At 59.9% G+C, this 125074-nt stretch overlaps 1 protein-coding gene across 4 annotated transcripts; it reads left to right on the top strand.

Annotated features, from left to right (window-relative positions):
- The first annotated feature begins 20252 nt into the window (after window positions 1-20252).
- On the top strand, window positions 20253-112639 carry RXRA (retinoid X receptor alpha). 4 transcript variants are annotated; one of them, XM_081150766.1, is made up of 10 exons: window positions 20253-20349; window positions 87131-87396; window positions 92263-92413; window positions 92872-93051; window positions 100283-100452; window positions 103950-104079; window positions 104985-105117; window positions 106687-106778; window positions 107247-107352; window positions 108973-112639. In XM_081150766.1, the coding sequence occupies exons 1-10, from the start codon at window positions 20322-20324 to the stop codon at window positions 109118-109120; spliced, it is 1404 nt and encodes a 467-aa protein (XP_081006892.1). In that variant the 5' UTR covers window positions 20253-20321; the 3' UTR covers window positions 109121-112639. The 4 variants fall into 4 exon arrangements, with proteins under 4 accessions (XP_081006892.1, XP_081006894.1, XP_081006893.1 ...); XM_081150768.1 differs by lacking the exon at window positions 20253-20349 and adding an exon at window positions 40801-40888; XM_081150767.1 differs by lacking the exon at window positions 20253-20349 and adding an exon at window positions 40865-40934.
- Window positions 112640-125074: the final 12435 nt, after the last annotated feature.

Here is a 125074-nt window from a genome sequence, read left to right on the forward strand (position 1 = left end):
GATGCAGGCGGATGCTATTAGTCTCTTTCTGTTTTATATGAAGATGGTTCAGTCACCAAAAAGTACATATTTTCTATTCCTGGCAAGGCATGGGATCAACGTGGAAGGGGACACATATTTGGGTTGGAGAACATGGTTCCTGCGTGGGCCCAGAGCATGGCTGATAGTCCCAGCATGACTCAGGCCCCGGGGGATCTCCGGACTCTGGGCTCTCCTTGGGGTAGGGCTGCTCAGGAGGCTCCTTGCCCCCCATGAGAGAAGCTTGGGCTGGGGTGTACCTAGGGTTCTGGGCTGGAGGCCCAACGGCTGTCCCGTCACTGTCCTCCCAGCTCCTGCGACGGCCTCCGGGTTGGACGCCCCCTTCACCCTCACCCGCAGGCTGCTGAGGGGGCTGCACTCATTTGCCTTCTGATGGAAGTGCCAGGGCGACCCCAGCAGAATTAATGCGTTTTTATAGACTGGCTGATGGCCGCTGAGTCATCACACAGGGTGATCCATCAGCCAGGCCGCTGATGGCAGGAGCTGAGAACGATGTCATTGCTTTGGGGACAGGGAGGGGGTGGGGTGGGCCTCCGTCTTCCACCCAGTTCCCGGCAGGGGTTGGCCGTCGCTGTGTGGAGGAGGGGTGGGTATGCGATTCTGCTCCCTTGTGAGATGCATGGGGTACACATGTGAGAGTGTGGGTGTCCCTGCAGATGTGTGTGTGCTTGGGGTGTACACAGGCCTGGGGTGTGTGCACGCTCACGTACCCTGAGTGTGTCTGGGACCCCCAGGGTCTCGTACAGAATGGCTTGTCAGCCAGCATCCACGCACGTGGTCCTTACTGTGGTTGAGCATTTGCACAGGAACCACAGGCTCCAGGGGGTTTGAGGCAAAACCTCGAGCTGGACAGGGATCCCCAGGTCTGTCATTCGCCACCAGCCAGGTCCGAGCGACAGTCCTCTCATCTGATGATGGTGAGGATGGCGGAGCTGATGTGCCGTACTTGCAATGAGCGTTGACGAGACCATGTCTTCCTGGCACTGAGCCCACGTCATTATTTGTGGCTTTGAGCACAGCGCGTGTGTGTGGGGGTGTGTTAGTCAGGGTTCTGCAGAGCAACGGGACCAAGAGCGTGTGTGTGTGTGTGTGTGTGTGTGTGTGTGTGTGTGAGATGAGAAACTGGCCCACGAGGTTACAGAGGCTGAGAAGCCCCACGATGTTCCATGTGTAGCTGGACACCTGCGTGGCCCATGGTATAAACACCAGTGAGTCTGAGGCCTGGGAACCAGGAGCTGGTGCAACGAGTCCCACATGGAGGGCCGGGGACACTGGTGCCCAGCCCACGCTCTCAGGCAGAGAGAGGCACTCTCCCCAGGCCTCACCTCCTGGGCACCGTGACCTGGGCTACCACGCGCCCCTTCGCTCGCCCAGACCGGGGAGAGCTTTCAGGAACGCGAAGGCTGCGGTGTGGGTCCCCGCGGCCCGCTGGCCCCGCACCTTCACAGCCCTGGGCACAGCTGCGGTGGAATCGCAGTCACCGCACTGAAGGGCAGGTCGCCCCGCTCTCCCCACAGGAACCTCGCTGACAGGTGACAGGGTCGCTCTGGCCTGTCACCTGTCTCTCAGCCCTGAGAGAAGGACCACAGTGACATGAGCCCAGGGGACGAGTGAAGGCTGACAACTTGCCCCCCCATCCTCTCACCCCTGGCCTCCCAGAGGCAGTGAGGGGACAGGAGTTCATCCGATACGTTGTGTTGATAACCAGCCCGGGGCGACCTCTGGAACCCTAGCCCTGGCTGGAAATGGAGCTTCCGGATGATTCTCTGGGATAGTTTTCACAGACACCTGATTCCTGAGGACCTGATCCCGAGGGGTGGAGGTGGGCACCCCAGGTGGAAGCCTGGCTTCCGTCCCTCGCATGGTGGCTGTCACCTGGCGGGAGACACGTCCGTGCCTGGAGCCTCAGTGTACCTGACTCAGTGGTTTAGGCTGTGGTGTGAGTCTCCAGATGAATCTTGCTCAGCCACTCAAGATGCAGAACAAACAGTGGCCACCCTGTAGGACTGGGTGGGGCGGCGGGGACTTGCCCTCAAGGTGTTGAGATCCAGGTGCTGCAGGCTGCTCTCTGGGGGAGCCCTGCCCCTGAGCATCCTTCCTGCCTCCCCAGTTTCTGGTGGTTGCCGGCAGGCCCTGGGTTCCTAGGCTCACAGTGATAGCTCCAACCTCTCCTCTGCCTTGGCGCCCTTCTCCCGGTGTGTCTATGTCTTGTTTTCCCAGGCTGACATCCTAAGGACACCAGTCATATGGGATTGGGGCTCACCCTACTCCAGTATGACCTCACTGTAACTAATTACACCTGCAATGACCCCATTTTCTCCCCATCAGGCCATGGTCTAAGGTCCTGGGGGTTAGGCCTCCAACATATATTTTTGGGGAGGGATAGAATTCAACCCATATCAAATGATTTCAAGGGTCAAAGCGATCTTGTTCATAAAAGGCCTTGCCCCCACCTGGCTCACAGGAGGTGGCTCCCAAGGGGCTGGAACAGAAGCTGTGGGGTTTGGCTTCTCAGCAGGCCGTGTGGCTTCATCTTTTGGTGGAGGGAGTGCCCGGCCCACTTGTATGGGGCAGGAGGTGGGGGAGGGAAGGAAGCATCTGCTTCCAGGTGGCTTTACCCCTTTCCCCAGCCCCAGGATGAGGCCTGGGCTGTCCACATGGCCCACACCCCAGGTCAGCTGCCCAGTGTCCCATCTCAGGGGCAGGACTCACCCATGGGTGGCTGTCATCATGGGCTCATCATGGCCCCCAGCAGGAGCTGAGAAGCAGCTTTAGGGGAAGGAAAGCCGCAAAGCTGCATCTCTGCAAGATCAGCAGGCTGGTTCTCCCACTGCAGGTGCAGCTGGAGCCCAGGTCTTTGCCCGGCTCTGCGCCTCACGGGTCTGTGGGCGGTGGAGCAGCGTTCGGGTGCCCAGGCAGCTGTGTTTGAGGGTGTGAAAGCCAGCAGAGGAGGGGCAGGGCCTGAGACAGATGTGGCATGTCCCACCCTCCATCCCATCAGTGTCTCTTCTTCCCAGAGTCACCCCATTGAGCAGGGCCTCCCCCAGCCCAGAGAACAAAGCGCAGGCCTCTTTTATCTTTCCTGCCGAGGTCCTGGAGGGAGGAACACACAAAGGCCTGACGCAGCATCATTTCTCTCCCCCTCACCCTCTGGCCCACCCTCTTCTTCCCTTTATAATGTATTTTAATAGGGTCTGAGCAAGACGGATGGCCCCAGGCGCTGGGAGAGGGGCCACACCGGGCCTGCAGACCACCCGGGGCCTTGGAGCTCTGGCAGGCTGTGCCTAGAGTCAGGACTGAGGGGACTGACAGGAGGAGGTGTCACACCCGAGGCTGACGGCAGCATGCCCGCTCCCTACCCCACAGCCACTCTGAGGTCTCCTGAGGGACCCAGTCAGGGCCTCTCGGCCTCAACCCTAACTCTATAAACTATTCGCTCTCTGCTCCCATCTCTCCCAGCAAAGAAGCCCTGGGCCCAGCCCTGGTGAGGGGACAGAGGGGACCCCAACCTAACTCCCACCTGGCTGGAAGGACCAGAGACGACCGACTTATAGCGCCCCAGTGAGCCTCGGGCCTTCTTTCGTTGTTCGATTGCTTGTTCACGCCGTAACTGAGCCACATTCCCTCCTCTGCCTCCTCGGCTGGCTCTTCACTTCCTCTGTGCAAAAGCCTCTGGTCACCTATCCCACGTCCCCCCGGCATGGTCTCGTCAACTTCTCCAACAGTCCCAGGATGTGGATCTCCTCACCCATCTTACAGATGAGGAGATGGGGTCTCTGGGCCTCAGGGCGCAATGGTTGGGGTTCAGTGGTGCAGTCAGGAGTAGCTTCGTCCTGGCAAGGGACCACCCTGATCCCATCTCTCATGGGGAGACTGAGGCCCGGGACTACTGAGGGCCTTTAAGCACCAGGGAAGTGGGGTGTGGAGCTGGGGGCTCAGGTCTTGGGGCCAGCCCCATCTTTGCTCTGGTACAGAGAGTGTTTTTGAAAATCCAAAGGGCCTAGTCTCCCTCCTGGAGTCAGTTCACAAATCAAACTTAACAAGTATTGTAGTGATTGCTTGGAGAGGCTGCAGTCAAGATGTTGGTTGGGCCAACATGACTTGCCTGGAGTGGAAGATCTACCTTGAAGGGGCTCACACACATCACTCAAGTTGGTGCGGGCTGTTGGGAGGCCTCGGCTCCTCCCCACACGATGTCTCCACAGGGCTTCTTGAGTGTCCTTGCAACATGAGCCCTTGAGCCAAGAGAGAGCAGGCAGAAGCCAGTGTCTTATGACCGAGCCCCAGAAGTCACACAGCATCATTTCCACGATGTCCGATTGGCTACACAGGCAGCTCCATTCAGTTAGCAGGGGACCACACGGGGCGAGGACACTAGGAGGTGATTGGGGTGATTGGGGCCATCTGGGAGGCTGCCTACCACAGGCACGAACTCAAGTTTACATCGAAAACCAAAATCTTTCTGGAGTTGGTGAGTGCAGTCTCTCCAACCCTTTGATGTTGCTGTTTTTAGTCCTTCCAAATAAATTGATGATAATTCCCTGTGATTACTCACGCTGCACCGAGCCCGGGAGCATGTCTCTGCCTGAAGTGATGTTTTTAAGACTGCCTGACACTGTCTCTTTAGCAGGCAAACCAGAGTACCAATGGCAAAAGCATCCCCACGCACACCCTGTCCCGTGTGCAAGAGCTCAAGCCGGACGGTGAAGACGAAGGCAGGTGGCACCTCCAGCCCCCGCTCGCTTCCCTGGAGCAGGACCGCAGGAGCCCAGTCTACTCTGGTCCATTCCTCGGCCTCCCCAGTCCCTCCCCTGGCTCTGGGACTTCACTCAGCTGAAAACTCTGAGACTTGCGCTGCGTCCCTTCCTTGGGTGGCCTCCTCCAAGCCCCCTGGCTGGATTAGCCCCCAGCCTGGGATCCCCCACCCTCCACCATCATCCCAGTGCAATGCTCACTATTTATCACTATAATCACCAAGCCAGAAAGCCCTGGGACAGGGCCAGTCTCTGCTCTGGTCACTACCATGTCCCCAGCACTGGACACTGTGCCTGCCCCTTAGGAGATGTTCGACATTTTTCTAAATAGACACCAGAGTCAAGGGATGACTAAAACCAGGTCCTTGCCCATCCACGTTGCCCAGACGGGTCCCTCGTGAAGGTCTCCAAAGCCTGTGGGAGGACCTGAACGGGTAGGTGCCTTCTGCTGGAGGAAGCCGGTGCCCGACCCCCTCACCCTCCTCTGCGAGCTTCGGACCCCAGCAGGGTGCTGGCCCTCTGGGGAGACCACATCCTTGCTCTGACTTCCTTCCCCCTGCTTTCCCAGCTAGCTCCCCTCTTTTCCCATTTGGGGGTATCCAGCTGGAGCTCCTTCAGAGGCTGCTGGCCACCCCAGGCCTGGTAGAAGGGGGAGTCCGTTGGCCCCAGCCTGTGCCCCTTCCCGCTGTCCCCACTGTGCCCCGCACCCGGCCTCTGAGATCGCGTGCCCCCATCACAGCCAAGCCCCTTGGCCCTGCGGTTTTACTTTTGACTTGTCATTGTCGATAGCACCCTATTAAAAGTTGAAAATACATTTTCCTCCTGCCGATCTTTTTTCCTTTTCATTTAGCAAACATTGATTTTTCCCCTCCTGCAGACGGAATAGAAATGAAATCACGAACGTCTCTTTGGGGTGATTTAGTTGTCAGAGCCGGAGGCGGCGGGCAGGAGCAGGCTTCTCTTGTCACCTCATCCACGGGTCGCTTCGTGACCTCGGACAGTCATTTAGCCTTTCCCCACTGTGTTTCCCCCGATGAGAAAGGAGATCCTGTGACCCCGCCCGGGAGAGCAGGAGGCTCTAGTCACCGGCTGGAGCAGGTTCAGAGGAAAGCTTCTGTTAAAAGCTAGTTCAAGGATGTGTCAACACCAACACCAAGGAGTGGCGATTATCCAATTAGCCTGATTAGTGCGGACAGAATCACGACCGTCTGCTCTGCGCGCCCCTCCTCTAGCTTCTGGAGCTCGGACAGCTGGGGCACCACAGAGAAGGCTGGAAACGAGGTTGGCCTCCTGACTGTCCCTCTCTGTGCCCCAGTCTCCCTGACTCTGGTTTGGGGATGACAGAGCCTCCCACACAAGTTGTGGTGAGGAGTCGTGGGCTGGCCTCCAGAAGAGCTCTGGGGAGGCCAGGGGAGTAGGCACCTGGAGGGAGGGCACGTGAGGAGAGTGTGCTACAGACACATGCTGCTCTGTGCCTCGGCTCCTTCCCCTGTTCCGTAGGATTCTGATAGCCTCAGCCTCAGGGAGGCACACGCACAGGTCCATGGTGATGACGGTGGTGACGGTGTAGTGACGGCGATGGTGTTGATAGTGATCCTGATGGTGATGCTGATGATGGTCACGGTGATTTTGATGATGATGATGGTGATGATGGTGGTGCTGATGATGGTGATGGTGATTTTGATGGTGATGGTGGTGATGATGGTGGTGTTGATGGTGCTGATGATGGTGATGGTGATTTTGATGATGATGATGGTGATGGTGATGGTGGTGATGGGGATTTTGATGGTGATGATGGTAATTGTGATGATGGTAAAGAAAATGATGATGATGGTGATGGTGTTGATGGTGATGATGATGAAGATCATGGTGATTTTGATAGTGATGACGATGTTGATGGTGGTGTGATGATGGTAAGGAGGAAATGATGGTGTTGGTGATGATGGTGATGACAATGATGATGGTGATAACAATGATGATGGTGATGACAATGATGATGGTGATAACAATGATGATGGTGATGACAATGATGATGGTGATAACAATGATGATGGTGATAACAATGATGGTGCTGATGATAATGATGGTGATGATGATGGTAAAGAAGAAGATGGTGATGTTGATGGAGGTGATAAAACATCTTTCTTATGTGCTCACTGTACAGCTCTTGGCTGAAAAGCCTTCCAAAGTGATCCCTCCCCCACTGAGAGGTAGAGTCTGACTCTTCCCCCTTCAAATCTGGGCTGCCTCTACAGCTCGCTTGACCAATAGCACACAGTGGAAATGATACCATGTGACTTCCAAATCTAGGTCAGATGGAGCCTTGTAGCTTCCCCAAACCCCAGACCTCTTAGGATATTCTGAGAGCCCTAAGCCATGATATAAGACTTCCAACCAGCCCAGGACACCATGCTGGAGAGCCCAGGCGTAGACACGTCCTAGCTGAGCACAGCCTTCTAGTCATGCTGCTCAGAAGCCAGACTTGTGAGCAAAGCTGTCTAAGACTTTTCAGACCAGCCTGGCTGCCCGCTAAATACCAACCACCAAGTGAACCCAGCCAAGGCCACATGGAGCAGAAGGGTTGCCCAGTAGGGGCACCGATGGGATTCCTGACCACACAATTGTGAAATATAATGAAATGGCTGCTGCGAGCTACCATATGTGGGGGCAGTGTGTACACCCAGCTAACTGGAACAATGGGTCTGATGGTTCTGGTTCTTGGCCATGTCCTGGATGCACGTGTCTACAGGTGGCTGCTTGGCTTGGCATCACAGACCTAAGCCCCCACCTGGCCTTGCCCTGCTATGGAGTCCACTTTAGACAAAGGGCAGCTCAGCCCTCTGCCTTCTCAGTGTGGGGAAAGGCAGGTGTGTTTTGGGGAAAAGCTGGTGCTCACAGAGCTGTAAAAAGTCACAGATGGGAGTCCACCTAGGGGCCTGGAAAGAGCCCAGCACAGTGTGAGCTGAGGGCTACCCCGGGCCCTCGTGGATACCATCAGCAGCTCTAAGAGCAGGGCAGACCTGGAGGACAAGATATTCTGGAGGGTGGCACCTAGGCAGCCCCCCGTGGTCCCCATGCTGACCACAGCCTGGCACTTTCTCCTGCCAGAATGGGGGCGTTCTGGGGGTCCTGGCTTACTTCCTGAGGGAATAAGGGTAGTGGGGGAGGTGGGGAGGGGGGAGGGTGTGAGCACGGGCAGTCACCTGCTCCTTTTTGTGCCTGGGCCAGGGGGAAGGGGTGCCTACACCCCGGGCACAGACTGTGTTCTGCTCTGTGCTTGCAGAGCCCACACCATGCTTTTTCCACCCATTTTACAGATGAAAATGTGAGGTTTCAGAGTTTCAGGGACTGAAGTCACAATGCAGGGACCAGAATTTGAAGCCAGGTCTGCTCGACCCTCAAGCCTGTGGCCCCTGTCCTTACACGGGGTTACCCTATAAGAATATGAGGGGTCTATACTTTAAGGATAAGGGGTCCCTTTCTGAATTTCTTTTCTTCCATGGAGGCCCCCACTTTGTGGCCACAGCAGGGAACACACATCATTTATCTTGGACTGAACTTCTACTGGAATCCCACCTCTTCAGGGAACAAGTGTCTCCCCACCATGGATGGAGTTCAAAGTCTTCTCTGATCAGACAAACGACACAAATAACTCATATTTTATTTTGGTGGCTCAGAAAGAAAATGCAGCCAAATGCTAGATTACACAGGTGTCGGGAGCAGGGGAGCCCAGCAGAGCCCATGGCATGCTCTTTGGAGTAAGGGCATCTTTTTAATGCCTACAGGAGCCCTTGTGCCCTGGGTGGACTGGGCATGCACTTGGTGACCATCTGTGAGATCAGCCGGTGTTGTGCCCTCCTGTTCTCGCTGGAAGCCCCCTCTGAGGTGGGCCTGAGCCTCTGCTTCAGAGGGGGCGCCTCCTCCTGACAGGAGCCTAGCCAAGACGGCAGGCCAGCCAGCAGGGTAGGCTCCGAAGTGTGGGGCCGAGCCCGGCCGGCGTGGCTCAGTGGTTGGGCATCGACCTAGGATCTAGGAGATCGAGGTTCGATTCCCGACCAGGGCAATGCCCAAGTTGTGGGCTCCATCCCCAGTAGGGGGCATGCAGGAGGCAGCCAATCAATGACTCTCTCTCATCATTGGTGTTTCTCTCTCTCCCTCTCCCTTCCTCTCTCTGAAATCAATAAAAGTATTAAAAAAAAAAAAGAAAAGAATTGTGGGCGAGCTGCTTATGGGAGGAGAGCACCCCCTTCCTCAACCATGTGGACAATTTGGGGCTCCTCTGGGAGCTTCCTTTTCTTTCCCCCATAGTCAAGTGCTATTTTTATAAAAGAAAATGTATTAAATGTTTGCTCTGTGTGTCTGCTGTGCCACTCTAACCACCCCGAGAGGCCCAGGTGGCTATAACACTGCCCACTTTACAAGCAAGGAAACTGAGGCCCAGAGAAGTGACTCTCCGCTGGGCACACCACCGGAAGGTGATGGGGCCAGGCCTGCCAAGCCACAGTCTCCTCCAGCCTGCCCTGCAGTGGCCTGGAGGGTGCGGGTCACTCGGGCACAGAGGACTCTCCCCTTGGGTCTGTGTTGGAGAGAGAAGCTGAAAGGGCCCTGCAGATGCCACCCTGGGCCAGTGGAGGCGGGCGGATACTGACTGTGTCCATTAGAGGGGTTGCTGTAATGGGACACAAGGCTTAGGTACAGTTAGTGTCCTTCGTAGGCATCGTTGGTCCAATCACAGCCATGACACTCAGCAGGTGTCGTGCACCTACCGTATGCCTGACACTCTACATGCTGCATCTGTGACATTTACAGGGTCTTCCGGGAAGGTCCTGGGGCCCTCGCTTAGGGGGGAGAAATGGGCCCTATGGACACGGGAACTGGCAGAGCGGCAATCCAACCTTGGGTGCTCAGAAGGCCCCACTCTCTCTGCACCACGACTCCATGGACCCCCAACGCTGGGACAGAGGACTGCCTGACTCACAACAGAGCTGTCTGTCTGTCCAGACATCTTCACCTGCTGGACCTTGTCATAGAGGCTGACATCGGGCTCAGCTATGAGCTCGACTGTGAAATGCAGAAGCGAGATGGGCAGTCAGGCTGGTGGTCTGGGCGTAGGGAGGAGTGTGGACACTAATTCCTCTTCAGGCGCTGAAGGGGGTAATTGCAGCAGTGACAAGGCCAAGCAATCCTGTTAGTCCTTTGCTCAGTGAGCTCTGTCAAGTGGCTCCCAGACAAAGCCGCTCCCGGGGCAGCGGCCTGCCTTAGCGCTCAGGTGGTCAGGGAGGGCCGGCGGCCGCGCCGGAGGCGCTAATCCCCTGCAGCTCAGTGCGCTGCACAGGGAGTCAGAGGGAGGGCCGTGCGTCTGCTGGAAGCTGCTGAGGCATGGAAGGCCTGCGAGGCACTGCCAGCAGGGTGGCCCTGGGCGACCAGGCATGGGAGGAGACCCTCAGGGCGTCTAGGATGGTCTGGGGGCTCCCTGGCTCTTGCCTGGGACAGTTTTGGGCACTAGTACTTGGAAAGTGGTCTGGGCAGGGTGAGGCCACAGGCTATTTTTGGGCACAAGGTCCAGTGCTGAGCTGACTTGGGGTGGCGATGCAGGTGCGGGTGCCGCAGTCCCCTGCCACCTCCTCTCCCAGGCAGGCTGGACCAGCTTTTGCCCTCTTGGAACTGGGCTCCCAGCAGTGTCCCAGCAGAGCTACCAGGTAAAGCAAGTCACCTGGTGTCTCAAAGTGTGTTCCCCCTGCAAAGTGGAGCAGATGATGGCCTTGATCTCTGTGACAGTGACAGCAGCCCCCAGGCTTACCGTCACCTGATGGCAATTCCCTCTGGGCTCATACGCTTCTGGGGCTCCTGCTCCCCTTTCAATAGCACCTGAGCTGGGTGATCAAGGTCCTTCCAAACCTGAGCCGATGTAACCTTCAGGGACAGGACCCTCGCCCTGCACTGAGCATCCTGAGCAGCCGGGAGCCCCACTCCCTGGAGTAGCCCCCACCCTGCCCACCCAGCTGTGGTCTGACCTCCCCAACTTTGTCCCCCATGTCCCCTGCCTGACTTGGCCCCCCTCCAAGCCCAGCACCCAGAGGGCCCCAGAGCCCCCTTCTGGGTGTCCCTGATCCCTCGTCGCCTTTTTCTCTGTGGTCTTGCGCCCTGTCCCGCCTTTGCTCTGTGAATGTCTGGTTCACCTTGGCAGTCACTGGCAGGCACGGGTGGGACCTGGCCCATGGGACATTATCGCACCGGTATGTTACCTTGGAGAGGAGGGAAGGGAGGGCGGCCTGGACCGTGCAGCTCCCGGCTTGCCGCCCCTCCCCCGGCCTCCTCCAAGGCTGGCTCACCAGAGGCCCTGCTGAGGGAGGGGTGTTTGCCTGGCGCTGGGCTCCAGGGCACCGCCCTGCACTCAAACCTTTTGGATGAGCCCAGCCGCTGGGCTGTGCTGGCAACAGACAGCCGGGAACAAAAGCCAAGTGCTTCTGCGTCAGCCTTTAAAACCACTGAAATGAGCTCACTTGTCGAGCTGTGGTCCAAATATTTTGGCCATTTAGACACAACCTTCTGTGCTTGTGAAATTAAGTGTATTATTAATCTCGCTTGGCCCGGTGACAAGGTGGGCAGATCAGATAAATATCCTGGCAGCAGACCGAGGGAGGGTGACCGTATTCATATCGCTACAAAGTAGACACGGAATGTTTCCTGAGCCCCACCGATGGAACAGCGCCTGCCCGGGGGAGGGGCTGGGGTCCCCCATGATGAGGGTGGTGGAGGGCAGGGGTGCCTAGAGAGGAGAAGGCTCAGAGACAGGGCCACTGCCCTCCAGGGCCCATGAGACTCACATGGGGGACATGGGGGCGGGGCAGGCAGGGGCTTCTGAGACAGGGCTGGAGCTGGGGTTGGCTACAGGCACCAGGAGTCAGGTTTCAGATGCATTTCAGACAGGCCTTTGTTAACCCTACATTTTTCTGATTATAAAAGTAATAAAGGCTCATTATAAGAAAACTACAAAGAAGCGTGTAGACGCTGCCCTGGCTTACACCCCCAGAACTCGCCACGGTGAACAAACGGGGGGATTTCTTCCCAGGTTTTTGTGTAAGCATTTATAATTAGAATTCTTCCGCATATAACTTTAAATGGCATTTTTTCCACTTGGCAATATATTATTTTTAGCACATGCATGGGTTTTATTGGAGGCTGATCATTCAGTGTCCAATAGACTGTCGTTGACGGCCATCAGGGCCGTTCCCAGCTTTGCAGCTTCCGCGGGCCTCATCGAAGCCCCTCGTCGCTGAATCTTCCTCTGGGTTTGTTTCCTTGGGACCTCCAGCTGCATGGGGAGAAACTGGCTCAGGTTCGTTCCTGGTTCTTGCTCTGATGACCCACAGGAGAGAGTTCTGGATCACACACCTGTTGGCAATGGGGGCTTATTTTACAGAGAAGACGCTGAGGTCGGGAGAGAGGACAGGTCTGTCCCACTGCCAGCCATCAGACAGGCTGAGCAAGCAGGGGCATCCTCCTGAGTCTGAACCCCAGGAGACAACACCCCTCAGGCCATCAGGGTGAGAGTGTTCCCGTCGGCCACTATTTCTCTTAACTGGGTAAGCGGAGAGGACCAGAGGCTGGGCAGGTGAGTGCCAAGAGCTCACGGGCCAGCCTGGCCGGCGAGCTCCTTGGGACAGCCTGATCACTGGTGTGGGCCACTTTGTGTGGGGACAGCTGGGTCCTTCCTCTCTTCGGTGTGCAGTAGCAAGGCGAGAGCTCAGCTCTCTGGTGGTGTCCCTGTGGCCACCTGGTGACAGCAAGAATCTGTGCCCTCCCAGTCACCTCTGAGTGGCACCCAGGGCCCGCCAGGAGGCCCTCCTGTCTTCCCAGGCATAGTGCTTCTTAAGAGCTGAGACCCAGGGGCCGAACCAGCAGAACACAGAACCTCATGGGGAGGAACCCTTAACCCTCTCAGCTCCCAGGGCTGGAGCCACCCTCTCGTCTCCCCACCCATAGGGGGACTGCTGTAACAGACCTGCTCCCACCAAGAGGCCACGGTGCCCTGGAAGATCAGGGCGCATCAGATAAACCCCAGGACAATTGGGAAATTGCTGCCATGTGGCTTAAACCAGGCAATGCTAAGGCCTCACCTTTCATGAAACTGCCAGAGTCTCAGCTGAGTGCCTTGGTGGGAGATGGGCCTGAGAGGTGCTCCGGCCAAATGCACCCCGACCCAGCCCGATAACCCTATTAACTGTGCCATGACTTTGTGCTGCTCAGCAGGCCTGGGCGGACCTCTTTGCAGACATCGTCTCACTTGATTCACACTTGAGCCGTAGAGGGTCAGTCTGTCACTTCCCCCCTCTTCCCGCTGCACAGGTGGAAACTGAGGCCGGGGACATCACCCACTGGCAGAGAATGGACTCGGATCAGAAGGGTCTGACCCCTCAGAGCCCAGGACCCCGCTTCCACCACCTGGCCTGGATTTATCAAGGATACGCAGGTGTGATTAACCTGGAAAACATCAAGCGAGAAGCAAACTCACTTCTCAAACGTTAGTCATCTCCCAACAACCACACTCCAAACAGCAGCCACACTGAGAAGAGGGAAGACAGACACTCCTGGGGACAGTGCAGGTACAGCCTGTTGGCACAGCCGAGGTGACTGGGAACTGACTTCCTTTCTTGAACACTCACAGCTCCCGAGGGGTTCAAACCCCTGGGTTTTGGTGAGGTGATGGTGGAAGGGGGTGAACCCCCTAAGACATTTTCTCAGTGCAAGACTCTGAGCCCTTCCCAAAGCAAACCCTAAAAGGCTTCCTCATGGGTAAATGCTCCAGGCTTTCAAGGGACCTCTATCCCCTTTCCCTTGTGCGGGAGATTTACTGTACTGATAGGTAAACTGAGGCCTGGGAGGGGAAAGATGTTTTTCTGGGTATAGAAAAACTGAGATGTAACCAGGGACCCTGGGAATCCACCCCAGGGCTTGGAGAGGAGATAGGCCCTTGAAAACAACATCTTCCCCTTTGTCCTTCTTTCTTTTCCCCCTCCCTCGGTGAACACCCCATCATGTGCCCAGTAGGGAAAAGGAAAGCCAGCGACCCCTGGGGCCCTGGCCTCTGGGGGCAGGAGCTCTCAGGGGAGTATCAAGCAAACAGATGGGCCACACAGAAGGACAGAGTGCTGGGGGCACAGAGAAGTCCCAGCCAAGCTTGGGGCTCAGCAAGCTGCCAAGAGGGGCCAGGCAGCAGCAGGGCCTTCGGGTGGAATGTGGCGTGGCTGGTGTGGATGGTGGCCCAGAACAGCAGTCCCGTGCTAGCCTGGGAGGGGGTGGCTTGTGGGAAGGGCTGGGTGCCCACTGGAGGGAGATAGGGAGGGAGGGAGGACCCGGTGGTTTCTTAGGAGTTTGGACTTTATCCCAAGGGCGATGGGAGCATGGAAGGGTTTTAAGCTGTGACCAGACTGGGACAGGATGGGTGGCTTGCAGGGGGTTCTGCTTTACGCTGGGCGGAGGGAGGCTGGGGACAGGCTGATCGGTCAGGGGTTTCCAGCTAGAGAGGGTGGGGCCCGGGCCCTCTGGGGCCTCCTCTGTGGGGATGGCAGCTTCCTGCCAGGCCAGGTCCTCCTCGGACTGGAGGGCAGCAGGATGGCATGTTCTGGGCAGTCTGTGCCCACTCGCTGGCAGTCTGTGGGTGGGGAAGCCACAATTTTAAGTACTGCTTCTTTTGATGTGAGCACCAAGGAGCACTGGGCAAACTCCTCAGTTGCTTCTCCCATTCTTCAGTGCAAACGACTCCCCTTTATGGCCCATCAATAACCGCTCCATCCCCATTGCTGCGGTGGCCACATATATAATATTTAAACCACATTGGTGGGTGACAGAGACATACGGATATTTTTAATCCCAACAGGCTATTACGGTTCATATCATGTCTGTCAAATAAATATTATGAATCATTTCCCGTTATCTTTATGGGGGCAAGTGACTCCATCAGTGAGACTGGGCACGGTGGCTCCCTGCATATTTATCCCCTTATGTATATGTATGTGCATAGAGAGAGATTGATGGGGCAATTGTCCATAATAAATGCCCCGGAGGAAACATTCTCCTCTTGCTTGATGGGTGGCTCCCGGAGAGGGCCATGGCAGAGAGGAGCCAGGCCGGGTTGGGATCTGAGCGCCCGGCCAGCATTCTCGGCCTGAGCCTTCTGCTCAGCTCCTGTGACATGCTCACATTGATTTTCCTGTTGACATGTTCTTACTTCATGCCAGAATGGCCCCACGATTAGCTGGCTCTTTCCCCCCATCTTGTAGAAGAAGAGACTGAGGTTCAGAGAGGGCCACGTGAGAGTTGGTGGCTGAGCCATGCTGTGGCATACCCTTCCTGGTACCCCGTTTTCCAAGTCTGCTGCCTGGCCCTTCTCTCTGGGCTCTGGTCTTACCTGGCACCTCCTGCCCCACCCCTGCCTTGAGAAGCAGGGAGATGCAGTAATTCACCGGAGGCAGGAGTCCATGGCCGGTGGTTGTCCCCAGGCTTCCCTAGGGGGTCTGACCATTCACCTCTGTGGTGGTGACCACATGCTAGAGCCTCTGCCTGCCTGGGAGCCAGTCACTGCTCCTCTCAGCCTCAGTGTCTCCATCTGTAAAATGGGAAGCAGGAGTCTGCAAGGCAGTGTGCTGTAGAGCTGGCACCAAGAGGACCCTAGAGAATGCCAGTGTCCTCCTCTCCTGACTTTGAACTCTCTGGACCACCCCGGTACTCTCTAGCCTCCCAGGCTGCCCACCTACCCCCCAGGCATCTACGACTTCTTCCTGGTGGCCTTAGGGTTTGGTGGGAGCATTTCTTTGGAGGCCTCTGGAAGGAATCCAGCTCTTGCCTGGAGCTGCCCTGAAGTCCTGGTCCCTCTCCACAAACCAGTCCCATCCCCTTAGGCCTGTCACCTGCACTGGTCTTCCCAAATTGCCATCTAGCTCCCTGGAGTTTGGGAGCTAGGTTCCCACCTCACAAGAGAGGTAAGCTGCCTGCTCAGAGCACCTGTGGCACTCCCTCCCCTCCCCTCCCCTCCCCTCCCCTCCCCTCCCCTCCCCTCCCCTCCCCTCCCCTCCCCTCCCCTCCCCTCCCCTCCCCTCCCCTCCTCCCCCTCCCCTGAGGCCAGTGGGGACCAGCACCTTTCCCTGTTCCCCCAGGCTGATGGAGAGACAGGACATGATTCTGGTTGCTCCATCTAACTTTGCCATGTGATGCTGGGTGAGCCCTTGCCTCTCTGGGCTTCATCCCCACCTGCCAGCTTGAGTCATCTGTCACCCCAGGCAGAAGGTGTCACCCCCAAAGGAGCCACAGAGGCGGTGAGAAAGGACCCTGGGCTAGGGTGCTTGGGAACAGAGACAGGCCACCTGCCCATGAGGACAGGCTGGAAGTATCTAAGCCACTGCCATGCTTGTTGGGGACAAGGGCCCCAAACCCCTGTGAGGTCTCGCTGGTCACCAGCTTGGGATCACATGGATCCTCCTTTGGGGGAAGGAACTGGCAGCAGCCGAGGTGCCTCTTGGTGTCGCAGGAGCTGCTGGGAGCCGTCTGCCCAGACGCCAGTCTCAGGAGCCCGAGCCCGGCAGACACCCGACTTTAAAAATATTATTCACTAGCAATTCCGGAGACTGTTTACAAGACTGAGCCGAGACAGGCGCACGGAATAGACCCAAGTACCTTAAAAAGCATCCTTCAGGGGGAATAAAAAAGCCCCAAACGAAAAACAAAACCCTCTCAGATCCCAGGTTGTAAATAGATGGATATTACTACAAAAATATTTTTGGCTGCAGAAACGCATGGCAGGAAGGCTGGGGGAGGTTTTTTCCATGGTTAGCTTGGATCTGGCCACTCCAAATGGGGCAGCCACTGTCTCCGACGGTGTCGTGTGGGATCATTTGCACCAAAGGGCCCCAGCTTGAGGGGAGAGTGAAAATAGAAATAACACGCAGTACACGCATTTTCCAGCCAGGAGCCCGTGTCCTGTGTTTGTGGGCCCTCCCTCTCCCGACTCCCAGGCTCCTCTCCCTCAGCACCCTGTGCCTGCCACCCCCAGGTGAGAGGGGCCAGGCTGCGAGCAGGCAGCGTCTGCAGCGCGGAGACTGGATAGCAGCCAGGTCTGCACGCCGCTGGCCCCCTGCACGCTCCCGTCCACGTGGGCTCTGAGAGAGGCCTGGGCTGGGTGACGCCGTCTTAGGTCTCTCTTGGGAACAGAGGGCCCCTCTCGCACACTTGACAACCCTGAGCCCCTGTGCCTTCCCTGGGGCGGGGAGCCCAAGTGGAAATTCGTCTGTGTGGGCTCCCTGTCTCCAGGTGCCAACAGTTCCAAACAGCCTTGAGTTTTCCGTGGCAAGGGTGCAGCTGGAGAAGGGGTGGGAGCCAGGGTGCCAGTCTGCCCACTGGCTGAAGTGACTACAGATGCTTGAGCCCAGCCTTGCAGGCCTCCGGGACCAGCTTTCCCACAAACGCCCGGCGTGTTCCAACCTGTTTGCCCAGAGGGCCGCCTGCTGTTCCCTCATTGTGCAGGGTGCCTCCCACCTCCAGGCCCCTGCTCATGCCTGTCCTGCCGGGGGTGCCCTCATTCCTGCCTCTGCCCAAACCCCCACCTCCAAAGCCCAAAGCAAGAACCAGCCATGCCCGAAAGCGCCCGTGCCCCGCGGACATGGCCTTGCTCTCCCCTCACCGTCCATAAGGCCTCATGTCTGCCCATCACACTCTGCCTCAACGAAAATTCCTTGTGGGTGTGTCTCCTCGTCTCTCTGGGCGGGGGCTCCCGAGGGCCTAATCCATCATCTCATAATACGAGTAATAACAGTACAAGTAACTGACGCTTACGGAACTCCTACTCGGTGCCAGACTCTACCTGTGTTATCTCTGTTAGTCATCCCAGTGACTCAGTGCGGAAGGTGTGGCTCTCCCCACTTTAAAGATGAAGAAACTGAGGCACAGAAAGGAAAGAGACCTGGCTAGGCCACAGGGCTGGTGAGGGGAAGAGGTGGGGTCCGGGCCATATCTGTCCACCTGGGACCACACCTCCACCTGAGTACCGAGCCCGAGTACAAGGTCTGGCCCTTAGTAAGTGCTCAGTAGAAGTTTGTTGAATGAATGAATAACCCATGACACTGGAAAACAGGGATCATTCATGTTTCCCTGTCCCCTGCACTGAGACCCAGTGCCACGGAGCATGAATGGGCTGTCCAACACAGAAGGTGGCAGACAGTCAGAGCTGCGCCACTGGTCACTGGCTCACATCCTCGATGGTCCAGAGGTTCCAAAGACAGGCCCTGGGTTCAAATGCTGGCTTCATCTTCAGTGCTGTGTGACAAACCATCATATCACCTCTCACTCTTGTCACCAGTCAGGTGGGTTGGTAGTACCCACTGCCCACCAATTGTTGGGGCGACAAGCAAGGGACTGGGCACCATGGATGGTCCTGGGGAGGCTTCTCCTCCCGACCAATTGTACCCAAAGGGGCCCTGGCATGGAGAGGGCTCATGGCCTTTTCTTCTCTAGTGGGAGTGGAGCGGTCTGACACAGGCCAGGAGGAAGAGCCTGCAGGAGGGGCCCAAACGGGCCACTGTTTTGTGTGTCACGGCCAAGGGCATGCCCGGGGTGATGGAGACAAGCCTGAGAACTGGGTTGGCACACAGCACGAGCCCCATACATGTCAGTGTGCCTAGCTTTGCTCCTTGCCAGACCTTTCCCGGTGTGATTGCCTGCCCCCAGCCCTGGCAGGAGGAAATCAGATTTAGAGGCTAGTGGCTGCAGTTAAACAGGCTGGGGATGGAGGGAGGTGTGTGTGCGGGGGCAGGACAAGGTTTGTGTGTGTGTGGGGAGTGGGCAGGTGGGCAAAGGGCCCAGGAGCCAGCAAGGAGGAGGCTTTCAAGAGCAGGGGAGGGGAGTGTGGATCAGGCAGAAACCAGGAGGACAGGACAAGGTTGTGCTGGGGGAGGGTTCTCCAGCCAGTGCATACCCTCCCAGACCCCCAGGGTGCTCCTACCCCAAGGGAACGAGTGCTTCCGTCCTGGACAGGTCTCAATGGCCCTTGTGGGATCCAGCTCCTGGTTGTCCGGTAGAGGTGGGTCCTGTTACTACCCCATTTCACAGAGGGGAAAGTGAAGCCCAGAGTGTAGGAAGCCTTACAACTGGCCACACAGGGGGCAGTGTGCACCAAGCAGTAGGACTCCCACTCTTGTCAAGGGCTGCGGTTGTCTCTGGGCAGCCAGGAGGGCCATCCATGCTCAGTCATCACCTCTCTCTCCATCAGCAACCCTTACCCCCAAGGCCACCCTGTGCAACCTTCGTGCTTCCGTCCCCCAGAGCCTGGGTCGCACGGGGAAGGAGGTCTACACGGCAGCAAACTTGCGGGGGTGTGGAGGGTAAGCCGCCCGTGCTGGGCCAGCCTGGCGCCGGGCGCATGGAGGGCCTCAGGGCTGCATTCGCCCAGGGAGGCCCCGCAGGTAACTCACACCCAACCCCAACTCCAGCCGCCCAAGTTGTCCAGGGCAGGCGGCCTCCTTTCGTTTTCATACAAACAAATCCTGAATTTAAAAGTTGGAGCCGAGAACTACCCAAGGCATAAATATAGCCACCAGCCACAAAGCCGGTGGCCAGCGCTCAGCGGCCCCTCCCCAGCCCCGTGCCTCTGAAGAGGGGTCGCAGAAGTCGGGTCCCAGGGCAGCGGAAGCGTGAGCCTCCGCCCTTCCCGCGGGTCCGTCGTGGGGGCTGGGGTGCCCTTCGGCCTTTGCTCCCCCCCCCCCCCGAGACGTGAAAGTGAGGGGCGGGCTGAGGGCCCCAGAAAATAGCCCCCCGACGGCGGAGGAGCAGAGCCTGCGTTCCCGCGTCGGGGCGCGACCACCCGGCCTCAGTTTCCCCACTGTGGGCCACGACGGGCGGTGTGGGGTCGGCGCAGCCCCGCAGCTTTGTGCGGCCGCGCAGACAATGGCCCGGCCGAGCCGGGCTCCCCAGCCCCTCTCTTCTCCTCCTTCTCCGCCCTAGTGGCTTTTTTTTTTTTTTTTTTTTGGCAGGCCGGGGAGGGAATTCTGCTCGCGCCCGCGCCCCGCCCCCGCGCGGCTCCCGGGAACCCCTGGCGGAGGCAAACTTGCAAGTTTGCACGGCGCTGGCTGGCTCGCAACTCGCCGGCCGGGCGGGCGGGCGGAGGGCCGCGGGCGCGCGCGGGCGGGGGCGGGGGGGCGCGCGCGGGCGGCGGGCGGGGCGGGAGCGCCGGGCGGGGCGGCGGCGCTGCGCCGAGTTCGCGCCCGTCGCGGGCCCCCCGCCGCCCCCCCGCCGGCGCCGCTGCGGTCGGAGCGGGGCGCGGGCGCGCGCGGCGGGGGCGCGGGCGCGGGCGCGCGGCGGCGGCGCGCAGCACAAGTAGTTTACATTGTTGGGCGACTTTTGCAACAACTCGCCGCGCCGCGGCCTCCGCGCGCCGCCGCCGCCCCGCCGCCGCCGGCTCCCGCCGCCCGGGCCCGGCCGGCCGCGCCGGGGGCCGCCGCGCTCGCCGCTGCCCGCCGCGGCCGCCGAGCCGCCGCCGACATGGACACCAAACATTTCCTGCCGCTCGGTGAGTGCTCGCGGGCCGGCGGGCGGCGGGCGGGGGCGCGTTCTCGGCGTGCGCGGGGCGCCCCCCGCCCGGCCTCCGCGGAGTTGGGGCGCCGGGCCCGGGGCGGGGGGCCGGGCAACTTTTACCCGCGCGCTCGGGGCGGGGAGGGTGCGAGGGCGGCGGGCGCCCCCGGCCAGCGCCGGGCCGCCGACTGGGTCGCGGAGCTGGAGGGCGGCGGGCCGCGGCGGGGCCGGAGGGGCGTCAGGTCGGCCGGGACCGGGTTCGTGCCCCCCGGCCTGGCAGCGCCCCGCAGCCCCCGCGCCGGGCTCCAGCGGGCGGCGCAGGGACCGGGCCGGGCGGGCGGAGCAACTTGTGCGCTCGCAGCCTCCCGCCGCCCTGGTATCGGGACGGCTTCCGCGCCGCCGCCCGGCCGCCGAGTCCTGCAGGCCGCCGGCTGGAGCACACGGGACCCTCCTCCCCCAGGGCAGCCCGGGCGCAGTGGGCAGGGTCACCGAGGGGCCAGATGACCAGGCACGTCAAACCTGGGAATGCCCCATCCCAGAATTGGGGCCCCTCAGGCTGGCGCACTCGGAGTGTTTTCCCGGGCCTTCTCTGGGGCTGGCCCTACTCTTGGGGGGAGGACGCCCTATAGAGGCACGGAGGGTCAGTTTTCCTGTCCTCCCGCTGCCATCCTGCTCGGTATCTTCATAGCCCCAGAGTGTCCTCCAACTCCCGGCTGGGACCCTCCTGGAAGGAGGAGGGGCCATAGCCAGGCGCCCCCAGTTGTTGCCCACCCTGGGATTTGGGAGCCAGTGAGAGGCAGGGAAGGGGGGAGGCGGTGGGGAGACTTTACAAATGGGTGCTGGGAAGGATATTAATTTGGTGGTGGGGACAGCAGCCAGGCTGTCAGGCTGGGTGAAGGATTTGTCCTGAATGGAAATTAAAACAGCTGATTCTGAATGAAACCCCATGGTCAGTCCCCCCTCCTGTGTGCCCACCCCTCTGGGGTGCAGTTTGGCCACCCGGTTGGTGGTCAGAACCCGGCACAGCTGCAGGGACCTTGGTGAGATTGGGAGCTGGCCCCTAGGGTGTCAGGGCAAGGGCCTGAGCACTGGACACTCACGGAGGGCTTGCTGTAGGGTGACTGGGGTAGGATTGCAAGTTTGTCAAATTGAAGACTCCCTCCCTGACTCTGTGTGATGAAGACCTCAGCAGCCCCTGGTCTTCTTCCCCTAAGCCCCAGGGGTGGGCACTCATGCCCATTTTACAGATAAGAAAACTGTCTTGGAAAGGCCGAGGCCACAGGCTACAAAGTGGTGGATTTGGGATTCAGACCCCCAGCCGGTGGAGCCAGAGTGTGTGGAGCGGGGAAGAAAGCTGAGTTGTTTGTGACTTACTGCCTGGCGTAGTGTGGGGCTGGCGGGCTCCTGTGTGGGCCGACATCTCCTTTTCCCCATTAAAGCTTTGCGTGCACACTCGCACAGACACACACACACATACAGACACATGTGAGCTAGGCTTTCCCAGAGGATCCTTTCTGGAACAAGAATGCTCAGCTCCATCATATCCTCCACCCCCCACACGGCAGGACCCTGATGGGAGCAGAACAGGTCCCTGTCCTTGATGTCCTGGGAGTTGGCACATGTGGGGCCCAGGTTGCAGGGTTCCCATGAAGAAGAGAGGTCGTGCCTATGAGCCACTGCCCCAGGAACCTGCATAGATGCCCCCCTCCACCCCAAGGAGGCTGGAGGGTTCTCCCCAGCTCTGCCGGTGGCCTTTTAGGCAGCCCACGTACCCCAGGTCTGAGCGGAGAGACCTGAGCTCTGATTACATTTTATTTTTTTCTAAGCTTGTGACCAGCACTGAAGTCCAGTGGAGTTGAAGGTCCATTTAAGCGGTTACTTGCCTAAGCCCTTTTGTCAACACAGCCTAATCCCTCCTGGGGGGTGAGTGTCAGAAGGCCTGACTTGTGCAGGAACTGCTGGGAAGGTTCTGCTGCCCCTTGTAGTTGTCTGGCCACTTTCAGAGCCTCGGGCCGAGAGGGCTTCCTCCTCCCAGTGCCGTGGGGCTTGGTGGGCCCCATGGGGCGTGGTGGACTGGGGCACTCGCCCTCACCCGCCCAGAGACTCCCAGCTGCTGCCTGTTGAGCCACCCAGTGAGGGCTGGGGTGAGCCCAAGGTATAGATCTGGAGGCCAAGTGACTTTCCCAAGGCACCACTGCTTCCTGCCCCTGCTGCTTTGGCTGGCCAGTGCCCCCAAACCCTTCAGCGGGCAAGGCCTGTGCTGCTATCATCCTGGACAGTGGGACTGGACGTTGAGCCTGTAAAGGATATCTGGAGGTCTCAGGCCACACCAGACCCTCTTGGCAGCTAGTGACTCATTTGCCCCGGGAGCGGGTGGCAGTAGCAGAGTAATAGACCCACTGACCACCCTCTGGGGGGCTCTTTGGGACCTGGGTGAGCTTGGAGCCCTGGTGAAGGACTTCTGGTAACATCAGAGCATTTGGGACCCAGAATAGAGCACGTTCTGGGGCCTCCTGAAATAACAGGGTCACGTGACTCTCTGGAGGCTGGGCTGGAGTCCGCCTGCCCAGGCAGCTCTGACTCGCCTGGGCACTGCCGACTGACTGTTGGGGTGTTTGTTTTGGTAAACTCCAGAGGGGGCTCTGTTTGTTGACGGGGAAGTGTCAGGGTGAGAAAAACAGCTCTCAGATGTGGCCTGACTGTGGCCATGGCCTTGCCGGCCTGCATCCTTCCCCAGGGTTGGCTGTTGTGCCTGGGCCCAGCATGCAGCCCTGACCCCCTTTGCCCAGACATGGGTGGGATGAGCTGGGGGCCCCGAGGATGGGCTGAGGAGAGAGGGCCAGGGCCCGGAGCCAGGGTTAGGCGGCTCCACTAGCTCTTCCAGCTGTGCCTGTCCTTCAGGGCCTGCGGGGAGCTGCACCTCCTTCAGGAGGCCTTCTGCCTGCTCTGCCTTGGTACCCACCCCACCCCCTCTGGCTCTGGGGGCAGTTTCGGTTGGTGGTCTTTATTTCCTCTCCTGGGAAAGGAGGCCTAGGGACGGGTAGTTGTGGAATTACTGTGCAAGCACAGAACGGGTGCTCTGGAGTGGGCCCCCTGCCTGGGTGGGGCTGAGTGTGCATGCCCGGGGCTCTGGTATCAGGAGAGGGGCCCCGAGGTAAGCGAGGTGGGACAGACTTTAGCTATACAGAAGGTGGCATGGGGGTGGGGGGGGGGTTGGGAAAGCCTTAAAACACCTGCCCAGAGCCAGTGGAAGCTTCCTGCAGAGTCTCATGTTCTTGGGCTGTGTGGGCTCTTTCCACAGTTGGCATGTTTCAGGGCCATGGCTCTAGTGGCTAGCAAGGCCTGTCCTTTAGGAAGAGAGGGCTCCTTCCCAGCTTTTGGGCCCGGCTCAGTGGCTCACCCGAGGACACAGCAGAGACCACTGAGCTGGCTCGGGTTGAGACTTCACAAGCTAAGACCTGTCCTTCCCTTCTCCACAGGCTCCAGGTTTGTTGTTCATAGCTACCTTTTGTGGCCAGGGCCTTGAGGTGGCCCATTAACTGGTCTATTTCCATGGGAACTGGCCGCTGGTGGGGCCAGGGATGGGGCAGGGGTGGACTGTGGCTGTTGGGGCTGGCGTGCATTTGGGAATCACCTTCCAGACCTTCGTCCGGATGTTCGTTAAGCAGGTCGATTTCAGGGATGTTGGGGAAGGGTGGGGGAGAGGATGTGCCTCCCCTCGCCTGCCTTGCCTGCAAGCGTTTATACTTTACAAGGTGCAGTTCCAACCGGGCCTCTTCCTCTCCTCCTCGCCCTCCCATTAAGGCCCCTTTGTCACTTGCTTCCCCCACCCACTGTCTCTGGAAGGATGTGGCCGTCCCTGGGGGGACCTCAGGAGCTGTACCTTCCTGGGGGGCAGTGTCCTGTTGCTGGTCAGGCCACCGGGAGTCTAGTCCTCTGTCCTTGCTGCCTGTGTGTGTGGTCTGCCTGTCCTCCTCTCAGAGCCTCTGCTGTCCATCTGTAAAATGGACACACGTCAGGGCTGTCCCAGGGTGCTGGGGAAGGCAGTTGGTTTGTCGTGGGGGCGTGTCTACCTCCTACGCCTGCCCGGGTCAGGACCAGGTCTGGTCAAAGTGTTGGACCAAAATGGGACCCTGGAGAAAGCAGGGATGATGGCTGGTGCCGTCGAGTGTGCATACCAGTTTCGGGAAAGGAGGGCTGCCCTGTGCCCTCCCCTGCTGGGTCCCCTGCACAAACTCTCCCCAAGGCCCTCAGGAGGCAGGTGGGACCAGGGACTCACTTGCACACCCACCCGAGCCTGGTGCGAGCTGTTCTGAGCAGTTGTGCCCCAGCGCCTCCCAGACAGGGAAATTGCACCCTAGAGTTACAAAGCGATTGTCTAGCTCAGCAGCTGAACGTACGTGAAATGGAGCAGAAAGCGGCTTCATAATACTGGCCCAGGCGGTGCAGGGAGAGTGGGAATGCGCACACACATGTGCAGGGCCTGGGTGTGCCCGCTCACACACATGTTCACATTCTCTCCCTCAGCTGGCTCTGGCTACACTGTGCTCCTGCCCCTGCGGCCAGGCCCTGCCTGCAGCTCTGGTTGGCCCTGTTTGTTGTATGTCCCTGAGACCCCATGCCACTGTATCCTCTGACTTTGTTTCCCTGTATACCTGTGTCTTTGTGTCCCTGTGACCCTGTGTCCTTGTGTCTGTGTCCCTGTGACCCCATGTTTCTGTGTCTGTGTGTCCGTGACTCTGTGTCCCATATCCCTGTGACTCAATGTCCCTATGTTTCCATGTCCCTGTGTCTGTGTCCTTCTGACCCCAGGTCCCTGTAACTCTATGTCCTTGTGTCTGTGTGTCCCTGTGACTGTGGCTTTGTGTCCCTGTGTCCCTGCACCCCTTTCTGAGGTGGCTGCTCAGGGCCTGATTTCTCGCCTCCAGATCTAGACAGATCTCTATGGTTCCTGCCTGTTCTGTTTTTCTAAATCTCTCCAACCTGTTCAGGGCCCTGCACTGCCCCTTTGAGGGTGCTGATGGCTCCACCCATTAGGCCCCTGCTGTGTCCCTGGGACTTGATTTTCAGGACCTCAAGGAGGCTTCATGGAGATGGGCCCTTGAGCAGACGGGGAAACTGAGCTTGTCCTGGCCTTTGTGCTGGTGTTGGGTCCCTGGGCAGCTGCCTGCTTTTTTCTGCAAATTGAGTTCCTAGTCTGGGGGCCCTGAGCACCAGCTGAGCAGGACCCATCCCTGGGGTGGGGACATTGTTCCCCCAGCCCTCCTAGCCCTCAGGTAGCATCCTCTGAAACTGCTCGCCTGCCGGGGCCTGGTCTGGTGTGGCCTGGCTTCCTGGGGTCTTGGGCCCTGAGTGTTCTGTTCTGTGGAACTTGGGGATGTGAAGCTTCACTCCGTATGTTCTGTCCTCTTTACCCCTTGAAGGCCATCTGGGGCCTGGAGATCCTTGATCCTTAGCCAGGGTTGTCCTGGGCTGGGGGTGGAGTAAGGTGGGGACTGTCAATGGGCTGGAAAGCCATGGATTGGGACAGAAGCCAGAGCCTGAGGACCTCTGTGGCCTGGTACCCACCTCCTCACCCCACCAGGGTGTAGCTGTCTACAAACAAATTCCTGAGGGACCTGGTGGGGGTGGGGGTTGGGCAAGGGTGGCCACGCTGGGTCTCTAGGGCAGGGTGGGGCCTTGGTTATACTGTGGTCTCCATCCCCAATACACATGCACACTTGTGCGCACACGAACACCCACATGCACATCCGAATGCATACATGCACACACGTACTACCCACACGTGAATGTGCACAAATGTGCACACAGACACACACACGCATGGGCACATGATCATATAAACACATGAACGCATGCACACAGAGGCATGCATGCATACACACACACATGCTCATGCACCCGTCTAGCCTTCTGGGCTGATCCTGCAGTCTCAACAACCCCTTCCTTAGAGGACCCAGGTTTGCTGCTGGGTTCATTCCACACCACGCCTAGGGCACACCTGTCAGATGCCGGCCTGGTCCTACCATTTCCCAGAGATGGGGTGAGGAGTGGAGGGGTGGAGAAGCTGTCTGTTGGAGCCGGTTCTGATATGGGCTCTGAAGAGGAGGCAGGGTTGCAACAGATGATTGGGGAGGGACCCTCCCAGTGGCAGGGGCAGCGGAGACAAAGGCCAGAGAGGCTCGTGTGGCTGGAGCTGGGAAAGGTAATAGTGTGTGAGAGAACGCTGGAGAGACACATCATCCAGATGAGGTCTTGGTACCAGGTCAGGTGTGTGGGGGCCTGGGGGCTAGGGTGGCTGAGGTCATAGCGATATTCATGGCTGGAATTAGGCCTCCAACTCTGTGCAGAGGGTGGGCTGGAGACAGGCAGGGGCTGAAAGGAGGAGGTTCCCAGGTGGCTTGGAGCCTGATATGGCATGTGCCCCCTTATGCTGCTGGGCCACTCAGCACAGCAGCTAGGGCTGGGGGTGGTGGACTCCCAGTGGCTTCCTGGGGTCAGTCTCGGCCCCTTGGCTGGGCTGGGGATCTCCACCTTCCTTGAGCACGTGTCTGGGAGAGGACCCCCACCCCTGAGCTTGGGCTCTCGTCCTGTCCCCTTCTCCCTTCCAGGCCCTTCTGCCCTTGGCCAGTCCTTGGAGAGATGCTCTCTACCCTGTGCCCCACCCCCCGTGTTGATGGAAATGTCCTGGGGCCTCGAGTGCTAGTGGTGTCCATGAGGAGCCTGGGGTCTCTGGGAAAGGTGGTTGAACTGTCTAGAGGTTAGAGGGCTCGAGCCTAAGCCTGGGAATGATATGCCAGGCCCAGAGCCCCAAATGCAGTTGGGAGGACAGGCTGTCCTTGGGGGCAAAGCAGCTGGGCCTGCTGGGGTCAGGGCAGAGAACTGAGTGCCATGGTGGGGGCTAACCTTGGGCTGGGGAATGGGACATTGGGGGACCCTTGGGGTACCAAACCACTCGGGGCCTTTGTGTGAGGCGTTTCCTCAGGTCCTCTGCTCGCCCTTGGCTCAAAGTTCCTGAGGCAGGTGGCCCGAGCTCTGTCAGCTGAGGCCAGGCACGCAAAGGGGAGCCCTTGCTTGGCTCCCGGGCTGACCTGAGCCTGGCCCTTGCCTCCCTACCTCCCTGGGCTTGTTTGATCAACAGTGGTGTCAGCTGTGCCTCAGTTTCCCTGACTGTGCCCTGGGTGTGGGGCTGGTGGTGATGGGCCTCAGCAGAGTCTGTGGCTGCTGTCCTGAGTCTGGCGCCTCCAGCACTGAGGGAAGGGAGGGGAGAGCCAGTTGGGCCGGGGCCAGGCCGTGTGTAAACTCTTCGGTGCGTGTGGATAAACCCCGCGGAGTTCAAAGCTGGCCCCGGTGTGGGCTCTGGGTTGTAATGAGGTTACTGATTCAACAGGCTTCCTGGTGCTGCTGCCCAGAACCAGGGAGACTGGGAAGCCCCGGGGAGGGATCTAAGTATCCCATAATTGACCAATTTAGCTTAAGTGTCCACACTGGCCCCAGGCAGAGGTCAGGTGGTGACAGGCCCAGGTGGCCACAGTCGCTGTGCTGCCTTGTCCAAAGCCCTCTGGAGCAGTTGGGTCTGGCTGGCCCTGTGCCTCCGCCCGGGACTCCCGCCCCCCTCGCCCTCTCCGCTGTCTGCAGGATCAGCCCTAAAGCCGTGTCTGTCCCAGAAGCCTGCTGGCTCTCCCCGGCCAGAATCAGCGACTGTACTCAGTCATTCATGCGGTAGGGAGTGCAGGGCATTGGGTACGGTTTTAGGCTTGGCGCTGGGCTGCCTGGGGTCCAGCCCTGCCGTCAGATCTGCTGGCCTCTTGCTGTCTCCTCATGGGCAGTCGTGCTGCTCGTGGGGACACGTGAGGATGAGCTGACTTTGCACGTGGAGGGCTCAGGCTGGCCTGGGAGAGCAGGTGCGTGGTCACTGTGGGCTTGAGACGTGCCAGGCGCCGACCCCGTCTTCTCTCATTTCTGAGGCTTCCTGAGGGCAGAGCCGGGCTGGTGCAGCCCCGCAGCAGCCAGCACGGGTGTCCAGGAAATGGAGAAGACCCCGCGACTGACTAGTGGAGCCCCTGCTCTCCAGCAAAGCCAGATTTCATGGCCGGGGCACCTGCCTTGCTGCCAGCTTGCCCCTCAGGCAGGGCCGAGCATGGGCAGCACTGGTCAGAGGTGGCTTTAGGGGTGGCCCTGTGCTGAGCTGTCTTATGCTCAACTGCCTGTGTGGACAGACCCACAAGGTGGGGGACTGTTATGCCCATGTTTCAGACGCGGGCAGGTTGAATGACGTGCCCAAGGTGCCCTTGCTGGTAACGACCTAGAATGCCAACCCTGGGGGTTGAGCCGCAGTGGGTGTTCTTGAAACAGGCGGCACCTACCCTGCACCCCCTGAGACCCAGTTTTGTTCAGAGTGGCTTTGGGGTGCCCTCAGCTGAGGCTGTTGCTGCTGCTTCTGGGAGTGGTTTGTGCCTTTGAGCTCTGGGAGGTCCCCTGAGCCCCCTTGCCCTGCCCTGTTCCCGTGGGCAGGCAGTCACCCTCTCCCAAGCAGGGGTGCAGCTTGGGGCTGGGGTAGGAGTTGCAGGTCTGCCCTCTGACCAGCTCGTAGTGGGCCTGGCATGTCCCTTCTCCTCTCTGGGCCTCAGTTTCCCTGGGGCCCTCTAACTGCTGGAGCGTCTGCCCTTCCCTCCTGGCACCTTGGCCTTGTTCCCATGAGCTCGTGGCTGTCTGTTGGGGTGGCACAGTTGGGGACCTGTTCTTTAGGAATGGCTCTCTTGCCTCCTCTGTTGACAGTGCAGGGCCTGGGCTGGGGGGATCGGTCCCTGAGGGCTAGGAAGCCACAGGCTCTGAGTTGGCTGGGGTGGAATGTGTGGTCACTCCAGGTAGGCCTGGTTTTGCTTTGAACTAAGAGTGTTATGGAGAGACACTTTGAGGGTGAGCAGTGTGTAATTGGGGTAATAGTGAACCTCATTTATGAGGCCTGGGCTGAGCAGGGGGCAGTGGGGCCATGCTGGCCACCACCCAAGGCCCCTTTCTTCTTGGTTTCTGACCTCCTATGCTAGAACTCCTCATGACCCTCACTTCCTCCCAGGTGGAGGCCAGGCTTCTGTTCATTGTCACATGGACCCATAGCCTCTCCTGCCATATCAAGCACCACTCACTCTTCTCCTTGGGTTTCTCATGTTTAAAACTTGATGGTAAAAGAGGCTGCCCTGTGTGGTGAATGACTGCCAGCTCGGAGTTGGGGGCTCTGTGGCCCTGAGCCAGCGGATTCACCTATCTGGGCCTCAGTTGCTTCACCTGTAAACTGCCTGGGAATTCAGGGAGGCTTTAAAGAGGAGGTGGTGTTGTAGGTGGGTTTTAAGGGATGAATAGGAGTTTGTTGGGTGGACTGTGGAAAGGGAATCAGGCAGAGGGAATGGGTGGACCCTTCCGAGGGAGTTCTGGCCCCAACCAAGGGTATGGAGAGGGAATGTCCACGTGGCCACGGGTAGGGGTCCTTCCTGGAAGATTTCAGAAGGATCTATTTGACTGCATGGCCAAGCTCCTCCCCTTGCTGGCTAGGTTATAGGTCTATGCTGATGAGGAAACATGAGCATGGGGGTGTGGTCAGCTGGTCTAGGAATAATTAACTGTGGGAGGAGATGGGGCTGGGAGTGGGCCTGGCAGCGACCTAGAGCCCCCTCTGAGTTGGCCCCTGCTGGCCTGATGTCCCCCCTATTTCCTGGGCCCTGGAATGTCCCAGTCTAGAGCGTCACCCACGCTGGCCCACCTTGCATTGTTACACCAGCTTGGATCCCCAGCTCCTGGGGTGAGTGCCATTGTCGGGCCCCTCCACTACCCCGTCTGTCCCCACATCCCATGGTTCATCCCCTCAGTTCCCCCTGCCCTTCTCCCATGGGCAGCTGTAGGCGTCATTTGCCCAGGTGTCTCCTGTGTGTGCTGGTCTCTCTGATGGCTTGTCACCCCCTCCCTGCCAGGATTGAAGAAAACAGTTCTGATTGGGGGCAGAGTCCAGGGAGGTGTGGAGCTGCCCCCGCCCCACCCCTGCTCCTGGACTTTCTGCCCAGGATCAAGGTCGGGAGGAGGACTGGGAGGTGGGGCCTGAGGCATTGGGTGCCTGGCCACTCAGACGTGGTGAGGTGGGCCACGGTTGGGGGCAGGGCAGCACTGGCTGTGACATTCCTGGGCCCAGCTGGAGGGGTAGGGATGGCCGGGAGGGGAGCAGGGCCTTTCCTCTTCCCTCTTCTCTCCCTGGGCACTAGCCTACCTCCCCCCAAGGCTTGGATCCCAGGAACCTCCCCCACAAGAGGCCGACCCCTCCAGGTGCTGGACCAAGGGGGTGGCTGCTCAGGGCCCCTGCCTGTCCCATCGGCTCTGCCTCATGACCTTTGTGACTTCTCACTCTTTATCTCGGTTTCCTCATTTGTAAAATGGAAGACAGGGTGCCGGCCGAATATGAGGTGGGGGAGGCATTGCTGGGTGCTGCTGCTCCCTGCAGGACCCTGCGCATTGCTCAGCAGTGTGGGGCCCAGGACCTCAGCCCAGCTCACTGACGGGGCTGGCTCGGAGGTCCCGTTTGCTGAACCCACAGCACCAGGTGCAGCACCAGCCCTGTGAAATGTTTGCTGAATGAATTTACATTATCTGAAGATTCCCCTGCAAACTCCACTTCAGAAATGTTGTGAGGGTGAGCCCACCCCTTGCAAAGATGACTTTTAAAATTGCCATATGACTTGAATCACCCTTCTGGGGGTGTGGCCCAGCTTTCAAGGGAGGAAAGTCCTCTTGTGTATCTAGCCTGGCTCTGATTCCTGGGATGAAGGGCTGGGACTCTCCGCTAGGGGATGCCCTGGGCCGGTGCTCGATGCTTGGGGTCCTGGGAGCCCTCAGGGAGCCTGCAGTCGGGGCTGTGACCTTGTGTGTTCCTGTCAATGGGGTGAGCCCTTTACCTTCTGCCCTGCTTGCTTTAGACACACACATCATCTGCTGCTGGATAGAACTTGGTTTCCTTGGACTCACTGCCCAGGTGCAGAGGGGGTGGACCCTCAGCTATAAATGATTGTGTGTTGGGACCTGGTTTCCTTCCTGTGCTGCTAGGCACCTGCTTTTGGGTGGGTGGGTGGGTAGGGGAACCAAGGCCTGGCTGAAATTTCAGAGTACACCTCTTACCTTGACAGCCGTCCATTCATCCATCTGTCCATCTGGCTAGCTGTCTGTCCACACATGTCTGGCTCCTGCTGGCAGCTCGGGAGGCAGAGTTGGGTGAGGCCCAGCCCCCCAAGGGATGAGCGATGCTTGGGGTCAGACAGTGTGTCGCCTTGGACCAGATTTTTAAAACCTTCCTGGGCCTCAGCTTTCTTGTCTGTAAAGTGGGCTGGTTATGTGCGTCAGGGCAGGTCACTCATAGTGAGTGTGGAGCTGAGGTTGACTAATGTGATGTCATTCCTGCCCCTGTCTGGGGGAAGAGATGGTGTGAGGGTAGTGGTGGGAGGATGTCCTGGAAGCAGACGGGGCACAGAAGGAGTGATGACAGCTTGCCCTGGTGTTCTGTGGCTTGGGCCCTGTGAATTGGGTCACAGAGGATGCATAGGAGTTCTCCTAGGAGAAGTCAGTTTCAGCATCCTCAGACCTATGTGTTTTGTCAGAGACATTCTGGGCAGGGCTCCTTGAATCTACCTGTGTGGCTGCAGCAGAGCCAGTGCAGGGGAAGGTAGAATGGAATCAGAGAGTGAGGAGAAGGTTCTGGATCTTCAGCTCCCAGGGAAGGGGTGTTGAGCTGTTGGAGGGTCCTGGGCTGGGGAGGGAGTATCTGGCCTGTGCTTGGTAGGAGGCTCTGCTGCTGTGTGAGAAGTAGAGGCCGGAGGGCAGGGTCAGGGAGGGGTCCCAGTGCTTTTGGCCTGAGCACCTGGGAAGACTATATGCCTTTTACCAAACGAGGCAAACAGTAGCGAGCAGGTCTGGGGGGACGATCAGGACTAAGGTGTGGGATAAGTGTGATACCATAGGGAAAAGTGGGGTGGGCAGCTGTTGAGAGGGGCTGGAGTTCGGGGAAGAGACCTGTGCTGTGAGGTGATGTCCCCCAGGTGGCAGGGATGGTCCCAGAGAGCTGAGGCGGTAGCGGGCCGGGTATGGACTCTGTGAAAGGAATCTTCCAGGCTGTCTGGGCAAGGGGCTGTTGTGAGCCAAGCTTTGGAGGCAGGACCCCCACCCCAGCTTCCCCTTTCATTTCTCAGGGTCTTTTGTGGTGGGGCCACCGGCCTTGCCCTTGCTGCTGGGCAGAATCGTGCCTGCTATCCTGGTGGGTCTGTGGCCGCAAAGCAGCAGCCGATAGCAGCCGATAGCAGCTCAGAGGACCAGGAAGAAGCCAGCAGCAGGGTGGCACCCCTGGCCTCACCCTGAGGAGGAGGGGTGGTCCTTGTCTCCCTGTGTGGTGTGGGGGGGTGCCCTCTGCCCCCGACCCAGCGTCTCAGCCCTTTGATGATCTGTTGAAAGTGAGTGAGGTTATCCCCTGTGCTGTGACTGGGACACACGGAGTGGGTGTGCCATGCCCGAGATCATGTGGCTAGAGACTGTCCCTCTCCCAGAACCGGTGTGGCCACACCAGGAGGGCTGGCTCGTGCACTTGGGAAGTGGGAGGCCCATCCTGGGTCCCTGCCGCCTGGACCCCGGCAGCAGGGCAGTAGGAGCACCTATCTTGGGCTAACACGGCCTGGTCTGGGTGCTGGCTCCTGACAGCCCAGTGCCCAGGGTTACAGGAGATGCTGCACCAAGTGTGAGCACGGCCTTGGCGTTGGTGGATGTGTGCAGCTCTGGCCCTGCCTCCTTGTGTCCCTGCACGTCAGCTTCCCCCGGGCCTCTCTGAGCCTCTGTCCTTGGCCTGGAAGGGTGGGCACCTATGCAGGCACAGCCCCAGCCTGGGACTGGTCAGCACTGGGCATGCGATCCCTGCCGACTTATTTCTGGCTCCCCATGGCTGGCGTGGCTGGGTTATAAAAGGAACATGTGTGGTGCTCAGAGGGCCTCCTCTTGTCAGGGCGTGACCTGATCCTCCTGGCTGTAGGAGTGCAGGAGCTCTGGTTCCAGGGTGACCGGCTCCCAGCCCAGGTGGTGACCCAGTCTCCCTGAAATGGCTGGTGCTGCCCCCAGTCCCAGGGTCAGAGGGTGGGTCACAACTCCGGGTGCTGCTGCTGGCCACAATTCGTGGGAGAGGTGTGCTCCCCGTGGCGTCTGCCCAGCTGCATTGGGCAGTCTGGGTGTGGGTGGCCTCCTTGCGAGAAGCCTGTTGCTGAGACTTATCTACTTGTGGACATTATTGAGTCTCCTGTGTGGGGCAGCAGGGACACACTGGTGGCCGGCTGATGGAGTGGGGGAGGGTATGGCTCTGGGAGCCCCGCTGGCCCTGGATGGGGCTGATAAGCTGCAGAGCTTGTTATCAGAGGGGGCAGCCAGGCCCCCCCCCCCCCCCCCAACTCCGGCCCTGCACTGACCTGGCCCTGTGCTCTGCCTGGCCCTGTAAGGGTAGGGGCAGGCAGATCACAGCCTTGCGGGAGCAAGCGGGCCTTTTGCAGACCTGGGTGTTTCAGGGGCCACCAGGGCAAGGAGATCCCTGTAGGATGCTGGGATGGCCCTCCCTGGCCTCCCTCCCTGGCTTACTCTGGGCCCTCTTGGTGGCTGCCTCCCCCCAGCCCCCATTTCTGAGAACAAAGAGATGATGTTGTCGCCACCTGGCTGTCTGGACTCCTTACTTGGTGCTTGGTGGCCTGTGCTGGCCAGAACCTGGGACTCCAAGCTGGGATCTGAGTCACCAGCCCATGTACCTGTGTTGGGTTGGCTGCTGGAGCTGCTGACCTGTGGCTTGATCCCCAGGACCTGGAAGTCAAGGAGCTCAGGGTCTGTCCTCTTATCCTGTACTCCCATCCTTGCGAACACCCACCTTATGCTCTCTGGCCAGCTGAGGTCTGTGCTGGAGGGCACTGGGCAGAAAGGCCAGAGGGCCCCTTCCTCCCCAGACCCTCCTCGGGGACCTGGAGCCAAAACAATGTGGGGTGAAGGGACTGGGCAGGGCTACTCCTGTGGCCTGGGTCAAGAGCGGAGTGAGAGAGAGAGAGGGAGGGAGGGAGGGAGGGAGGGAGGGAGAGAGAGAGAGAGAGAGAGAGAGAGAGAGAGAGAGAGTGTGTGTGTGTGTGTGTGTGTGTGAGCGTGTGAGCCTGGGTATGTGAGAGGGTGTGTGTGTGTGAGATGTGTGAGCCTGTGTGCCTGGGTGTCTGTCTACGTGTGTGTGCTCCCAGTGCCCCTCACCTGCTGCCCGCACAGGCAGGTCCAGGTGCAAGGTGGGCCCGCTGTCCTTGTGGGTGGCCCCCTCAGTCAGCTAGTGCCCTGAGGAGCAGGAGCCCAGACCAAGGGGCAGCACTGGCGAGCGCATGGCAGGCCCGGCCTGGTGTGTGCAGGGAGGTGCAGGTGGGGCAGCCAGGTGCTGTTAGAAGCAGTGGGGCTGGGAGGCGGGTGGTCTGTACAAGGGACTGCGGTTTTCTCCCGAGGGCTGGAGAATGGAGAGTGCTGAGTACAGAGGTGTGCTCTAGAAAGATCTTGGGCTGTTGTGCGGAGGGTGGTTTGGGATCGACAGTGCTGGGTCAGACCAATGATATCATCCCCAGACCTCCCTGGTCAGTCCCCCAGAGTCCACCCAGTTCTCAGGGAGTGGCCAAGGGGGTGGTGAATGTTAAGAGTCAGTGGTGGGCCAGGGGGCTCATCCATGGCCTGCGTCCTAGGGCTCCAGGCCTAGGCTGTGGCAGGCATCCCTCATCGTTTGCAGCACTCAGATTTTCTCCCAGCAAGTGCTCTCGGCAGACTCAAAACAGTTGATGAGCAGCACTAGGCAGGTGCCTTACTAATGCAGCCAGCAGAGGAGAACCCACACACTGCCAGGGACGGGGCGGCAATTGGATGCGTGAGCTGTGCTCTGGCCCAGTCGGTCCTCCCCTGCCCTCTGGCTGGGGCGTCTCAGCTCCAGGATCAGATCATGCTCTTCTGTGGAGTCCTGTACCTTAAGAGAATGAGCCAGGGTCAGTCATGCACACTTTAGCACGAGTAAGCCTAGTGCCAATCCTGGAAGGCCCAACAGGAAAGGATAGGAAGGAAGGCTTCCTGTAATTGTGTAGATGAGGAAATTGAGGTCTGAGCTGCCCGGCGAGCTGGGGCGAGCTGGGAGCCAGGCTCGGTCTCTTATTCCCCTGTAGGGCTCTTCTCTCCTGATTGCCCACCTTGGGGCATCTGGCAGAGAGAGGCGTGTGGCAGTTCCAACATGGGGCACTCCTCCTGTGGTAGGCTGGTGGTGCCAGGAGGGGGTGCTCAGCTCCTTGCCCAAGGTTACACAGCTGGTGACTGGCACAGCTGGGATTTGAACCTGGTTCTCAGATTCCTCTTTGAGGTGCCTCTTGCCCTGGGCCTTGGGTTTGAGGTTGAAGTCCTGGTAGCAGCTAGAAGTTGGTGGGGCGGGGACATTTGTCATCTGGGAGGCACCAGAGCTGAGCCTGCCCTGTGGGGCCAGGAGATGCCTTGTTTCCTACACAAACAACCAGGGCGGCTGGAGCAATTTTATTTTTATTTCCTATTTTTACTTCCCTGTTGGCTCTTTTTAGTAACTGTGGGTCAGAGAGGCCCCCGCCCTCCAGTCTCCACCAGGCTTCCTGGCCTGGCTCTGGGCCCTTGGAGAAGGCAAGTGTGTGTGTGACCCTGGGTAGGGGAGGACCTGGCAGCTTGGCTTGCATACACCTGGTGACGGGGAGCTCACTCTCTGGCCGGGTAATTCTGTGGGGCAGCCCTTTCTCATCCCTTGGGACCAGACCTGGGGAGCAGGTGGTGGCAGTGGGTGTGCCCTGGTACATGACTCAGTTTCCTCACACCCCTACTGTGGTTTGAGGCTGGACGTTTAAGTTTGGGGTGGCCATGATAGAGGAGAAAGGGTGACCGGTGTGGGCGTATGCACTGGGTGGGGTGGGCCGGGCCGTAGACGTGCAGGTAAATAAACCATGGTGTTCCTGCCTCAGATGTGTTGAGCAGGGTGTGGCGAGGGCAGGGCCACCTTTCTCACACCGTGTGCACCGTGGTTCCTGGTCTGACCCACTGAGGCCATGTTGCGGGGTCAGTGAAACCCACCCCTGGGGGGGTTGTTGGCACATCTGGCCAGCTGAGGTCTTTCCGGGGTGGGTGCTGCTGGCTGTGGGGGATGTAAAGACCTAGGTTGGAGGGGCATCTCCCCCAGGGCTCATGACCTCGCCTTGGGTGAGGGGACCCTTGCCTGCCTGTGTGAGCACAGATGGGCCTTGTACTGGCATTTGGTGGGTAGGGGTCCAGAACTGTGAGATCAGCTGGGGAGAGTGCTGGGCCCTCGGTGGTGCCCAGGCTTGAGTGGAGTGCCAGCCTTGCCAAGCCCGCTGCACTTCCTTACACATGAGGACCAGGTTCAGAGAGGCCAAGCATATCCAGAGGACCACACAGCTTGGGGGTGTGGGGTGGCTGATGCCATACCCTTTCCCTGTGTTCCACAGACAAGGAAACTGAGGCACAGAGAGCTGGGGCACTGCTGCCAAGGCCCCATAGGTGGCTGGGCCTTGGAGCTTGAGCTTTGGACTCTGCATCGAGCTGCCGTTCCAGGCCTTCAGTGGGGAGGGGCTGGCGGACACCAGGCAGCCAGTGGATCCTGGACTTGGTCCTGCTGAGCCTCACTGGTACCCGGCACCCTCTGCCAGCCTGGAGGTGCTGAGTGGGCTTCCCAGGTATAGCCCACGGCCCCTGGTTTCTCCATGGCTGACATTGCTGTGCCCAGGCCTGCCTGGGGGCTTGGGGGAATCTGCCCTAAGGGGAGAGTGGAGAGCTGAGGGGGCACCCACCCAGCTTCCCTGCTATCCCTTTCTGCCCTGGATGGCTTCGCCCGGAGGCAGGGGCCCTTGTCCTGCTGCCAGGGCCTTTCTTCCCAGCATGAGCGATGTGGGTGGCGAGGTCATGGCAGTGCCCAGCGGTGCACGCACGTGTGGTACCGGGATTGTCGGTAATCCCTTGATTAGAGGCTAGGAAACCAAATCCCACGGCGAGGCAGGTGGGGGGGGCACCTCCTCCTTGGAGAGGCCTCAGAGACTGGGATTTCCACTTGCCCTGCCCTTGGGAAGTGGCATAGGCAGAGGGCATCTGGCTACTAGGGCCACCTTGTCACGTCTGGAGGGGGGATTTTTCCTTGGAGCCTGGGAAGCTGTCTTTGGACTGGGTGGCCCTGTGTGCTGGGGCAGCAGGACTCATGCCCAGTTCAGGCCATCACTCAGCCCTTTGCACTTGGGTAACTTGGGGGAGCATGTCTTCTCTGTGCCTAGACTTTGTGATCTGTGAATTTGGGTGATGGCCCTTGCTTCTAGGGTGGCTGTGAAGGTGAACTTAAGTAGGGCCAAACCTTCAGTTCATGCCCGGGAGCGGGGAAGAGCTGTGGCTGGGGGTGCTTCTGAACCTCAGTCTCCTCATCTGTAGGGTGGGGAGAGGAATTTCTTGCTCTGGTGCCAGGGGCCCCGGGAAGGATTGCCTGTCACACTCTGCGGCACGTGGAATGTGGGAGCACACAGTGCTGAGAACCTGGGGGGGATGTGAATGTCCTGGCCCAGATTCTGCTCTTCTGGGAGGAAGTGTTCCCCTGGGAGGCTGGTTTCAGGGGCATCTGGTTGCAGAACCATCCTGGGGCACAGGAATTTCCCAGGCTAGGAAGCGACATCCACCACCAGGTGCGGCCTTGACACAGACTTGGGGATTAAGTTCCCTGTTTTGTCTCCACTCCACTGACATTTCCCTGCTTAGTTTCCCAGGAAAGGGCCTGTATCCAGGTGCCTGGCTACTTGGTGGGTGGGCTCTGTTGTGGACCCTGGGTCCTCGGAGACCTGCCTCCCAACCCCAGCGAGTGTGGCAGCGAGCCGAGGAATGGTGTGACTCTGGGTTTGCCTCTTCTTCAAGCAAAGAGGATCTTTCGTAACTGTGGGAAAGAGCATTTCCTCCCGAAGTTGGGTGGGGGCGGGGGCTTGGTCAGCACATGTGATGTCCTGGCGCCCTCCTGCCTGTGATGCTCACAGGCCCATTGCCAAGGTTGGGTGGGCATGCCTGGCCATCCCTCCCCCCAGACCTGGCAGTCCCCGGGGAGGGGGGAGGGCCCACTGGTTGCGTTGGAGCCCTGAGAGGTCCTGGCAGCGGTGCTGTGTGTCCTCACCGTGAGCCTTTGCTCCCTGTGCTTGCCCTGCCCTGCTCTTCTTGGTCCCTGCAGCCCAATTCCAGGGTCTCCTCCCCCTTGAAGCCAAGAGTCTGCTTCACTGCCCTCTGCGGGTCCCCATTGTCCCACATCTGCTCCATGGCCCAGGAGGGGATCCCACTAAGCTTGTCTAAGTCCATCCAGTCCTGGCCTCGACCTTCATTTCCCCAACCCCAAGGGGGTCCCTTCTGGTGCTGATGAATGAGGATGTTGTGGTATTTGGTCCTGGGGAGGGGACAGTGGGCTTGGAGGGGGCAGGAGCTGGTGCACCCAGCTGGGGTCTAGCCTGGCATGCAGTGGTGCTCGGCAGGGACCTTGGGGCCAGCGGGCCTGGCTTTGTGCCTGCTCTGCAGAAAGGGGCTGTGATTTGGGCCCGCCCCTTGTGCTCCTGACTCAGCAGCCACAGGGTGGGGAAACCGGAGGTTTCTTGACAGAAGCCCCAGCCAGGGCGCCTGCCACATGGCCCAGACTTCTTGTGAAGCAGGTGGGAAGTGGAGCTCTCGGTTCCTGCCTCTGGGTTCCCAGCAGGAGGTTGGGGCTCTGGGCTCCTGGGCACACTGCTGCCCCTCTTCCTGGTCCCCGCTGTAGGACTGCTCTCTCTCTCCTGTGCACCACTCTCTGTGGCTCTCCAGGGCCCATAGGATGAAGTTCTCACTGCTGCCTGGGCCTGCACCCCTCCTGCCACCACACTGGATGCCCCTCAGTCCTCCTACCTCTGGGTGCTGCCCATACTACCCCTTCGTCTGCCATCGTCCTGCTCTGTCAGGTGTCTGTCTATAAGCAGCCTCCTCCAGGAAGCTCCCCTGGGCCTGGTCCCCTCTACCTCATGACTGTAATATCTTCTGTTGTATTTCCCTGGCGGTATTGACGAGATTGGACTCAAGAGTTCTTGTTAACATCAATACTGGGCCTGACAGTCCAGTGGATGTGGAGTTGTGAGGACAGGGGAGCAGTGACAACCACCCACCTGGGGCCTGTCTCCTGGGGCTCAGCCGCATAGCCAGCTCGCCTGGGCCGAGGTGCCTGGCAGAGTAGGAGTCAGCATCTGTGGGACATATTGCTGGAGCTGCTTGAACGGGTTGGCCCTCTGGCCTCCTAGGCTCCAGCTGCCCCAGCCCAGTGCTCCGTGTGGCCTCTCTGCCAGGCCCACGGACGGTAGAGGAAATGGAAGTCGACGTACCCCAGAACTTGTCAGTGAGTGCCTGGGCTCTTAGGTGAGGGCCTCAATCTCCCCACCTGCCAAGTGGGGATACGGGGAGCTGATGTTTCCACAGCCTGAGGCTGGGCCCAGCTCCTTGGAACACAGCTGCTGGGAAGGAGGGTGCAGGTTTGGACTGAATCTGGTGCTGAGGTTTTCATATCCCCTTGGCAGTCAGCAGTGGGGCCACCTGGTAGGCTCACAGATCTCCCAGTCCATCCTGGGGCCACATGGAAGTGGCTCATTGGCTAGGGGTTTGGAGTCGGGGTTGAGAAGTACAGCCTCGGTGGCCTTCGACAAGCAGGGACCACTGTGATGGAGGGGGCACATTTCTGTCCCTCTGACGTTGTGTTCCTGGCCTGGTCTTTCTTATCTGCTGTCTTAATTCAGTGTCTGAAATTGACGGAGTGTCCCTCAACCCACAGTGCCACCAGTGTCTGCCACCATCAGCTGCCTGCTTGATCCCTTAAGGTATTTGTGAAACATGGAGCTAAAAAAGGCTCTTCCTCGGTGGGGAGAGCCAGGCAGGAGCGAACAATCGAAGCTGAAATTAATTGTGCTGGGTGCTTTCCTTCCCCCTCCCTGTCAATGCATAATGCATGGCGAGGGAGAGTGAAAAGTAATTAGAGTCTCGATTCTCGCCCAGTTCATTCATGACTAAATCTGGGTCAACAGATAAGCACAGGCGGGTGCCGCATGGTGGGACAGTGGCAGCACTGCTGTGCCCAGATGTTCCCTCCTACGGGAAGCCCTCCTTGATGCTCCCACTTGGGAGGACCTCTCCCACACCCTCAGCCTAGTGCCTTGTGCATCTGATGATGTCTTTTCCCCACCTTTCCTATAGGGAGTAGGAGTGGCAGTTCCTAGGGTTGGGGCACATGGGGGGGTGACAGCCGGAGCCATGTGCTGTCAGGGAGCACAAGGGCCTTCTTGCGGCGCTCACTTGTTTTAAAACGCTTGACCCTGATCATACCGTCCTTTTTTAGGTGCCTCCCACGCTGCCACAGCCCTCGGGGTGAAGTCCCAACCCTGGACCTGGCACTTGTCCCAGCTCATGGGGGACCAACTGCATTGGTCTGCTTCCTGTTCCTAGGATGTTCTCAGTTCTTCCCCTGCTCAGGTCCTTTGCACGTGCTTTCCCCCCTCCCCAACATGTCCTTCCGGTATCACCCCATGGCTACTGCTGTCTTCCCTTCTTACTTGGGTGTCACGCCCACGGGCCCCTGAGTGTTGTGACCTTGCCCCCACTGTCACCCTTGGCCACCTCAGCCTGTTTGTTTCTTTCTGAGGCTCTGCACATCCTGCGAGTGATTTGTTGCTGGGGTTCCTGTCTGTCCCATGCCTGGGCACAAGTTCTGGTAATGGGGGTACCTGAGAGACTGCCTGGCTTGCCCTGTACCCCAGTGCTCTCCCTCACCCCCTGTCAGCACAGCAGGTGAAAAGGGACATGACTGTGTGCCGGGGGGCCTGCTGCCTTCTCCCACCTGTGGGAGGGGTGAAGGGAAGATTCACCCTTGGGAGATGGTCCCCTTGCTACATTGCTAGGCTCCAGTAGTGAGAACTCTTAGGGGCCTCAGGTGCTTGGAGAGGCTGAGTTGGGACATTGGTGGGTGAAGGAGTGACATCTGGGACCTGACTGAGACCTCATTAGCTCCTGATTCTTCCCATTTTCTAGAAGGGGAAACTGAAGCCTGAGGGGGAGGAGCTTTCCCTGACTCAAGGCCACTGGGGAAGGCTTGGGGAGGTGCAGCCTCCTGGCTGTACACTCTGCGCCAGACCTGGGGCTATGAGTGGGGGACCTGGGCTGTGTGGAGGACCCCACAGTCGCCGTGGAGGTGACAGGCAGACTGACGGGTGGGAGCCTGGACATCACCCTCAAACGGACAGCATGGGGCTGCTGCATTCATTGCAGGGCAGGGAAAGAGTTAAAGACTGAGGAAAGTAATAATGTTTCTAATTTTCCTGTGTGATTTAATAAAAATGTAAATGGCAGGGTGGAGGACAACCCACCCGCCATGGTGTTGACCGAGATTAATTGTGGGCTCCCCGTGGTCAGCCTGCCTTTGTCTCCACGCCCCCAGAGGAGGCTGGTGCATCCTTCGACCCAGGGGGCCAGGCAACAAGGGGCAGACACCACGTTCTCTGCCCAGTGGATGGGGAGCCCACTGGGGTGTCTGCTGAGGAAGGGGAGTGGAGGAACCTTTTGTGGCCTGGCCTGTCTGACCCCCACACACCCAGACCCAGGGATGACAGGGGCTTGGGGCCTGTGGCGATGATGGGCACTTCCCAGGTATGTGGGGGTGACATTTGAGTTGAGGTTGCAGGATGAGGAGGGGCAGCCAGGCAGAGACATGGAGGAGGAATATTCCAGGCTGAGCAGCATGTGTGAAGGCCCTGAGGTGGGAGTGAGCTCGGCCATAAGGGTCTGCATAGAGGTGGGTGTTGGGTCCAGCATGGCATCAGTGGTGGGATGGGTGCCTGGTAGCCAGCTCCCAGGGGCCTCTCAGAGCTCAGGGCCATCAAGGGTGGGTCCCACTCAGGTTGGGGGTGATTATGCCTGGGGAAACCATGCACTGTTGAGCTGATCTTGGGGACTGTTATTGATGGGTCTTGGCCAAGTCCAACAACTATGGGACCCCTCCTGGGGTAGTCACTTCCTGAGAGGGGTCACTCTCTTGGCCTGTCCTGGGGTCCTGGGACTTTGTCGAGTCACCTACGGTCAGGCCATGAATGCTTGCCTGGATGCCTCTGGGGATGCCGGACACTGAGGGGGGGCGCAGCTGGGCCCTGGGGGGGTGCCACATAGTCCCCGAGCAAGAGCAGATTTCCAAGTGTGGAGCTGAAACACGGCCCCCCACCTTGGGGACCACAGACCAGCCCCGAGATGCACTCTACACCTCAGTAATGCCTGTCTCCAACACCGGCTCTGCCGGGGGTGAGGGGTGCTGTGATGTCATGCCAGCAGGCAAAGAGGGAGCAGGCGTGTGGGAGACCCAGTTCTGCCACAAGCAGTGAAGGGAGGGCCCTCACCGAGAAGGTGGGTGAAGACTGGCCGTGCACTGCCGCCTGGGTAGGGACTGGTACTGCTGCTGGACTCACGGTCCCCTGAGCACTGCCCCCACCTCATTGAGGGCTCTGGTGGAGGCTCCCCAGGTCAGGGGTCTTGCTGGGCCTGTAGACCCCAGCTCCCTGCCCCCAGGTGGGCCTGGAGCTGCTGCCCCTCATGGTGAGGATGTGGGAGCCCTCTTTTCCCAGCTACCCTGGGCTTTGCGCCTGTATGCGTGTGTGTGGTCAACGGTCCTGCTTAGGGCAGCACTGGGCTGGGGGTGACTGAGCCTGGGTGGAGGGCTTGGCCAGGTTTGGTGGGCAGGGAGAGAAAGCATCCCCAGACAGCAGGAGGGAGTGGGAAGGGACGGGCCTGTGGGGGCTCTGGACAAGGGGCTGGTGTCCAGGAGTGGGTGAAGCAGCCCCCTTGGGTGGGCTGGGTGTGGGTGGACCTCAGCCGGTTGCCTGGGACCCGCCCTGGAGCTGTGGGTGGTGCTAGTGTGCACTCGAGGTTTGATGTATCAGAGTTTTTGTGGGACCAAGTGGGTCTGCCTCTTGGTGAAAGCTTCTGTACCTGGCAGTGGTGACTGAAGGGGATGGGCTAAAGCTGGGGTCTCTCAGTCCCTGAAGCTCCTATTTCAGCATTAGTGGGCAGGGCCAGTGACGTCAGGAGACCCTGTGCTGGGTTCCTGTGGGCCTGCTGTCTTGTCTCATGAGATTTGGGGTCTTTAGTCCCCCGAGGCTGCCTGCGCCTCTGTCTTTGAGTGTGTATCTGGAATGTGAGCCCTGGATTCGCAGCTCTGTGCCCACAGGCTCAGGCCACTCGGAAGGCTGCTCAGAGGAGGCCGTGCATGGCTGGCTCTGGGTGGGCAGGGTCCCAGGGGACTGCTGTGATGGAGGGACATCTAGCACACACCGTTCCTTCCGCCTGTAACACTGTCCCCTCCTCCCACTGGGTTAGCTCCTGCTGCCTGAAGTCCTTGGCACCACTAGGCCCCCTCCCCCACGTCCTGGACCCAACTGTTTAGAGCACACATAAGCCCAGGGTCAGAAGAGCGGGCCCACCAGATGGCTGGGCGGGCACATCAGCCCAGCGGTCTCGTGCACTTTGATTGAACGACCTGTCCGGGCCGACTGGGCAGCTGGTCAGCGTCAGGCTTGCATGGCAGGATGCACGGAGGCTGCGTGGAAGCTGTGCAGTGCCTGGGGGGAGAGGGGCAGCCCTCAGCAAGCCTGGGCTGGCCCTGTGGGTGCATTGGCATGAGAGACGTAGGACCCAGCCCTGGTTCCCACCTGCCAGCTGGGGCCCCCTGGACCTGTTTTCTCATCTGTAAAGGGAGATACCAGTCCTCATCTCAGGACTGGTGGTGTAGAACTGTGGGGGCTCATACTCTGTGTGTGTGCGCACACGTGTGTGTTGGGACGAGGCCCATGGTTTCCATTGTCTCCCTTCTTGGTGGGCACAGTGGGCACCTGGCTGAAGACACAGGAAGCACTGTGTTGGACTGGCAGCCGTGCCCTCTGGCCCTTGCTCACCATGCTAATTTGCACAGGAAATCAAAAGTACCCGCCAAGTGGGGTTCCTGCCACTGGTGCCTGACTGGGCTGCTGCGGTGGCCTCACTCCTGCTGCCCTTCTGGCTCCTTGACGGGAGTCTCCTGCCCGCACCAGGGCTGCTCATTTGGTGGCCATCCTCTGTCCAGAGGCGGGGGTGGGAGGAAGGTGGCCTGGTGCGGGCAGGTGCTTCCTCGCCCAGGGGGATACATTCCAGGAGCTGAGGTCCTGGGCTCTCACTGCCGGTGTAAGCACCTCCCCTTGCTGGTTCTGTGCCCTCATCTGGACCTTGGGTGACGTCAATACCTCGTGGCTCCTTGCAGGGACAAGGGACTGCACTGTCACTGTCTACCCTGGCCATGCCCCTGAGCTGTGGGTGGGCCGGCCCCCAGGGAGGACAGGCTCATAGGAGGGTGGGCAGAGCCTCTCTCTCCTGCCTCAGTGTCCCCTCCCAGCCGACTCAGCCTTCATAAGAAGTGTTTGTACCCCCGAGGTGTAAATGCCTGATTGGAGGGAATGTGGGCATTAGGAGCTAGGCTTAGGAAACTCCAGTGCCAGGGCCGGGCCTGGTTCTTCTGAAGGGGGTCGCACTGGTGGAGGCTCAAACATGACAGGGCTGGGGCCAGGAGGTCCAGGAGGACGTCACCAGTGACCTTGGGCCACAGCATCCCCCCTCCAGGGAATTAGCCACCAACAACAGGGTTTGTGACATGTCCGGGGCAGGGGAGAGGACAAACGGTGCTGGCTGTGGGATAGCTGGTGTCCAGCCCCTGCCCCATGGACCCTGTTCTTCAGAGCATCCTGACCTCATCACCCAGGTGGTATCCCCAGCTTGGGAGCCCCTAGAGTGGCGGGGATCTACACCAGGGAAACGCGATCCCCTCCCTGGCCCCTGAATATTTCATCAGCAGATTAATTATTGAAGCTGAGCCATCCCTGCTTGGGGAGGTGGAGGAGGGGCTCTGTGTCCGGCACGTTTGAGTGTTTTTCTTGGTGATGGAGCCGTGTCAGTTAGAAAGTGACATTGCTGTTTAAAACGTTGTCCTGTGGCCCTCTTTAACTAAGGCCGAGATGGAATAACCAATCTGTTGCCGCGAATGAGTTTTTAATCCTCAGAATGAGAGGTGGGCGGTACAGCGTAGGGTTTGTCAGAGTGGGCGCTTGGGGGCCACAGAGAGATTCGAGGAGGCCGTGGCCGGGCATGGGGTGTGTGTGACTGGAATGGATTGAGGGGTCATCCTCAGTCCACGTGTGTCGGAGTAGAGCTGTGAGGACGACAGTCTGGTTTCTGCATAGGCACATGTCCGTGTGTGTCAGGGTGGGGAGAGCCTGGTGGCTGAGGTCTGGCTTTCTGTTGGTTAGGAAAGCTGCCACATTTGCACAGCCCCTCGAGAGGAAGTGAGGGTCCCAGGAATGATTTGTGAAGGGTGAGCAGCGCTTGGGTGTAGCCAGGTGACAGTGTTTTGCATTCTAGGGCTGAGGACGAGAGGGCCTGGTCCAAGGGCAGGTGTGGGCTTTGGGGCTGCCCCAGGTGTGTGACGGGTGCCTGGCGAGACAGAGGGGCAGCTGAGCTGACACCGGGCTCCCGAACATGGGGGAGCCTGGCCCTGAATGGATAGTGCCACTCCAGGTGGGTGTGTTGGAAACCCTGGGCGGGTGCCCTGAGCCAGGCAGGGGGACAGGGAGGTGGTAGCATCCAGCCAGGTCTGATGGCTGCTCACTGGCGCCCTTAGGGGTCTTAAGGGTTGCATCAGGGTCCCTGGGTGGGTCTTGGGCACTGGGGAGGGTCCCCCCGTCAGGATCCCAGACAGGCGGCACTGCCCTGGTCCTCCCTTCCTCACCCCTGCCCAGCAGCGGGCAGAAGTGGCGGCTCGCCAAGCAGCAGACCGTGTGAGGCTAAGTGTCTGGACCACCCAGCCTCCAGCCACTCTCCTGCTGGGCTGCTTGTTTTTCTTTGGCGGGGCTGGAGCTGATCCCTAGCTGCTGACGGCGCTGGACACGTCCTGCACCTCCCCGAAATGCTGGATGGACTTAGGGAGTCAGTTTCACGAGAGGAACAAAGTCATGGCCTACGCATGCCATGGGATTGAGGGGAGACGTCAGCCCTCACGTCCAGGTGCTCTTTGCGTCGGGGCTGCAGGAGGCTCCTGCTTGTTGTCTGCACAATCAGGCTGCCTGCTCACTTTGGGGATGTGGATGCCTTAGCTGTCCTCTCCTGGGGACCATGGGAGCTGAGTTGCTGATGTTCAGGGCAGTTGACTCTTGAGGACCCTGTGAGTCCTCACTTAGGTTCTCCCCCACCCTCTCTCTGAGGGGACTCTGCCCTCTTCCTGGGTGGGCAGTGTTGCCCACTTGGAAAGGTAGGAGGGCACTGTACTCCTGGTTGGTCTCTGAGGCTTTGTTTGCTGGGCACAGGGGGTTCCAGCCACATCATCCAGGCTGGGCCCCTGGGCTATGGGCTAAGAGAGTGAGCAGCCCAGGGCTCTCTCAGTGTTCACTGAGTTGGGGTGCAGGGCCCCCCTCTGGCACTGGGAGGAGGGGCTGGGCTACCAGGGCAGCTGGCAGGGGCAGGCCCGTAGCTAGAGGTTTGAGGCCTGAGGCCTGAGGAAGCTAGATCCCATGCTGGACTGAGCTGGCCCCTCTGGGGAAGAGGTGTGTTTATTTTCTTAAATGGATTTAAAAGGCTGCTGGAGTCTCGCTCATAAACATCCCAGAAGGTGGAATTTCTGACGGCCCTTGGTTGTGAGAGGCCTGGAACCAGTGTGAAGGAGGCAGAGAGGGGATCCTAGGTGGCCTGGGCTTTGCGTGCGCACGTGTGCACGTGTGTGTGCATGTGAATGTGCACAGGCAGGTGCATGTACACCGCATGCCTGTGCACATTAGGCTGGTCTCCCTTCCCATGGCCCCGCCACAGGCACTCCTTGCTTGAAGCAAAACTTAACTTGCTTTCAGAGCAGCACTGACTTTACGGAACGATTCGCTGCGTCCCTAGGGCACTCAGCTGGACCTTCCCATCCTGAGGATGGTGACCTAAACGTACCCTTCTTTTCCCAGGGAGCAGGTAGTCTGCCCCTTCCCTGGCCCTCCCTGCACAGGAAGAGCCCTGTGTGGTGATGCCAGTCCTCGGGAAAGGAGGGTCCTTCTCTCTGAAGCGTCCTGGTGCCTTTGAAAGGTGATTCACTTACAGGGCTGGGTGCACCTGTTTGGTAAGCCAGCCATCTGTGACCTGAGATTCCTGATCTCTTGCTGATGATGTTGGCAAGGCTCAGGGACTCCAAACACATCCACCACCATTCTGAGGGTGAGCACAGAGAGCTTTCTGCAGCTGGGGGAAGTGTCTCGGAGCTGCTGGTGGGAATGGGGTTGGTGTGACCGAGGGGTGCTGCTTCAGAGAGCGGGGTCCAGTGGGCCCCTGGAGAAAGAGGCAGGATGCAGACGGTAGCTGCTCTTGCTTCCATAAAATACCCCTTCAGTCCATACCTGGGAAAGCAGAGGCCTGTGTCAGTCCACAGGGGCCTCTTCTGATGGACCGGTTGTGACTGCCTGGGCTCGGCAGTGAGAATTCGGGGCCTTAGTGGGAAAGGGTGTTGTGATGGATTGGTGATGTCTGCGGGGATGGGAATGGGGCGGAGGAGGTGCGTGCTGTGCCATCCTGGGTCTGCATCCTCCGCAGCTAATCAAATTGAGCTCTTCCACCAGGAGCTGAGTAATGAGGTCATGTCTGTTCTCATCCTAACTTCTGCAGAGTGTCCTTGTGCGGCCACTGGTCCAGAATTCTGCTGCCTCCCTCCTTGAACAGCCTGGTGTGAGAAGACTGCAGGAGCTGATACCTGCTGAGATGGATGGGGGAATCCATCTGACTTAGCTGTAGCTTTGTGCTGACCGGGCTAGAGGTTCTCACCCTGGCCGCCCGTCAGGATCATCCAGGGACCTTTCAGAACTCCTGGTGCTGGGCCACACCCCAGACCAGTTAGATCAGCAGCTGGTGCCTGGCAACTGGGTCTTTTCACGACCCTCTGGGTGATTCTGATATGCAGTCAGGTTGAGACTCATGGGTGCAAATCATCGGGCTGGCGTTCCCCGGGGTCCTTCCCACACCTCCACTTCTGTCCGTGTGTGTGTGTGTGTGTGTGTGTGTGTGTGTGTGTGTGTGTGGGCTTCCCTTGAGACTTCAGTCTCTGGGAGCTCTCTTGTTGCTAAAGGTCTCAGATCTGGATGGACCTCCCTCCCATGTCCCCAGCCCTCCATACCTTTCAGGCCATGATTATTTGAGTCCCCGATCTGTGGCTTCCATCCCACAGACCAGAGCACTCTAACTTCCCTGGTTGGTACCCGCAGGCCTTCCAGGACTGGTAACGGGCTGAGAGGCCACTAGGAAGTCTCGGTTGGGAGTTGGGGAGCCTGCACCAGAGTTTTGGGGTGTTCAGACTAGATGGACCCCAGAGATTGGCTCTTTTGCTCTCAGGAGGCTGCCCAGAACTGGTGGGCCAGGGTGTCTGAACTCCCCAGGCAAGCCAGGTGCCTCGTCTGACTTGGAGGTGACAGGGAGCCCTATTACCTCAATGACAGACAGCGAAAACACGCCTGACTTTGTTGTGGGTTAGGGAGGCATTAGGCTGCACCCCCACCCCTCCCTGGCCTCAGTTTCTCACTCTGCCCTTGGGAGAGCTGGGAGGGTGAGCAGCCAGCTCCATGAGTTGCTGTTTGTCAGTGTTGGTTAATGTTCTTCTTGCAGGGGTTTCACCTCTCTGCTGGGGTGAGGAGGGAGGGAGGGGCACAGGCCCAGAATTAGGAGGACAGCAGACCCCGAGAGGAGGGCTAGGGTAGTGGCTGTCCACAAAGAGGTTTTCAAAGTACCCTTGGTGGCCAGGGCTGGGTGCCAGAGGCTGGGAGCCCAGACCCCTGCTGCCTGCCCCACAGTACTCTCCTGCCTGGAAGGGCGCGGGTCCTTGCAACACCTCAGAGGCAGGCTGGGACCTGGCCTGTTGTGCAATCTGCAGCTGTGCAGGGGAATTCCTCCCAGGGCTCCAGGCTCTGCCCTGCCCTGGAGTCTGCATTTTTTGGAAAGCTTTGTGACACCCTGGTCCCAGGGGAGCAGAGGCTTAGAGGAGGCTGGCCTGCTCCCAGGTGTCACATAAGCCGGGGGGTGGGTTGGGTTGACCACAGCCAGGTTTGGGGGGCAGCCACCTGTCCTCTGGGATGGCTGCTGGGCCTTGATGTGCCACCATAGAGAGGCAGGGCCAGTCCCCATAGGGAGCTAGGGAGGCCCACCCTGAGCTCTCACCATGGGAGCCTGGCTCAGACCTGTCCATTGCCAGGCTTCCTTCCCCCTGACCAGGAAAGTGTGACCCCTGCTGGTCTTTGTTCCTTCCCCTGCGACCTGGGTAGGGCGGGGGCAGGGCTGGGGCAAGGGGTGCTTCTTGGGAAGCTGCTCCCAACCCTGTGAGGCTGGACAGGCTGATCCTAGGGAGAAGGGGGCCGCCTCAGGCTTTTGCAGGTAACCCCACTGGAGAGCAGGGGGCTGTAGGTAAGTTACTTAACCACCCTGAGCCTTGGTTTCCTCCTCAGTGCCGGGAGGAGAAGAAAACCCTGCCTTGTTAAGTCTTTCTAAGGTGGTAAAGAGGTGTCTGGCTCACACCTGGGACATACAGGACATGGCAGTGGGGCCTGGGGCCCGTGCCTGGCCTTGGGCTGGGCTCAGTGTGCTGGGCATAGGAAAGAGCCCTGACCCACAGCCAGGCCAAGGGAGACGAGGGATCTCTCTGTGCTCCCACTGCTCCTATCACACAGCTCTGCAGACGAGGGTGGCTCGGCCACCAGCCTCCTTCCACAGAGTTGCTGGGTAGAGTCAGTGCCCCTCGCTAGGGCCTCTCCCTCACCCCCAAGTGCAGGCCCTGTTTTCTGAGCTCCCTGTGTGCTGGGCACACTTGAAGGTCTGTTCAGTGGCTCTTGGACTAGACAGCTGGGGCCTCAGACAGGGAAGGGTGGACGTTCTCACCGTGGCCCTGCTGGAAAGGAGGGTCAGTCACAGCCTAGCTCGTGGCACGTGTGCCCTTGTAGGTGGGATGGGGTGGCTTTCTCAAGGGTGTGTGTGTGCGTGCGCGTGTGCGCGCACCTGCCCATCCTCAGCCTGCCTGGGGACCTGCTTACTCCCCACCCTGTGACAGAAGGTCCCTGCCTGCCTTCTTTCCAACCTAGGAGCCCTGCGGGTGGCCTAGAGCCCCAGTGCTGAGCCCCAGTGCCCAGCCCCCTGCAGGACACCCGCGGGAAGCCTCTGGCCGAGTGGGGCTTGGAGCAGAGACGGCACAGTGGGGGCGGAAACAAAACAAAACAAAACAAAAATCCACCCCCCCATTGCAGGCAGCCCACACCCGAGCCTCCTTATCTGTCTCCACAGCCTGTTGCAATCGCTTGCTGGGTGCCGGGTTGAGAAATGCGATGGGGCAGATAGTCGCCAGGCGCTGAGTGTCTGGGCAGTCAGACAGGTTTAGTTCCCGGGTGGAGGACCTTCTCTGGGAGGAGAAACCTGGCCGGAGTTCACCGCCATAGGAGCGGGGGCCACAGTATCCTGCCGCATCCTGGGCTCCTGGCAGGTTCCTGGGCAAAGGAGGCTTTGCATGCCAGGCGGGGGGCTTGCAGAGAGCTGGGTCAGCCGTGGCCCCTCTCCTGTAGCTCTGGGATATCAGGTACTTCCTGGGCCTCAGCTTCCTCACCTGCCCCGGGGGTGAAAGAGGTCTGTCTACAGGAATGTTCACATGTGTGAATCGCAGGGCCCCACGGCTGTGTCAGTGGGGAGGATGGGAGCCTCAGAGGCCCCCATGAGCCCATACCCAGCTGTGGCCCTGGGAGCAAGACCCTCGAGGCCTGGGATGGACTGTGGTTGACCCAGTCCTGAGCAGATTTCAGATAGGGGATGCCTCACCTCCGGAACACTAAGTGCCGGGAGAAAGCAGAAAGGCCCAGCCTGTCTGGTCAGAGCCTCTCTCTTGGGAACTCGTGTGCACACCATTGTTTCTTCATATGCTTATCTGTTTTGCCTGGCAACCTTTGACCTGTTTTATCGTAGGATGAGACCTGTGGTTGTAGCTGAACTGAAGTCAGCAAGGAGAAGGGACTGCCCAGGAGGAGGCAGAAAATACCTGGGAACTCTGCAGTTGTCCACAGTATCCTGGGAATGCAGGGAAGTGTGCGGGAACATGGAGCTTGGTGGCTTGGGCTTCTGCTCATGCTCTGGGGCACAGTTGGCATGAGTGTTGTGCCCACATGTGTTTTCATGGACAGATCCTGGTTGCCTGTGTACCTGAGGGCCTTTTCCTTCACAGTGGTCACCGTGGGAGGCCCTGTGTTGCTTTTAAGAGGGCCACGACCAGGCACAGGCACACTGACCCTGGCCTGGCTCCCCAACCAAGGAGGGGGCCACTGTGAGCTCCTAGCTCAGGTCAGAGCTGAAACAGCCAGGTTCTGTGCAGCCCAGCCTGGGAGTCCTGGCCTGGTGAGTGCCCTGGCCTGATGAGTCGTGAGCTGTGCCGGAGGCCAGTCAGGCTGCCAGCGGTCAGTTTCAGGCAGGGTGTAGGTGAGGGAGCAGGGTATGGTTGGGGTGAGGGGCAGGACATGGGTAATTACAGTCCAGGGTGAAAGGGTCTCTATCAATCTGGGCTGGAGCTTGAGAGAAGGCTTGCTGAAGGAGGTGACAACCAGCGGGTCCAGACAAGGAAATGGATGGGGAAACAGCATATGCAAAGGCCCAGAGGTGAGAGAGGAGTTCGGCATTCACATGGGGAGATCAAGAACTGAGGTTGGTCAGGTCTCAGAGGCCCTGTATGGGGTCTGGACTTGACCCTGTGGGTCACTGTTCCAGAAAATTATCAAGGAATCCAGGAATCTGGCTTTCCAGGCTTCTGTTTGGGTGCTGTTTCAGCAGAGCATCTCTGCCCCCAGGCTCTCCCTCCCTGCCTCTCCTGGCCCTGGTTGTCAGCAGGACCAGGCAAGGCTGCTCAGCCCCACCAGACACAAGCCATTCCTGGGGCAGGCCTGGGCTAGGGCTGGGGTCTTCGTGAGCAGTGGTGGTGGCCTTGGGAGTGTTGGCAGGTCTGAGCCCAGTTTGCATGTGGAAGCGTGCCACGTGTGCGGGCAAAAGGCTCAGGAAAGGATGGGGGCCCAGCGCTCCCCCAGGGCCCAGCCAAGAAGGAAAGAGAAGGTGCAGGTACATGGCTGAGGAGCTCAAATCCCCCACATGGTGGTGCATTTAGGTGAGCCTGGTGCCCCCCACCTACCCCTTACCCTGGCAGAGAGGCCTGTTCAGTTCAGGGAGCACCTCTTGTGTACAGGAGAAATTTGCGCCCAGGAGGAGACACGGTTTGCGGCCAGAGGGTAGGGACTGGGTGAGGCCTATGAGTTCGAGCACAGACGTGGCTTTGGAGAGCTCTCCCAGGCGGTCTGAGGGTGGAAGCCAGGAAGAGGAGGTGTTCCCGTTGGGCTGGGGCCTGAGGCGTTCCCTGCTCCATCTCAGGGTGCCTTAGAGCTGATTTGAAAGCCACTGATCCCACTGTGCAACTGGGGAAACTGAGACCCAGAAGATGAGGTTTAGGGCTCGAGGGGTTTTGAACACCTTGTGATAATTATGTGTCAACAACGAGCTAATTAGTTGCTGGGGGGGATTGCCTCCCCCCCACTTCCCCTCTTCCCTATCCCTCTCTGGTGTTTCCGGCCAGCACCCACCCGGGTCCCCACCTCTCTCAGGCCCCAGTCCCTGTGGAAATGAATTCCATGAATCTTCCTCCTCCTCTCTGTTGTCTGCACGCTTCTCCCCAGACATGGAGTGGGGCTTTGAGTGGGGCTTTGTGTGTGGGGGGAAGGCATGCCAGGCCTCGAGGGCGGGACCCTGGGGCTAACTCCCCTCACCGCCATTAGTGGGTGTGCATTGAATTTTCCTGGAGATTGGTACTGAAAGACCCCTTGCTTATTCCACTGAATAAATAATAAACCCAGTCAGTTATCATTTGTGGCTCTGGGGTCCTGAACAGCCACCTTTGAGCCCTGGTCAGGGTAGGCAGCAGGCTGTCCTCCTGTGTTGTCCCCTCCCCCCAGCTGGAGTTTGCAAGGCCATGTGACAGCCCTGGGTGCCCAGGCCCCTGGCCAAGGCTGCCTCCTGTCCATTTCCCTCACGGGGTGGCTCGGGGCATTTGTTCAGTTGGGCAGGGCAGCCTGTGGAAGGGGGCTCTGCATGGGTCTGACCTGGGAGGGGGAGGGGCTCACAGAGCTGAGGCTCCTTGTCACCCCCCAAATGGGCAAGTGGAAGGCTCAGGAGCTGCCCAGGGTCCCAGGGCTGGAGAAGGGGCTTGGAACCAGGCAAGGCTGTGGAGCAGTGATGCAATTTAGCCATGTGGAGTGTCCACCGTGTCAGCCGCATGGTCCAGGCTGACTTCATCATGTCCACTTGATCCCAGAGGTGGGGGAGCCCCCAGGCCCTTATCTAAAGCCCCTGCTTTCCCCTTGGGGCAGTTCAGGGGCCCTGGGCTGGGCTTGGAGTTGCCAGTTGCCCCAGTGGCCTTGACCAGGGCTCTGGGTGCTGGGTTGGCGTGTGACACGCGGCTGCTATGCTTGTCCTCTGGGGTGGGGGGCAGGGCTGGCAGGAAGCAGCTGTTCCGTCCCGCTCCCACCCCTGCTGGTCACAGGATCACGCTGTGACAGCGAGGCCTGGATTTGCCTTGTGGTGGGAGTCAGAGATCCAGGATTCTAACGGGCCTCCTCGTGCCCGGTTGTGTGGCCTCCCTGAACCATTTTCTTTTCCCTGAGGAGCTGGTGTGGGTGTGGGCACCTTGTCTAAAGGCTGCTGCTGCCGGGGATCCCCACTCTCAGGCCTGGCGACTGTTCTTTAGAAACGGAGGAGGAGCCGTCCCAGGCCGCGTTGGCCACAGGGCCTGTCTTGTGTGTGGGGGCTGAGTCCGGGGTCCAGGGCTGCTGAGGGAGGCGTTCTGGTTGGAATGTCCTGGAGGGAATAGCCCCACCTAAGTCCTGGGGTCCCTGTGAGTGGGGTCTGCCCCCATGCAGGGCCTAGGTCTGGGAGCTCCACCTGGGCTGGAGGCTGAGCACACGGGGCCAGGAAGGCAGGGCCCTGAGCACCCCCTGTGGCAGGGGGTCCCAGGCTAGTACCGGGTCCCATCTCCAGTGCCTGTCAGAGCCCAGGTGAGCCCTGTCTTTCCCGGGGTCTGGGATCTGGGAGCCCCCTCTGGGTTGGATGGGAACCCACGAGGCCTGGTAGGGTTTGCAAGGTGCCTCTACCAGGGGAGCTGCCGCACCATGCCTGGCTCGGGCCTGCCTCTGTCTTAAAATCCCCATGTGGCTTCCTCTCCCCTACTCTGTTTGATGTTATCTGATGGGAGAAAGTGGGCCTTTTGGTGTCAGACTTGACATTCCCACGTGCCCTGCCACCTGACTCATCACATTAATGCAGTGACCATTCTACTCATTAACTCATCAACTAATTTATTCTGAAACTCCCTCCAGGTCAGGCACCTGGTCTCAGAGCCATAGGGAACTTGGAGAGCCTATTTAATGCTCTCATTTCACAGGTGGGGAAACTGAGGCTTCCCCCAAGGTAGGGTGGCTTCCTAGGCACTGCCTGGTCCACCACCCGTCGTGGGCTGAGGGCCTACTGTGTGCAGAGGCTGGGTTGAGCACCTGTCCAGCTGTCGTGGTCCCTCTGGCTCATCCTCTCCTCCCTCTCTTGCTGGGTCCAGGTTGGTGGGAGAGTGGCCGGCTAGGGCTGGGACAGTGGTGGCTGGCAGGTGTGGGTGACAGATGAGGCTGAGGGTGCTGAGGTGTTGCGGCTCCTGGATACTGACCGCCTCTAAGGCACACGATTCATCAGGGACCCGAGTGCTGTCATTTGTTGGTAATGAGCTTTTTCATTCAGTAATTTGTGTCCTAATTGCCGAGCAAGCACGTAATGACTCTGATTAAAATCAGAGGGACTCTGGAGATTCCTTGTTTGGGAGCAGGCTTGTGGCTCTTGGGGCCGCCCACCACCTGCCCAAGTGACCTGGTGGAGAAAGGAGGTTCTGGAACAAGAACTCAGTACCTGCGCACCTTGGGCCTCCTCCTGGTCTGACCTGGGTAGGGAATTCCCCTGCCATTCTGTAAACTGGAGACAGCAGTCTGTACCCTGCAGCAAGTGCCCTGGGGAGCCAGAGTGTCCCCATAGCCTTGCAGGGCTGGAGCTTCAGCTCCCATGGGGATGCCTCTGAGGTATGGCCATCTGCTTGGCAGGGTGTCCGGCTGGCAGGAGGAGCCCCTGCTCTGGTCCTCTCCCATCTTGCACCTCCCTCCCGGGAGGGGGCTGTTGCTCACCTCACTTGTTTCAGGTCAGAGGTCCCTGCATGGGGTGGGCATCTCCTGGGCTCCTGCTCTGAGTTGCGGTCTGTATTGGATGCTCCTGGAGCCCCTCTGCCTCTTTCCTTCCTACCACAAGCTCACTGTTTTGGTGGCTTGTCCAAGGCCTGTCTTCCCCAACACCACTGGACTGTGAGCTCAAGGGGCAGGAGCAGAGTGGGCCCAGGTCACCACTGTGACCCAGTGCCCAGCACCGTGATGGCAGGATGTGCTGAGTGAGTCAGCGGTGGCATCCGCAGTAGTGGGGCCACATCCAGAAGTGGGGCTGCCTTCTCTCCACTTGATGGGCCCGTGGCTTCCCGAGCATTTCCGCTGAGTCAGGCACCAGGCTGGCCGTGGAAGCTCGTGTGGTCATTTCCTCTGAGCAGGAGAGATGGGAGGCCCTGCTGGAGTGAGTCTCAGAGTCTCTGTTGGAGCTGAGCCCACCACCACTTTCCAGGTACCCCTTGCATGGTTGAGGCTGGCTCCTAGCTGTGGTGAATGCTGGGCTGGTGGCTGAGCCAGGCTGCTGGGGCTCAGGGCCAGGAGGGGACTTCTCCTCGGGCAGAGGCTCTGCCTGCTTGCCTCAAGCCTGAGCCTGCGCCTTGCCCAAAGTGTCCACTGTAGTGACCACCTGCCCCCTCCTTACTCCCAGCCCCACTGTGGGGCACTTCCTTGCTGTCACAATTAGGGCAAAGCTGGCACTCCTTCTCCCCTGCCCTTTCCCAGCATCCGAGGCAGTACCTTGGACTTCCTAGGGTGCTGGTCACTCATTTTCTGCAGGCAGGGACTTTCTGGGGGCCACTGTGTTTGGTAATGGTTGTAATCGGAGTAATCACCACAGTCGAGTGGGCAATGGGCCTCATTGCTCTCTGTCCCCGCACAGCCTGCTAGCAGCAGGGCTGCTTTGGGGTACTCCTCGCCGGAGAGCCAGGTGGTGGGCCCTGGAGGTGCAGCCCCTGTTCACCCCCCTTCCCTGCCTGGGGGGGTAGAGTAGAGGCATCCATTCAGAGAACCAACTAATTTCACAGCTCACTGGTTTCCCATCTAAGCACCCGGCCCTAGTGGGCCTGGGGTGGACCCTGCAGGCCACTCTGTTCCTCACCCCTCACCCCTATAGGGCTGTCTGCCTCTGTGCAGTTTCTGTGACGTGCTGACACTGCCCCCCAGGACGGCCCTAAATGGTGCACATGGGCAGAAGGATGTGTAACGTGGCCGTGGTGAGGACCCTGCTAGGAGCCTGTGCCTGTGCTCTGCCGAGTGCTGAGAGCATGGTTGTGCTCTCATTGGCATCGCACTGTCCGTCCAGCTGAGCACAGCCCTCGGAGGAAGGCCCCACCCTGCCCCTTCCTGACAGTGAAAGTGCCTGGGTCTTGCCTTCAGCGCACGTGGGGTGTGGGGAGGGCATGTGTCCAGTGTAGGGCTGTTGGGCAGTTCCAGCTGGTGTGATTTCTGGGTCAACAGTGTTATGCCGCCTTTTGCAGAAATCTCCACTTGTTTTAGCAATTTTAGGGAGAACTTGGGTCTGGGTGTAGTGATGAAACCAGGTCTGCATAAGCTTGTGGGTGGCCAAGAGGTAGGGAATCAGGGGTCGGGTCAAGTGAGCCACCTCTAGGAGCATTGTTCTGTCTTGGCCAGAGCCTTAAGACTGTAGGATTTGTCCCTTCTGGGGGTGGGCTTGACACTGTTTCCGTTTCTTAGGCCAGGCCCTGGTGTTTTAGTAGCAACCTCGGTAGAGGTGCTGGGCTGATCACAGATGGGAGTCAGAGGCTTGCAGACGCCAGGCCCCAGCAGGGAAGCAGCCAGGGAAGGACTGTGGTCCTGGGGGTGTCTCCAGCATCAGTGCTGCCTGGGTGGTCTATGGCACATGTAGGGGTGGGGGAGTGTCCTCTCCTCCCCTGCTCACTGCTTGCCGCCCCCTCTAGGGTCCATGGGCCTTGGCACAGGCTCAGGAATTCCACATTATCTCAGGCCCTTTCCAGCTTCCTCAGCAGGGTGCAGGGCTGCTCCTGTCTTCCACTGGTCACATCTGGAACGAGTTACCCCAGGGTGTCGGCAGCGGAGGCCCTGGTTGCAGAAGGCGCTCAGGGGGAGCGGAAGAAGCGGCCCCCTTCCTGGCACCAGCTGCAGCTGCCCCTGTCCCTGAGTCCCATCGGGCAGGACGAGGCCAGCCTGGGGCCAGTGCGACTAAGCCTGGCCATGGGAAGGCAGGGAGAAGTATCCCCCTACCCACAGGCTTGGGTCTCCTCCTGAGCTGAGCAAGGCTGGAGAATCCATCTTCGGCTGGCCTGGTCCTCCTGTTTCTAGAAGCTGCACCTGGAAATAAGGTGTCAGGGTGTGAAGGGCGGAGGGACTGTCCACATGATCCAGAGAGGTGGATCCCTTGCCCGAGGCCATGCAGTGCCCTGGAACAAGGACTGACCCCTGCCTCCTAAAGGCCAGCTCCTCCCTTAGAGCGGCAGCCACGGCGGTGGTCTCGACCCTCGATGGGCAGATGGCACGGAGCAGTCAAGGGACCAGCCTCTGGAGCTGGGAGGTGAACCCAGCAGGCTCTTAGCCTCTTGCCTGGCCATTAGGGCTTTGCAAGGAGGGTGTGGTGGCTTCTCCCGTCTCCGCCTTCAATGTCTGCCTTGGTTATTGCGCTTGCCTTGAGTACCACCTCCCAGGCTTTGACTTGCCCACCTGTGTAGTGGGCAGGTAGGAGCTCGGAGGCTCCCTGAGGGGCATGGAGAAGTCGTTTGCGCCCGTGGGACCTTCGTGCCCGTGGGTGGAGAGCTTCGAGGGATGATGATCTTCCTGTCTTGTGGTACCTCGTTTGCACCTCTGGGTTCCTGTTCCTCACTAGCCTGTCACCCAGGGACGCACCCAGTTGTCTCTGGCAGACATGCTGGTTCCCAGGCCGCTCAGCCAGCAGTTCTTGCTGACCCTGCAGGAACTGCTAATTAAGCTAATAGTTCCCAGAGCTCCCTGACAGCAGTCGATGCTATCGGCCTTGCTGGAGGATCCTTGCTGATAAGACACTCTCTGCCTTCTCCGGGTAATTTGTTATTAAACAAACACAGTGAGGTTCATTACGAACCTGCTTCTTTGCCTTTGCAGGCGCCAGCCTGTGCGGCTACGCTCCAGGCCAGGCTGCCCAAAGGGGCGTCTGGCTGAGGGGCGAGGGCTGGGGTCCTGAACTTGAGAAGCCCAGGCCCTCACCTGAGGAACAGCAGTCCGTTTGTCGCTTCATCCTTATTCTGGAGCCACAGGACACTCATTCCCTCCCGTTGTCACCTGCATAAGGCTAACAGCACAGGGGTGGTGGCATTAAAATGAAATCTTTTCCTGGGTCCAGTCGCTGTGAGCCCCTGTCCCTGGAGAGGCCGCCTCCCTCGAAGAAGGACATGCCCAGGTATGCGGCCCTGCCCGCTCCTGTCTCTGCCCCGACCCCATGTCCCCATGGGCTCAGCAGACTCCTCTCCTTCCCCTGTTCTCCGCAGCCTTTCTTGGCCACTGTGTCCAGACTGGCCTCCCCACTTGGTGACCCCCAGTTACCTGCCTTATTTCTGTCCTGGTTCACTCTCCATCTGCCCCAGTGGGTTCTCTGCCCTGTCCCCAGATCTAGAACCTCGCCTGGCGTGATGAGGCCTCTGGTCTGCATCTGATGAAGGGCACGTGGTCCGCCCTCATTGGAAATGCAGTCTCTGCTGGCGCGGCCTGGCCGCAGGGAGCATTTCCGGATTTCAGGCCCATTGGGCTGTGACGTCACCTTTCTCTGTCACCCCCGAGCTCTCCCCCAGAGTTGGCTGGGCACATTGTGCTGGACCATAAGGGTGGGGGCACCTGTGGTGTGGGGACCCCGAGAGTCTGCCAGGTGGGTGGGGCCGGCAGTGACAGGACCCCGGAGGGGCAGGTCACTGGCAGCATGGGCTGGGGCTCCCCTCAGTGCTCAGTGGGACCATTTTCCTGGAGCATGGGTGCCCTTGGGTGGTGACTACTGTCCCGGCCCTACACTTGTTTTTACTTGAAATTCAGTAAAAGCCTGCAGGCTGTGGTGGACAGTGAGGCAAGCTGTCCAGGGGCCTCTTGGGTCTGGGCTGGCAGGGTTCCCCGGGCAGTAGGGCACCCTTTCCGACTCGGACGCGCCTCCCAGGGCTGGTGATAGAGGCCAGCTTCAGGGACACTTTCTCTTTCCAGAGCGTGCTCTCTCCCAGCCTTACCCCGGCTGGTCCGCAGAGAACTCTCGTTCCCCTTTCATGGCCACGGGTCTGGGGCTCTGAGACTCTGAGCAGAGCCTGGTGGCTCATTTTTGGCCTGGTAACCCCGGCTTACTGGCCTGCAGCCTGGCCCACGGGCATGGGAAGCAGGCTGTGGGGGCCATCATCCAAGTTGGGGGTGGCGAGGGGAGCTGTGAGCCTGAGCTGAAGCCCGGGCAGGCGGGTAGACAAGATGGCATTGACCCTTTCCTGGGCTGCTGCATGTGGAAACCAGTCAGTGACGTGGCTGATGGTGTTGAAATAAGGGCTCGTGGGTTTCCCAACATCCTGCCAGCCTGTCATAGGACTGGGTGTCAGGATCTTGGGTGCCAGGCCCAGCCCGGGCCGCCCTCTCAGGGTGCCTGGCTCCGTTTCCTTCCCCACAGCTGCCCAGGGCAGTGGCAGAGGTGGTGACGTTAGGGAAGGGTGGCATTACTTTGGGCCCACGTAATTCTCGTGACCTGCACATTTTAGGGAGGTCATGTGGCTTTGGAGTAGAGGGTAGAATCTGAACCCAGGCCCTGGATTCTGTGATGTTGCTGTCCTAAGGCCAGGGACTTCCTGCCAGCCTGGTGGGCAGACACTAGTCAGGAGGCAGAGGGATGGCAGCCAAGGGTCCCAGACCCCTCTGCCCTCTGGCCTCGACTGGGGGTGTGGGCCCTTACTGGGCTGACTCTCCCATTGAGAAGAGGGTGGGAAGGGAGAAGCTTAGAAAACACCCGGTGGTGTACCTCTCCCTTGGGCTGGAGTGGGGCCTGGTACCTGGACTGCCCTGCAGTGGGCAGACTGTATGTAGAGGAGGAAATCGGGGCCCAGAGAGGCAGAATGAGGCATACAGCCAGGGGACAGGGGCCAGCGCCCAAGTTGCTGGATGGTGAAGGCTATTCTCTGGGGTTCTGCCGGATCAGACTGGGAGGAGAGGGACAGTGGGATAATATGCTTTGGGGTGTGTCCAGCTCTGCCATTCTGAGCTGTGTGACTTTAGGCAAGTAGTTGGGGCTCTCTGATCACTGAAGGTAATTGGACAGCCTAAGTGTGGAACTGGTTGAGGATGCTTCTGGAATCTGGTTATCTGGGTGAGGGGAAGAACAGGGGGGCTCAGGACTGCCTTCCCTGGGGAGGGCTACTGCACACCCCAGCTAGGTTCCTGGCTGGGTGGGGCCCAGGGTTCTAGGAACTTGTGGTCATGCCTGCCTATGGTTTCTGCTTGTTGCCTGTCAGCAGAGGAGGGGCCTAGAGATGATTCTCTTATGGATGAGGAAGCGGGAGCCCAGAAAGGGTGAGGGGTTTACCCAGGGCCACACAGCGAGGTGGTCAAGCCTGGGCCGGTGGAGAGGGGTGTTCGGAAACCATCCTCTGGTAAGGCAGAAGTTTTGTGGTTGGGTGGGAAGGACAGTGTGGGTTCTAGCCAGCGGCACGTAGTGCCTTCACTGGGACTGGGCATGACAGTAAGGGAAGGAACGATGCCCCGAAGTGCACCAGGAGTTGTGGTTGTTGCCTGTCTGCTTCAGCAGTGGCCCGCCTACTATACCCTAGGTGCTGTACTCAACTTCTGCCATTTATGTCCTAGGACAACCTGTCTGCAGGGTTTACTAATCCATTTTCCAGGTGAGAACACTGCAGCCCAGACAGGCGATGTTTACTGTGGTCCTTGGCCCGGAGGTGGTGGGGCTGGACCCCAGTCTCAGTGTCTCCTGCTCCCAGGGATCCCCTTTGGTCTGTCTGCCGCCCTTCCTGGGGCTGTGGCTGTCCTCACTGTGGACATGTATGTAGGCCTGACATATCCATCCCCCAGCCATGTACAGAGAGTCCAGTATTTTGTTTGGGGGAGTGTAGGAGTCTACTGTGTTGTAGCTGGAGGGGAGTGGTGCTTCCTACAGGAAGCTCTCCTTGATATCTGCAGCTAGACAGAGTGCCCCCTGCTCTGCTTTCTCCTGCTGCATCACTGACTGGCCCTTTGGACTCCTGGAAAAGGCTGTCTGTCTATCTGACTCTGCATGAGTGTCCCTGGGCAGGGCCTGACCTGGTTAATCTGCCTGTTTCTAGTGCTGAGGGCAGTGGGGGAGTGGGTATCCCGTTAACTAGCACTCTGTAACATGGGAAAGGAGTTAAAGCTGAGGCACTGTCCCCTTTCTGAGGACGAGGTCACTTAGACCCAGTGGGGTTGAGTCAGATGCCTATGGCCCCACCCAGCTATGAGTCACGCAGCCAGGAATCAAACCCGGGTCTGCTGGCTGTGGGCCACTTGCACCTCCCCACCTGTGTTCATCACCTTTGGGGACAGATGAGGAAAGGCCAGCTTCATGGTCACTCATCCACTGCCTCCTAGCCACTTCCTTTGTATGTGACGTCTTTTTGCAGAAGAGGAAATACAGGCTCAGAGAGGTTGTTTAACCTGCTTGGGGTTACACAGCTTGTCAGTGCCTTGGGGTCTCTTTGAAACTTGTTGCTTGCTTGGCTGGTTCTTAAGGACTATGGTGAATCTTGCAGCTTGTACTGGCCCATTCCCAGCTCTTCTACTCCCACCCCATCCGTTTAGTAATCTTTCATTTGACACCTGTTGTGTGCCAGGCCCCAGGGATGTCCAATGAACGAGTTATGGCTCTGCCCCTCAGAGCCCCCAGACCTTGGCGGCCTCAGACAGGTAGGCTGGGGGCACTTGCAGTGTGGTGAGTGCTCTTGGAGGGTGTGTGGTAGGAGAGGCCTGTGTCCTGGCTGGGAGGGTCAGGAGGGCTTCCAGGAGGAGGTATTGTTTAAACTAGGTTGCAGATGCGTGGTGGGAGTTTCTGGCCCAGGAACTGCATGTTGAAGCCTCTAGGCGAGAGAGCTGGTGTGTTCTTGGAAATGACCCGGTTCCCAGGGCTGGGGCTGGAGAGTGGGCAGGCCTAAGAGCATGGGCAACGTGGGAGGGCAGGCAAGGCACTGAGTGGGGGTGGCTGCTGTGGCTGTGGTTGGCCTGGGCACCCCAGGAGACCTTCCTGCCTCCAGAGTCTAAGCGGCTTCTGGGCACTGGGCTGGCACAGTTGGAGTCTGGGAGGTAGGCAAGCTCTGTGGAGGAGGTGGAGGGGCCCCTGGTGGGCCTCGACCTTTCTAGAGCTCTGGTTGGGCTGCCCCGGAGATACTGCAAGAAGCTGGTCCTAGGCTTTGGCAGAGGCTGCAGGCAGGCCCTGGCCCAGAGCAAACCCAGTTCATCTTGGGGTCAGCCCAGGACCATGTGGATGGGCTGCTGGGTCAGCCAGCTCATCTTACAGCTGAGGACACAGGCTCCTGCCCCTCCTGGGGCTCCTTCCAGCTAATGGTGGGGGAGGGTTTGAGGGACTCTGGGGTAGGTGGGTTTTGGAGAAAATCAAGAATGCGTTTGGCTTGGCGCAAGCTATCAGTGGGAGCATTTGTGCAAGTGGTTGGTCAGGGAGATGCTGAGATTCTGTAAAACACCCTCCACCCAAGAAAAAAACCAAAAAACCAACCACCCTGCAGCTCTCTTACCAAAGCCAAACGAAATAAAAGCCAGCCACCGGGTACCCCATCCCAGCTTAGTGTCACTGGCGTCCTGTGTGCCGTCCTTTCTTCCCCGCAGGCAGAAAGATAGTGCATATCTTGGTATTCACTATTTTTTAAACAAAAATGGAATATAGGTTTTCTGTTTCTGTCAAAGTTGGGATCTCCCATAGGAAGGAGGGACCCCCCTCTTTTTGGGAGGAGGAAGAGTTTGGCCTCTTGGGACTGGCCAGGCCTCCCACTGCCCCGTTGTCAACCCTTCGCTGCCCCCTCTGCTCATCTGCCCCCTTGGGCCTCCCCTTACTCCCCCTGCGCCCTGTGCCCAGGCATGCTTGTGCTCACCGTCTGGCCTGTCGCCGACCAGCTGTGTGGCCTTGGGCAGGTTGGATTTTGTGTGTCTCAGCCTCAGCACTGCAAGAAGACAGTGATGCTTGTGAGGTTTTTGGTCAAGGTGTGTGTTTCAGAGTTCCCAGCACAGGGTCCCGTGCACTGGGGACAATCCTGGACAGGCTCCTTGCTGCTGTTCCTGAACTGAGCTGGCAGGTCCTCCAGGACGCCCTGTGGCCCTGGCCAGGGAAGGGACTGGTGAGCGACTCTACTGGGAGCAGGGACCTGGTCGGGGGGCAGAACCCCAAACCCTCTGCTTCCAAGCTGAGGTCCACGGGAGCCCTGCTGTCCATTCCCGGGGCCCCAGGCAGAGTTGGTAGTTACTGCCTTCAACCAGACCGGTGGTCATGGTGTCACTGATGGGCTAAGCTGGCTGCTATCCTGCATCACCCTATGTTGTCCCCCAGCACGGGGGTCAGGACTTGTCTTCGTGGCTGCCTGACTGAGAAGCAGGTGGGACTGGGGAGCAGGTATGGGGCAGGGCTTCTTCCCTGGGAGCCCCAGCTTGGCCTCCACTCACTCAAGGGCATGCTCAGAGCTGCCCTACTTGGGGGCATCGTGTGCTCACAGTGAATGCCTCTCTGTCCATGCCCAGTCACCCAGGTTCCCCCTGTCATGTGGGTTTATCTCTTCTTGGACTCACTAAATTTGCTCATGGGCTGCTGGTCCTCACGCAGCCCATCCATGCAGTCGTCTGTCTCGTCTTGTCCTGCAGGGAAGCAGAACTCTGCTCTGTCAAGTTCATTGTGAACAGGCCCAGTTCACTTGCCGTCATGGGTTGCTGGCCTTGTTGGTGGGACTCATGCCCATGGCTGCTTTGGCATGCGGGAGCAGGAGCAGAAACGGGACTGCCCCATCACAGAGTGTGTTTGGGGGTGGCGGCTGTCCCAGGGTGTCCGGGTTTCACCCTGTGGGCTCGGCCCTTCCCATGTGCTTGTTAAACACATGGGGAGGCCTACCCCGGGTTGTGTGGGTGGCAGGACGAGTGCTGTGCGTAGCGTTGGGTCTCCGCCCTGGTCCACGTGTGCCATCTCCACTGTGTTGGATTTTCAAGGGGTCGAGGAGCACCCTGTTTTCTGGAGATTTAAAATTTTTATTCTAGGGTTTGGTTTCTTTTTTTCCCTTGAGGTTCTGTATGTGCGTTTTAATCAGTCACAGGCTCCTGTCCAGACTAACTTGTGTCCTGCCCCCCTCCGTGCTGGGAGGTGACGGGGTGCTGAGTGAGGCCCTGCTCTGTCACCCCTGAGGAGCTGAGCAAATGCCGGGTGGCAGGCCAGCATGGGGCTGGGTGGGGCCGGGGGGGTGAAGCCCCATGGCCTGCCACTGCTCAGTCCTCTGGACAGTGGGTGGATGGCTGTGCCAAGGGTGGTGAGCGGGCTTTATGCGGAGTGCTCTGGGGATTAGGGGCACGCTCTGCAGGAAGCTGGCAGCTGCCACTTGTTATGGGTAAGATGAGGGCGGGGCAGAGAGTGCAGGCGAGGCCTTGAGCTTCTGGGAGGGCCCGGGGGGAGCGGGCAGTGGAGAACAGCCCTTCACAGACATTGCTGTTTTGGGTTGTACACAGGGTCCTGCACCAGGACCCTGGCCCCATGCCTCTGTGGGGTCCTGTTCCCCAAGCAGTTTTACCCCTTGCCTCCCGAGCGGCCGTGCAGTCTTGTCTCCAAAAGGTTGCAGAAGAGAGAAGCAGTGGCCTGCCCCTGTGGGAGACGTGTCCTGGGGTGAAATAAGGATACCTGCTGGTTTATAAAGGTTCTAGGGTGCCCAGAGGACAGGCCCTGGTCTTCATCTCCACGGAGCTGTCCTCTGGGTGGGGGGCATTGATGCCCAGCCCAGACTGTGGCAGTGCCAGGGACAGGCATGAGAGGGGGCTCTCTCTGCCTCCCCGCCAACTCAGGGCTGTGCTTCAGCAGGCTCAGTGGAGAGCTCCGTCATGGTCGGGGTGGGAGCCTCCGACCTACGTGCGCTTGCCCTGCCCAGCGGCTCCACTCCTGAGGGAGTTTGGTTTCCTGATTCCAGGGGTGCCACAGATTGTCCACCTGCCTCCAGGGGTCCAGTGGGGATTCTGCCTGTAGGCAGCCCTCTGGCCACATGCCACCTGCGTTGAGTCCCTTGAGCTGAGCACAGGGGGAAAGCCAGGCTGCCCTTGGCTGTGACTTTGTTTTGTTTCCTCGAGTCAGATTGTCCTGCTCCATCCTGTGCCCGGAAGAGAGGCCTGCTTCTGTCCTATGGTGGGGCCAGAAGCCCCTCGCCTTCCCGCTGGTGGGGGTGGGGTGGGGCCTGCACTGCGTCTCAGTCAGTCAGCAGATGTAGATACTGCTGGGTCACTCTCCTGCTGACACAGCTCCTGGGATTGGGCCAGACTCCTGAGCCCTCCCCTCCCCATATCTGTGCATGCTGTTCCCTGTCCACCTGTTTGTCCTTGCAGTGCTCTTCCTGGTCCCCCTTCACCTGCAGTGGGTGGGGCTCTGCTCTCCAGTCTCTCCCCACTCAGTGGGGGGTCTTGAGGGCCTGAGTGCCCCTTGTTGCTGAGGGAACGGATGACCCTTGGGGGGTAGGGATGGTGTGAAGGGAGTGCAGGCTGTCCCAGGGGGGGCACTCAGCACAGTGGGCTCCTGGGGGGCTCCTGGGACTGGGCCTCCCTTGCTCTCTGGCCACCTGAGGCCAGTGGTCAGGAGGGACCCCTGCCCCCAGGGTGGTAAGTTGGGTGGTGAACATTGCCCAGTAGCCTGGTGGCCCTTCTGTGTCACAGGCCTGCTCTGGCACCTTTGATCTGAGGTGTGGCTGCCCCTTGGAGGCATTTCCCACACTCCTCTGACCACTGGCAGGGCCTTGCCCTCCTGTCCATTTCCCCTCTTGGTCCACCTAGTTCCTCGGAGGTGACAAGACATGCCCCATTGACAGCTGAGATTTTGGCCCAGACTTGAGCAGAGGCCCTGGCTGAGCCCCACCTGGAGGTGGGCTTCTCTGAGTCGCCCTGGCCAGAGCCTGAGACCCTGATGCTTGTGGCCTGTGGGGGACTAGGGCCAAGCTCAGCCTTACATGGGGAGAGGCAGTGTCCGAGGCCTGGATTTGGAGGGTGCAGTGCCCTTCCCGTTCTGTCAGGTGCTGGGCTGTGGGCTGGGTGAGTCCAGGAGGGGGCAGGTGGGTCTAGGCCTGATTCCCCACCACATTCCTCTGGGCCTTGGGGCCCTCGGGATGGGGCTCAAGCCCTGCAGAGGCTGCATTTCCTAGGTTGTCTGCCAAGCATGACTTCCCTCCTGGGAGCCCCTCTGTGGCACCATGCTTGACCAGCCCAACAGTGTTGGGACATCCAGTTCCCAGGCCCATCCTATGGTCCGCTGGCATCAAGTCTGGACAGGTGTGTGTGTGTGCAGGGCAGGCGCCCGAGGTAGGGGCCAGAGGCAGCATGCCGGCCCCGTGAATCACACCGATCCTGGGAGCGGGGGTGGTAGGGGCCCGGCTGTGGCTGACGTGCCGAGGCCTGCTGCTGGCCTGGCATGGGAACCATCTGAGGCTCGAGAGAACTGGGTGGGGGGCCTGCCCAAGGCCTCCTAGAGAAACTGGGATGGGGCCAGCCCTCTGAGGCCCTGCCTCCCACCAGGCTGTGCTGTGGGACCAGGATGGGGAGTCTGGGTGGCCATGAGGATGGGGGCCTCCCAGGTCAGTGCTCACCACAGAGCAGACTCTGCCCCAGGGCCCACCTTTCAAGCAGACAGAACACCCACTGGAAGGGCAGGAGGGGAAGGTGGGAAGGCAGATAGAATCGGAATCCGGACCTCTGTGGGTCCCTGTCCCCGGGTGTCCAGGGAACAGGTGTGGCAGTGTAGGGAGCCTGAGGGGGCGGCCCTCCGCAGCTGCCTCAGCACCTCCTGCCAGGCCCTCCTGTGCCTGTGTCCCAGGGTCCTGTCCCCAGAGCCAGCTGGGAAAGACTGGCCTCTGAGTCTCACCAAGCACCTCCTGCAGACCCCTCGCACTTGGGTCTGGGGTCGGGGGCTTAGAGCAGTGGGGATCCCAAGGTGGACAGCAGCCCCGCCTCCTGCTGAGGGTCAGTACCCCACTGCCTACTCTGTGGCAGAGACAGCTGAGCCCAGGAGGAATGGGGCTGTGTGCCCCGTAGTGGGGGGTGGTTCAGACCTGCACAGGGCAGTGAGAGCCAGGGTCCATGCCTGCACAGCCAGATGTGTGATCTGGGCATAGCTTTTTGGGGAAAACTGATTTTTGGAGGCCAGTGTGGATACTGCTCTGAGGAAGGACAGATGTGTGGGCTGGTATGGTCACAGAGGTCCTGGAGGAGGTGGGAGCTGCTAGGATAGGTCAGAGGCTGCAGAGGCTTTGAAGAGGGCGGGGGACTGGGGTCCAGCTATGACCCTGCCTGCTTGCAGAGCCTTCAGTGTGGAGTGGTGGGCTCAGACTTAAGCTTGCACCTATAGAGTGGGGCCCCTGCTCTCTGAGGGTGTTTTTGGGAGCTGGGCTCTGGTCTGGACCTTTCTGCTCTGTCTGGCAGGGGCAGGGAGGGCTTCCTGGAGGAGATGTCTGGAGGGCCAGGGCTGGGGCTGAGAGGGTCCAGTGACCACACTGACTAGAGAGGGCTGGGAGGGTTGGGCAGGACTGGACACAGAGGCTTTCCTGGGACGGAATGCCCACCCGTACTGTGGTCACAGGGCCCCTCTGAGAGAGGGAGGCAGTGTTGGCCTTGGTGAGTGATTGATGGAGACCTCTGGGCTTATTTGGGGGTTTTCCAAGCTGATGGTCAGCAGCCTTGGGGGTGGGAGGCCCCTTGGCTCTGTTGTCTCAACTCCCTGATCAGAGCTTTGAGGGGGTGGCTTCACCTGGGATTATCTCTGACCTCCCTGGGGCTCTGCCTATCCAGTGACTCACAGTGGGAGCAGTGGGGCAGTGCCTCAGTCCTGGCCAGCACATAGTAGGTACTCATAGTAGGTACTCATCCTGTCCCTATGGGTGCCCTGGGAAATAGGGTCCCAGGAGGAAGCGGGTGCTCCTCCGGTTGGGGCTGTTCTGGTGGATTCGAAATAGTACCCAGTGCCTGCTGGTGTAGCTGTCAGAGGGACCTCCCCAGGCCCCTCCTCATCCCACCCCAGACCAGGCATGTGGGAGTAGCTGGCTGGCCTCAGTGGGGGCCCTTGGTACCAGCTGCCCTCCCCCAACCCTGCCAGGATGTGAATAATGTGAGGGGGCAGCTGGCTGAGCCAAGGGGCAGTGCTGGGGGCCAGTGTACCCACTGTGGGGCCGGCGCCTCCTGCCCACCCCCTTTCCCCCCCGCTGCTGCTCTCTTGCTGCTGGCAGCTCCGGCTTTGGCCAGCCGCGTGTGGAGGAAGGAAGCTGAGGTTTGGGTGGTGTGTGTGTGTGTTTACTTTTGACTGGGCTCCAGGGGTGCTGGCCAGGGCTTGGGCTTCTTGATGGGGGGGGGGGTGAGGCCTGGGAAGGGAAGGGGGCCTCCGTGGGGCTGGGGACTTCCTGGGGGCCAGGAGCTAGGTGCTAGGGTAGGTCCAGGACAGCTGGTGGGGTGAGAGACCTGAGAGGGAAACAGAAGGCCTGCCCATCCCCCAGGGGTGACCTGGGCCTCCACGTCAGATGTTGCTGGACTGGTGAGGTGGACCAAAGGCAGGGGATTGGACAAGAAGGACCCCTGTGCTTGGATGGAACAGTAGGTCTGTGGGATTGAGGCGGCGGGGGGGGGACGACTGTTCAGGTGACCTGTCCACTCCCTCTAGTTCTGTGTGGGGGAAGCTGAGACTGGGAAATTGTAGTCCATGGCTGCCAGGGGGCAGGGCTCTGTCTCTGATCTGTGTGGTTTTCTAGTTTCCAGGGTGTAAACTGGAAACTTCAAGCTACCAGTGTCCCTAAATGCTGGCTGGGAAGGGATGTACCCATGAGCTGGTCTGAGCTGGTCCCTCCCTCTTGTGCCCCCTCCCCCTACTTTTATGCCCACCCTGAGGTGGCACATGCTGCTTGCAGTTCTGCTCAGCTTTTGGCATGTTCTTGGCACTTGCCAAGTGTTTGAACACCTTTGGCTGTGCCTGCCTAGGGTGGGGCCCGTTGGTGAGACCCCTTGGGCCAGGACGCACCTAGCCTTGCTCAGCTTGGACTCTAGGTCTGTGTGACCTACACAGATGTGGCTTGTGTTTGTGCATAGGTGGGCATGGCGGAGGTTGGCCATCTGAGCCCCCAGTCATGTGAGAGGCTCCCCCAGTTGTCAGTAGGGAGGTGGGCCTTGGTAGGGACTTGTGTCCAGGCTTTACCACCCCCGAGGCCACCCAGCCAGTGGGACAGGCCCTGTGCCTGGTCACCTGGACTTGCTCTTCAGCCCCGATGGTCCCTGGCAGGCAAGTGAGGGATGGCAAGAGGGCCCAGAGGGTGGTTCTTCCCATCATTGACGAGCCATGTTGGGGCGGGACAAGATGACGTAGGACCTTTGGTGTTGGGGTAGTGCTGGCAGGCAAGTGAAGGGTGGCAAGAGGTCCAAGAGGGTGGGTCTTCCCATCATTGCCGAGCCATGTTGGGGTGGGACAAGATGACGTAGGACCTCTGGTGTTGGGGTGGTGCTGGGGGGCCGTGGGGTTGTTGTGAGTTGGGAGCCAGGCCCCTGGTCAGGACGAGCCCTGGGCCTAGCATTGGTCGTGCTGAGGCAGGAGGTGGATCTGTGTTGGCTCTAAGAGGTGGCCCCTGCAATTCTGGACCTTGCCTGCCACCTGTGGAGTTCAGGGTGAGGGGGGTGGCTCTGAGCACCCTTTTCTCCCTGGTTGCTAAAGAGGGCAGGAGTTAGCTTTCAAGTGATGAGGCTTGTTGGGCACAAATGACCTGATTCAGTAGGGTGAGGGCCAAGAGGATCTCCCAGGAAGCTTCCCACCCTGCTCTGGGAACACAGGCTGACTGGCCAGGCCCTCAGGCAGCTGAGGAGGACCTGGGGGTCACGGTTGACCGCTAGCCACAGCTGAGTTAGCATGGCTTGCCTCTTGGGAGTAAAGCCTTCTGCTAGAGCTGGGCGAGCATGAGGTAGGCTGGGCTGTGATCCTCACTCGGGCAGGACAATGCCGTGCCCCTGTTCATCAGTGAGCTTATCCAGGTGTGGTCCTGGGCGCTGAACCAGACGAGCAGGCAGCTGGGAGGCATGAATGAGGGATCCTAGCCAACACGGAGGAGGAGTGGCAGCAGCCTTGGGACTGTCTGGCCAGGGTCTTGCTAAAATCAGGCCACTGCAGAGGTGGTTTGTGTCGTTACTATGAAAATAATACATCCACATGGCACAAAATCTGAGCCAATAACTTGGGAAAGGACATACCACCTCCCACCCCAGAGCCGGGAGTCCAGACCCCTCTACCCCACAGTGGAGTCCCTGGGGACTTCTCTATCATCCTTGAGCCCACCCTTGAGTGAGTTCTGGTGAGTGGACTTTTACAAGCAGGTGGGGTGAGTGGAGTAGGAGGCCCCCAGGGGAAGGGCCTTGCCCGGGTCCCATGGCAAGTTGGGTTTCAGGTGGAGAGTGCAGTGTGAGCAGATGGGTGGACAGGTGTGGGGTGTCCTGCGGCCAAGGGGTGCTGGAGGAGAGACCGAGGCAGGGCTGCTGCTGGGTCATCAGCATGGTCAGCCTGGGCGTGGGGTCTCTGGCCCTTCTGTAAGTGTCCTGCAGGAGGAGTGAGCCCCCTGCCCCCGCCTCACTGATGTCCCTTGGCTGGTGCCAGGGCTGTCGTGGGCAGCAGGATTTCCAAGTGCTCAAATAAAATCTCGGCGCCGGTCCCCAATGTTGGCTGTGGGCCGTAAGCGTGTGCATGTAGCCTCGGCCCCTGCAGCCTGGGCAGGCAGCCCGTGGACCTCCTGGGGGTGGGGACTGAGGACCCCCTACTTGCCTGCCATGGGCCCTCGGAGCTGAAGGCTGTGTGCTGTAGCCCCCTCGCCCCCACTCCCTGGGCTGGGCCATTGGCTGATGGGCCACAAAAGATATTCTGTGCCCCGGAAGAATGACCCCGTTGTGTGGCTGGAGGGCAGCCAGGAGCCACGAAGGCCCCCTTCCCTCCGTGCTTCCTGCAGAACCCCTCTGAGGCAGAGCCCCGCCTGTGGCCCATCCGGTCCTGCTCAGGCCCTGCTTCCCTGGCTGTGGGGCTCTGCTGCATTCCTCCCTCTGCGCTGCTAGGCCTGGTGACCCGTCTTTCATCCTGGACTCCCTGTCTCTGGGCCTGTGCCTTTGCTGTCCCTCCTGCTGGATGCTTGCTGCTCGCTGCTGGGCTCAGGGCACCATGCACAGAATGCCTCTTGCCGGGGAGCGGGGGGACGGCACAGTGGGGGCCTGAGGGTGGCTGAGGGCATGTGAACCCCCATGAGTGTCACTTGGGCTTCTCCCAGCGCCACTACCCACCTGCCAGTCCAGGCCAAGACAGGCACAATGCACTTAATGATTGAGTGTTCCTGGGGTGCAGGCTGGTACTGTTGGGGGGCATGCCCCATTACTCCATCTTCATGCCAGCATGCAAATGGGAAATGGGCTCAGCCAGGTCACCTGACTTGCCCACAGCCAGGCGGCTGGCCAGCTGTGGAGAGGATTTGAACTTAGGTCTGTTTGCCATAGTATGGGCTTTGCCCTTTCCGCCTGCCCAAGCCCCTGGCCAGGTGATGGTTCCTCCGCTGTGCTGCCTTCAGGCTGGACTGTTGTGTCTCAGATTGAGGAAACGAGCCGGGGTCCCTATCCTTTTCCAAGAAGCTCTTGGCTTCGGCCAATGGGAGCTGCCTGTGGCCACAGGTGTCTGGGTGAGGGTGGTGGGCCGGGCGGGCCCTGGGAAAGGGGAACTCAGCCACTGGGCCAGCCCGAGCACCATTTGTTCCTGACGAGCTCCCAGCTGCCTCGCAGAGACGCCAGCCCTCCTGGGCCCCCTTCCTTGCAGGTTCCTGCCGCTCACTGAGCCGCCACACTGCATCGCCGGAGGCTTCGGGACCCCGAGCCGGTGGGCCGGGGGCTGATGGGGCTGTCCCCGTGGTGGGACCTTTCGCCTGCACTTGCCATGAGGCTGCATCTTCTGGCCTCTTTTTCGGGAGGTGGCCTGGGCATGCGGGCAGGAGACCGTAGGTGGCTGGCAGGTGAGGGCCAGGTTTGCTGGGCACTGGGTGGCATGGCCTGGGAGGGTGCTGGTGTCTTGCTTAGGGGGTGTGGAGCTCATGGCAGGTCTGTCTGGGGGGCCAGGTGCTGGGCATTTCCACAAAGTGGGCCTTCTGGACATCCCGTCACTGCTGCTGAGCCCACCTGTGGTGCCCAGCCATGCCAGGTGTCTCGTTCATATCCTGATTCTTGCTCACAGCCTGATGCCAGGACCATTGGGCTCTGGCCTGCTATGGGTTCTGGGTGGGGAGGGGAAAGTGGCTGGCTTTTCTCTCCTTGCCTTGATGCTCTGTGGATGGCTCCTTGGGGTGTGGCTTACTCCCCTTTACAGATGTGTAAACTGAGGCTGGGGATGGTGGGGATTGTCCAGCTGGAGGGGTGCAGTGGGCCCGGCCATTCTCCTGGGTCCAGTGTCTGGAGCGTCTGTGAGGCAGCTGCGTGGGGCCTGGGCTTCCTGGAGTGAGCCTGGGACAGGTGGATGGATGGGTGGCTCAGAGCCAGCTGCTCTGGGTCTTGGCTCTGGCTCCCTGTGGCAGTGTGGGAGGGTGTGAGGAGGAGACCTGCGTGCAAGGAGGTGAGAGGCTGGAGTTCAGAGGCTGGAGTCCCAGCTAGTCCCAGTTGAACCTTGTCATGCCTGGAAGAACAAGGGGGTTCCGAGTGGCACGTTCCATCCCCTCTGGTTTCTCCATCACTCACCCTGTGCCGGGGCTCTTGGGGCTCACTCACTTATCTTCACAGATGTCCCTAGGAGGACGCACACTTCCATGCCCAGGTTCTGGGGAAAACTGAGGCTCAGAGATGTGAAGTGGTTTTCCAGGACCACACAGCAGTTCAGGGGAGGGACTCAAACAACACCTGGCCAGCGGATGGCAGCTTGGACCCTCTGGGTCTTCCGGGCCTTTTAAAATCCTTTTGCAGTTTGTGAATGGCTAGCCCATCATGTCTAGGACTCCTGGCTTGCGTCTCCATGGAGGGGGCCATGGCCTGGCCTCCCTCGAGCTGTGTGGACAGTGGTGGACGCCACAAGGGGCTGCACCGGCTGTCTCTGGGAACCACCTGGTTTTGGAGCTGGACCTGAAATAAGAGAACACCAGCTGGGCGCCATGCCGTCTGACAGGGGCCTGCCCATTACGCGCCCTTTCCAGGTGTCTTCCCCCACTCTGCTCAGTCAGGAAATAAGGGATAGGCACCCAGGTGTGTGGTCCTGCATGCTGTCCTGGAGCCTGTGCTGGGCTCCTCGGCTCAGTTCCGTCATCGTTGCTCTGCTTCCTGGGGAGTGACCGTGAGGCTCACTCAGTCCGGGGCTGTGAGTGTGAGGTTTCTCGAAGGCCTGTCTTGCAGGGAACTCTCCGCTCATGGTTTGGCGGGGGGCTCTTGTCTTCCTGTTGCGGAGGTGTTGGTGGGGGTTTGGGCTCCCATCCCTCTGGGAGCTCTTCCTGGAGGGCGAGAGCCACAAATGCATGCCCTGTCTCCCCTGTCACCTGTGACCAAGAGGCCTTTTCAGCTCCTGGCTGTGGTGTCCCTTATCTATGAATTAGGTGTGGAAAGAGAGATTTCCAGGCCAGGCTTTTGACAGGACAGAGGCTTGCAGTCATATATAATTACTTTCATACAGAAAACACCCTGGGTTGTCATGCTCTGCTGTGTGTGTCTGTGTCTGTCAGGGGTTGTCATGGGCACTTGGCGGCTGGGCCAGCATTCGCGGTGTCCTGCAGGTGTGCTGACTGCCTCCCTTGCAGGTGGCCCGGGATCATTGCTCCGTGCACCTGTAGGAGATGAGTGTGGGCTCTTTGGGTTTCTGTGCCTGGAATGTGCACCTTGGTGCTGGATGTGTGACCTTAGATATGTCCTGTTGTCCCGTGCTTGTTCCCTCTTGCTGCCACTTTGAGTTCTTTCCAGTATATTCTCTGGGAAGTCACCCAAAGCAGCTCGTTAGTGTTGTGTGTAAACTCAAGTCACCAGCCGTGAGCAGGGGTGTCTCCTGTAAGTCCCCCATGTGAAATCGGCACATTAGGCGTCCTTACTGATCCCTGGGGTCTTCCTGTGCTGGGATCCGCAGTTGTCCTGGGTCTGGGTAGGTGAGGAAGTTGCGCTCGATGGAGTGAGGTTGTACATGGTTGTCTTTTCTCTGGCAATCCAGGTGACAGCTGAGTGCTCATGGGGCCAGGTACTAAGGTTCCCCTTAGGCGTCTGGTGGGCTGTGTGTCCCCTGGAGAGACAGAGTCTCCCACTCCGGGCTGCTGCTCCATGGACTGAGTGTGGGTTCTGGGAACTGGGGTGTGCTTGAAGCCTTGGAGGCATGTTTCTGGTTCCCCACTTCTCTCTGTCAGATGCTGAAGGGTCTCCCCCCTCTCTCTGGAGAGTGTGAGAGCTGGAGGCTGCTGCCTGCCTGGCTTGTTCCCCAGCCTTTGGGCTGCCCCGACCCCCAGGGCAGGGGTCTGGTTGCCCAGGCCCCTGGAGGTGGCCCTTCCACAGCTGGGGCACACATCGGTCACTTGACTGGCCTGTGGTGAACTCCCCCAGCCCTAGGTATTCAAATGTGTATGCTGTGCACCGTTCGTGGAAGCGATTTGCACTGGTTCCCAAGGACAGCAACCAGTAGTGGAAATGTGCTTTCCCACATCAGCCTTGGCCTTAGGCACCCCCAGTTTGCTTGTGGGACCTGGACAAGTGGACAGTGGCAAGGCTGTGAGGGCCAGGATAGGGCACTGGGGCAGCGCCTGCAAGGGTGGAGGCCCCAGGTGGCAGAGCGGTGGGGCCAGGCATGCTGGGGAGTGGTGGCCCTGGCTTGGCCTCTGGGGTGGACCAGGCTTTGGAGTTTGTGGGGTGCAGTAGGGAGCTGTGGGAGGTTCTGGCAGCGACTGAGTGGGCGGTGGCTATCCTGCTAATTGACCAATGGAGGGGATGGCCATGGGGAGAGCTTGCTGAGCTGGCTATGGCCATTTGCAGCTCTCATTTGTACAAAGGGGCTGTGGGCATTCCCTGGTGGCCGTGCTGCGTGGTTCCCCTGGGTTCTCTGTCCATCTGCCCATACCCTCTTCCACCTAGAGGCCCTGTGGGGTGGGTGGCGTGGCTGGGTGCTGCCATGGTGCTTCCTGCAGCCCCATCCCAGGTCCTCAGGGCACTTGTCATGGCATCTGTGCACCCTCACGTCTGCAGGGCCAGTGGCTTGTTCCCTCTGCTGCCACGGCATCCTGAGCTGTGCCATCCTTGCTACCACCCCCTCCCCAGATGTGTCAGGAGTGAGGCCTTGGGTCAGAGACTTGGGGACATGGTTTGATGCCTCATGAGGACAGGAGTGGAGGTTCTGGGTCTGTGCGTGCACCCCTGGCCCCTGGGCCTCTGTCTCCTCAGCGCAGAGCGCAGCCATTTGTCTGTCCCTTTGCTTGCTGGGGACCTGGAGGGGGAGGGCATAGCCTGGCATAGCTGGTTCCCAAGGGGTGGCTGGTGGGAGGTGGGGAATCCTGTCAGCATGGCAGGCACCCAACTGAGTTGACCAGGAGGGACACAGCAGTGAGGGCTTAGGGGCTGCTCTGCGGGGGTGGGGGTCTCCCCAGAACACTGGAGAGCCAGCAGGGCTTGCAGCAGGGTGGGGGTGATGTGCTGAGGTTGAGTTTTGAAGACGCAGGTGTGGGTGCAGTAGGGCTGGGTGGGTGGGGAGGTGGGTGGCCGCTGTGATGGTCCAGGAGAGTGCCCACGCAGGCCCCACCCCTGTGAGGGGAGGCTTGGGGAAGCCCCTTTCGGGCGGGTAGACGGTTGGTTCTTGGTCTGTCTCACTGGTGAGGCCCTGTCTCCGGTCTGCAGAGGCCCCGCCAGCCCAGCCCCCACACATGACGGGCACCAGGCTGGTGCTGCCGGCTGAGTCAGTGTGCGTGGGTGAGCCTGTCTACCAAGGGGAAGGTGCCGTGTGGCCCAGGGCTCACGAACTCAGCAGCGGGGGTCTCAGAAAGCCCTCTATGAACCCCTCGGGAACTGAGCAGATATTCTGATCTCCAGGGATGCCTCGCCCTGCCCCACCCACTGCATGGCCCTTGGTGATCACACCCTGGAGGCTCTGAGCATCCCTGCGCATGTCCTCAAAATGGCCACACTCAGCAGGCAGTCTGGGGACTCCAGGATGTCCCTGGGAGAAGCCAGCCCATGCTGGGCCCAGAGGAGCTGCGCCCAGAGCGTCCCCTCTCCCTTACTATTCCAGAATGCTCTGACTTGCTGCTGCCTGGCATGGAGCCCCTCACTTCCACCGCAGGTGGCTGGGGTGCGGCTGAGCTTCGGCCTGAGTGTCTGCAAGTGTGTTCCAGGAGCCGACGGGGGATGCGCTGAAAATTAGAGCGAAAAACGGCTGGAGGGGGCGGAAAACACAGGCGTTCCACGACAGAGCAGCGGGCGGCGGGCCTCAGCCAGAGAGCCGCGCGGCTCAAAATGAAACAAGAATCATTTCTTTTCCTGTTAAAGAGAAACCGCCTCAGCCAGCCCGCAGGCTCGGGGGGCCCCCTTGCCCCGCAGGCTGCTGTGGAACAGGCGGGGTTTCACCAGGAATTCCCCCTCCACCCACCCTCCTGCACCGTCTGGGCAGACACCCAGGAGCTGCTGGGGATAGTCCAGGGGGACTGCTTGGAGGGGAGGCCGCTGCGCCCAGGAGCCCCTGCCTGGCCTCAGAGAGGTGAGCGTGCTTCCACCTCCCTGCGCTCCTGTCGTCCCCACCGTGGTCATCACTGCTGGACACTGGGTGTCTGCCTGGAGCTCTGTGCCCGGCTGCCCTGGCTGACCATGGGGAGTTCTTTATAAGGGAGGAGTGTATTGGGAACAGTGGGGCAGAAAGCTGGGCCCTGCTCCTGGCTGGGTGGCTCTTGCTCTGGCTTGGGAATTGCCTCCTTCTCCCTGAACCCCTTTGCTCACCTGCAGGACTGGACAGAGCTCCTGTAATGAACATTAGCATAGTGGGGATGGTGTGGACACGTCATAGGTGCTGCTCCTTAGATCATGTGTTGTGTCTGGAGTCTCTGCCCTCAGGGAGACCTCCCGGCCCAGTGCAGTGCGGGGCAGGCCCCTGTGTTCAGGAATTTCCATTTGGCCCAGGCCAGGGTGCTAACAGCATCACACGCAGGTTAATCTCAGCTACCTCCCAGCTTCTCTGCACCCTGTCCCTTTTAGCACCCCTTTCTGCACCTGTGCCTCCTCCCTGGCATCCCAGTGGGCCTGGAGGTTGACTGTTGCCCCCTGCCCCACCGCACGTGTTAAGCCACTAAGCAGGAGGCATGGCCCAGCTGCCCGGCAGCAGGTCAGGGTAATCTGTCTGCTGTACCCAGAGGAGGGGAGGGGCGTGAAGGGCCTCTAGCCACAGGGCTGGACTCTCTGGGACCCTTGGCATCTTTCTGGGTGGCTGTCCCTCTGCCTGCTTCCACCTGGCAGCCCCCCTCTTGGAGGCTCCTTTCTAGAAACCAGCTGCAAGGGAGTGTTGCTGAATGAGGCCCTAGCTGGGTGCTGGCTGTCACGGTGCTCTCCTGACTTGCTCCTTGGTGCTGGCCAAGCCGGGTCATCCTCACCTCTGGGTCCCTGGGTGGGTGTTCACTTCAGTGAGGCCACGTAAATCCTCATTGTCTCCCAGCTGTCTCTGGGGTGTGGGGGTGTGGGTACCTCTTGGTAAAATCGGGTGCCTTGGAGCTGTCCTAAAAGGACCGACCTCAGATTTGGGGGGTCCCAGGTAATTGCTGTGAGGCCTGCCTGCACCAGGAGGACAGGTGTCCTGTGAGGTTTCTGCTCGTTGGGTGGATGGAGAAGCAGCACTTGGAGTGGGGACCTGGCCTAGGGCCAAGCACTCCAGGATGGGCCTCTGAGTCCCATGGCCACTGCTCAGTCACTGCCAGTTCTGCTCCTGCCCCCCCCCCCCCCAAGGCCTTTGGGGACATGCCTGCCTGCTGGTCTTTGTCAGGGACTCTGTCTGTGTTCACCTGGCTTCTTCTGACCCCCCCCCCCCCCCAAGTTCTGAGAAGCCCTGGAGTCACTGGGAAGAGGGAGGGGAAGGTGTGAGTTGGCGTTGTCAGAGCCAGTGGTTGGGGGTCTGTGCAGCATGTAGGATGGGGCTTGGAGGAGGCGTCTGTGCAGCAGGCTCTGGTACCCACTATCCTGAAGCTATGAGTGGCCTTGGGGTCTTCTCCCTGTAGCACCCAGGCGCACACAGGGTAGCCTGGTGGAGAGGGGCATGGCATAGCCAGGGGGCTGGGTAGTGTGTGTCCTTGTCCTGCATCTGTCCCCCAGTGCGTTTCTCTAAGCTGTGAAGAGCTAGGGAGTGGGTGCCGCTTCAGAACAGGTTCCTCATCTGTACTGGGGGGTTCGAGCAGAGCCCCTCAGGTTAAGTGTGCAGCTTGGCAGCCAGAGTGCCTCCGGATAGTGCCTACCGCAGGTATCTATCTGTTGGAGTGCTGCCAGCTGGGTGGGTGATGGCAGTGCCACTGAAGAACTGAGGGGCAGGTGGTGCCGATGCATTCGGTTGCTGTAGCTGGGCCTGCTGTGAAGGCTGTGGCCACAGCCGCCATGGACCATGGCCTTCTAGAGGGTGGACACGGGCGGGGCAGCCTCCTACAAAGGCTCTGGCCCTAGTGCCCCAGTGTGTTGGTGCCATCACTCCTCAGCTCTTTGATGAACATCTTCCAGGCCCAGGCGCTGGATGACTGGTCATAGGTAGCCCCTCCTAGCCACACCTTCCTCCTTGCTGTGCTTCCCACTTCCCCACAGCGGCTGGGCTCCAGCCACACCTGCTGCCACTGGGCCCAACCACTGGGCCCAACCACTGTGCCTTCAGGTTGTATAAGTGGGCTGGGTGAGTGCGGCTGCTCTCCTGGGACCCTTTTCTCTTCCTCCCCCTGCCCCTTACCAGCCCTGGCCAGCTCAGTATGGCCAGCAGAACCCGAAACACCACCCCTTTGCCACTGTGGCAAAACCCATTTAGTGTCATCATCAGCGTCCCTGTGTGTAGCCTTTTGTCTGTACAGCAGGGCAGGGCAAGGGGTCGCTCAGATGATGCTGATAGTGCTGATGGCGGTGATGGTGCTGATGGTGCTGATGGCGGTGATAATGGTGGTGGTGGCGATGGTGATGGATCTGATGACGGTGGTGATGTAGTGATGGTGTTGATGCTGGTGGTGATAGCGAAAGTGATGATAGTGATGGTGGTGATTATGGTGAAGGTGATGACAGTGATGCTGACGATGGTGATTATGGTGATGGTACAGACTTGTCATTGAGGGCTCACTGGATGCCGGTGCAGACATCTTCCTACCCTGAGCTTTATTATGGAGAGTAATTTCACCACGAGGGGCATTGCAAGGTGCATGCCCTCTGCCCTGGGAGTTTGAGGTTGGTTGGTGTCTCCTGGCTGGGCCCTGGGGGGTCACGATGTTCAAGTCGCCATTCCTTGACCTCATGCCTCTTTAGGTCATGGAGGTCCCTTGGGGAGCGCTCTGGCCAGGAGCCCCGCAAATCTGGGTTGAAGATTCTGCCCCTGCCTTTTTATCTGTTTTTCTTGGATTGGGGGGTGGGTCTAGCTATCTGGTCCATCGTGTCTGCTGCATGTCCTCCTGCACCAGGGACCACAGGCCTTGGGTAGTACCTCCAGGCCCCTCGCCTTCACTTTGTGCCCCCTCACTTCCCTATATTTCCCCCTCCTGTTCTGAGCTAGTTCCTGATCCCAGAGTGGGGGCTGAGGTTGTTTCCAAGGGGAGCTGGACAAGGTCCCTGCCATTGAGGCCTCCTATTCGAGTGGGGTAGAGGGCTGAGAGGTGAGTTCAAGGAGAGAGAGCCCAGCTGCATGGCTGCTCCTGGGGTCAGGGGGCAGGGAGCTGAGTCCCTGCTTTCCTTGATTTGGGCAAGGGTTGGTGACCACAGAGGTGGATTGGGCATTCCTGAGTCCTTGAGGTCTCACGCTCAAATGGAACCTGGGGGACCTGAGCTCATAGAGGCAGTGGCCAGACTGCCCACCCGGGGTCCCTTTGAGGTCTGGACACTGGAGGCTCTCAGGAGAGCACCCATCCCTTCTCAAGCCCTGGGCAGAGCCTTGGTCTGCTTGGGTCTACAGTCCCTGGTCACTTTAAGTCCCTGTGTGACCTTGGGGCTGGCATGGTAGTGGTGTTCATCCCTCACTCAGCAGAGCATCCTGCCTGTCCTTTGGCCTTTGGTGTTCAGCCCTCCTTCCCCTGCCTTTCCCCTCCTTGGCCCCTGGACATCCCTGTCTGTTGTACAGGCCTGGGTGGGGCAGGGCTAGAAAGCAGCACTTACAGCTGGTGGTCTCCCAGGGGCATGTGGAGTGTGAAGCCCCTGTGTTGTGTCCAGAGGCCGAAATTCCTTAGAGCCACTTCCTGTGGGCAGGTGGGAGGCAGGGATGAAGGAGATGCATGTGTTGGTTCACCCAGTCCCTCCTCCTCTCTCCTCTAGGGCCTGGGTGGGTCTGGGCCACCCTGGACTCCTGTGTGGAGTGGGGTCTGATTTCTGGCCCCTGCAGGCCGACTGATTTGCTGGGCCTGGGAGAGGGAGAGGCTGGGGTCCCTTCTGGCCAGTTGGGGGCCTCTCCATAGGGGCCCCTGAGGCCGGCTGCCTGATTGCTCCCTTCTGATGCTGCTTGAGGGCCCAGGCTCATGGAGGCAGGCTGGGGTTTCTCCTGGTCACCCAGGAGGGCCCTCTCACCAGTGTCCTCCACTGGGGCTGAGGTTTTGGGCCTGGGGCCGTTGGTTGGGCAAAGGGCAAGGTGACCCCAGAGGAGCTGAAATTTCAGCCCAAGCCACTTGAGCCGTAAACTGACACGGCTGTGCTCCTGGGTTTGGAGGGGCCAGGCCCCCAAGTCGGCCTGCCTTCTGCAGAGAGGTCGGAAGCAGGCACATAGTGTGTTGAATCCACCTTGCCAGGGCTTGTGGGGCCCATTCCCCTGGGCCATGTTGGCAGCCTCTGCTGTTTTACAGAAGGGGCCACTGAGGTCAGGGAGGCCAGAGCACATTCTCACCAGGGCCGCACCACCTGGTGGGGCCATGCCTGCCTCCTGCCTTAGTCCCTGAAGGCCCCTCAACCCTGTAGGACTGTGGAGCTTCTTGCCCCTACTTCTGTTCCAACCACCCTCAGCTTCCCCCAAACCCTGACGCGCCGTGGTCCCACCGCAGTCCCCACCAGGCTGCCACTTCTCCCTCCTCTGGCAGCAGGGGAAGCAGCCCTTCCAGAAGGTGAGGGCTGGTGGTGGGCATCCTGGGAAGCTCCTCACTGCAAGGTTTTCGTCCTGGGGGTTCATCAGGCAGGGGCACAGAGTTGCAGGGGTGGGGACAGACGCTTGTGCTCAGAACCTGTCCTTGTCTTGTTGGGTGCTGGCTCACTGCGGGGGTCTTTCTTACCTTTTTGTGCCCCTCCTGGGCACCCCTTTTCTACTTACTCGAAGCCCCTGGCCCACTCCAGCCCCGTGGGACACCCCCTGCTCCTTTATTTGGACCCCGTCTGCCCCTTCCCTGCATCGGGCTCCCTGCTCAGAGGAACCTTGTACCCTCTTTGCCCCGCTTGTGTGTGGTCTGCTCAGCTCCTGCAAGTTTAGAAGGGCCTAGGGGAGCTTTGAGATCCCCTTTCCAAGAACTAGGGGTTCCCTGCCTGCCTGGGAGGGGCCGAGTGTAGGACTCACCACCACCCTCTGTTAGGCAGCATGAGGCTGGCATTTCCTGCCACCTCCCCACCTCCCCCGCCTGCCAGGCAGAGGCCGGAAGGGAGCTGGTGGGGGTTCCCCGGCTTCCTGCTGTGGGGTCCAGGAGGGTCCTGGGGAGCATTCTGGAGGGAGCCTGTACAGCTCAGGAATTTGGTCAGTGCCGGTGTCCCTTCCCTCTCAAAGGGATCTTAGGGACCACGTGCTCAGCTGTTCCTGAGAGGTGGTTGTAGTTTCTGTTTGCATACAACTGTCACGGGGAACTTACCACCTCAGAAGCAGCCGTGCCATTGTCCGTCATCGTGAGAACATTCTGTATTACAAGTTTACAGCATGTAACGTTTGCCCTCACACGCGGGCCCAGGGCGCTACTCTGAGCCTGCTTGGAGCGCTGATCATTCCGGCTGTTCCCTCTGCTTCATGGCTTCTGTTTCTGGCCTCCAGGTATTTTGCATTTTAGTCAGTTTTGTGGCCTGAAATACTTTTGTGCCATGAGAGATCTGTCTACCACCTCTTCCATGCCGCCTTCCTGGACTGAATCCAGCAGCTCTGTGAGGTCCCTTTGCTTGTGTTGGGGTTGCCAGGGCATCACCTCTGCCTGGACAGGGCGTCTCTTCTTGGAGGTCCCTTGAGTTCCCAGGTTCTGGACTCCTTCCCCTGAGTCCTACTTATTGCTGATGGTCTCAGAGGAGGTGTGGTGGATATAAGGGGTGTGAGGTGCTCAGGTTTGGGGCCCGGTGAGGCCCATGTTTGGACGACCCCAGATTTGGCAGTTGGGTTTTGCCCTCCAGAGGCCGCTGTGCACCCCCTCGGGTGGGGCGGGCTGGGTGTCAGATGGCTCCCATGGTTGCGGCTGGGGCCCTGAGCCTGGTGTCCTGCAGCTGCACTGAGCCCAGGATCAGATAAGCATGTGGTGACAAGTTCCCTGCAAGTCCAAAGTATGACTTTTTTAGAAGAACCTTATCGCCCTTCACGCAGCCCATGCTTATCAGCGGGTGGGGACAGGTAATAGCCTGGAGAAGGCAGAGCCTGCAGCCTAAGGGTGGTGGGCAGGGCCTCCCTGAAGCAGAGGGTGTTGGGCACTTTTGCCTTTTCTTTTTGACATTCCCTTCCTGGCCAGTGTCTTTCCAGAAGACTCCAGAAAACACACCCAGTCATTGTCACCCAGGCTTGGGAAAGTGTCTCTATGGCCGGTCTTTGTAAACAGGAAACACCCGTTTGGGGCCTGGGGGCAGCCAGGGTCCTGCTAGGCAGGCATTGGGGGGGTGGCTGCCCCCTCCTGACTTGGTGTCCCCAGGGGTGCACACAGCCCATTTGGAATAATTGCTGCACCCTTGACCCTGGGGTGCAAAGGATAGGGGCTCACTTGAGGGGCTAGGCCCCCTCATGTGGGGAATGAGCTGCACCCAGAGGCCGAGTCTCCTTCCCCTGTGTCCCCTCTTTCTCCCCAAGTCCCTTCTTACGCTCGCCCATCTTTCATCTCCTGCCCAGTTTCCCTTCCAATCTCATTGGCTCCCCCTCCTCACAGTTGTGACTTGGGCTGGGTGCCCATGGTGCCTTGGGGGGCTGGGGGAGCCTTGGGGTGCAGCCTGGCAGCTGACAGTCACCTCCCTCCTTCCCTCCTTCTTTCCTTCCGGCCAAGACCAAGCTTTCTCCTTCATCTCCCTCCCCTTCCTGCCCTGGAGCAGCAAACAAACTGGGCAGCTCAGGCCCAACCTGCTTAGCTGGACCACAAAGCCCCTGCAGCTGTGTGACTGGGAAGTCCCCCTTCCCCGGGCAGGACACTCCCTGTCAGGTGTGGTTGGCCAGAAGCAGGCCCTCCTGGCAGGACAGCAGCCCCCTCCTCTAGTTCAGAGACCTTCAGTCCCCACCCTCCGGATTCCCCCTGTGGAGGGTGGAGGAGGTGGGGCAGCTTTGAGAATCCAGGAGTGTGACTTCTCCCTCTTGGCCCATCTCAATCCCAGAATCTGGGAAGAAAGGTGGGCGTCTCCCCTCAGGGCAGCCAGGCCCTCAGGCTTCTGGAGGTCCTCCTGGAGTTGAGACTCCCCCCCCCCCCCCCCCCAGGTCCAACCTTTCCCCAGATACTCCTAGTGGTTGCCTTTGCTCCTTTCAATTTGGGCTCTGGTGATGTCTGCAAAACAGATCTTACGAAGTCCATCTTGCTTTCCTTTCTCTTGCAACTCGAAGTCATCAGGGCCCTTCTGGACCCGTGAAGGGGAGGGCAGGCCCTGATCAGCCCCAGCCTGCATCTACAGAGTGGGCCTGTCTGTCTGCACAGACAGGAAACCGAGGCTTGAGCAGGGACGGAGCTGGCTCAGGATTCCTGGTCCAGGTGGTGGGTGCAGGCTGGGTGAGGTGGGTACTCCAGGTGTCCCAGCAGTTGCCTGGGACATAATAGTAATTCCCGGCCTAGGGGCAGCTATAGATTTCTAGAAGTGTGCCTTCCCAATGCCTGTTTCCCTGTCTGTCACAGTGAGATCAGGGATACACAGGTGCTTCACGGATTCACGTGGGTAGCCGTCCCGGATACCTCTTCATGCCTGTTTGCCTGGGCCAGCCCTGGCAGAGACCTCTTGGTTCACACATGGTCCAGGGAGTTGAGCGACTAATAGGGCTGATTTGTATTACGGATCTTTGCCAATAGGTGCTACTGCCGTCCGCTTCTGGATTTCCTAAGCTTTTGTTTTCAAGTTCAATGAGGTGGTTTTAGTCTCAATTTTGTGACTGGCGAGGGTTTCCAAGGGATTAGCTGAGGCTTGTTTGCCGGTGGAGTCAGACAGGGCACAGTGGCAGGCAGGCCCCCACCCCGCCTTGAAAGTGGAATCCCAGGTCCCCTTCCTTCCAAGAAGGGGAAGCGAGGGAGGAAGTGCCCAGCAGGCTGGGGGCTTCCAGGTGGAACTGGTAAATGCTCTCAGAGGAGGGGGTCTGGCAGGGATGCAGAGCTTCTCATGTTCCTGCAGGACCACCCCGCCTTGAGGGTTCCCAGCATCTTCATGCATGAGGCCCTGGATGAGAGCTTGGGCTTTGGCTGGAGTCGGACCTACTGGTTGGTAGTGGTGCCCTAAAGCCTGACAGTGCATGTCCCCTGAGACTCAGTTTGCCCAGGCGACCAATGTAGATGAGAGGACTTGGGGACGAGGCATGCACAGTTCTTCCTGCTCTGGGCCCAGTGCGCAGGGAACACTCAGGACACAAGTGTTCCTGCTCTGAGGGTCAGGGAGTTGAAGTCACTCTGGGGCTGTTGAGAGGTTGCATGGCTGTTGAAGGGTGCGACCAGAGTGTGTGGACAACCTGGGGTGTGTGTGGCTGACCTAGGGAAGGGATGTAGACGGAGGCCCTCCATTGTGCCCACGGCCCTTCTCGACTTCTCAGAAGCCGTGCGATGGCTGTGGGCCGGGTTGGGAAGGCAGCCCAAGAGACCCTCTGCAGATGGGAAGGCTGAAGCCCAGAGAGGGACGTGGCTTGCCCTGGGCATCCTGCCGGGTCCAGCAGTAGCTGCCTGCTCAGGCCCACGGGCAGTGGATTCACCACCTGAGAGCCTCCGCTGGGGGTGCTTCTGCTTGCCGAGCCCTCCGGGTGGGGTGGGAGGGCTAATGAGCGCTTGTTGGGGCTTTGAAATCCCTGAGATGAAAGACTGGTGTGTGGGAGGTCCCAGCCCCTCCACACAGTCTCTGTGGGCTGCCCGACTCCAGGCCTGGCACACAGTTGGGCCCCCTCCACGAGGCCCACCTGGCAGCTCCCTGTCCCCAGCCACAAGTCTGGGCACACAGGGAGTGTGCACCTCTCTGGGGCCCTAGGAGTCAGGGGTTCCTTGGGGTCTGGTGTTGCGACTACTGCTGCTGGGGTCCCTGCGCAGGCCAGGCATTGTGGTCTGAGGGTTAAGGCCATAGACTTGGGAGTGGGTGGCCTCTGGTGCTGGCCGTGCCTTGCCAGGGCAGGTGTAAGATCACAGGTCCTCATTCCCCAGCTGTGAAATGGGGTGATATAATACCCCTGCCTCCCTCTTCACTCTGGGCATTTGTCTGCACCCGGAACTTGGTGAAGGGCTGGCTCTCCTGGCGATTGGCATTCTGGATGGACAGACCTGGGGTGTTGAGGGTTCGAGTGGCAGCCATTTGGCCGCCTCGCCCAGATAGGGATCCCAGAGCATGCTGACGGGTCTGTCAGCATCTCGTCCTGCATGTGCCTGGGGCCTAGCCTGAGCCCGAAGGCTGAGCCAGGTGGTAGTGGGGTTGGGGGGGGGGGTGCCTCAGAGGGAGCTGGGGCACCGCTGCCTGGCCTGGCCTGTATTTTGGGGAATTTTTGTCGGTGAGCCCCTGGGATGGGGGGTGCCTGGGGCCTTGCCCTGGGCTGGCTCTCCCCACTGTATGGCCCCCTGCGGTCTCTGGCCAAGGGGGTGGCATGCCAGTCGGTGTGGGTTTCTGACTTTCCTCCTGGGGATTCTTGTCTTGCAGACTTCTCCACCCAGGTGAACTCCTCGTCCCTCAACTCCCCCACGGGGCGTGGCTCCATGGCTGCCCCCTCGCTGCACCCCTCCCTGGGGCCTGGCATCGGCTCCTCGCTCGGCTCCCCAGGACAGCTGCACTCGCCTATCAGCACCTTGAGCTCCCCCATCAACGGCATGGGCCCTCCCTTCTCGGTCATCAGCTCCCCCATGGGTCCCCATTCCATGTCCGTGCCCACCACACCCACCCTGGGCTTTGGCACCAGCAGCCCCCAGGTAAGTGTGGGGCTGGGCCAAGGGTGGGCCTGGGCTTCACCTGCATGATGTCTGAGGTGCCGTCATGTCCACCCCTCATCTCTGGGAAGGAGAGCCTCGGAGAGGTGGCCTTGGCCTGGGTCTGAGCCTGGGTCTGGCTGAGCATGTAGCCCTCAGTGGTCACCACTCTAGGGTGGCCTTCTCCTGTCCCCTAGCCTTCCAGAAGCAGGCAGAAGGCCCGAGGTATTGGAATGAGGGAGGCTCAGCTACCTTCCTGGGCCCGGCCATGCTATTTTTAGTTTCTGCCCCACCCCCATTCTGCTGGCTGCACAGTGCACACAGGGAAAGGGCAGATGAAGACTGGGAACCGGGACAGAGGTGGGCACCTGCTGGCTCTCAGAGCCTCATGAGCTTCCTGCTGGTTGCAGGCTGGCGCCTGCTCTGGATGCCCCAAGGGCTTTTGCACAGCGGGAGCCTGCAGTGGGACTGTGTGGGGGCTGGGCCCTAGGGTGCCCACCTGAGGGTGTTAGGGATGCCCTCAGACCTGGGGTGCCTGGTGCCCCTGACATTGTTAGCCCGTCTGGGGGCAGGGGTTGGGTGGTACTGGGTGGGGGAGTTTCAGGGCTGTAGCCGCTCTGTCCTCTGTTTTCTGCCCACAGCCAGGACCCTGTACGATGCTTGTTGAACCAGGTTGTTTGTGAGCAAAGGGCCCAAGCCCCTCTAGGTAGTCAAGGGGATCAGGGCAGGAGTCGGGCCTGGAGGGTGAGGGTGAGAACATACCCAGTGTGTCCAGATGTTCACTACTGTCCTGCTGGTCAGCTGTTGGTCTGTTTGTAGGTGGTTGGGCTGCACTTGGTTTTGCCATGGTCTGAGCCCCGTGCTTGCTGTCTGGCCTGGTTCCCCTACCCCCTGCCTCACCCCTGCCCCCCTGCATCACCCCTGCCCCGATAGCTCCTTCCCAAGTAGCTGAATTTGGCTTCCCAGCTTTAGCAGTTTGCCTTGGAAACCTGGGGCTCCCCGTATTCATGGGAGTGTGGGTGGAGTTCAGGGAGCATACACCACCCCCTGCTCTAAAACCACAACCTCGCAGGCAGAGTTGCTGGAACCAGCTTGGTTCTGTCTTTTGCTCTTGTCTGGAGGGTCCGGCGCTCTGCTGAGCAGTGCCTGCTGAGTCCATAGCCAGGGACCAGTCCACGGCCAGGGAGGGCCAGCCACATCCCTGAGTCCACTCCCACTTGATCCTGCCTTGCAGGGCAGTGAATGTGTGGGGGTCTGGGCAGATCCAGACCACACTATAGGCACTGGTGCCTGAGTGGCCCTGCATCTCTCCCCTGGTCTAGGGCTTCACCATTGCAGGGCCCAGGAAGTGTCCTCTCCAAGTCCCAGAGCTTGCCCACAGCATGGGCACCTTAGTGTCAAGGCCTCACCAGTTCAACAAAGCCTCGCTGGTTCAGGACCTACCCAGGCCCAGCGGGTAGCCAGTCCTGCCTGCTCCTTGCTGTGGGCACTGTGGCTGTGAGACCTCAGTGACCTGGTGTCCATGCGTGGCTGAGTGTACCTCACAGGGTTTTCCTCTGCTTTAATAGGCAGATGGGGGCCAAGCGCCTGCTCCCAGCACATGGCGGGCCCGGAGCCTCCCACTCCAGCTCTGCTGTGGGTGAGCGCCTCGAACGGCAATCTTATGGTGCACTTGGGCTGGTGGGGGGGGCCTGGCGTGCAATCGGGAAGGAAGGGCGTGGTGGGCGTGGAGGAGAGGGCCGGGGAGAGATGAGCAGGAGACCTGGGTGGGGTGTTGGCGAGGTGGGTGGTTGTTTCAGTAAGTCCCATAGGCTCCAGCGGGAACTGAAATAATGGCCAAGGATATGAAAGGGGAAACGGGCCGGAGCCCCCACCCTGTCTCCGGCAACCGGCTGTTGGTGTCCTGGGTCCCCTAGGAGAGGAGTGGAGTGCAGGAGAGCAGCATCCTCGTAGTTAGGGGGCTGTGGAGCTCCCCGGGGGGGGGGTGGTGCATAGCAAAATGAGGCCCTGGGGGCTGACCATGGTCTGTTCTGAGAGCTGTGAACCCAGCCCAAGGCCTGGCAGCTTGGAGCTGAGAAGGGGGAAGAACGACCTGCAGACCCCTAGTAGCCTCACCCTGATAGTCGTGTGGAGACTGTCTAGCAGTTGAGATGAAAAGCAAAGCGGGTGGCCTGGCTGGAGTGGCTCGGTTGGTTGGAGCATCACTCTGTGCACCGTAGGTTGCCCATTGGATTCCCTCAACCTAGGTTGTGGGTCCAGTCCCTGGTTGGGGCATGTGTGGGAGGCAACCAATTGATGTTTCTCTCTCACATTGATGGTTCTCTCTCTGTCCCTTCCTCTCTCTAAGCATGTCCTCGGGTGGGGATTAAAAAGAAAGAAAAAAGCCCCAAAGTGGGTGGCTTGGGTCCTGCAGAGAGGTTACATAGCCCAGCCTCATCTCCCACATGGGCAGGGTCTCCTAGGGCTCCCTTGCACTGGCTGACTCTGTGCCCAGAGGAACCCAGGAGGGCAGGGATGTGCCGCTCATGGCCTGGAAGTCAGTGTGGCCATGGCACTGGCTGTGACAAACCTCTCTATCTGTCCTGCCTGCTGCTCCTTCCCTGGTGGGATCCTAGCCAGCCTTCCTTCTGGCCCTGCCTCAGTTTACCTAGGGCAGGCCCCAGTACCAAGGGCCTGCACCTGGGGCGGGCGGCAGAAGATAGGGCAGGTGACTCCCTTCACACACAGCATGGCTTGTGCAACCACAGAAAGCGGACATGTTCAAGTTCTTTTGCTTGGGATCGCTAGGCTGATCGAGCCGCGTGGAGTGGTGGCCCGGTCCCACCTTGGGGAAGGCTGTAGCCCTGGAGAGGCCCCTCCCATGTCCTCATTGGCTCCCCACAGTTGGCTCCTTGGGGTCTGCCCTTGGCCCCTGGTGCTTTCCCCCCACCTCCGGATGTTTAGTTGGGCAGCCCCTTTGCCTGGAATGTCCACCTTCTGTCGTCCCAGGCTGGGCCGGTGGCCTCTCCTCTGGGCAGCCCAAGTGGGAATGCGCTGTGACTGGCGTGCTCTGAGCCGGGTTCTGTCAGCATGGCCGTTGGGCCAGCTCAGTTACCCAGCAGCAGCCCTTGGACCAGGCACTGCTGGCATCGCCTTGCACGTGAGGAACCTCAGGCTCACTTTTCCAAAGTCACACAGTGGCTGGAGGAGGCAGATTCCCGAGGATAAGCTATGGCTGCCCTCCCTGTGCCCCTCCCACTGCAATGCACCTGGCAGCCAGCAGTGCAGGTGCTAGGGTGGGGTCACCGAGGGGCTCCAGGTGAGCCTCCTCTCTTGGGGGCCTCAATTTTCCCTTCTGCACAAGCTGGATCACTTTCGTGGTTTCTGCCTACTGACTTGGAGGCCCCAGCGTGCACCCCATGGCTATCCCTGGCCTCCCCTAGCCTTTGTGTCCATGCCTGGGAAATGGGGGGCCATTTCCCTGTGGAGCTCCCAAGCTGTCCAAGGCCATCCTGAGTAGCCCAGGGCACAGGGGCACTTGGCATGCAGTTGGTGCCTTCTCTTAGCTGTGCCCCTTCTTAGTCCCCTCTGTCATCTGGGACACATTCCTGCCTCCTGCAGACAGTGCACAGGTCACACAGAGCTTCCCCCGGACACTTGCCCTATGGACTCCTGTGTCCTGATGGCCGAGTGTTTGGAGCTGGCCTCCTGCCTCCATGCAGCCTGCCTGAGCTCCTTGGAGGGTTAAGCATCCTCGCAGAGCCACCCAGCCCACCCAGGCGGAGAAAGGACCCGGAGCGGCCAGGACTGGGAGATTGGCTCCAGGCGGGAGGCCTGTGAAATGCCACTTGGGGTGGTTTCTGCTGTGTGTGCTTTGAGCACTGAGCTCTTCCTGTCCCATGAGAAAGGGGGATGGGAGTTGGGGGCCACGGGGAAGGAAGGGGGTGAGGTTCCTGTGTGCGGAGGGGCCCGAGGCTACCAGGGGACAGCGGCTGTTGCTGCCCATTCCTGGAGACATCTGCACGACTCGATTTCCGCCTTTGTCAGAGGTTTGCAGAAGTGGGGGTACTGGGGGCTGCCTAGCCAGGGTCCTGGTCTCTAGGGAGACAGGCTGGCTTGCAGGGTGCAGTGGGCAGCACCTGTGCGCCCTTGGTGCTGACTGGAGAGCCAGGGCGGACACAGCGGAACCAAAACTGCTGTGTCATTGCAGCTTCGGCAGCTGTTGCCAGGGTGACTGGTGAGTTTCCCACGCTTCCTCTGGCATGGCGTCAGGCTGCCGTGGGCAGGGCGGAGGGGCTATGTGGAGAGGGAATGGTGTTCCTCTCTGCGGATGCTCAGGGGGTGTCTCTGTTCCTCTCTCCTTGAAATGTGATCGGAGACCCCATCCTGCCCCCGAGGCCTGGGCAGTGTGGCCTCTGGGTGGACCTCCCTCCTCGCTGTGACCAGGCCTCAGTGCCCCTCTGTGTGTTGGGGATCCCCAAAGTGCCTGGCTCACCAGGAGGGTCATGGAGCTCACACTGTCCTGTCCAGGGAGTGGCCAGTAAGGGGAGGCAGTTCTTCATTAGGTGGGCGAGGGACAGGGGCTTTGCAGGGGTCCCCTTCTGAAGTCTGGGTTGGCAGTGGGAGGGTGGAGCCCTGAGGGCAGGGCAGCCTTCACCAGCCTGGCCCAGCAAGTGGGGGGCAGGCATGCAGCTGGTGCTCAGTGGGGCTTGGCCCTGCTCTTCCCTGGATGTGGCCTGGGGTGGGCAGGGCCCCTCTTGGAGACTGTTTCTCTCTGTAAAGTGGGGGTGTGGCAGCGCCTTCCTTGCTAGAGGGCTGTTGGGGGGATGCTGGCATGTGCACCTGGGTTCCCATCCCCTGCCAGGGCTAAGCGCGGTGTTCCCTCCTTAGCTCAACTCGCCCATGAACCCCGTCAGCAGCACCGAGGACATCAAGCCCCCGCTGGGCATCAATGGCGTCCTCAAAGTCCCGGCCCACCCCTCAGGGAACATGGCGTCCTTCACCAAGCACATCTGTGCCATCTGCGGGGACCGCTCCTCAGGTAGGCCACGTGGTGCAGCAGGACCGCAGGGCCCTCGGGCGGGGTGCAGGGAGGCAGGAGTCTGCCTGCCAGTGAGGAGGGTGCTGAGCTCCTGGCCTTTTGCAGGGGACCTTCTCGGCTCTTCACATTGAGGTGACAGTAAATAGGGGAGCACAGAGTGGGTAGGGTGGTCTGGAGGCTTCAGGAGAGGAAGCAGCTGTTGGTGGTGACAGTGGCATAGGGGACAGCAATACAGGCTGTCCCTCTGGGCTGAGCCTTGGGCGAAGGGCCCGCCGAGTCCACTTCTACACCCTGATAGCCCCCGGGGAGGACGACTGTCCTCAGACGTGGACAAGGCAGGTACCGATGGGGCCCAGTCCTTGCCCCAGCACTGGAGCCCAAAGGCCACGGTGTGGAAACCAGGGGCCTGGCAGTGGGGAGCAGGAGCTCATGGCCTGTGCCCCCCCTGGCCCCCGCAGGCAAGCACTACGGCGTGTATAGCTGTGAGGGCTGCAAGGGCTTTTTCAAACGGACGGTGCGCAAGGACCTGACCTACACCTGTCGGGACAACAAGGACTGCCTGATCGACAAGCGGCAGCGGAACCGGTGCCAGTACTGCCGCTACCAGAAGTGCCTGGCCATGGGCATGAAGCGGGAAGGTAGGCTTCGTGGGGCCCCTACTCTCTGAGCCCAGTCTCCAGCCCTGGACTGGGAAACTTCACAGCATTCTGGTGGTGGATGGCTCCTTGCATACCTCTGGTGATGGGGCGCTTACTCTCTGTAAAGGCCGCCACTGCTGTTGCACTGTGGGTAGTGTGTCCCCATGGCCAGTGATTTCACCTACCAGATCTTTACTGAGCACCTGCTGTATGCCAGGCTTTGGGATTGCAGAAGAGGCAGCCTTGGCCCTGAACAACTGTGCCCTTAGGGACAGTTGTTCAAACCCTGTCCGTGGTTGTAGTGACCTGGCTCTAGGGAGACAGGCAGAGGCAGAACGACAGTGAGGGTCAAGGCTGGAAGTGGGAGGTGGGGGTGGGAATGGACCAAGGCTGGCGTGGTAGGAGCCTGGGACAGTGAGTGCACACGGGTTCCGGGGTTGTATTCCTGCTGTCCAGTAAGGCGACAGTCGAGGAGGCTCTAGTGGGGACAGCGCTGATTGGGGAGGTGGTTGGGGGTAGGGAACTCTAGAGGCCATCAGGTGTCCCCAAGCCTGCCGGATGCTGGGGTCAAGCTGCTCTCTCTTCCTTCTGTGAACCTGGTGGGGGTGACTCCCAACAGTCAGGTCCTGGGAGCAGTGGGCCTCCAGCCTCGGGCCTCTGGGCCTTGGATTTGTGAACCCATTTTATTGACAACATTTGTCAAGGGCAGGTGTGGGGCAGGTGGCATGAAGGTCACTACCCTGAAGTCACTGAAATTGTCAAGTGGCCCAGCCAGACCTGGGTCCAAGCCCTCAGTCCTGGCTTGCAGTGTAGCCTCCTAGCTCCTTGCTGTCTGTGGTCTCAGTTTCCCCACTGTGTAGGTTTGGTGACTCCTGTACTTGGAGTGACTCTCTGCAGAGGGTCAGTATCCGAGCTGGCACGGTGGGGGGTGGGCCCCATGGGGTTGGGGTTTTGAGGTCTGTTCCCATCTTCACATGGCTGTTCCCGTGGCCGAGGCGTGACTGGCTTGTGTCCATTTCCTTCCACCGGCTCCTGACTGTCCTCTTGTGGTGGCTGCAGTTTTTATCCAATATAATTTTTTTTTTCCTCCTCTTTAGCCCCAATTGTTCTTGTTCAGAAACCGAAACCTCAGCTGGGCCACGCGGTCCTGCAGGATTTCCTCTCTGAGGCTGCAGGGCGAGTGGAGCACAGTGATGTGGGTGGGGGCTCGGCGGTAGCCCTTCTCCTGCAGCTGTCACGACTCCCAGCCAGGGGCAGCGGGTCTGTGCACCCCCACAGGGGAGCTCGGGGGGCTTCAGCTCTGAGCTGAGGGGCTGGCCTGGGCTGCGTGGAGTGTCTGCCTGCCAGGCCTTTCTGACCAGAGTGCAAGTTTCATATAGTGCTTAGCCCACCATGGAGAAACTGAGGCCCAGGAGGTCCAGGGCTTGTCCAAGTCACATGCAGGCCTGAATCTGGGCCTCAGGCTCCCAGCGCAGGACTCATTTCTTTAGGCCAGTGAAGAAGTGGGTGCCCGGCAAGGGGAGGCCTGTGTGCCTATCCCGGTTCTCCTGGATGCTCTGTGTAATCAGGGAGGGCTTGCTGGAGGTGGTGGGAGAGAGTAATGTTCCTGAAGGATGGAGATTTGGGCAGGGGACAAGCGTGTGGAAGGTAGTGGTTGGGTTGGAGCCTGGCCAGAGTGCTGGGTGCCAGTGTCCCAGGGGGAGAGTGCGGCCCCTGGCATGCAGCTTGAGGCTCCTACACTGCAACACAGAGCAAGCTTGGATTATTGCTGCGATCTCTTGACTTACTGAGCTCACCAGTCATGGTGCCGAGCATCATGCTGGGCACCGCACTGGGCGCTGGGCATATAGCAGTGAGTTGTGGGTGTCCTTCCATTGAAAGTGAGCATCATATAACCAAGCAGGCCCCCTGATGTGACTTAGGGGCGGTGCAGAGCCCCTTGGGAGCCCAGAGGAGGCACCCGCCCCAGCCTTGGGCAGCCGGCAAGGTTCGGGTGGGTGGGAGGTGGCCAGGCTGATGCCTAAAGAATGGGGAGGTATCAGGCAGACCACTTGCCTAGCCAGAGGGGACGGCGTGTGCAGAGGCTGAGGATGTCGGTGGATGTGGCACACTGCAGGGCACGGTGCCCTCCTGGGCCTCAGAGGGTGACCCTCTGCAGGTCCTTGGGACTGTTCAGTAAACACTGGCCCCTTTGTAAGATCCCCTAGCCTGTTCACCTGAGAGCCTGGGTGTCCTCAGACTACAGCGTCCTGTCCCTGGAGGCCTGGGGAGAGAGGCTGGTGCCCCATTTCATCCCGGTGGAGCTGCCTCCCCTGGCTCCCGCCAGTGACTGGTTCTTGTCGTGAGCAGCTGTCAGGAGTGTTTCTGTGTATGGGGCTCACAGGGCACCCGCCCATCTCCACACACTGTCCCACCTGCAGTGCTGTGGTCCTGTCCCCACCCCTGCAGACTGGGGTACAGAGAGGTGGGGCGCTTGGGGAGGCCTCAGCCGGCACAGGTCTGATGGACGAGTCTGGTGCTTTGGGCACATCAAGGAGGCAGTGTGTCCTCGAGGCCTGATTTACGGGCCGTTAGATAAATACCTGATCCTGCCAGGACCCAGCTCCCCTTTACCCCCTCCTGGGTTTCTGTCACAAACGTGCAGTAAAGCTCTCGTGCCCGACACAAGGACATGAAACTGGCCTTGCTGGCTGTGCTGGGTGGTTTTGTGCGGCACTGAGAGCCAAGTGGGCTCTTTCCTCAGGCATGCGACTCCCCAGCAAAGTGGTGGCTAGTCACGTTTCCTGGTGCCTGAGGGGCACAGTCCACAGCCATCCTCAAGAGGAGTGACTCGTGTCCCCACTGTGGCCTCAGTGCTGTCCTTGCAGGGAGCTCCATGGTCTCTCAGGACGAGTGGCCCAGAGGGGTCAGGAGGCACATTCCCCCCCTGCCCCCACACCTGTCTTGCAGCCTGTAGCTGGGTACTAGGCACTGCCCGCAGTCCCCCAGAAATGGTCCTGAGACACACAGCTCCTCTGCTCTCTGCTGTTCTGAGCAAACCACTGCAAGGGGGACTCCTGGCAATGGTGGCGCTGTTGGGCCCAGGAGTCGTGGCAGTGTGGTAGCCAAGGGAAGTGGGGACCAGGCATGCCAACCCGAAGTTGTATATAGGATGTGAGCTGTAGGCTCCCAGGGCCAGCCCTGGGTGAGCAACTGTGCTGACTGGCCTTGATGCCACATGGTCCCCCTCTGTGAGGCTTGTAGCACCCGTTGCAGGTGAGGAAACTGAGGCTGGTACGCAGGCAGCATTGCCCAGTGAGTGGTAGGAGGGGCAGCTGGGGGCTGGCACTGGGCTGGCAGACCCAGGAGGTTCTGGCTCAGGGCTGACGGGACCCCACCTCCTTGGGCAAGGGATGCCGCAGACGATAGCATCTGTTGGGCAATGGCAGGGCCTGTGAGTACAGGCAGCCACCAGGGACTCGTTCCACAGCATTCCGGGGGAGGTGGGGGGCCGAGGCGCAGGTGGGAAATGCCACTTGGCCAGCCCTCCACCAGGCTGAGCCCGGGCCTGTCTGCTGGAGCGTGTGCTGCAGGGCTTGGGGGCCTCTTGGTCTGATGGGGTGGTAGGCGCCAGGCTTGGGGGTTCTCACTGTGAGGGGGGGAGACCTGGCCCCCACCTGGGGTGATACTGGCCCAGGGTAGAAAGGGGACCCCACCTCTCTGTTTCCTTCTCCAGGAAGGCCTCTCCCTGTTTCCTGCCTCCCTCTCTTTGCTTCCTGTGCCCTGTCTCTGGACTCTGAGGGCTGGGGTGTGCAAACGGCAGTGTCTGGTGTGTGTGTGTGCACGTGTGTGTGCATGCACAGGCGCATGCGGTCCCACACATTATTTCTGTAGAGGAAGAGCCCTGGCTGGGTTCAGGTGCCTCCCTGTCACCATTGGGCAGGTGACTGCTCCTCTGGGCCTCAGTGTCCTCTTGTGTACAGTGAGGCATCGACAAGGTGCCCCCGCCACGGCTTATTGGGAGGAGAGTGGCAGGTGGCAGCACAGTGCCTGGCTGATAGGGTTGGAGAGCAGATACCACAGCACACGTGTGTGTGCGCACGTGTGTGCGTGTGCGCGCGCATGCTTGTCACGTGATGATAACTCTTACGTGCAGACTCCTTGTCCCGGATTGAGACCCTTAAATAAAGGGAAGGACATGTCCTCTGAGCTCAAGAGACCCTAACCAAAGCCTTTTGGTGAAATTCAGTCCTGCCTCTCCGGGAGTCACATATAGGACAGAGGGAGGTCCCAGCTGCCTGGCAGTGCGCACAGCAGAGGAGGCAGCAGGCCCAGTGTGCCCGCCAACCCCGACACCCTTTCTGGCCAAGGGACTGCTGCTGGCCCTCGTATCAGTGGGTCTTTTGATAGTTGGGGACTCTGGTTGTGTTGGGGGTTGAGTCCCCCTCTCAGGCTGTGTTTAGCAGCTGGGAGAGGGTCTTCCTGGGGATCCCCAGCCTCCTCTGCCCGCCGTGCTTAGAGCCCCGTCTTCCCAGACACCTCCTGCCCTAGGCTTCCCAGTGCCAGCTGGAACGTCCGTCAAACGGGACTCCACCTACAAGGTGACTGTGCCGGCAGCTCTCTCCTGCCCCCTCTGCTGCCCGTAAATAAAACTGTAGCATTTATAATGACGCTGCTCAGAGCTGACTTGTGCAACTTCTAAGTGCTTCACAAAGTCTTGGCTGTTAATTCTTGGCTGCCCCGTGGAGACAGGTGCGAGGAACCCCCCACCCACCGGTGCTTCGGGCGCTGCCTCCACACTCACGGCCACCTTTGGTGAGCTCGGGCTCCCTGCGCCCTGGGGCTGCCTGGAGAGGGAGGATGTCCTGTGACCAGGCTCCATGGTGGGGAGCATGGGAACCCGAGGCGCAGACAAAGCTGAGCATCTCCAGGCACCTCCTCGTGGGTCCAGCCTGAAGATCGACACCCTCACTCATTGTAGGGCTGAGGGTGCCGGGGAACAGTGAGGCCAGGGACTTGCCAGGGCCACACAGCTCTTAGGGGCAGAGCAGGGTCTGGGAACGGGACTGTCTGACTCAGAGCCCACTGCTTTAAGAAGCTGCCACTGTCCTGAGAGCTCAGCCGTTCTCTTTGGCTATCTGAGCCTCAGTTTCTCCACCTGGTAAAATGAAGTGATTGAGTGAAGTCACATACTTTTCAGCTGTGTCCTGCCTCTGAGGGTTTAGGGTTCCGCCCAGGGGACAGACCTTGGGGACCCATCCTTAGGGTCCCAGGGACACGGGCCTGCCTGGTTGCCAGGTCCCTATCACCTTGTGTGGCTGCCTCCTGCCTGATCAGCCTTGCTGGCTGGCTCCTAACCCTGTTTGTTGTGACAGAGAGGGTGACCCAGCACCCCCCTTCCTGTGCAGAGGGTGGGGAAGCCTGGCTGGGGAGGGGCTAGAGCTTCTGCAGCCCTGCTGGCTCCTTGCCATCTGCCTGCCAGCTTGAGCTCCCCCCAGCCCTCACCCCCACCTGCTGTCAGATTTTCCAGAAGAGCCAGGCTTGCAGAAACTTGGACACGAGGCTTCCTGCCTGGCTCCTTGGCCCAGCTGGCGCCTTGTGAAGGTCCTTGAGTCTCACCATGTGGACAGAAAGCCCTCACTCGAGTCAGCCCTTCCTTTGGGTCTGGGAGAGCGCAGCCCTTGGCATGGGGGCAGCTCTCAATAGCCACATGTCTGTGCAGGGAGGGACACAGGGCCTGCCCCCAGGGAGCCCAGTGGCCCAAAGAGGGGCTCTCGTGGGTCCCAGCTTCTCTGCATAGCTATTGGTGGGGGCCTGGCAAGAAGCACTTCTCCCCGGGTTGTGGAGAGGTGTTAACGGGGACTGTAACAGCTCTGTGGGCGGTGCGACAGGGAACCTAGCAGGTCTGAGGGAATCCCCACCACAAGTAGGGAGCCCTCACACCTCACGCCTGGAGGAGCAGGGGAACGTGGGCTTGCAGAACCCCAAAAGAGGGCTGCTCACCAGGAACTATGGCCTTCGGAAAAAGTGGCTGCTGAGTCTGGTGGGGCACCCCCCCTTTCCCCCAGCCTCCTCCCTGCTGCTGGTTCCTTGTGTTGGCCAAACCCATGCAGAAGCCAAGGGGGAGAGGGTGTGGGTGAGGCTGCGCCAAGCTTGTGCCCTTGGAGCCAGCGCACGGGGGTGGGTCTAGAGGTGCAGAGGTGGTCCTGTGCCAGCCAGCGTCGGTGAGAACGGAAGGTGTCTGCCCCATGGAGGCATCCAGGGAGGGGGCAGGGATCAGCCCATCTGAGGCCCACAGGGCAGTCGTGCTCGGGAAGGCCTGGGAGGCTCAGCGCTGGCTCTGGGATGGAAACCTGGGATGGGCCAGGAATAGGGAGAGGGACACCCAGGTGGGGTCTGGCTGGTGGAGGGAGGGAGGCAGTGGCATCTGGTCTGGTGGGTGTTCTTGGGAGGCCCCAGGCCCCTTTGCTGAGCCCCCACTGCCAGGACCGGTGGGAGGCGGGGCAGGGGGCCAGAGTGCCCGCAGCTGCTGTGCCCGTCCCCTCTGCCAGCTCCTTCCTTCTCCTCCCTGCCTCCATTTAAGGGTCTTGGTGTCTCCACCAGAGAAGAGGGAGATGGACATGGGAGTCAGCCTGGGAGGCTGCGAGAGCCCCAGGAGCCCCTCTAGGTGGGGCTGGCGGCCTGGCTGTGGCTCATCGCTTTGAGCCTGCCCTGCTGGGTGACTTCAGGGAGCTCCTGGCCCCCTCTTGGGAAAGGGCCGCTTGAGCTGTATGGGTTCTGAAGTCAAAGGTCTATAAGCACCCAGTGTGGGGTACCCTGGCCTCCTTGACTTTTCTGCCACATGTTTTTTTGGGATAAAATTGGAGCGAACCCCTACTTCTCTGCCTCCTCCCATTGGTTTCTTTTCCTGGACTCCCAGAAACCAGGCCACCTCCTGACTCCCCCATGTCTTCAGTCCTCCATACATCGCTGCTCTGGCTCTGGACCTTGTACAGGCCACCTCCTCTGCCTGAACTGGAGCCCCTGTTTTTTCTGCTCCTTCAGTTTCATTGCCCCTTCTTCTGGGAAGCCTTCCTGGCTTTGCCTGGGTCCATGGCCCATCAAAGCCCTTCTGTCTCCATGTCGGGATCTCTGCCGAACCGTCAGCTCCATGAGAGCCGGGCCTCCTCTGCCCTGCTGTGCTGGCCCGGATGGGTCCTGGTGTGAACATTTGCCGAATGAATTAGTGAGGGGGGCGTGCCCTGTGTCTCAGCCGTGCAGGAGGAGCGGCAGCGGGGCAAGGACCGGAACGAGAACGAGGTGGAGTCCACGAGCAGCGCCAATGAGGACATGCCGGTGGAGAAGATCCTGGAGGCCGAGCTGGCTGTCGAGCCCAAGACTGAGACGTACGTGGAGGCCAACATGGGGCTGAACCCCAACTCGGTGAGTGCTGCCTGCCCACGTGGCCTCCCACTGAGTTGGCAAGGACCTGAGCTGCTTTGGGCACTGTGGGCCCGGTGAGTGCCCCTGGGTGGAGGACCCCATCTGCCAGGGCCTCGCTGAAGCGGTGTGCAGCTGTGCCTGGGGGTGCTGACTCTCTGATAACTTGAATTAGAGCCAGGACTTTGCACTTAACCTTCATACTTCACGTTGTCTCCGGCCCACAGTCCAGTCAGTTGTTGGGGATCCTGTATCTGCTCCAGGTTTGCATCGTGTCTAGACTTCTTCTGTGTCTCCCATGTGGGTTCAGTGCTGGGAAAAGAGCTCTGTGGCTGACCCTGAGGTCGTCCATGTCTACCCTAAGGTTATCCTGGCATCTCTCCCTCCGTTCTTTCCCTGGCTCGGTGGCCCAGGCACACCCTGCTCATCCCCACACCCCAACCCCAGGGCCTTTGCACATGCTGCCCCTGCTGACTCCTCAGGCTTCAGTCTCAGCTAGGGTGTCATTTCCTCAGAGAGCCCCTGTCCCTGGGATCTTTCTTGTGCCCCTGCCAAGGTGGGCCTGGCCCTATTAGGTGGGCTCAGCCTTGATCTTTCCCTTCATGGCCCCTAGCACATGGTGATGGCATGGTGGTGTGTGTGGTGAGCGAATTCTCCCTTGTCACCATGAGGCTGGGGTTGGCATCCGAGTTGTTCCTCACTGTCTACCTTCGGTCAGGGACAGTGACATCTCTGTGCAGGTGGGTGCTCATACATGGCCCTCAGCCTCAGTCTAAGAGTGTGGAGGTCCCCTTTTATCTGCTCATGATGCTCCAGAAGGCAGAGGCCCCCCTGCTTCCTGCACTCTGTGATGGGACACCCAGCCACGAAACCCTGTAACCCTGGACAGTGCTGCCTGGCCTACAGCTCCGCCCTGCCCTAGGTCCATATCCCCAGTCCCAGTGAGGGGGGAAGGCAGCTGTGAGGGTTTCATGATTGAGCAGAAACTCCAAAAAAAAAAATCGGGAGATCGAGAAAGGGCTGCCAACTTTGAATTTTGTCAAGTAAGGACATTATTTTGAGAAAACAAATCTGGCATCTGTTCTCCCCATGGTTTCGGAGGAAAGAGGTCGAGGCTGCAGACAGGCGGCTGGTGGAGCGCAGGGCGTCCCGCAGGGGAGCACCTGCCTTCTCGTGTCTGACCTCACGCTGCAGCTTCCTGTGGGTTGACCTGGGTCCCCCTTCCAAGCGGCTCACTAGAGAGCCCTTGTCCCTAGGTCATTTGAGGCAGTTGACCTCAGATAGCAGTCGGAGGCCCAGGAGGCTTAGCTGGTACCTCCTGAGTCCTGGGAGAACCTCGGGCCTCTGCCAGGTGGTCGCACTATCATCTCCCAGGACAGGGACAGTCCTTCCCACTCAGGCACAGGGAGCTCATTCAACCTCTGTTGTTGGAGCCCATTTATTTGAGTGAGAATTGAGGCTCAGTGAAGTTAGGTGTTTGCTGGAGGCCACACAGCTGGATGGAGCTGGAACCCCTCTCAGCCCGTGTCCCCATAGGGAGCCCCTTCCAGGTCCATCCCTGTGCTGCCAGTGCAGGTCTCATTGCCTGCAGCTCCTGCCCCCACATCCTGTCTTCACCTACCCCAGGTGCGCAGTGTGCCCACCTTCGAGGCCCCATCCTGCCTGAGAGTGCTCAGGGTGACAGCTTATCCCCCAGGCCTGCTCTCACCCCATGAAGGCTCTGGAGGGGCTGTTGGCCAGCAGCTAGGAGACCGCCTGTTTCTCAGGGCGTTAGCCCGGGGCCTTCACCATCTCTGTCCTACCCCCGTCTCCTCCTTGCATGGCTCCCTGGGCCCTTGTCCACCACCTGGGCTCCCACTTCGTGGGCTGCTTTGCGGCATGGAGAGGCAAGGAGCGTGGTCCTTCTCAGATGGCCACATGACAGGGTGGCGAGCTCTGAGAAGTGGAGCCTGGCCGTGGTGGCACCAGCCTGGCCTCTGACATGGCTGGCTGCTGGTGTGTCACGTGCACAAACCAGGGACCCCGGCAGGCCAGCCTCTGCCTGTGGCTGCCGGTCCTTGATCCGATGGGGTGAGGGTGAGTGCCTGCAGGGGTACTGGGTGTGGGCACGTGGTACCTGGGCTGAGCACAGAACTGGCCCTGTGAGTGCTCAGAGGTTTGCTAGGGAACCAAGGCAGGGACGTGTAACTGAGGGCCAGCCCCTGACAGCTGGGGGATTTCAGTGTGAAGGTGGCTATAGGGTCATCCCTGGTGCTGGTGCCCTGCCGTCCCTCCCCACAGAGGGTCTCCAGGCTGCTCTGGCCCATGTGTCCCGGAAGCCCCTGCTGACATCTCTCCTTGTGGCTCCAGGTGCCCTGCTCTGCATGCTCTAGCACTGCTCAGCCTGGTGGCCTGGGTGCCAGTTTGTCCCTGGCCCCCCGAGAGCCCTCAGCTGCCCTTCATACAGCCCTGAGTGTTTAGACCGCATGCTGCTCACTGGCAGATGGTTTCAGTCAGGGAAGCTCTGTAAATGAGCCTGGCCATTGCGGTTTCTGGAAGGAGGGATTTCTGCATCTTTCTGGTGCAGGGGCGCCGGTCCCATCCTTGCTCAGGACCCAAAGGGTTAGTCTGCCATCTAAGCCCCACTTACCAGGAGCCAGGAGGAGGGTGCCCTGAGGCCCGCCTGGGTTTCCTCATCTGAGAGGTGACTGGGGAATCCCCTCTGGCTAGAACTTTCTGGAAGGGCCTCTGCTGCCACCCTATCTGTGTGCCACCTCTGTTCCCAGCAGTGGGACTAAATGAGTCATGGTTGGATGCTTCCTGTGGCTGCTGCAGCAAATGACCACAAACTGGGTGATTAAAACAACGGATTTTATATTTCTCATGGTCGAGTCTAAAATCCGTCCCACAGGAGTGAAGTCAGTGTGTCAGACAGGCTGGTCCCCTCTGGAGGCTGGTTCCCTCTGGAGGCTGGTCCCTTCTGGAGGCTGGTGCCCTCTGGAGGCTGGTGCCCTCTGGAGGCTGGTCCCTTCTGGAGGCTGGTGCCCTCTGGAGGCTGGTGCCCTCTGGAGGCTGGTTCCCTCTGGAGGCTGGTCCCCTCTGGAGGCTGGTCCCCTCTGGAGGCTGGTCCCCTCTGGGCGGCGGCGCCTCCATGCTTTCCCTAGGACTAGAGCCTCACACTCCTGGGCTCGAGCCCCTCCCTCCAGCTTTAAGGCAGCAGTGTCTTCTCTCCTCCGACCCTGCTCCGTCCTCACATCTCTCTGGGTCTGACCTCCTGCCTCTCTCTCTAAGGGCCCCTGTGATGGCATTGGGCCTGCCCGCATCATGCGGGATCATCTCCCATCTCAGAACCCTTCACATCTGTAAAGTCCCTATGGCCATGTAAGGTCACGTAGTCACAGGTTCTGGCCATTAGGACATGGTGTCTCTGGGGGGCATATTCAGTCACACCAGGTAAAGTAAAGCCTGGTCTGAGCTGTGTTCTCTCTGTGCTACTCACTACGGTGCCCTCCCTCACCTAGCCCAATGACCCTGTCACCAACATCTGCCAAGCGGCGGACAAGCAGCTCTTTACCCTGGTGGAGTGGGCCAAGCGGATCCCGCACTTCTCCGAGCTGCCCCTGGACGACCAGGTCATCCTGCTGAGGGCAGGTGAGTGGCTGGGCCTGGCAGGGCTGGGGGAGTTATCCTGTCACTGTGACAGGGCAGCCCCTTCCTCTCCCTGGGCCTCAGTTTCCCCCTCTATAAAGTGGGGCTAATTCTTGCTTTGTAGGATGGTAGTCAGGATGACATGGGAAAATCCACGTGATAGTTGGCTGCGAAGCCCGAAACCTTAGAGCACTTGGGAGTGGTGTCTGTGACACCATTACTGCTCTTATTTGAAGATGGCTTCATGTCATCTCATGATAGGTGTCATGGAAACATTTGAGCATGGAAATTGTTTTAAATTTTATTTATATATCTTTTCTGCTCTGGTTCTTCTGCGGATATAATGAGAGTGCCGACTTGACCTGTGGCTGTAGCACTCCTTGTTTCAACTCAATAGTTTACTATTTTGTGGGGTTCCACGTTGATCTCTGAGAGTTTGCTGTTGGGACCAGACTGGCAGCTACTATTCTGTGGTTGTCCCAGAGAGAATCATGGGAGCTTTCGTGCTCTGTGGCACGAGCTATCCCATGGCCGTCCCAGAGAGAACAGTAGGGACTCTCCCAGGTGCTCTGTGGCACAAGCATCTTGCACGTGCAAAAAGAGACTTCCCTGGGCACGCCAGTTTGGGAGTGCCCGGCTCAAACAGCCACAGGAGGTGTTCTGTGCAGGACTTCTCAGCACCTTTACTATACCAGTGTGCACTGTAGATAGCCGTTTCCCAAACTTAGGTGCTCAGGAACCTCCTCTCTGGGGAAAATTCATGGGGTTAGGGTTCCGTGTAACCCATTTTGGGAACCCTAGCTTGGGTTCCCATGGGGATGGGTCTGCGATAGGTGGTGCGCGCTGCCTTTGAAGGGGCGAGGGGGTTACGGGAAGGGTGGGCCGACCGATGGCTTGTCCCCCATCAGGCTGGAACGAGCTGCTCATCGCCTCCTTCTCGCACCGGTCCATAGCCGTGAAGGACGGGATCCTGCTCGCCACCGGGCTGCACGTCCACCGGAACAGCGCCCACAGCGCGGGGGTGGGCGCCATCTTCGACAGGTGGGGGCGCCGCCCCGCTCGTGTCGGGCGCGCGTTTGTTCTGTGCACGGCGGCTGGCAATGCGGGATGCAAAGGAGAGCAAGAGGCACAGGTTAAATCCCTCACAGGCCCAGCCCCTGCTAGCGCTCTGGTCCATCTCCTTCCAATTCGTTTGGTGGGATCCCGCGTACGGGAAGGAGAGCTGCGCTTCTTAAAAAGCAGAAGCAGCTTGTTCCGTAGGCGCGGTTCACTGTGTCCGTTAGGTGTCAGGATCTTCGCAGCTGTGACCGGGATGCAGCACAGCCCACGTGTGTGCTGTGCAGTGGCCTGTCCCTGGGTGGTCAGCTGCGTCTCAGTCACTGCCCCTGGTGCCTCCTTGGTGGAGCTCAAACATGTACCTGTCTGTACCTCGGCCACTGCTTAGCACACCAGGGGCAGGTGCAGGGCAGGCCCACGCCCCGGGTCAGGATGGCCTGTCTATTTATTCAGGTCGCTCTCCAGGAACATGGCCCACCAGGCGAGGTGCACGGGAGCTGCTGCCCCCGTCTGGCTGGCCTTGTCTGTGAGCCCAGGAGGACTGTGGCAGGCTGGGGCCTCCTGGGGACCTATCTGCTTCAGCTGCCTGGAGGGGGAAGGGCTGGGAGGGGTGTCCCAGGGTCCCTCGGGCTGGGGGCTGTGGCACAGGAGTAGGGAGTGGGGAGGGGCATGCTGAGGAGAGAGGTCCAAGGGGAGCCCCTGAGAATGGAAGCTGTGCAGTTGGAGGTGAGCAGTGGCCCCCACTGTTAGCCATGCAGCAGGGTCAAGGGAATGCCAGGAAGTGTGCTGCCCTCTAGGATGGTTCACAGAATGAAGGAGCTGGCCCTTGAGTCCCCTGGGATGTCCCAAGTGCAAGAAGGCGTTGTGGCCACCTACTGTGGGGAGGCGCTGGTTTAAACGGTGCATGGATATGTCTTGTCTGCAGGGCTTCTCAGGGCTTTTAACAAGCTGGGTCCACAGAGGCTATGGGCGTGAGGATGGATCAGTTCTCCCCGAAGGGTTCCAGGGCAGGCTTTCTGCTCCGATGAGGCTGGGTGGGTTGCTCTGCCCCGTGGAAATAAATGGCTGGTGACAAGAAGTGGAACATGGCCCCTCCTTCAGCTGGGCAGGACCTAGGAGGGCCATGTCCTAGGGCCCAGCTTTCCCAGGACTGCAAGGTGTGGGTATGATGCTGGCTCACCGTGACCGTGCCTTAGGCTACCCTGCTCCATCTGCAGCTCAGTACCGGGTAACAGTGGACTTTGCCCCCCGCATCCGGTTCCCTGGCTCACCTTGGCTTGGCTGTCACAGGTTCCTTAGTCTCCAGGTCCCTAGAATAAAACCCCATATGCAGACCCTCCAGGCAGAGGAGAGAGCCCGCTCCGGGGCAGGAGGGGACGGGCCTGGTGTGGTAGACGTCGGGCCCTGTCTGGGCAGCTCCCCCGTTTGGCCTTGCCCTTCTCAGCTGCCATCCAGGGCTGCGCCAAGCTCCCTGAGTCCTTTGAGTATTTCTTGGGGGCCCATCGAGGGGCACAGTCTGATGTGACCTTGGCATTCGCCTGCTTCCTCCCGCAGGGTCCTGACAGAGCTCGTGTCCAAGATGCGGGACATGCACATGGACAAGACGGAGCTGGGCTGCCTGCGAGCCATTGTCCTGTTCAACCCGGGTACGGCCCTCCACGCACGGTCTGTACCCTGCTCACTGCACATGGTCTGCACCCGCCCCCGGCCACGGCACCTCCTGTTTATGATGGGGACGCGCCATGCTGCCTCCTCCTCTGGTCCTTGTGAGGGTTCCACGAGATGGTCTCTGTGAGCCCCACTCGCCCTCTGGTTTGGTGAGGCCTCTTGCTGGGCCTTCTGGGTTCTGCCAACCAAAGCGTGGCGCCCCTTTGACCAGAATCCTGGGGCCCAGAAGGGATAGGTCCTGCTTCCAGTGCTGAGGGTCAGGAGCTGGGACAGTCCAGATGATGTCACTGATGGGCAGACCTGCCCTAGGTCCCGTGAGACCAGCCTGTCCCCCACCTTAGGTGCTGTGTGGAGGGGGCCTTCCTTGTCGGAGCTGCCCGAGTGTGCAGGTCCTGGGCAGCTTCCCAGGTGAGGGGCTCTGACCTGTGGCCCCTTCTTCCTCGCAGATTCCAAGGGGCTCTCGAACCCAGCTGAGGTGGAGGCATTGCGGGAGAAGGTCTACGCATCCCTGGAGGCATACTGCAAACACAAGTACCCAGAGCAGCCTGGGAGGTGAGCCCAGCCTCGGCCCTGCCCTGTATAGACATCGTGGTCTCATGTCCAGACCCCTGCCCTGGGCAAGACCACCACCAGGCACTGCTGTGTGAGGAGAAGGTGGTGCCCCTCCCGGGTCGATGGCAGCCCAGGGAACACCTGGTGTGTCCAGAGCAAGGACGGGCGCTCTCCAGGCCCTCGTGTAAACACATTCACACACTTTTCTGTAGCCCCACCAAAGATGGGCCCCGAGCCGGCACATAGTAGGTGCTTGTCTTTGTGGAGGGGGTAAAGAAGGCCGTGCTCCCCCTTCCACCACTAAGGGAACCACTAGACGCATGGCCTTGGCGCTCACCCCTGGCAGGGGCAGATACCAGCCCATAATAGGTGCTTTGTAAACACATGCAGAGTAGATAGATGGTATGGCCTCTCACCACCTGACTGGGCCTGGATGGTTGGGGATCGTCTCACTTCCAGGTCCGCGGTGCTGGGGGCACAGTATGTGTCAGAAGAAGGGAGCCAGCTCAACTTTATTCTGATTGTACCCCCCTATCTCCAAAAGAGCACCTCCCGGTGGGGGTCCAGGACAGCAGGCCTCTCTCCTCCGGCCCACTGGCTGGCGCCCACACAGTTAACTGTGTCCTAGCTGCTGGGCCTCATCTGGTTTGGTTTAAACTGAAACTTCCCGGATGGAGGTCGGAGGACGGGATGGAGTGGCAGGCCCGCTTGTTTTTCCTGGCTCCCCGCCGCAGCCATCTCGCCAGCTCAGCAGAAAACAGCTCGCTCACTGGCCCCGCTCCAGGCTCCAGGCTGAGTTTTTTGCCTAGAAAATGTGGGTTGTGTGGCAGCCAACCACAGGGCTTTTGCCCCCAAAATATAGACATTGTTAATAAGTCATGAGGTCCTGCAGCCCTGCAGCCCCTTGAGGGTCTGAGTAGAGAGGCCCGGGCAGCATGTGGAGGGGGCCTGGGGCAGAAGTGGACGTCCCCAGAGGGACATTTGTCCCAGTTGGCTGAGCCTGATGTTTCTCCTCCAAGAACCCCCAAACTTCTCTCCTCCCCTCCCCCACTCAGGGTCCTCTGAAGAAACTCTGGGGGTGGGCAGGGCCTTTGGGTGTCCTGTGCTCAGGCCCAGCTCTAGCAGAGCTGTTTCTGGGGAAGGGGTGGGCCTGGCTTGAGGGCACAGGGTGGGGCTTGCTCCAGCACAGACCTCTCCCCGGCTCAGGACTAGCTCTTGTGCCTTTGGTCTCCCCACTGTAGCCAGTGGCATTGCTGATTCTTATAGCTCTCCCCTGTGTAAAATCATGCTGTGGCTCCCTATTGCTATTGGAACAAACCTACATATTTTAAATTCCGCACAAAGCCTGGTCAGTCTGCCCCAGCCTGGCCACTGTTCCACCACTGTCCCTTCAACCCAGGGTCTTTTGCCCACCCTGGGCTCCTGCTTCCAGGCCCTTCCCAGTTCTGTTTCCACTGCCTGAGTGCCTTGTCTTTTTCCTCTAAGGCTCAGCAAAAGCAGGTCTCATGCAGGTTTGAGGGGGATCAGGCGTGAGACTTGGTCCTGTCCTCAGGAGGTAGCCAGGTTCCAGGGTGGAGGGCAGGATGACCACTAGCCCCAGTCACGCCTGCTGTCCCACAGGTTTGCCAAGCTGCTGCTCCGCCTCCCAGCTCTGCGGTCCATCGGCCTCAAGTGCCTGGAACATCTCTTCTTCTTCAAGCTCATCGGGGACACGCCCATCGACACCTTCCTCATGGAGATGCTGGAAGCCCCCCATCAAATGACTTAGGCCCTCAGGCTGGCCACCCCATCTGGCCTCCAGCTGCTCTCCTCGGCTGGGCCCCATCCCTGCCCCTTCTCTGCCTGGCCTGTTTGGACTTTGGGGCGTAGGCTGTCACTGCTAAGCCTAAGAGATGTGTTGCCACCCTCGTTATTTTCAATGCTACTTGTCTTTGGACCCAGCAGGGCAATGCTTTCCCGGGCAACAGCTGGAGAGGCAAGAACTGGTGTGACCATCAGCTCCCAGGGGAGCTCAGGGCGGCTCACGGGGTCTCAGGGCCCTGTCCCTGGAGCTGCAGCAGGCAGGAAAGGTTGGCTCTCTCGGGTTTTTGAATCTCCCAAGCCACTCTCCTGTTTGGAGTGTTGGCACCCAGCCAGCCTCGCCCCATCCATGATCAGGGGGAGGGGACAGGTGGGGGACCGGTGTTTCCCACCCACTCCCCGGGAAGATGAGGGGCTCTGGGGCAAGCAGGCTTCTCTTCCCTCATAGCGAAGGATGAGCAGCCCCTTTTCCAAAGATGACTTGCCGTGGGCCCTGAGCCAGTCACGACAGGAGCTGACCTCTGTGCCGGATTTTGGGGCCACCTCAAGGCTGCAGGGACTACGGTCGCCCGTGTGCCTGTCTTCTCGTTGCATCATTTCAGCTTCTTCCCCCAGCCCCTACTCTCATGGTCCCGCCTAACCCAAGGTGACAGGATGGCAGTGCCCTGGCCTCTGCTCAACCCCAGATCTTCTCTCAGTCCGTGAGGAGGGCTGAGGCTAGCCCCTTGCCCATGTGGTTCTGCTGCAGAGTTTTCCGCTCCCCTGGGAGCCCCATAGGGATGTCAGGAGAGGAAGGCTGCTTTTCCAGAGGGTCTTCGATCCGCTGTGCACATTTGGAGAAAGCCAGAGGGACTTGTGGGCTCATGAGCCCAACAGGGAGGGGCAGGTGGGGCCGAAGCTGGAGCTCTTGGGCAAGGCCCAGGCAGGCTATTCTGTCCACAAGACTTGGAATCAGAAACCTGGGGGCACCAGGCTCCTCTGATCTGGGCTGGACGCCCCTGGGAACACCCAGTGGGTGTTGTCTGGGTGACAGAACATTATGTGGGAGCTCCATCTAACACCTGCCCTGGTTGAAGGCCCCGTTCAGCCCAGCACCCACTTCTGCAGCATTTTGACTCAGCCTAGGCAGGTGGGCAGTCGGGGCTCTCAGGTTGAACCGGCCTCTTTTGCACTGTAATCCCTCCCGTTGGTCTGAGTGCTTTCCATTTTCACGCCGCACACCCCGTGGGCCCAGCATCTGTCAGCAGTGGAGGCCTGAGTAGGGAGGAGAGGGTGTCGGGGGATGCAGGGGGCTCCTGTCTGCACAGCCCCTGAGAGCGTGCTCTGTAATGGTGGCTTCCCTCCTGCCTCCTGCCACCCCCACTAGCAGCCCTGGACAGGGTGTGTGTGTGTGTGGGGGGGCCTGCCGTCCCCAAAGTTTCCCCAGATGGTATAGGAGTGTGTGCCCCTGGCTGGGGCAGGGGCTGAGTGGGATGAGGCAGGCCTTCGGGCCTCCACGGGAAGACAGTCCATTCTTTGCTTTCCAGAGTCACCAGCCCAAGCTGAGCTCGAGGCACCTGGGCAGAGGCTGTAAAAGCCTTGGCCACCTCTGCCACTTGGGCACTCCCCTTGTCCACTGTCTGAGGCATGCCAGGGCCTGCCCAGCTGCCCTCCTCCCACACTCTCCCCAAATGTCTTGGCAGCCTTTGGGGCATGGTTGTGACAGGCAGTGACATAGGCTTTCTCGAGGTATTCCCTTTCGGGGTCCCCTCAGTCATGGGAATGTTAAACTGCCCCCCACACAACGCCCCTGGTGCCTTCTGCAGCCAGACGCATCCTATCATGCCCAGCCTTCTGCTCCCCTCAGCCTCTGGGGAACGTGGGTAGCTCCAAAAGAGAAAACTCCGACGGGGGTCCTCTGTTGGGTCAACTTCTTGGGAACTTCACCATTACCGGCCCTGGCTGACACTGTAAAACACTGAGGCCCCCCCCGCCCCCGGCCACCACCTCCCAAGGCCAGAAACTCCCTTGGTCCCTCCGCTCGGCCTCCCCGCAGCCCCACCTGCACTGCAGCCCCACCCGCGCCGGCATCGTGGGCCCGTGGGAGCTGCCCTTTCCTGTCCTCGCCAGTCGGTCTTCGTGATCATACACGCAATGCTGTTTGGAAAGTGAAATGTGGGGAGACAGCACATTACTCTGTAGAGAGGTAGAGTTTTTATTTAACCAGGTCTTCAGTAGTATTACCAATCTGGTTCAATTAAGGTGATTTTTTGGTAATGATGATTATCATATTGGTGGGACAATCTTTAATTTTCTAAAGATAGCACTAACATCAGCTCGGTAGCTACCCCGTGCCGTCCCCACCTTGGCCCGGCTGGACACTTCCCGGGTCCCTGGCCTGCTGGTGCCTCTGCCAGTTCCTCAGCAGCGTCGCCTCCACACTCTGACACCCAGATCGGGCTCCCACGGCTGAGGATCGGAGATGACCGCGTCCCGTGTTTGGAAGGTGCTGGCAAAGCCAGCTTGCCCCACCCCCCACCCCCTTGGAAGTTGGCCTGCCCAGACGATCACGGAGATGGCCCCGTGTCAGCCACTGGTCACCTGGAAGCATGAGGTCTCCGGGACGATGGCTCCACCCCCTGGGGTTCCCAGGTCTCGGAGTCCCCGAGGACTCGGGCTGGCAGCGAGTGCGGAGGCCGGGCGGGCTCCGGTGCGCGCCCGGGAGGGGAGCCAGCTGCGGCTGTCCCCGTGGGCTGCCCCTCGGGAGCTGGGCGCGCCTGCCCCTGCCCTGCGGGGCCGCGGCGAGGTCGCGCCTGTACGGAGAACCCGCGCGGAGCCGCCGCCTCTCCGCAGCGCGCACGGCTCCCAACGCTTCGTGTTTATTTTTAATTAAGACTTTTCCCCCCGTTTTCCTGTAAGTTTGCTTCGTGTAAGCAAGTCCATAAGGACCCCTCCTTTGGTGAAATCGGGTTTGAATGACTGTCTCAAGGCGAGGAGATGCATCTATTTTAAGATGCTTTGGAGCAAACAGCTTTAGCCGGTCCCCACCCTTAGCCATGCCTTAGCAGGGACACGTAGCTGGCGCTTCAGAGGTGACAAATACAGAGAGTAAAGAGAAATGTCTAAAGCATCGGGAAAGGTAAAAAAAAAAAAAAAATCTATTTTTGTACAAATGTAATTTTATCGGTCATGTATACTTGGATCGTGCGGCGGGAGGGGGGACTTGTTCTGTTTCTGCTCCGGAGCTCGAGGTGGATGTTCCCGGGAACACGCTGGGATGGAGCTGGAGCAGAGCCGGGGCTCCGGCGACGCGGCACAGGGCACCTTCCCTTTGGGCTGCCACCTGCTGCCACGCCCCCCGCAACTCGGACTGTGAAATTGCTCCGACGGGACCGCTCTGCAGCGTCGGCCGCAGGGCCCGGGCGACGAACAGCGGTGTGGGACTCGTGGAAAAGCGAAAGACACAAACGTGGGAGGAGAAACAGCAAAATATGAGCGTTTAAAAATACGCCCTCACCCTTCAGGCCTCGTTTGTTCTGCCGGGGTTTCCTGTTTGGGTCTGGAAGTCGGCCAAGCGAGGGGCTCGGGGGGCTTCCTGCCGCCCCCGGAGGAGCCCTGCTGTCCTCGGCCTGACCCGGGCCGGGTCCCAGCTCCGCCGCCAGCGGGACTCGACCCTGGGACACTTCTCGTCCCTCCTGCTCCCCCCAGCTCCCCGGGAGCCCTCTCCGGGGTCCAGGGCTGGCCCCGCGGCACAGCGCTTGCGCGGCTGCCCCCCTGCTCCAGGAGCCTGGCCCGGCCTCTCCGTGGGCCGGAATGGGCGGGCGGTCAGTGTCGTCTAACTGCCCCGCACAGACTCGAATGACGCCCATCTGCTCCACCCCGTGTGGTAAGTGCCCTTCGTCTCCACGCTGTCCTAGGGCTGGGCTTGGGTGCTCCTGGGCCCCCCTCTAGCAGGTGCCCCCCGGGGAGGCCCTGGGCACCTTGGAGCTGGGAGCCTTGAGGGCCAGGGTCTTGCCCCAGGGTGTTGGACAGATGGTGCTGATGGTGAGGGCCACTCCCAGCCGGGAGGGGGTAAACTTAGCAACAAAGCCCGAGATGCCCGTCCCCGGGACATGCTCACACTTAACGTGTGTGCACCGTCACTGAGACACGAATGCACGACATTCACACTCACATTCACCACACTCCCGGGCATGTGGCAGCCTCAGGACCGTGTACTGTGGGTGTTTGGGAGCAGTGAGGGCGGAGGGCCTCTCAGGCCTTGGCAAGTTCAAGGCAGGGCTGAGCAGGCCTCCCGGGTGGAGTTGGACTCCCACACCCACATTCTCCTTCCCAGGGTGTGTTGGGGTGGTGGCTGCACCCTGAACCTCTGAGCTGCTCCCTGGGCCCACTGGCTGAATGCTGGGTGTCCGTGGGACTGGGAACCACAGGAGCGATCGGCTATTTAAGACCCATGGCCAAGTCCACTGCTGATTGCTGGGCCTGGTCCGGGCCCTGGCCTCGCCCACCAGGACCCAGCCCGGACCTCCTGGGCTGGCTGGGTGTGGGGGCCACGGGGGATGGGAGGGAGTTGTCTGAGGTGCCAGCCCTGCTCCTCCCCGCACAGCCCCACACTGTCCTCTGGGTCTTGCTGCAACTGGCTTACATGTGCCAGCCGTGGACCCCTGCCTGGGGGCCTGGAGAATTGGGGGGTTGAGGGACTCTGTTTTGCCTCCCACATGCCTGAATCCTCTGCGGAGTGCACTGTGGGGGACACTGGGCCCCTAGTGGTCCCACTCCCCGAGCAGGCCCCCGCCAGCACTGGGCACAGCCTCAGGCACAGCCTCCAGGGAGTGAATGAGTGAGCCCAGCGGGGCTCGAGGGCACAGTGGGCCAGTGTGAGTGTTCCCTGCGGAGAGCAGGCTCTGACAGCACAGGGCAAAGAGGTGCCACAGGGTCTGGGGAACACCAGGAACAGGAGGGTCCTCTAGGCCCACCCTTGGTCCTGGGAGGGCAGAGCCACATCTTCCTAATGAGCCACAGGAGGGGCCCCCGGTAGCCCAGGACAGTGACCAAGATGACCTCCAGGGAGCACACCTGGGTGGTGTGCTTACCTGGGGAAGGGGAGCCAAGCAACCAGTAGGCAAAGGCCTAGAGGGGCGTGGCCAGGTGGCCAGGGCTCTAACACCCTCCTTCCTACCATGAGTGCCCCTAGGACTGTGCTGAGCCCCCACCAGGGCTGGCCCTGCTGCCCCTGGGCCTTGCGTGGCAGCCTGGCCTCGGGCCTCCCTGCTGCCTCCAGTTGTCATAGCAATGCCCGTCCAGGACAGTCCCCTGGACCAGAGATGCTGAGCTTGAGAAGTTTGTCACCAGCGGGATCAGATGGTGACAGCGGAGTCTGCAGGGTTTGGGGTTTGGAAGAGTTGAGGGTGTAGTGTGGGGCTTTTGGATGGGACGTTGCTGAGCACCCACTGTATACCAGGCCCTGTGCTGGGTGCCAGGAGCCCAGTGCTAGGCAAGGGCTGGCCTTGCTATCAGGCAGAAGGGCGTGCATGGCAAATGGGGGGCATCCTGGGGAGACACCCTGGGGATGGGCAGAGGACACAAAGGACCTCTGGGACTCGGAGTCGGAGTGGACTGGCCGTTTAATCTAACATTGCCACCCACCCTTAAGCTGCAGAACCTTCTTCATGGATGCCCAGGGAGAACCCAGGGGAGGCTGGGAGGAGCTGCAGCCCCTGGGTCAGCCTCCCCTCCTGCAGCCCCCCGGGAGGAGGTGGGCCCAGAGACAGGACCAGCCCAGCCGCCAACCCCTTGGTTTTGATGGACCTCCATAGAAACCCCAGGCTGTCGGGGGTGCACTGGGTCCCTCAGAACAGAAGCCCTAGCCCGAGGTGCCCCAGTTATGAGGTGGCACTGCCCCCTGCTGGTGATGCTGGAGCAGAGCCCACCCTGACCCCGTCCTGTCCCTGTCCCTTCCCATCTTCCAGTGTTTCCTGCAGCCCTACTGCAGGGGGTCCCGACGTTGGAATCACTGGGGCTTTAGGGGACCTGACACCCAGGCCATCCCCCAGGATGATTAAATCAGAAGGTCTGGGGGGCAGCCGGCACCGTGCTTCATGAAGAGGCTGTGAGTGGGCCCTGCAGCCCTACTGTGTGCTCAGCCTGGGCAGGTCCTGGCCTCTCTGGGCCTCAGTTTCTTCATTCCCCCAGACCCACCCTGGTGTAGCCACGAGAAACACACCAGACAAATTCCAATTAAGGACATTCTATAAAACACTGGCCTGGCCAGTCCTCAAAACTGTCAAAAAAGCCACATCCTGAGACTGGCAGGAGGGACGGAGACACGGCTGGTCCCACACCCATGTGTGGTGGGTAAAAATTGGGGGGGATATCTTGGCTGCAGAAGTCCCCCTTGAGGATCGAGGGGTCCCAGCCACACACCAAGCCCCCCAGCCCAGGGTTCCAGTGCCGGGAAGAGAAGTTCCCTTAACTCCTGGCTGTAAAAACCCACGGGGACTGCAGCTCAGTGAGACAGCGGCCGCCGAGTCCCAGGTGCCCCTCTTGAAGGGCCGGCACACGGGCTTACTCCCTCTAGCTCCAGCGCTGGGCAGCAGCTTAAAAGGTGCCAGGGGTATATATGGAGGAACTAAATTGTCTGGCATCACGGGGAGGCCTGGAGGGGCAGCTTTCTCCCAGACAGAAGTGCTGGCAGAAGCCATTGTTTCTGAGTCTTCCCCCAGTAGAGCTGGCAGGCGGGCGCCACATCAACCTGGCTGTCCCTGTGCCCCCTTCCCCGTGATTCCCCGAGACCCGACCCCACCAACTTGCAGGCCCACCCAAGCTGTGCAGTGGCTTTTCCATACAAACGACCTGACTTGGCTCATGCTGCAGACTTTCCTAAAATCTCTCAAATAAGCAGCACCTGGCCTCGGCGTGCCCCGTGCCTCGCACTAAGTGGCCCCAGGCTCCACACTAGCAACAGCTGGCCTTGGCGCGCAACTTGGCCTCTCCTCTGGGCACCTCCAAGCCCAGCACAAGGAAAAAAAATAACCGTCAAAAAATACGAAAAGTGAGCAACTGTCCCAGTCCAGAGGAGCCCGAAGAGACAACTGTCATATGGGGCCTGGATGGGGCCCGGGGACAGGAACAGGGCGTCAGGTAAAAACCAAAGAAAATCCTAATGACGTGGATAACAACACACAGACACTGGTGCATTAGTTCATTATAACCTAAGATGCCAGCGCTGGGAGAACAGGGTGGGGCCTTTGGGGACTCGCGGGACTCTGGGCTGTTCTTGCAACTCTGGTAGATCTAAAATGATTCTAAAATGAAAACATTTACTTAGAAAATTAATGCAGCATCCATACATAAAAAATGTCACATACCGACGCCGAAGTGCGTGCTTATGGGAACCAACTATTTACCGTGAGCTAGCGCAGCTTCTGTGAGCAAGGACTCGGCCTTTCCAAAGAGCGTCCACAGCGAGCCTTCAAAACCCCACGTTCAGGAGGCAGAGGGAGGGGAAGAGGGAGCGGGAGGGGAGGGAGAGGAGGCGATTGGCAGGACTGGGGTCTGGTGCTGGGAGGGGGCTCATAGGGGACCTGCTGGGCTGACCGGCTCTCCTCCATCTCTCCCTCCCTCCAATTAGCATCACTAGGTACCTGTTGCTTGTGCCCGAGCCTCAGTTTCCCCAGGCGTGAAAGCCGTTTGAGAATGGGAATGACCCCAATCACAGAACCGCTCGTGGCAGGTTCCCGCTCCATAGCTCAGCCCCAAAGGCCCCCAAGGTCAGCCGTGCGCGAGCAGCCTGGACAGAAAAAGAGGCGCGCAGGCGGCCGGGGCCAGGCTGTCAGCACCCCACTTTGCCACCAGAGGGCAGCATCGCCCCGCCGAGCGCATTCCGCCGCGGAGCCCGTGGCCCCTGCTGATTGGCCAAGCCCTGCCGTCTCCCTGGCAACCGCCTCCAGCCCTCCCTCCCAGCGCCCCGCCCGCCTCCAGAGCCTAGAGATGCGCGGGAGCCGCCCAGCGGCTGGTCCCGCGCCTGGGCCGAGGACCCTGCGGGGCGGTGGCAGCAGCGGGGCCCCATTCCAGCCTCTGATTTCACCTTGGCTGAGGGGGTCCTTCCAACGCTTGTCTTTCCTGCTCAAAACACAGAGCGGAGAAGAGAGGAAGCCCAGGTGCCGCCGCAGAGATGCCCCTGGACCTGCCTGGGCCCCGCAGAGCCCCTGCGTCCCCTCCCAGCTGGTCACCGCACACCCCGTGGTGGGGAGTGGGCAGGAGGGTGCACCTGCTGCCTCGGGGTGAGGGGGATGCAGAATGCAGGGGATGGGGTGCCTGGGGCATCCACCCAGGCTGGTCCTTGGGGGGGTCCCTTGGGCATACCTCTGTGGCCAGAACTTGTCAGGTGTGAAGAGATTGTGTATTTTGGCTACTTTGGACCCCAATGTGACACCCTTAGCTGTCCCCAGAACCTGCAGAAAGCCGTAGGAGGGCCCCTTCCCAGTTCAGAGTGAGACAGAAGAGAAGGGCAGTTGGGGACTTTCGGGGAGCCTGCACAGAGCGTCTCGCCCGCGTCTGGGACCAGGGCTGTGGTCCCAGCTGAGCGATGTGGGGCAGCTGGGGAGAGTGAGGGGGAGGTTGGGGGACAGCTTATAACACAGTCAGGGCCACCAAAGGTACAGGGAAGGACATCCCAGCAGGAACGGAGCGGGAGGGCTCGGGAGGAGAGAGGGGCGGGTGGTGAGATGGGGCCGCGAGGCAGGCTAGGTGAGCGTGTGAGCGTCCACACCGCAGCGTGTCCACACACCCGACGGTCGGGTCGGGCTGCCTCCTCCCAGCCCCGCTCCAAATGCCTCTCAGCTTCTTTCATGAACATTCCCACCTGCTCCTGGTCAAGAGCCTGCTGGGAACCTCTGTAGCTGCTCACTCACTCGAGCTCCCCGTCTTCTCCTTGGGGTCCCCTGAGACCCCAGCTCAGGGCCTGGTGCCCAGTGGGGCTGGTCACATGACATGTGGTTTGGATGTGGACCCCAGAGTAGGGAGCTGTGGTTCAGTAAATGTCACCCATTGTCTATTTTGACAGGACAGTCATGCTGGGAAGAGTCAGAGGCGTGGGGCAAGGTGATGGTGTTGGGCCCCGAGCACCCATTCATTCATTCATTCATTCATCAAACACTGCAGGGAAACCCACATGGGCCACACCCTGTGCTGGCTCTGAGAGAGCAGAGTTGGCCCCATAGAAATAAAATCTGGGTCATATATGTGATTAAAGTTTTCCTGGTAGCCACATTAAGAGCCGTGTGAATTTTAATAATCTATTTTATTTAACCCAATATATCAAATTATTATTATTTCAACATTAAGCAATATAAAAATTATTAATACAAAATTGCTATTTTACACATTCATGTTTTGGGTACCAAGTCTTTGGGATTGGGTATATATTTTACACTTACAGCCTCTCTCTACTTGTGCATGCCAGGTTTCAAGCTCTCAAAAGCCACATGTGGCGTTCTGTACAGTGAAAGTCTAGAACATTCTTATGGGGCTGCCTGCAGGCTGATCTGTGCCAGGAGGAGGCTTGTTCAAGGTGCTTTGGGAGCACAGAGGAGGAGCAGCCAAAGAGGGGGGGGCTGGAAGGCTTCCCAGAGGAAGTGGCACTTGAACTGGGCACTGAAGGATGAATAGGAGTTCTTTAGGTACAAGATAGGGAAAAGAAGATCTAATTTCAGTCTCGGAACCCCAGGTAGGGCTCATGAGGATCCAGGACAGTCTGAAGAAATCAAGGACCTTCAGTGACCTCCCCCAGGTGCTGAGGAACCGCTGGTTTAAATTCTCTTCTTCCTGCCCCTGGGTCAGGGCTGATGTTTTCCATCTTCTAGTTACAAGCCCTCAGTCTCGACATTGAGCTACAACAGGCGGGCTATACATCCTGAGCTGTATCACCCAGACCCCTGGACAGTATTACCTGGTCCTACCACTGTTTTATAAGGCCATCATGCCCGGCCTGTGAACCTTCCAGAACTTTCTAATGTGTTACAGGGAGGAAGTGCAGGTGGGAGTCCTGAAACGTGTCTGTATGCAGGTACCGTCCCCTGGCTTCTGCTTGTGTAGTCTTCCTTGGGTCTAACTGAGCTCTCTCTTGCTGCTGCTGGGACCCCAGGCGAGGCTGCTCAGAGGTCGCCTGAACTGAAGGCCATCCCCAGGGACCAGCCTGGAAAGCAGCTGTGTTCCTAAAAACCTTTAAGCATGAGCCTTCTGGAATGTTCCCACAAAGAAGCAAAGGTCAAACCCACATTAGGAGCGGCTGGAAAGGCGATCAGTGGGGGGGTGGCCGAGGTGGTGATGGCTGAGTGAGGCTCCTCCCACACTTGGGGTGCCAGGTGTCCCTTCTATAGAAAGAGGGCGCTGTTCTGTGGTTCTAGGTGGTGGGGCAGCAAGAAGGCCTCCCCCCAAACCTCCCCCCTCCATTGTCTGGAATCTGAGCATCAGGCCTTAACCAGCCCTCAAGCACTGCCCTACCCCCGTGACAGACGCTTGCTGCACACGGTCTCCTCCTATTCTTCTCAGGGGGTCCTGGGAGGGGCTGAGCAGGGCCCGGCAGTGTGGCCACCGTGAAGGGCACTGGTGTCAAAGTTCAAAATCCACCTGGAATTGAGGGGAGAAACCCCGTGGTGACTGGGAGGAAGCTGCGCCACAGCACCCTCCCTGGGCCCCGAATTTCAGAGTAGCCCGAGGTGTGGCCTCGCTGGCTCTCCCGCGGGAGAGGGGAGCCGCTGCAGCCTGAGACCACGGGGTTTGGATTCGAGCTCCTTCCGTGACCCCCATGCAGCCTCCATCCCATCACCTGTACGGGGACGGAAGGCAGAGCCATCCCTGCCCCGTGTTTTCTTCCTTCGCTCCCCGACCCGGGCTCATTGTGGCAACAGCCTCCTAACTGGGTCCCCAGCTGGTGGGAGTAAAGGGTTAACTCAGCAGACCGGGATGTCCACACCCTGCGCGCCCAGGAAAGGTCCGGCCCTGGCCCAGCTCCTGGGAGGGAACCTCTGGGCCCTGGGGATGCCCTGCTTGATACAGCGTCTTTGTCACCTGGCGCCTTGGGCCACGCCAGAGAGTCTCTGCTAATGACAGACTTACAGGGGGCCTTGGACCACACGATCAGCCCCACCTCCGAGGGCCAGAGACTCAGACCCACGTGGGCCGTCAGCGGGGTCTACGTGATGGATTCCCAGGGGGAACCTGGACACTGAAGCTTGGGTGGGTTCCCCTGGTTGGCAACACCCCACGCAAGTTGTCACATATGGTTCTGGAGAACTGTCACCCACACAACTCCACTGGGACAGGAGAACCAGGGCTCGAGCCTGGCCTCTCCTGGACCCTGCCCCATGCCTGTGCCCTGTGCCATTTCACCTCTGCCCTCTCACTGAGATAAACCATGACCGTGAGGATGATGCCTCCCAAGCTCTGAGAGTCCCTCCAGCCAGTCACTGAACCCGAGGGTGGCCTTAGGGGCCCTTGACCTGCAGTGCCAGTGTGACTGAAGTTGGGCGAGGGGGAAGGTGTCAGTCCCGTTCCTGTCACAGCGCACAGCAGACACCCTTCTTTCCAGGAGGCCCCTGCGGTACATTTCAGGCCCTTTTGACACTGCTGAGGCGTCTGGGGCCTCTGACATCCCACGGCACCTGTCTGCCCCCCCCCCATTCTCCCGGGAGCCCTCTGGCACCTGCCCTCCCTGTTCCGCTCCGCGCCCGCTCCAGGCGAGCGGGTCTAGTGAGGCGCCCCCGATGCCCGCCTGGAGAGAGGCTGCTGAGTGGAAGCTCCATGTGGAGACCCGGCTTCCCCACGGCCACATGTGTGATCAGTGGAGCTGGGAGTCGCATCCAGGTCCGTCCGAGCCCCAGGCCTGGTCAGATGCTCTGCGCTGGCCTTTCCCAGCCAGGGCCTCAGCTCTGCTCGCAGCTCGGGCCAGGGCCGCAGCGTCCAGGGAGATGGGCTGTGGCCTTGTGGCCGTGTCCTCCGGGTGTCCAGACCAGGGCATGGGGGTGGCCGAACACTTGGATCTGGTCGGAGCCCGCCGCCTCCCCGGTCTGCAGACGTGGCCGGCCACCCCCGCCCTGCCACGTTGCCTTCTCCACCCCAGCAGTCAGGAAGCTGCAAGCTCTCGCTCTCTTTTTGTGAATTTTTGGAGGGTTGTTGGTGAAGGAAACATCTGGCAGAGGTCCAAGGAACATAATAAAAAAAAGAGACAGGGAGAGAGGAGGAGGCAGGGGTGGGGGAGGTTTGGAAAAACCATCTGATTTCACTTTGCAAAGACAACTACAATTAGGCCTCTGAGGGTTTCGCAGTCACTTCAGATTCAAACCATGCTGGTGACGTCAGTGGGAAACTATGAAACTCGGGGTGGTTTTGTGGCACACACAACTCGAAATGGGTCCCAGGCCACTCCTGGCCCTGGGACCAGGACAGCTGAGGAGCTGTGGGGTCTTTTCCAGAAGGAGGCAAGCGGATGTGTGCAGGAGGGGGTCCCTTGCTGTGCACTTACTGGGCTGTCTGGTCTCAAACAGCAGGCCTGGCTCCGTGGCGGGAGGGGAGCGCCCCCTGGCTCCTCCTGAAAAGTTCAGTTTCTATCAGCCCCACCGTGCGCCCCAGGGCCAGGGAGTGGAGTGCTCCAGCTGTCCCCAGCCTGTTCCTCTCTGCACTCTCTGCCTTTGTCATGGCGGGGGTGGGGTCCCAGGTCTGGGAGGGTCCCCTGGGCCTGCTGGGGGTGGCTCAGCCCTCAGGGCTCCCTGCTTTCAGCATGCCCTAGCCCCAGCCCCAGCCCTCTCCTCAGTCTGCCCTGTAGATCGAGGCCAAGTATATGTCCCTCATGGTGTTCCTGGCTCCTGGCTCCTGTGGGAGTGAGGATGGCAGTCCATCTCTGTCCCTTTTGCTCTGAGACAATTCTGGTCCCTGGGTCAGGACCGTGCTCATCTGGTGCCTCCTGCCTGGGTCTCTGAAGGGTGTATCCCTGAGCCAGGGTCCTAGCACCTGTGGACCTCCTCTGACCCCTCCAGGAGCCACCAGGGCAGGAAGACCCTTGCCTGCCACTTGTAAATCTGTCACAGCCTGCCATCTCCAAGGATGTCACAGCTAGGGGTCTGCGTAGGTGGCCTAGCCTGGCGTCATCTCCATGTTTCATCTTAGAAAGGAGTGAGTCCCAGAGGACAAGTGACTTGCAGTAGGGCCTGGGCCGTTGGGGTGCAGGACAGAGGGCTGGGGGCCTGCTAGGGGTCTTGGCGCCTGGAGGTGGGGCTCAGCCTGGAGTGGGCCCCCACTGTGATAGGTCCTGCGGGCAGGGCACAGCCTAGCCCAGGACGGAGGCTGTCTGCCTGGGAAGCGTCAGCGTCAGCAGCAGAGCCTTGAGTCATGGGCTGGGGCCTCCTGGCCTCTGGGGGGTCTGAAGACATTTTTTCCGTGGAAAGTAGCCTCTGGCTGCCTGCTTAGCAGGGAGCTCTTGCCCACTCCTGCCTGTGGGGGCCTTGGCCATGGCTGCCCTCTGGCTGGTTCTCTGAGCCTGACTCCGTGGCTGGGGAAGGGTGGGAGCATCAGGCAGAGGTCAGCTCTCGGCCCCCACCTGTCCTGGGAGCCTGTGCTTGGCCTGCTCCCCACTGAGATGGGACCAAGAATGTCCGGGGTCTGGCTCTAAGGGGCCAAACCTGAGTCCTTGGTTAACTCTTCAAGGGGAAGTTGGGGTGGGGGACCCGAAGTCAGGGGTGGGGGTGGGGCCATCTCCTGGGGACTGTAGAGAGAGGAGGGATGAGAGTGGCAGGCCCCTGGGTGCTTGCTGATGCCGCTGACCTTAGGAGCAGCCGCCTTGCACCCCCTGGTGTGGCACCCCTGGGCCAGTTCTCTGCTGGGGACCCGGGCCGGAAATGGGTTGGTCAGAGGCCTCCCTGGAGCCCCTTGAATGCCTCATCCCTCACAGGAGATGAAAGGCAGGCACCCCAGGGGCCCCAGAACCTGCGCTGATACAGGGACTAGAGCTGAGGGGCAGTGGGTCTGTGTGATGATTGTGGCTCAATGTCACCTGGGAGAGTGGCGGTCTGTGGCTATAGCATCATGGGAGGGGCTCAGCGGGCAGGCCAGCCTCAGACAGCGGGTCTCCAGCCTGGACGGGGGCCTCTTGGCTGGGTGCAGGTGAGGAAAGACCCAATATGGATGATCCCCAAGTGGTCTTAGCAACATGGCCCTGGGGCTTCTACAGGGGGAGCTCTGTGACCACCCCTGACCCTACCTCCTCCTCCAGGAAGCCTTCCTGAACCACCCCTGCCTGCCTAAGTTTGTTTCTCCTTTGGATTCTACTAGTTTCAGCATGTGGACTGCACAGTGTGACCTTCATGTCTTCTCTCTGGAGAGCCAGGGGAGGGCCAGGCCCAAGGCTTAGCTCACGAAGGGCTTTCCATAAGTGCTGGTTGTACTGACTGATGTGGGAGCAGGGACCAGGCATGTGGCCCGGAGAGGGCGCCTGGCTTTGCAGGTAGACGGGCCTGGGTGTGACTCCTAGCTCACCCACCCACAACCTGCCTGGCCTTGGGCAAGTTGCCCATCGCTCCGCGCCTCAGTTTCCCCTTCTGTGAAATGGGATCATAGCAGACAGGAAGGATTTAAAGAGAAGATGCGTGCAAGTGCCAGGCCCAGCCCATAGAGGATGGATTTTCAGAAGTACAATTATTGGGTCAAGCAGCAGGCACCTCCACACCTTGAAGTCCACCGGGACCCTGATGGGCATTTTGGTTGACTGAAGAGTCATGTCAGAAGAGACATGACTTATTTACTTGAAGTGGTAACAGTGACTTGGGGCCAAGGACGCTGCTCCTTCCAGAAGGCTCAGTCATCAAACCCCAGCTCAGCCAGGCCCCAGCCGTGGCCCTTCCCTAGGACGGCTCTGTGGCCCTGTCCTGGGGTCCATGCTCTCACACGCCTGGCTCCTCCCCCCAACAGGATCCTAGTGTCCGATGCAGGACAGGTTCAGGGGTGTTGGAGGTGAACTGGGCCCCAGGCTTCGCACCGTGCCTTCAGCCAGGGCTGCAGGCGAATCGAGCCCTCCCTGCAGGGCCTGCGTGGGTGGTTTGGTAGTTGGGGGGTTGGTGCTACAATGTGGTGGTGCCCAGCTAGAGGGCTGTGCATTCCAGCCCTGGCTGTACGGCCCTGGGCACATCACTGAGCTCCCTGCGTTTCGGTTTCCTCACCTGTAAAATGGGGGTAAAAAAGAGCCCCCCCTCCTCTGGCAATTGGGAAGCTGCACAAAGGTGTCAGCGCAGCAGCTGGCTTGTTGCTACAGCAGCTTGGTCGAGGCCAGGCTCAGACCGTCTGTGCTCTTGGCCTCTGCCTTTGGATGCCCCACTGGGCCATGGGGCTGTAGGGAGGGCTGCAGAGGCGCAAGGGCGGGGGGCAGGGGCAGAGAGGGGCACTCATTCCCCAGCCGCGGGCTGTGGTCAGTGGCTGTGCTGGGAGGTCCATTGTCCCGATGCCCAGGTACCGAGCTGCTTGGCCGGGGGCATGTCTGTGCCTGGAGGGAGGGCGAGGGTGGCGGCTCTGCCGGCCCCACTGCCCGGCCAGCTGGGCACCTGAGGCCGCGTGGTGGGTGAGCGCAGGGCCCATCCAGGGTCTGGGGTTCCCTTTGCGCTTTCTGCCTCTTTATTACGGGCAAACTCCTGCTGCCTCCTCTCACGGAGACGAGCCAGACACCTACAGGGCTCCCCTGTTCCACTTTTCTGCCTGAAGACAAACGACGGTCCATCAATTTTGTTGGAGCAAAGGAAAAAATAAACCTCAGAACAGCTCAGCAGGAAAGCGGCCGCCAGCAGACCGCCCAGCCCGGCAGCTGTGGGTCCCGGGGAGACGCGCGGCGCTGGGGCCGCAGCAGGGCGGCCTCTGGTCCTCCTGGGCCATCTGGCCTCAGTGCCTGGGTGTGTTACCCCGG

The sequence above is a fragment of the Miniopterus schreibersii genome, assembly GCF_964146895.1.
Source record: "Miniopterus schreibersii genome assembly, chromosome: 11".
Classification (NCBI taxonomy): domain Eukaryota; kingdom Metazoa; phylum Chordata; class Mammalia; order Chiroptera; family Miniopteridae; genus Miniopterus; species Miniopterus schreibersii.

Excerpts from the sequence above, each read along its gene's own strand:
- RXRA (XM_081150766.1), top strand. The coding sequence starts at position 20,322 with ATGGACACCAAACATTTCCTGCCGCTCG. Across the intron at positions 20,350-87,130 it reads CAAACATTTCCTGCCGCTCG|ACTTCTCCACCCAGGTGAAC; the intron begins GTGAGTGCTCGC and ends CTTGTCTTGCAG. Across the intron at positions 92,414-92,871 it reads CTGCGGGGACCGCTCCTCAG|GCAAGCACTACGGCGTGTAT; the intron begins GTAGGCCACGTG and ends TGGCCCCCGCAG.